At 44.2% G+C, this 141,498-nt stretch overlaps 1 protein-coding gene across 3 annotated transcripts; it reads left to right on the forward strand.

The window, feature by feature from the left end:
- The first annotated feature begins 58,942 nt into the window (after nt 1-58,942).
- On the forward strand, nt 58,943-121,144 carry XDH (xanthine dehydrogenase). 3 transcript variants are annotated; one of them, XM_081254163.1, is made up of 36 exons: nt 58,943-59,058; nt 65,238-65,295; nt 68,237-68,333; nt 69,642-69,750; nt 72,912-73,038; nt 73,993-74,054; nt 77,307-77,375; nt 77,691-77,780; nt 78,805-78,946; nt 81,380-81,472; nt 82,051-82,202; nt 83,450-83,543; nt 85,191-85,300; nt 87,423-87,607; nt 89,036-89,210; nt 90,593-90,676; nt 92,313-92,482; nt 94,109-94,232; nt 95,906-96,025; nt 96,505-96,601; nt 97,586-97,710; nt 98,671-98,804; nt 99,219-99,306; nt 100,527-100,613; nt 105,555-105,746; nt 105,925-106,070; nt 106,862-106,943; nt 107,451-107,546; nt 108,187-108,315; nt 108,904-108,978; nt 111,941-111,993; nt 113,780-113,894; nt 114,553-114,618; nt 116,067-116,255; nt 117,567-117,743; nt 119,600-121,144. In XM_081254163.1, exons 1-36 carry the CDS (start codon nt 59,017-59,019, stop codon nt 119,648-119,650), a joined length of 4,005 nt encoding a protein of 1,334 aa, XP_081110289.1. In that variant the 5' UTR covers nt 58,943-59,016; the 3' UTR covers nt 119,651-121,144. The 3 variants fall into 3 exon arrangements, with proteins under 3 accessions (XP_081110289.1, XP_081110290.1, XP_081110291.1); XM_081254164.1 differs by having other exon boundaries at nt 77,694-77,780; XM_081254165.1 differs by lacking the exon at nt 119,600-121,144 and adding an exon at nt 119,039-119,576.
- The last annotated feature ends 20,354 nt before the right edge of the window (nt 121,145-141,498 follow it).

The raw sequence follows: 141,498 nt of genomic DNA on the forward strand, positions 1-141,498 counted from the left end.
GTATGTATTTATACATCTTTATTGGAGTATAATTGCTCCACAATGGTGTGTAAGTTTCTGCTTTATATCAAAGTGAATCAGTTATACATATACATATGTTCCCATATCTCCTCCCTCTTACGTCTCCCTCCCTCCCACCCTCCCTATCCCACCTCCCTACCCAGGTGGTCACAAAGCACAGAGCTGATCTCCCTGTGCTATGCGGCTGCTTCCCACTAGCTATCTATTTTACGTTTGGGAGTGTATGCGAGTCTTACTTTTAAATTTGAAGTCTGAAGACTATCTGTAACAGTTGCTACCTGCCATTCCCATGCAAATGCTTTTCTAAGCCTACATGGAAAGTCTTGGTTAGGAAATTAAATTTTTGTGTTTTTTTTGCACTTTGCCAAACGATTGTACTTTAGGCCTTGGAGAAAAATGCTTTGCATTTCAGGTTAAATATAAAAGCCTGTAACCATCAATGACTCAGAGCAGTAGAGTAGATCTGTAAATAACAGCCTTTCTGTTTAGGAAAAATAGTGCTTTCTCTCCGCAGGTGTAGAAAAGTCCCATGTCAGATGTGTAAAGCATCATTTTATAGATGCATTAAGAATACTGATTTATAGTACTTTTAATAAGAAAATAAAAAGTGTTCATAATGTAAAGGTTTATTTAAAGTGTAGCTGAGTTCCTTCATTACAAACAGTACTCCTAAATGCATGCTTACCATATCCTTCAAATTTCATTACATGTATATATTTATCCACAAACTTTCAAGAGAATCTTTAAATATTACATTTCACATTTTTAAGACAGATTATTTTGTGGATCGAAAAACAGTTATCTTTTTCTTAGCCCTGTTCAGAAAGCATTTCCTTTAGTTTTTCCCTCAATTTCTCAGTAAGTCATATTGTCACAGTGTCACTGACACTGACTTAGACCGCTGAGTACTTTCTTTTTTTTTAAATAGTGTCATTGTTTTATTTATATATTTATTTTTTAACATCTTTATTGGAGTATAATTGCTTCACAATGTTGTGCTAGTTTCTGCTGAACAACAAAGTGAATCAGCCATATACAAACATATATCCCCATATCCCTTCCCTCTTGCGTCTCCCTCCCACCCTCCCTAGCCCACCCTTCTAGGTGGTCACAAAGCACTGAGCTGATCTCCCTGTGCTATGTGGCTGCTTCCCACTACCTATCTATTTCATATTTGGTAGTGTGCATGTCACTGCTACTCTCTCACTTCATCACAGCTTACCCTTCCCTCTCTCCATGTCCTCAAGTCCATTCTCTACATCTGCATCTATATTCCTGTCCTGCCCATAGGTTCATCAGAGCCATTTTTTTTTTAGTTTCCATGTATATATGTTAGCATATGGTATTTGTTTTCCTCTTTCTGACTTACTTCACTCTGTATGACATACTCTAGGCCCACCCACCTCACTACAAATAACTCAATTTCATTTCTTTTTATGGCTGAGTAATATTCCATTGTATATATGTGCCACATCTTATTTATGCATTCATCTGTCCATGGATACTTAGGTTGTTTCCATGTCTTGGCTATTGTAAATAATGCTTCAGTGAACATTGTGGTACATGACTCTTTTTGAATTATGGTTTTCCCAGGGTATATGCCCAGCAGTGGGATTGCTGGTCATATGGTAGTTCTATTTGTAGTGTTTTAAGGAACCTCCATACTGTTCTCCATAGTGGCCATATCAGTTAACATTCCCACCACGAGTGCAAGAGGGTTCCCTTTTCTCCACACCTTCTCCAGCATTTGCTGTTTGTAGATTTTCTGATGAAGCCCATTCTAATTGGTGTAAGGTGATACCTCATTTTAGTTTTGATTTGCATTTATCTAAGAATTAGTGATGTTGAGCAGCTTTTCATGTGCTTCTTGTCCATCTGTATGTCTTCTTTGGAGAAATGCCTATTTAGGTCTTTTGCCCATTTTTGGATTGGGTTGTTTGTTTTTTTGATATTGAGCTGCACAAGCTGCTTGTATATTTGGCAATTAATCCTTTGTCAGTTGTGTCATTTGCAAATATTTTCTCCCATTCTGAGGGTTGTCTTTTTGTCTTATTTATGGTTTCCTTTGCTGTGCAAAATCTTTTGTTTCATTGGGTCCCATTTATTTATTTTTCTTTTTATTTCCATTTCTTTAGGAGGTGGGTCAAAATGGACCTTGCTGTGATTTATGTCCTAGAGTGTTTTGTCTATGTTTTTCTCTAAGAGTTTTATATTGTCTAGACTTACATTTAGATCTTTAATCCATTTTGAGTTTATTTTTGTGTATGTGTTAGGAAGTGTTCTAATTTCATTCTTTTACATGTAGCTGTCCAGTTTACCCAGTCCCACTTATTGAAGAGGCTGTCTTTTTCTCCATTGTATATTCTTGCCTCCTTTATCAAACATAAGGTGACCATATGTGCATGGGTTTATCTCTGGGCTTTCTATCCTGTTCCATTGATCTACATTTCTGCTTTTGTGCCAGTACCATACTGTCTTGATTACTCTAGCTTTGTGGTATAGTCTGAAGTCAGGGAGTTTGATTCCTCCAGCTCCGTTTTTCTTTCTCAGTATTGCTTTGTCTATTTGGGGTCTTTTATGTTTCCATACAAATTGTGAAATTTTTTTCTAGTTCTGTGAGAAACGCCATTGATTGATAGGGATTGCACTGAATCTGTAGATTGCTTTGGGTAGTATAGTCATTTTCACAATGTTGATTCCTCCAATCTAAGAACTTGGTATATCTCTCCATCTGTTTGTATCATCTTTAATTTCTTTCATCAGTGTCTTATAGTTTTCTGCATGCAGGTCTTTTGTCTCCTTAGGTAGGTTTATTCCTAGGTGTTTTATTCTTTTTGTTGCAATGGTAAATGGGAGTGTTTCCTTAATTTCTCTTTCAGATTTTTCCTCATTAGTGTATAGGAATGGAAGAGATTTCTGTGCATTAATTTTGTATCCTGCTACTCTACCAAATTCATTGATTAGCTCTAGTATTTTTCTGGTCGCATCTTTTTGATTCTCTATGTACAGTATCATGTCATCTGCAAACAGTGACAGCTTTACTTCTTCTTTTCCAGTTTGGATTCCTTTTATTTCTTTTTCTTCTCTGATTGCTGTGGCTAAAACTTCCAAAACTATGTTGAATAATAATGGTGAGAGTGGGCAACCTTGTCTTGTTCTTGATCTTAGAGGAAATGGTTTCAATTTTTCACCATTGAGTACAGTGTTTGCTGTGGGTTTGTCATATATGGCCTTTATTATGTTGAAGTAGGTTCCCTCTATGCCTACTTTCTGGAGAGTTTTTTTTTATCATAAATCTGTGTTGAATTCTTTCAAAAGCTTTTTCTGCATCTATTGAGATTATCATATGGTTTTTATCCTTCAGTTTGTTAATATGGTGTATCACATTGATTGATTTACATATAATGAAGAATCCTTGCATTCCTGAGATAAACCCCACTTGATGATGGTGTATGATACTTTTAATGTGCTGTTGGATTCTGTTTGCTAGTATTTTGTTGAGGATTTTTGCATCTATGTTCATCACAGATATTGGTCTGTAGTTTTCTTCCTTTGTGTCATCTTTGTCTGGTTTTGGTATCAGGGTGATGGTGGCCTCACAGAATGAGTTTGGGAGTGTTCCTCCCTCTGCTGTATTTTGGAAGAGTTTGAGAAGGATAGGTGTTAACTGTTCTCTAAACGTTTGATTGAATTCCCCTGTGAAGCCATCTGGTCCTGGACTTCTGTTTGTTGGAAGATTTTTAATCACAGTTTCAATTTCAGTGCTTGTGATTGGTCTGTTTATATTTTCTATTTCTTCCTAGTTCAGGCCTGGAAGGTGACACTTTTCTAAGAATTTGTCCATTTCTTCCAGATTGTCCATTTTATTGGCATATAGCTGCTTGTAGTAATCTCTCATTCTCCTTTGTATTTCCAGACTCAGTTGTTACTTCTCCTTTTTATTTTCTAATTCTGTTGATTTGAGTCTTCTGTTGTCTTTTCTTGTTGAGTCGCTAATGGTTTATTAATTTTGCTTATCTTCTCAAACAACCAGCTTTCAGTTTTATTGATCTTTGCTACTGTTTCTTTCATTTCTTTTTCATTTATTTCTGATCTGATCTTTATGATTTCTTTCCTTCTGCTAACTTTGGGGTTTTTTTGTTCTTCTTTCTCCAGTTGCTTTAGGTGTAAGGTTAGGTTGTTTATTTGAGATTTTTCTTGTTTCTTGAGGTAGGCTTGTATTGCTATAAACTTCCCTCTTAGGACTGCTTTTGCTGCATCCCATAGGTTTTGGGTTGTCGTGTTTTCATTGCCATTTGTTTCTGGGTATTGTTTGATTTCCTCTTGATTTGTTCAGTGATCTCTTGGTTATTTAGTAGCGTATTATTTAGCTTCCATGTGTTTGTATTTTTTACAGTTTTTTTTCCTGTAATTGATATCTACTGTCATAGCATTGTGGTTGGAAAAGATACTTGATATGATTTCAGTTTTGTTAAATTTACCAAGGTGCTGTTTGTGACCCAAAATATGGTCTCTCCTGGAGAATGTTCCATGAGCATTTGAGAAGAAAGTGTATTCTGGTGCTTTTGGATGGAATGTCCTATAAATATCAATTAATTCCATCTTGTTTAATATGTCATTTAAAGCTTGTGTTTCTTTATTTTATTTTCATTTTGGATGATCTGTCCATTGGTGAAAGTGCAGTGTTAAAGCCCCCTACTATGATTGTGTTACTGTCAATTTCCCCTTTTATAGCTGTTAGCATTTGCCTTATGTATTGAGGTGCTCCTATGTTGGGTGCATAAATATTTACAATTGTTATATCTTCTTCTTGGTTTGATCCCTTGATGATTATGTCCTGTCCTCTTCATCTCTTGTAATAGTCTTCATTTTAAAGTCTATTTTGTCTGATATGAGAATTGCTACCCCAGCTTTCTTTTGATTTTCATTTGCATGGAATATCTTTTTCCATCCCCTCACTTTCAGTTTGTATGTGTCCCTAGGTCTGAAGTGGGTCTCTTGTAGACAGCATATATATGGGTCTTGTTTTTGTATCCATTCAGCTAGTCTATGTCTTTTGTTTATAGCATTTATTCCATTTACATTTAAGTAATTATCGATATGTATTTTCCGATTACCATTTTCTTAATTGTTTTGGGTTTGTTATTGTAGGTCTTTTCCTTCTCTTGTGTTTCCTGCCCAGAGAAGTTCCTTTAGCATTTGTTGTAAAGCTGATTATGTGGTGCTGTATTCTCTTAACTTTTGATTGTCTGTAAAGGTTTTAATTTCTCCATCGAATCTGAATGAGGTCCTTGCTGGGTAGATTACTTTTTTGTTTTTTTTGCAGTACGCGGGCCTCTCACTGTTGTGGCCTCTCTCGTTTCAGAGCACAGGCTCCGGACATGCAGGCTCAGTGGCCATGGCTCACGGGCCCAGCTGCTCCGCGGCATATGGGATCCTCCCAGACCGGGGCACGAACCCATGTCCCCTTCATCAGCAGTGGGACTCTCAACCACTGCACCACCAGGGAAGCCCGGTAGAGTAATCTTGGTTGTAGGTTTTTCCCTTTCATCACTTTAAATATGTCCTGCCACTCCCTTCTGGCTTGCTGAGTTTCTGCTGAAAGATCAGCTGTTAAGCTTATGGGAATTCCCTTGTATATTAGTTGATTTTCCCTTGCTGCTTTTAATATGTTTTCTTTGTATTTAATTTTTGATAGTTTGATTAATATGTGTCTTGGCATGTTTTCTTTTGGTCTTTCCTGTATGGGAGTCTCTGCACTTCCTGGACTTGATTGACTATTTCCTTTCCCATGTTAAGTAAGTTTTCAACTATAATCTCTTTAAATATTTTCTCAGAACCTTTCTTTTTCTCTTCTTCTTCTGGAACCCCTAAAATTCGAATGTTGGTGCATTTAATGTTGTCCCAGAGACTGTCCTCAATTCTTTTCATTTTTTTTTCTTTATTCTGCTCCCTGGCCGTTATTTCCACCATATTATCTCCCAGCTCACTTATCCATTCTTCTGCCTCAGTTATAGTGCTATTGATTCCTTCTAGAGTATTTTTAATTTCAGTTATTGTGTTGTTCATCACTGTGTGTTTGCTCTTTAGTCCTTCTAGATCCTTATTAGATGTTTCTTTTATTTTCTCCTTTCTGTTTCCAAGATTTTGGATCATCTTTACTATCATTACTCTGAATTCTTTTTGAGGTAGGTTGCCTATTTCATATTCATTTATTTGGTCTTATAGGTTTTTACCTTGCTCCTTCATCTGTAACATATTTTTTTGTTGTTTCTTTTTTTTTTTTTTTGCTGGGTGTGGCTGTATTCCTGTCTTACTGGTTGTTTGGCCTGAGGCGTGCAGCACTGTAATTTGCAGGCAGTTGGATAGAGCCTGGTGTTGGTGCTGAGGTTAGGACCTCCAGGAGGCCTCTCTCCGATTAATATTCCCTGGGGTCTGAGGTTCTCTGTTAGTCCAGCAGTTTGGACTCAGAGCTCCCTCCACAGGAACTCGGGCCCGACCTCCAGCCTGGGAACCAAGATCCGACAAGTCGGTGGCTTGGGGTTCCTCCTGTCCCTTTAGGTGTCCATGGTCCCTGGTCCCCCACTGGTGCCTGGTAGGTGCCCTAGTTGTGCAGAGACATGAATTCTGCATCCTCCTAGTCAGCCATCTTGTCTCCGCCCTCTGCCGAGTACTTTCGTGCTTCAGTTTCTGACATATCAGTTGCCCTGTCCGCATAGAGGCCGCTCTTATGCCATACTGTCTCCTTGAATGTGCATCCACTGTGTGCAAGCAACTACGCTAAGTCCTGTAAGAGCTACCAAATAATGAGATCCTACTAGGTGCTAGTCTTTGAGCCATCAGGCAGGCTGGCTGCTGACTGGCAAACACACTCTGTGCTGGTAGTTGCCAAGTCCGGAATTCCGCACCTGCAGACATTTTTCAGCCAGCGGGGCAGCCGCAGGGAGGTGGACGGAGGAGGACATTAATTTTAAGGATCCAGTTTCAGGGCATTTTTATTAAGGTTAAGTAATGGGAGCATACACTGGCCCCCACTCTATTGCCATTTTCCCCATGGATAGAATAAAAGATGTAGATGTGGATGCTGGAGAAGAGTTATGATGAAAGAACAGAAGGAATCTGGGAGCAGTGGAAATTTGTAGGCAGAAAAAGTGACAAAGAAAGGGTTGGGAGAAAAAGCTGCTGAGGCTAAACCATCCTGTTCCTTTTCCACCTGCAGAACAGGACATTTGAGAGGAAGATGATCTATTTTGAAGGTAACACACCACCTACATTTGGCAGGAAACCAGACCCTGACTAGGTGGCTGTGGGCCTGTCCTACATGAAAAATTGATTCTCCCATCGCTGTGAAACCTGGTGTTGCTGGCTCTTGCTCTCATTTCCAACACTGGACTATCAGCCTCCTGAAAAACACCCTCTCCACCTCTGGTGTCCAGTCCATTCAGTTATTCTGTAATTTTCATCTCTTTCTCCCTCTCCTCCTCTGATTCTACTCAGTGCTGTATGAAGAGGTAACTGTGACTTTGGGGACCTCTTGAGTGTCTCCCTCTGTCTCTGCTCCAGGGGTCCTGGGGGCCAAAGCTGAGTCACATTCTTCCTCCTTAACCAAAGCCAGCACCATGCTAAGCCACATCAGTGCCTGGGGCCAAAGGAATAATGTGCACCCCTATAAATAGGTTTTTACCACTCTTTAAATTTTTTTTTTCCTGGAACATTCAAGAAGTTGAACCAATATTGAAAAATTAACCTCTCTGTGCCTCAGGTTACTCATCTGTAAAATGGGAGTTAATTACAGTCCCTGTCTCATAGCGTTGCTGTGAGGTTAAAGGCCTCTGGCTGACTGAGGCTGCTGCATTTCTGCAATTCACTCGTAAGGCGCTGGAGAGGCAGTGATGAGCTGACCAGGTGCAGTCCTACTCTCCTGGAGCTGACAGTCTGGGAGGGAAGAGATAATTAAGCAATAACAGAGTAACTCATGGGGTAAATGGCTTCATTTTTCTGACAGAGAACAAGCCTCCACAAGCCCTCTGGGGTCAGAAAACTTAGAAGATCTACCTCACTGTCTTTCTCACCTGTCTTTCATCAGTAGATCCTGATACTGCAGTGAGCAGATCTTTGTAGAAAAGCTTAGGGCTGTGCTGTAAAGTTTTACAGGGTGGGGCTGCTGGTGGTGGTGGCAGGAAACCAGGCACTGTGTCATGGGTTCTGCTCTCATGCTTCCCTGTTTTATCCTGAGCAAGAGGTTAGTTTCCTTGCCAGGTCTATGAAATATTGGGTGGTGGAGTTCCATGTGAAGGGGATTCTTAACTCTCCTCTTCCCTTTTCTTGCTGCCCTTTCCCTTAATCCCTTTTACATGACACATGCACACACCCTGCATATATACATACCTTTGCCATAAGACATGCCACATTTCCCTAGAGAAGTAGTCAAGCCTAAGTTCTCATCAGCCCCCTCTAGGTCTTGAAAAGTCCTAGTCTCAGGTGGTCCCTGTGTGTTTGCAGCTTTTCCCTTTCCTTCGGTCATGGCTGTTTCAAGGAGGGGGCTTGTAGCTGCATCACTCCAACCTCTGCCTCCATCTTCACTTGACAGTATTCTCTGTCTCTATGTCTTTTCTTCGGTCTCTTATAAGAACATTTGTCATTAGATTTAGGGCCCATTTGAGTAATCCAGGATGATCTCATCTCGAGATTCTTCACTTAATTATGTTGCAAATATCTTTTTTTTCCAAATAAGTTCACATTCACAGGTTCCAAGGGTTAGAATGTAGACATATCTTTTGTGGGGGTGGGAAGATGCCATTCAACCCACTATATACACAATTATTTCTTACCAGGATCAGTGCAATAGTTTTTTTTGCTGGTCTCCATGTTTTAATTTTTGTATTCCCCTAAACACACACACAGAATTTATTTTGGAATAAAATGTAACTTCTTACCATGGCCCACAGAGTAGGTAAATCTAATCTCTGACCTCATTTATCAGATACTACTGATATTATCCAGGCTAGTAGGTGACCCTCAGGCAGGGAAAAACAGGGGCCAATCAGATTCTCATGAGCATGGGAGGTCAGCCATTCTAAAGAGAGGCATGTAAATAACACACACCCAAAGCCTTAAGCTGAAATCAGTATGTAAATTTCACGGAGGAGGGAGGGAACAGGCAGGGAGTGAGATGGTTGGGAACACTTCCAGGGGTTGGGACTCAGAAGGAGGTGAACAGAGTAGACATCAGAGGGCGAAGTCAGAGACACACGTACGGGGTTTAGCATTAGGTGGGTGAGTCCACGAAGAGGCACAGCATTGTTACAGCAACTGAGGTCAGTCTATTCATTCCTCCTCTGCATTCCTGGGTCCTGCACAAGTGTAGTACCACCAAGAGGCAAGACTCCATTAGAGGATGGTAACTGAACTGCAGCAGTCACCTCGTGTTCAGGGAATAGAGCCTTTGTAAAAGTGAATTATCCAGATATGTGAATATCACAGCGGTGGAGTAAAAAGAATATGAATTAGACACCTGTTTTTAAGCTCCAGTTCTTCCACTTACTAGACTTGTTTAAGTTACTTTCCCTCTTTGGAAAATTCATCTGTAAAATGGGCATAAAAGCATCTGTGCTGGATGCTCTGGATTGGGTCACCCAGTCTCCATTTTAGTATTCTTCTCCCTGGAGAGGCTGGAAGACTAAAAATTACATTTCTCAGATTTCTCAGTTCAAAATATGAATTTGACTTTACCAATTTGATACACTTGTATGATTTTTAGAAAGTTAGAGGTAAAAGGAGGCCATTATCTGGGAAAAAAAATTTGTAGAAACACATGACATCCCTACAGATGGTTCCAGGGTCAAGTCTCCAGTTTCCTGGGGATAGAGAAAGAGTGGTAGTGTCCACAGCTTCTTGGTATGACTTCTAATCCTGATCACAGATTGGGCTGTCCATTCTCCAATTTTCTGAGCATGAGAAGTAGTTGGCAGGGCAGTGGCTTTTTGCTTCTATAGCTACAGTGACAGTCTCAGAGGAATAGCTCCCATGGTGGATCAGTTCTCTATTTCTGGGGATTATTCCAAGAGGACCAATCTGGAACCTGATCCTTAAGCCCTTCCAATGATTTTGAAAAAAACCTAATCTTAGGAACCAAATCCTTTCTTGCTTAAAATTCTCAAAGTAGTTTCTATTTCCTGAACTGGAGAAAGGTACCCTTAGAAAGGCATGAGGGGTGTTGCCTGGGAAAGACCAGTTCAGCATGAAGAAGATTCACAATATACTATGGCATTTACCTTGCAGAGTACACTGAGGTGCAGGTCTGGCCTTTGGCTTACCGTCTTAAGACCTGATATATTAGGATTGATGGGGCTTGGACACTGACTCATGCTAACAAATCTCTCAAGATGAGAATTTATGAAATCAGAATGCTGATTTAATCATTTATAATGAGAAAGGCACTGCCAAGAAGACCAGATGCAAGTTTTAGCCTGACTAGAAACTCTGTCAATTGTGGTCAAGACACATGGGAATTTAAATTATCAAAGGCTGCTCAGTGAACAGGCTATAGAAACAACGAAAGAGCCACACAGAGATGGGAGTTGCCTCCTGTGCCAGACTAACCATGGGTCTCAGGCACCTGGACGGTGCGTGGAGGGGACTCTCCAAAATGGTGTCCCTGAGGTCCTCCTTTCCATGCTTTTAAGGCAGACCAGAATTCCTTCTGATTCTAAACATCACAAATCCTAAGACCTAGGAGGAATTCTGCTCCTTAGGTAGTGCCTAAGAATATCTCTATTCTATTTCATAATTAGTGGATTCTCAGTTTTACATCTCATAAGATAAACTTACTTCTCCAATTTCCAAGGTCTTAGAGAAAAACTACCCAAAGCATATACTTGTCAAGGTTGTTGTGAGGATTAAATTAAGTAAAATCAGTGTATGTATTCAAAATACCTACTGTAGTATCTGGCATATAGCTGCATATTTAATAAAATTAATTTTCTTTTTATGATCTTTTTTTCCTCTCCCAGATTTGAGCATAACTTTAATAATATTAAATATCTTAATATAAATCTTTGGAGAATACATTGTTTACTTATCTGCCTTCCTAAAGAAAGAATACCAAACTTAACTTGGCTTTTTCTTATTGACTTTTGGTTATCGATATAAACAGCCATTACTTTTAATGTAATGATACTCTCTGGGGTTCATTTGGATATAGATTAACTTGTTTCGAAGCCAGATGGCTCTCCATTCCTTTGTTTTTCTTGTTCCATGTCTCCTACTTAGGATTTATAGTCTCCTCCTTTAGAGATAATTGGTACTTTGTTACTTCTAGGTACTGCCAATTTGCCTGTCTTTATCAACCATGACCTACCTGTAGGTTACAAATCAGGTACTAAGCCTTGTCAGAATTGCATATCAAATAAGAACTGTCAAAGCTCTGAGTGAGCATTGCCTATGGGTTCTAGGCAGATGAGAGAAGTTCTAGGTGGAGAAGAAGCAGTAAGTTTGAGAGCTCTAGACAGGATGAATACAGGGAGTCCAACCAAAAAGTACACGCAGGTGTCATAAGTAAGTCCAAAAGCATCCTGAAATCAAGAGGTCAGTGCTAACAAGTATGGCCGAAGTCCTATTGGAGCAGAGGCTATTTTCTCTCTGCTGATACATACTGCCTGCCAATCAGGTGGAATTTACCATAAATATGAAAGAACTGCAGAAAGCAGGGAGAGGAGCCCAGATGAGTCAGTAAGAAAATTCTTTTGGAAATTACCCGGTGGGATTTTAATCCTACAGCCTCCACCAAAAGAATAGAATTTCTCTTTGTAATTTCCAGACTTGGTTTTTGGCACTGCACCTCTTCTTCTTCAAGTCACCCTTATGTATTTTGAAGACATGAACATTAGCACTTTTTCTGGCATCTTAACTTTGCCTTGGGTACAGAGGTGAAGGCCCTCAATCAGCAGCCCTTAGAAGTCCATGCTCAATGAGAAAATGTAACTGGGCTTCCAAGAGGGGGCTGGGAAGTGTTGACACAGAGACAGTGTTAGCGCAAGTCCGTGTGCCCGAAGCACAGTGAGGCCAAACAAACCGAAACGTTGGACTTCGGAGCAGAGAAAGTTTTATTGCAGGCCCACGCAAGGAGACAGGTGGCTCATGCCCTAAAAATCCTTGAGCTCCCCGAACGGTTTTGGCAAAGCATTTTTAAAAGCCAGGTGAGAGAGGGGAGTCACAGGGTATGTGATCAGCTCGTGCACAAGTCTCTGATTGGCTGATGAGGGAACAGGGTAGTGTCACGGGGGTTAACATTATTAGTCCTTAGACTCCAGGACATGTCGGGGCTATGTGCTCAGGGTCGTCATGTAGTTAACATCTTCCATTTGGGAGGAGGGTTCACATCTATAAAACCACTCAGGAAATGTACGTCAAATACTGTTATCTAGGTACTTCAGAGAGGAGCTAAGGCAGAGGATATGGGGGAAGAGCCTATCCTGGGAAGGCCCCATAGGGTCCTGCTCCCTTACAATTGGACTTGGAGGTGCAGGCAGGCAAGGGGGAGATTGCAATGTAAACATAGATTGCACCTCTCTAGGCAATCTGCCAGCAAAAGACTCAACCAGGACTTTGCCCTAATTTCTGTCTAACTCCCAGTATCTTTAGAAAAATATGTAGGATCTGAGCAAAGGTCAGTTATCAGCAAGAAGAGTAGGCTTAATATTTATTAATGAAGAGTAAACTCGGACTCTCAGAGAAAGGATTATATTTAGAAAAACGTCTTGATAAGCTACGTTTTGACATGAAAGAGTAGCCCTCAAAGAATTTTCTGGACTGGCTGGCATCAATCAAAGAAGACAAAACCATTTCTGCAAAAATCATGAAAGCAGAATTTTGAGTGTCCAGGGACAACCTAAGAAGGGAAAAGGTGAGGACAGCCCCGTCCCCTTTATTTTCCTCCTTCCACCAAAGGCACAAGGAATAATCAAAGGAAAAGGGAGAGGGGGTATTGGGGAGAGGACTTAGCAAGATGCACACAGCTGAGGAGAGGCAGGTAGAGGTTCTGTATCCAACCTTGGGGAATTTGTAGGGGCTGCGACCTCCCTGTGTCCCAAGATCCTTAATAAAACCTTTCTCTTCATAACTGCTTATGTGGTGTTGCTTTGGAAAAACAAGGGAAAGGGACTGAGCTCCAGGTTTGGGTTGCTGCAAGATGGAGAAGAAAAAGCACTCCACAAGGGAAGATGGCAGAGAGTACGAGAATTCTGTGAAAGGAGGAGGTGGATTAAGCAGTTGAAGCCAAATCTGGCCTCTGTACCCCAACACTGAATTAAATCTCGGAGACAGAGTTTTGGGTAAAGTAGAAAAGAATAGCTTTGTTGCTTTACCAGGCCAAGGGGGACACAGTGGTCAAATGCCCTCAGAACTGTGTGTCCCAACCTGGAGGGGGTAGTGAGGAGTTTTATAGTAATGGTTCAAAGAGGGTGTGATCAGCTCATGGACATTCTTCTGATTGGTTGGTGGTGAGGTAAGTGGGAGTCAACATCATTAACCTTCGGGTTCCAACGGTCTGGGATCTATGTGTTTGTGGGCAGCATACCATTAATTTCTCCCACCTGGTGGGGGCTTCAGTATCTGCAAAACATCTCAAAGATATTGTTATGTGTGTCCCTTGAGGGGGAAACAGGACCCTGCCACAAGGCTGCACTGTTGTTTCTTTTGACTGTTCCTCTCTTGTCTCCACATCCCCTCTCTTCCTTAATTAGCAACTGTTTAAACCTGCCCCTTGGAACTCAGGGAAGGTCATGGAAGCTGAATGAAGCCTATTTCCTGTAATCAAGAAATGGGAGACACAGAAAGGCTTTTGTGCCCAGGAGCCCCACAGGGTCCTGCTCAGTATCACAATGACTGGAATATATGTCACTAAGAATTCCCAGTGATCATGGTGGAAGGAGAGTGCTGTGTGCTCATACTATGCAGGATCAAGTTCAACCCATTTTTATTTAAATCTCAAAGGACTGGCAATCTAGGTGGGCTTGAAAGCACAGGGCACCCAGAGTCAGTGCAGTCAGGAGCTACAAGGTTTGGCTTAAAGAAGAGGAGGGTGTCAAGTACAAGACAGCATAAGAAGACCCTTGTGTCTTGCCTTTGGAACAGATATTTCAACTTCTTACAGTTCCCCTTGACCTCTTGGAAGATGTTAATAACTTAACTTTCCAGAAGCCAGAGAGGGAAGCTTTTCTTCTAGTATTTCCTAGACTTGTTTCCTCCCACACTATGTTGTCTGACTGGCCAACACGGTTTTCTGCTAATTCCTAAAATAATCCCTGTACTTTCTTCCCATTGTGTTAATACGCAACAGGAGATCATACTGACTTGTGCTTCTCAGGCTTTAAAAAGCCCATAGCACCAAATAGTACTTCCTCTTTTTTCTCTAAGTCTTAAAAGGTCTTTGATGGAGATCAGTAAAATTCTGTCCCACTAAATATGTTAACTGCAGGGTTTTAACTACTTGATGAAAGGCCCTTTCCCTTGAGAAGAAAATATCTTCTTCCAATTAGAAACAACTGATGCTCAAGGATAAGTCACACAGCTTACTGCCTAGTGCCCACGTGAGTCTTCTAAGGACTCACATTTGGGTTTGAAGTCACTTTGTATAAGGGACTTCTCGTTATGGAAGGGGACAAAGCTGAGTGGAGGAGTAGGAACATGAGCTCTCTGGAAGGTTCTATGCTGCTGCCAAATGCTTCCCCTGAAAGAGTGGAACAGAGTGTCTGTGAGACATTTTGACACCAGATTACCCAAAGCTTTTAAGAGCCTTAGTCAGGGCCAGAAACCCTTACTCATAAGTAAGGATCTTGTGGGTGAAAGGAATGTTTTGGCCTAAGTTTTTTCAACTTCATAAATAGAACCAGAGTGAAATCTGAGGTAAATAAAACTTAATGAGTTATAGCAGCGTTATTCACAATAGCCAAAAGGCAGAAGTAGCCTAAGTGTCCATCGACAGATGCATGGATAAACAAATGTAGTACTGTTTGGCCTTAAAAAGGAAGGAGACTCTGATACAGGCTACAACATGGATGAAACTTGAAGACATTATGCTAAGTGAAATAGCCAGTCACAAACATGCTGCATGATTTCACATGCATGAGGCACCATAGAGTAGTCAAAGTCACAGATACAGAAAGTAGAGTGGTGGTTGCCAGCGTCTCAGGGGAGGGGAGAATGAGAAGCTATTATTTAATGGGTGCAGAGTTTCAGTATGTAAATATGAAAGTAGATCTGGAGATGGAGGTTGGTGATGGTTGCACAACTATGGTAGTGTACTTAATGCCACTGAACTGTATATTAAAAAATGGTTACAATGGTAAAAATGATAAAATTTATGTTACATATATTCTACCACAATAAAAAAAAGTTTAGTGAGAAAGATATTGTGCTGTTTGCACAATTTTGTGTTTCTTTTATCATATTTTACCACATGTGTTCCATGAAAGCACTCATGAGAAAAAGATTCTGTTGTTTGAATCAGCTAGGGAACTCTTCATACACAAAGCACATTAAGTACAGAAAAGTCGCTGACAAGACCTGCATTGAAATTTTTAAAGCTTTGTTTAAGCCAGCTTTTCACATATGTATTTGACCACAGAACACCTTTTTCTCAGAGATCCCTTAAATACCTGTTAGAACTGGTATTCCATAAAACATCAGCTTGGAAAGCACAATTTATTTATTTTTTAAATATTATTTATTTTTTCATACAGCAGATTATTATTAGTTATCCATTTTATACATATTATTGTATACATGTCAATCCCAATCTCCCAAATGATCACACACACCCCCACCTCCCCACCACTTTCCCCCTTGGTGTCCATACGTTTGTCCTCTACATCTGTGTCTCAATTTCTGCCCTGCAAACTGGTCCATCTGTACCATTTTTCTAGGTTTCACATATATGCGTTAATATACGATATTTGTTTTTCTCTATCTGACTTACTTCACTCTGTATGACAGTCTCTAGATTCATCCACGTTGCTACAAATGAGCCAATTTCGTTCCTTTTTATGGCTGAGTAATATTCCATTGTATATATGTACCACACTTCTTTATCCATTCGTCTGTTGATATGCATTTAGGTTGCTTCCATGACCTGGCTATTGTAAATGGTGCTGCAGTGAATATTGGTGTGCAGGTGTCTTTTTGAATTATGGTTTTCTCTGGGTATATATGCCCTGTAGTAGGATTGTGAGGTCATATGGTAATGCTATTTTTAGTGTTTTAAGGAACCTCCATACTGTTCTCCATAGTGGCTATATCAATTTACATTCGCACTGACAGTGCAAGAGGGTTCCCTTTTCTCCACACCCTCTCCAGCATTTATTGTTTGTAAATTTTCTGATGATGCCAATTCTAACTGGTGAGAGGTGATACCTCATTGTAGTTTTGATTTGCATTTCTCTAATAATTAGTGATGTTGAGCAGTTTTTCATGTGCTTCTTGGCCTTCTTTATGTCTTCTTTGGAGAAATGTCTATTGAGGTCTTCTGCCCATTTTTGGATTGGGTTGTTTGTTTCTTTAATATTGAACTGCATGAGCTCTTTATGTATTTTGGAGATTAATCCTTTGTCCGTGGATTCATTTGCAAATATTTTCTCCCATTCTGATGGTTGTCTTTTCATCTTGTTTGTAGTTTCCTTTGCTTTGCAAAAGATTTTAAGTTTCCTTAGATCCCATTTTTTCATTTTTGTTTTTTTTCCATTACTCTAGGAGGTGGAACAAAAAGGATCTTGCTGTGATTTATGGCAAAAGGTGTTCTTCCTATGTTTTCCTCTAAGAGTTTTATAGTGTCCAGTCTTACATTTAGGTCTCTAATCCATTTTGATTTTATTTTTGTATATGGTGTTAGGGAGTGTTCTAATTTCATTCTTTTACATGTAGCTGTCTGGTTTTTCCAGCACCACTTATTGAAGAGACTGTCTTTTCTCCATTGTATATTCTTGCCTCCTTTGCCATAGATTAGTTGACCATAGGTGCGTAGGTTTATCTCTGGGATTTCAATCCTGTTCCACTGATCTTTATTTCTGTTTTTGTGCTAGTACCATATTGTCTTGATTACTGTAGCTTTGTAGTATAGACTGAAGCCAGGGAGCCTGATTCCTCCAGCTCCGTTTTTTTCCCTCAAGACTGCTTTGGAAATTCAGAGTCTGTTATGTCTCCATGCAAATTTTAAGATTTTTTGTTCTAGTTCTGTAAAAAATGCCATTGGCTATTTGATAGGGATTGCATTGAATCTGTAGATTGCTTTGGGTAGTTTAGTTATTTTCAAAATATTGATTCTTCCAATCCAAGAACATGGGATATCTCTCCATCTGTATCATCTTTAATTTCTTTCATCAGTGTCTTATACTTTTCTGCATACAGGTCTTTTGTCTCCCTAGGTAGGTTTATTCACCGGTATTTTATTCCTTTTGTTGCAATGGTAAATGGGAGTGTTTCCTTAATTTCTCTTTCAGATTTTTCATCATTAGTGTATAGGAATGCAAGAGATTTCTGTACATTAATTTTGTATCCTGCTACTCTACCAAATTCACTGATTAGCTCTAGTATTTTTCTGGTAGCATCTTTAGGATTCTCTATGTATAATATCATGTCATATTCAAACAGTGACAACTTTACTTCTTTTTTTTCCAGTTTGGATTCCTTTTATTTCTTTTTCTTCTCTGATTGCTGTGGCTAAAACTTCCAAAACTATATTGAATAATAATGGTGAGAGTGGGCATCCTTGTCTTAGTCCTGATCTTACAGGAAATGTGTTCAGGTTTTTACCATTGAGAAAAATGTTGCCTGTGGGTTTGTCGTATATGGTCTTTATTATGTTGAGGTAGGTTCCTTCTATACCCACTTTCTGAAGAATTTTAATCATAAATGGGTGTTAAATTTTGTGAACAGCTTTTTCTGCATCTATTGAGATTATCATACGATTTTTATCCTTCAGGTTGTTAATATGGTGTATCACACTGATTGATTTGTGCATAATGAAGAATCCTTACATTCCTGGGATAAACCTCACTTGATCATGGTCCTTTTAATGTACTGTTGGATTCTGTTTGCTAGTATTTTGTTGAGGATTTTTGCATCTATGTTTATCAGTGATATTGGTCTGTAGTTTTCTTGTTTCTTATTTTGTGACATCTTTGTCTGCTTTTGGTATCAGGGTGATGGAGACCTCATAGAATGAGTTTGGGAGTGTTCCTTCCTCTGCAATCTTTTGGAAGAGTTTGAGAAGGATGGGTGTTGACTCTTCTCTAAACGTTTGATAGAATTCACCTGTGAAGCCATCTGATCCTGGACTTTTGTTTGTTAGAAGATTTTTAATCACAGTTCCAATTTCATTACTTGTGATTGGTCTGTTCACATTTTCTATTTCTTTCTGGTTCAGTGTTGGAAGATTATACCTTTCGAAGAATTTTCCATATCTTCCAGGTTGTCCATTTAATTGGCATAGAGTTGCTTGTAGTAGTCTCTTAGGATGCTTTGTATTTCTGCAGTATCTGTTGTAAATTCTCCTTTTTCATTTCTAATTTTATTGATTTGAGTCCTCTCTTTTTTTTGATGAGTCTGGCTAATGATTTATCAGTTTTGTTTATCTTCTCAAAGAAGATAGTTTTAGTTTTATTGATCATTGCTATTGTTTTCATTGTTTCTATTTCATTTATTTCTGCTCTGATCTTATGATTTTCTTCCTTCTGCTAACTTTGGGTTTTGTTTGTTCTTCTTTCTCTAGTTCCTTTAGGTGTAAGGTTAGATTGTTTATTTGAGATTTTTTTGTTTCTTGAGGTAGGCTTGCATTGCTATAAACTTCCCTCATAACTGCTTTTGGTGCATCCCATAAGTTTGGATCATCATGTTTTCATTGTCATTTGTCTCTAGGTATGTTTTTATCTCTCTTTGATTTCTTCAGTGATCTTCTGGTTATTTAGAAGTATTGTTTAGCCTCCATGTGTTTGTGTTTTTTACATTTTTTCCCCAGTAATTCATTTCTAATCTCATAGCATTGTGGTCAGAAATGATACTTGATATGATTTCACTTTTCTTAAATTTACTGAGGCTTCATTTGTGACCCAAGATGTGATCTATCATGGAGAATGTTCCATGCGCACTTGAGAAGAGAGTGTAATCTGCTGTTTTGGGATGGAATGTCCTATAAATATCAAATCTGTCTGGTCTATTGTGTCATTTAAAGCTTGTGTTTCCTTATTAATTTTTTGTTTGGATGATCTGTCCATTGGTGTAAGTGAGGTGTTAATGTCCCCCATTATTATTGTGTTACTGTTGATTTCCCCTTTTATAGCTGTTAGCAGTTGCCTTATGTATTGAGGTGCTCCTACGTTGGGTTCATATGTATTTAATTGTTATATCTTCTCCTTGGATTGATCCCTTGATCGTTATGTAGTGTCCTTCCTTGTCTTGTGTAACATTTTTTATTTTAAAGTCTATTTTTTTCTGATATGAGTATTGCTACTCTAGCTTTCTTTTGATTTCCATTTGCATGGAATATCTTTTTCCATCCCCTCAGTTTCAGTCTGTATGTGTCCCTAGGTCTGAAATGGGTCTCTTGTAGACAGCATATATATGGGTCTTGTTTTTGTATCCATTCAGTGAGCCTGTGCTTTTTGGTCGGAGCATTTAATCCATTCGCGTTTAAGGTAATTATCGATTGGTATGTTCCTATTACCATTTTCTTAATTGCTTTGGGCTTATTTTTGTAGGTCCTTTTCTTCTCTTGTGTTTCCCACTTAGAGAAGTTCCTTTAGTATTTGTTGTAGAGCTGGTTTGGTGATGCTGAATCCTCTTCGCTTTTGCTTGTTTGTAAAGCTTTTGATTTCTCCATCAAATCAGAATGAGATTCTTGCCAGCTAAAGTAATCTTGGTTGTAGATTCTTCCCTTTTATCACTTTAAATATATCATGCCACTCCCGTGTGGCTTGTAGTGTTTCTGCTGAGAAATCAGCTGTTAACCTTATGGGAGTTCCCTTGTATGTTATTTGTCATTTTTCCCTTGCTGCTTTCAGTAATTTTTCTTTGTCTTTAATTTTTGCCAATTTGATTAGTATGTGTCTCTGCGTGTTTCTCCTTGGATTTATCCTGTATGGGACTCTCTGCGCTTCCTGGACTTGGGTGGCTATTTCCTTTCCCATGTTAGGGAAGTTTTCGACTATAATCTCTTCAAATATTTTCTCAGGTCCTTTCACTCTCTCTTCTCCTTCTGGCTCCCCCATAATGCTAATGTTGTTGCATTTAATGTTGTCCCAGAGGTCTCTTAGGCTGTCTTCATTTCTTTTTATTCCTTTTTCTTTATTCTGTTCCACAGCAGTGAATTCCACCATTCTGTCTTCCAGGTCTCTTACCCGTTATTCTGCCTCAGTTATTCTGCTATTGATTCCTTCTAGTGTAGTTTTCATTTCAGTTATTGTATTGTTCATCTCTGTTTGTTTGTCCTTTAATTCTTCTAGTTCTTTGTTAAACATTTCTTGCATCTTCTCGATCTTTGCTTCCATTCTTTCTCTGAGGTCCTGGATCATCTTCACTATCATTATTCTGAATTCTTTTTCTGGAAGGTTGCCTATCCCCACTTCATTTAGCTGTTTTCCTGTGGTTTTATCTTGTTCCTTCATCTGGTACATAGCCCTCTGCCTTTTCATCTTGTCTATCTTTCTGTGAATGTGGTTTTTGTTCCACAGGCTGCAGGATTGTAGTTCTTCTTGTTTCTGCTCTCTGCCCTCTGGTGGATGAGGCTATCTAAGAGGCTTGTGCAAGCTTCCTGATGGGCGGGGCTGGTGGTGGGTAGAGCTGGGTGTTTTCTGGTGAGCAGAGGTCAGTAAAACTTTAATCTGCTAGTCTGCTGATGGGTGGGCCTGGGTTCCCTCCCTGCTGGTTGTTTGGCCTGAGCGACCCAACTCTGGAGCCTACCCAGGCTGTTTGTTGGTGCTAATGGCGACTCTGCGAGGGCTCATGCCAAGGAGTACTTCCCAGAACTTCTGTTGCCATTGTCCTTGTCCTCACTATGAGCCACAGCCACCCCAAATCTCTGCAGGAGACCCTCCATCACTAGCAGGTAGGTCTGGTTCAGTCTCCTATGGGGTCACTGCTCCTTTCCCTAGGTCCTGATGCACACACTACTTTGTGTGTCCCCTCCAAGAATGGAGTCTGTTTCCACCAGTCCTTTCGAAGTCCTGCAATCAAACCACTCTAGCCTTCAGAGTCTGATTCTCTAGGAATTCCTCCTGCTGTTGCTGGGCCCCCAGGTTGGGAAGCCAGAAGTGGGACTCAGTACCTTCACTCTAGTGGGTGGACTTCTGTGGTATAAGTGTTCTCCAGTTTGTGAGTCACCCACGCAGCCATTATGGGATTTGATTTTATCTTGATTGCACCCCTCCTATCCTCTCATTGTGGCTTCTTTGTCTTTGGATGTGGGGTATCTTTTTTGGTGAGTTCCAGTGTCTTCCTGTCGATGATTGTTCAGCAGTTAGTTGTGATTCCGGTGCTCTCACAAGAGGGAGTGAGAGCACATCCTTCTATTCCGCCATGTTGAACCAATCCCAAAATAAGTTGATTTTTGGAAAGCACAATTTAAATCTTCCTTCAACCTGTAGAGGGGATGTGTCTGGAAAGTAATGGATTGCTTTCTTTGGAAACTCAGTTCTTTATAAATATATCTGGTGGAATTTGTGATTAGCAGTTAGAGATTAATTTGTTATGCTTTGTTAGTTCAGTAAAGAGACCATAAATAAAAAGCTCTCAGTGGATATGTCTTCTGACCTACCTACTGGAAAACTAGTAGGATTTTTGGATTTTGCCAATAATGGAGTCAACCTCTGTCACTCTGATGGTAGCTACCTGGATTGCAGACATGTGATTTTCAAATATAATAAAAATCAGTCAGTTGACCATAACTGTCCCACAACTGACTTTTTTTTTTTAATCTGCCAAGGGCTTCCCTTTTCCCTGACTGATGTAAGTGGTCTATTAGGCCTGTATGGATGGAGAAGCTAATGTAAGACATGATCTTGCTTTTGCAGTTACTATTTCATGCTTGGATTTTTGACCTACATCTCCATCCAGGAACATTATTTCACAGTGTATCTCATGCCCACAAATCAATATTTTGGGCAGATTATTTCCACATTCTGGATTTCATATTCCCCATCTCTAAAATAAAGAGCTTGGATTAGCTTGCAAAATTTCCTTCCTGTTTAAAAAAAACGCTTTTTTTCCAGATAAAAGGGAGTCATTTTCCCTTTCCTTGCAAGTCAACATTTCTGTCTTTACCTTATGAAGATTTGAGGTCTAGATACTTCCTGTTTTATAAGCATTTTCAATTTGCATACAATATTTTTTATATTTCATACCTCCCAAACACTTTGCTTAACAGTTCTGTTGTTCTTCTGACACATTTATTGCCATGTTTTTGACCAATTGTTCTTAGAAAAGTTGGAAGGTATGAAAGTACAACTATTTTAGAAAAGAATAGAACATTTAAAGTGAAACAAAGCAAAGTTTTAAAAACACCTACAGACACTAACAGAAAGATAGACAAGATGAAAAGACAGATGGCTATGTACCAGATGAAGGAATAATATAAAACCCCAGATTAACAACTAAATGAAATGGGGATAGGCAACCTTCCAGGAAAAGAATTCAGAATAATGATAGTGAAGATGATCCAGAACCTCGGAAAAAGAATGGAGGGAAAGATCAAGAAGATGCAAGAAATGTTTAACAAAGGACTAGAAGAATTAAAGAACAAACAAACAGAGATGAACAATACAATAACTGAAATGAAAACTACACTAGAAAGAATCAATAGCAGAATAACTGAGGCAGAAGAACAGATAAGTGACCTGGAAGACAGAATGGTGGAATTCACTGCTGCAGAACAGAATAAAGAAAAAAGAATGAAAAGAAATGAAGACAGCCTAAGAGGCCTCTGAGACAACATTAAACGCAACAACATTCACATTATAGGGGTCCCAGAAGAAGAAGAGAGAGAGAGAAAGGACCAGAGAAAATATTTGAAGAGATTATAGTAAAGAACTTCCCTAACATGGGAAAGGAAATAGCCACCCAAGTCCAGGAAGCGCAGCGAGTCCCATACAGGATAAACCCGAGGAGAAACACACTGAGACACATAGTAATCAAATCGGCAATAATTACAAAGAAAAATTATTGAAAGCAGCAAGGGAAAAATGAAAAATAACATACAAGGGAACTCCCATAAGGTTAACAACTGATTTCTCAGCAGAAACTCTACAGGCTAGAAGGAAGTGGCATGATATACTTAAAGTGATGAAAGGGAAGAACCTACAAACAAGATTACTCTACCCAGAAAGATCTCATTCAGATTCGATGGAGAAATCAGAAGCTTTACAGACAAGCAAAAGTGAAGAGAATTCAGCACCACCAAACCAGCTCTACAACAAATGCTAAAGGAACTTCTCTAAGTGGGAAATGTAAGAGGAGAAAAGGACCTACAAAAACAAACCCAAATCAATTAAGAAACCGGTCATACCTTAAACGTGAGTGGAATAATGCTCCAACCAAAAGACACAGGCTTGCTGAATGGATACAAAAACAAAACCCATATATATGCTGTCTACAAGAGACCCACTTCAGACCTAGGGCCACATACAGACTGAAAGTGAGGGGATGGAAAAAGATATTCCATGCAAATGGAAATCAAAGAAAGCTGGAGTAGCAATACTCATATCAGATAAAATAGGTTTTAAAAGAAAGAATGTCACATGAGGCAAGGAAGTACACTACATAATGATCAAGGGGTCAATCCAAGGAGAAGATATAACAATTATAAATATAGATGCACCCAACATAGGAGCACCTCAATACATAAGGCAACTGCTAACAGCTGTAAAAGAGGAAATCGACAGTAACACAATAATAGTTGGAGACTGTAACACCTCACTTACACCAATGGACAGATCATCCAAAATGAAAATAAATAAGGAAACAGAAGCTTTAAATGACACAATAGACCAGATAGATTTAATTGATATTTATAGGACATTCTATCCAAGAACAGTAGATTACACTTTCTTCTCAAGTGTGCATGGGACATTCTCCAGGATAGATCACATCTTGGGTCACAAATGAAGCCTCAGTAAATTTAAGAAAAGTGAAATCATATTAAGCATCTTTTCGGACCACAATGCTATGAGTTTAGAAATGAATTACTGGGGAAAAAACGTAAAAAACACAAACACATGGAGGGTAAACAATACATTACTAAATAACCAAGAGATCACTACAGAAATCAAAGAGGACATCAAAAAATACCTAGAGACAAATGACAATGAAAACACAACAATCCGGGCTTCCCTGGTGGCGCAGTGGTTGAGAGTCCACCTGCTGATGCAGGGGAAACGGGTTCGTGCCCCGGTCTGGGAAGATCCCACATGCCGCGGAGTGGCTGGGCCCGTGAGCCATGGCCGCTGGGCCTGTGCGTCCGGAGCCTGTGCTCCGCAACGGGAGAGGCCACAACAGTGAGAGGCCCACATACCGCAAAAAAAAAAAAAAAAAAAAAAAAAAAAAACATGACAATCCAAAGCCTATGGTATGCAGCAAAAGCAGTTCTAAGAGGGAAGTTTATAGCTATACAAGCCTACCTCAGGAAACAAGAAAAATCTCAAATAAACAATCTAACCTTACACCTAAAGGAACTACAGAAAGAAGAAGAAACAACACCCAAAGTTAGCAGAAGGAAAGAAGTCATAAAGATCAGAGCAGAAATAAATGAAATATAAACAATGAAAACAATAGCAAAGATCAATAAAACTAAAAGCTGGTTCTTTGAGAAGATAAAGAAAATGGATAAACCATTAGCCAGACTCATCAAGAAAAAGAGGGAGAGGACTCAAATCAATAAAATTAGAAATGAGAAAGGAGAAGTTACAACAGACACCACAGAAATACAAAGCATCCTAAGAGACTACTACAAGCAACTCTATGCCAATAAAATGGCCAACCTGGAAGAAATGGACAAATTCTTAGAAAGGTATAACCTTCCAAAACTGAACCAGGAAGAAATAGAAAATATGAACAGACCTATCACAAGTAATGAAATTGAAACTGTGATTAAAAATCTTCCAACAAATGAAAATCCAGGATTATATGGCTTTACAGGTGAATTCTATCAAACATTTAGAGAAGAGCTAACACCCATCCTTCTCAAACTCTTCCAAAAAATTGCAGAGGAAGGAACACTCCCAAATTCATTCTATGAGGCCACCATCACCCTCATACCAAAACCAGACAAGGATACTACAAAAAAAGATACTTACAGACCAATATCACTGATGAATGTAGATGCAAAAATCCTCAACAAAATACTAGCAAACAGAATCCAACAATACATTAAAAAGGATCATACACCATGATCAAGTGGGATTTATCCCAGGGATGCAAGGATTCTTCAATATACGCAAATTAATCAATGTGATACACCATATTAAGAAATTGAAGAATAAAAGCATATGATCATCTCAATAGATGTAGAAAAAGCTTTTGACAATATTCAACACCGATTTATGATAAAAGCTCTCCAGAAGGTAGGCATAGAGGGAACATACCTCAACATAATAAAGGCCATATATGACAAACCCACAGCAAACATCATTCTCAGTGGTGAAAAACTGAAAGCATTTCCACTAAGATCAGGAACAAGACAAGGATGCCCACTCTCCGCACTATTATTCAACATAGTTTTGGAAGTCCTACCCATGGCAATCAGAGAAGAAAAAGAAATAAAAGGAATACAAATTTGAAAAGAAGTAAAACTGCTGTTGTTTGCAGATGACATGATACTATACATAGAGAATCCTAAGAATGCAACCAGAAAACTACTAGAGCTAATCAATGAATTTGGTAAAGTTGCAGGATGGAAAATTAATGCACAGAAATCTCTTGCATTCCTATACAGTAATGATGAAATATCTGAAAGAGAAATTAAGCAAACACTCCCATTTACCATTGCAACAAAAGGAATAAAATACCTGTGAATAAACCTACCTAGGGAGACAAAAGACCTGTATGCAGAAAAGTATAAGATACTGATGAAAGAAATTAAAGATGATACAAACAGATGGAGAGATATCCCATGTTCTTGGATTGGAAAAATCAATATTTTGAAAATAACTAAACTACCCAAAGCAATCTACAGATTGAATGCCATCCCTATCAAATTGCCAATGACATTTTTTACAGAACTAGAACAAAAAATGTTAAAATTCTTATGGAGACATAAAAGACCCTGAATAGCCAAAGCAGTCTTGAGGGAAAAAGATGAAGCTGGAGGAATCAGGCTCCCTGACCTCAGACTATACTACAAAGCTACAGTAATCAAGACAATATGTGACTGGCACAAAAACAGAAACATAGATCAATGGAACAAGATGGAAAGCCCAGAGATAAACTCATGCACCTATGGTCAACTGATCTATGACAAAGTAGGCAAGGATATACAATGGAGAAAAGACTGTCTCTTCAGTGAGTGGTACTGGGAAAACTGTACAACTACATGTAAAAGAATGAAATTAGAACACTCCCTAACACCACACACAAAAATAAACTCAAAATGGATTAGAGGCCTAAATGTAAGACTGGACACTATAAAACTCTTAGAGGAAAACATAGGAAGAGCACTCTTTGGCATAAATCACAACAAGATATTTTTTGATTCACCTCCTTGAGTAATGGAAATAAAAACAAAAATAAACAAATATGACCTAATGAAACTTAAACGTTTTTACACAGCAAAGGAAACCATAAAGAAGACGAAAAGACAACCCACAGAATGGGAGAAAATATTTGTAAATGAATTAACAGACAAAAGATTATTCTCCAAAATATATAAGCAGCTCATGCAGCTCAATATTAAAGAAACAAACAACCCAATCCAAAAATGGGCAGAAGACCTAATAGACATTTCTCCAAAGAAGACATACAGAAGGCAAAGAAGCACATGAAAAGCTGCTCACTAATTATTGGAGAAATGCAAATCAAAACTACCATGAGATATCACCTCACACCAGTTAGAATGGGCATGATCAGAAAATCTACAAATAACAAATGCTGGAGAGGGTGTGGAGAAAAGGGGACCCTCTTGCACTGTTGGTGGGAATGTAAATTGATACAGCCGCTATGGAGAACATTATGGAGTTTCCTTAAAAAACTAAAAATAGCATTACCATATGACCCAGCAATCCCACTACTGGGCATATACCCAGAGAAAATGATAATTCAGAAAGACACATGCAGGCTTCCCTGGTTGTGCAGTGGTTGGGAGTCTGCCTGCCGATGCAGGGAACACGGGTCTGTGCTCCGGTCTGCAAGGATCTCACATGCCGCGGAGCGGCTAGGCCCGTGAGCCATGGCCACTGGGCCTGCATGTCCAGAGCCTGTGCTCCGCAATGGGAGAGGCCACAACAGTGAGAGGTCTGCGTCCCGCCAAAAAAAAAAAGAGATGCATGCACCCCAATGTTCATTGCAGCACTCGTTACAATAGCCAGGTCATGGAAGCAACCTAAATGCCCATCGACAGACGAATGGATAAAGAAGATATGGCACATATATACAATGGAATATTACTCAGCCATAAAAAGGAACGAAATTGGGCCATTTGTTGAGACGTAGATGGATCTAGAGACTTTCATACAGAGTGAAGTAAGTCAGAAAGAGAAAAACAAATATTGTATATTAACGCATGTATGTGGAACCTAGAATAATGGTACAGATGAACCGGTTTGCTGGGCAGAAGTTGAGACACAGATGTAGAGAACAAACGTATGGACACCAAGGGGGGAAAGCCATGGGGCATTGGAGATGGTGGTGTGATGAATTGGGCAATTGGGGTTGACATGTATACCCTGATGTGTATAAAATTGATTACTAGTAAGAACCTGCTGTATAAAAATATAAATAAAATAAAATTCAAAAATTAAAATCATGTAACTGTGGTCACAGGAGAAATGGGAAATCCTCAGATGCTAGAAATGAAGGGGTAACTGGCAAAAAGCAGTGAGCTTTGGAAGCTGATGAGCACCTTTCCAGAGAGATTAGTGGTCCTGGAAGCCTTGCTTGGAGATTTTTCTTTTAACACGAAAACATTGGGCTTGGCCCTTGAGCAACTGAAACTGATACCACTACATGAATTTGAAACCTTTAAAAGATTTGCATGGTGGTCCAGTGGGTAAGACTCTGCACTCCCTGTGAAGGGGGCCCAGGTTCATTATCTGGTCAGGGAACTAGATCCCACATGCCGCAACTGAAGATTCCACATGCCACAATGAAGATCCTGCATGCTGCAATTAAGACCCAATGCAGCCAAATAAATAAATAAATAAACATTAAAAAAATAATAAAAGATTTGCCTCCTAAGTAAAAGCACAGAGTACAAAAAACCAAAAACCCAAGCCCATGCATCAGCACTAAGAGAAGATAAGAAAATAAATAAATAAACAAATAAATAAAATAAAAAAATAAAGACACCTATAAATGGCAACGTTCAAGGACAACCATTATAAGAACTGAAATGGAGTGTAAATCTTCCAAACCAGAAAAGAGCAAGAAATGGAATAAGAAAATAACTATGTCACAGGGCTTCCCTGGTGGGACAGTGGTTAAGAATCCACCTGCCAATGCAGGGGACACGGGTTCAAGCCCTGGTCTGGGAAGATCCCACATGCCACAGAGCAACTAGGCCCATGCACTACAACTACTGAGCCTTCGCTCTGGAGCCTGTGAGCCACAACTACTGAGCCCGTGTGATGCAACTACTGAAGCCCACATGCCTAGAGCCCATGCTCCGTAACAACAGAAGCCACCACAGTGAGAAGCCCGCGTACTGCAACTAAGAGTAGCCCCCTCTCGCCGCATTTAGAGAAAGCCCATGCACATCAATGAAGACCCAACACAGCCAAAAATAAATAAATAAAAGAAAAAATAAATATGCCACAAATTCAATATTTTTAAAAAGAAAAGAGAAAAAAATCCTACAAAAGAAAACACAAAGTAAAATGGTAGGAACAAGCCCAAACATTTAATCAACAAAATGTAAATGACTTAAGTATTTTAGTTAAAATAGGCTTAGAATGATTTTGAGAACAGTAATACAAAATTCAGCCATGTGCTTTTACAAAAGAGGTATCAAAACCTTACAGACATGGGAAGGTTAAAAGTAAAAAGAATAGAAAAAGATGAAACACATAAATCCTAAACAAAAGAAAGCTGGTGAAAAGATACTAATTTCAGATAAAATGGAGTGCAAGACAAAAAACATCTTTCGGAGCAATGTAGTCTCTACATAATATTTTGAAACCTTTAACACTAGAAAGATGTTTCAACATAGTTTCAAAAACAAAGTAAAAATTGATAAAATTACCTAGAATTACCAAGAGGAATAGGAGAATTCAGCATCAGAGTGAAATATTTCAATAAAAAATGTGCAGTTATTGGGAGGTGAAACAGACAAATGTTTGGGTTGTGGTGAGGGTTAACTGATAAGGTGTATCATTTCACATAAAATTTTGGCTGAGCGCTTACTTAGTGTGAGGGCACTATTCTAGACTTTGGGTTAGAGGCATGACACACAGATGTGGTCCCTGATCTCAAGTCAGAGTCCAGGACCTGGGGTAGTGTGGAGAAGGTGGCCAGGACACCCCCTCTCCACGGTATGAAATTTGGAGGTATAGTTCACATACTTGGGACTTAGGTCTTCTTTGGGTCTCGTCTGTAGCACTTAGGAACTGCATGTATTGGGAGAGTAATTTAATCTCAATCTATATATAAAATGGGATGCAGTGCGCCCCTCCAAGTGTAGGTGGGTAACATGACATAAGGTATTTAAAACTCTTAGCACAATGCTTGGCATAAGTTCTCAGTAATTGATAGCATTTACTATTACTCATTATTTTTCAAAAAGCTCTGAATCAGCAGTTGCTGCTGCACCTGATGATAAAGTTTTAATAACACTCTGTTTGAAAGCAGTGGTACTTTGTGGATGAATATCAGATGGATGAATCTATTTTCCCACAAATCCTAGTTTTCCAGTTTTTTATTCTTTTTAGCTAACTTTATAGTTCTGCATATTTGAGGCCCACAGTAGGCAAACCTGAATGCTATGTTTACTTCTGGCAGTTCTTAGTGTGCTTAGAATTTTAGAGTCAGGGTAATACAATGTGTCTTTCTTAGCATCCTGGTCAGAATGTTCAATGTCTCCTGGCCATGCCTACACAGTCTAACATGATATTTGCATAAAACTCAGAATCTGAAACCATTAACTCTTTAAAAAAATTCTTTTGTCAGTGGCTGCCTGTTTATATGAGCTGCCATTTCATTTTAAGAGATTAGCACCAAATGTGGCAAGGATTCACAACAGAACAGGTCCCAGTGCATTTCTGCTGTCATTTTTAAAATACATCAATAACTATTTACCAAATTCTTCTTAGATGACAGACACTTTTCTGTGTCAGGCATAGCAGAGAGCACAATCATGAATAAGTCATGATTCCTTCTCTGGAGGATCTCACTGTTTAGTGGGAGAAATAAGACAGATTAAAAAAAGTTACTCTCCCTAAGATCAGGAAAAAGGCAAGGATGCCTACTCTCACCACTTCTACACAACACTGGTCTGGAGATAATAACCAGTGTAATAGGCAAAAATTTAAAAAGAGAAATAATAACAAATAATGGAGATGAATAATTAAAACTCTTTATTCTCAGACAACTAAAAACTTCTTTGTATTTTGTCACAGTCTTTGTTTTAAAGTCTAGTTCGTCTGATACAAATATTGCTACCTCAGCTTTCATTTCATTTCCATTTGCATGAAATACCTTTTCCCGTCTCCTTACTTTCAGTCTCTGTGTGTCTAGATCTGAAGTGAGTCTCTTATAGGCAGCATGTACATGGGTCTTGTTTTTGTATCCTTTTGGCCACTCAACGTCTTTGATTGGAACATTTAGTCCACCTATATTTAAAGTAATTGTTGATAGGTATGCAATATTGCCATTTTGTTAATTGTTTTGAGGTTGTTTTGTAGTTCTTTCTTGTTCCTTTTTTCTTCTTTTTCTCTCTTCCCTTGTGATTTAATGACTATCTTTAGTATTATGTTTGGATTCCTTTCTTTTGTGTGTGTGTGTGTGTGTATCTATTGTAGATTTTTGGCTTGTGGTTACTATAAGGTTTATATATAGCAGTCTCTCTTCCCATTTATATATATATATATATATATATATATATATATATATATATACATATACATATACATATATATATATGATTATTTTAAGCTGATGACTTCAAGTTCAAATGCATTTTAACAGCCTTGAATTTTTACCACCCCCCAACGTTTAATGTTTTTGAAATCATATTTTACATCTTTTTGTTTTGTGTATCCCTTAACTACTTATTGTAGATATAGATGATTGTACTACTTTTGTCTTTTATCCTTCCTACCAGCTTTATAAATGGTTGATCTACTACCTTTACTCTATGTTTGCCTTACCAATGAGACTTTCCTTTTGTAATTTTTGTATTTCTAGTGTGGCTTTTCTTTTCTGCTTAGAGAAGTCCCTTTAACATGTCTTGTAAAGCTGGTTTCTTGTTGCTGAACTCTTTTAGCTTTTGCTTGTCTATAAAACTCTCGGTCTCTTCTTCAAATCTGAATGATGGCCTTGCTGGGTAGAGTATTCTTGGTTGTAGGTTTTTTCCTTTCTTCACTTTAAATATATTGTGCCACTCTTTTCTGGCCTATAGAATTTCTGATGAAACTTAAGCCGATAGTCTTATGGGAGTTCCCTTGTATGTAATTAGTTACTTTTCCCTTTCTGCTTTTAGTATTCTCTCTTTATCTTTTGTCTCTGCCATTTTAACTACAGTGTGTCTTGGTATGATCCTATTTGGTTTGATCTTGCTTTGGACTCTCTTTGCCTCCTAGACCTGTTGCCTTTTTCTTTTCTCAGGTTACAGAAGTTTTCAGCTATTATGTCTTCAAATATGTTCACTGTCCCTTTCTCTCTCTTCTCTTTCTGGGACTCCTATGATGCAAATGTTAGTATGCTTGATATTGTACCAGAGGTACCGTAAACTGTCCTCATTTTTTTTTTTTTTTTTGCTGTTCAGCTTGAGTAATTTCCACTACTCTGACTTCCAATTTACTGATCTGCTCCTTTGTATCATCTAATCTACTCTTGACTGCTTTAGTGTATTTTTAGTTTTAGTTATGGTATTCTTCAGCTCTGTTTGGTTCCTCTTTATATTTTCTGATTCTGTTAGAAACTTCTAACTTCTTACTGTGCTCATGCATTCAACTCCCGAGTTCTTTGAGAATCTTTATAATCATTACCTTTATAATCATTATCTTTATAATCGTTACTTTATTGGTAGATTGCTTATTTCCACTTCACTTAGTTCTCCTTCTGGGGCTTTATCTTGTTCCTTCATTTGGAACATATTCCTCTGTTGCCTCATTTTCTCTAACTATCTGTTTTTATTTCTATATAGTAGGTGGGTCACTTATGTTTCCTGATCTTGGAGAAGCGGCCTTATGTAGGAGATGTCCTATGGTGACCTGCAACACACTCCCCTCTGGTCACCAAAGTTATATGCTCTAGGGCTGTGCTCTGTGTGGGTTGTGTGGGCCTTTTATTATAATGGGTTGACTGCTGTGGATACACTGGAAGGCATGGTTGGCCCCCAGCCCAGTTGGTTGCTAGGCCCTGCCTAATTCAGAGGCTGCCAGCTACTGGTGGCCAGGACCAGGTCCTGGCATATCTGGTTACAAGGCCTGAGGAGTCCCATCTTGGTGCTGGACCACTAGCAGGAGGATCCAGGTATTTAGGTAGCTGCTTGCAATACTGGGGTTACCAGGCTCATGCCCACCCACTGGGTGGCAGAGCCAAGTCCTGGGGCTAGGGCTGGCCCACTGGTGGTTGAGGCTTGATCCTGAGGTGGCTGGCTGAAAGGCCTAAAATGTTCTGGAGCTGGTGTCTGCCTGCTGATGGGTTGGTGGGGTCAGGGCCCAGGGGGTCCAGGAACTAGCACTGGCCCACTTGTGGGTAGAGCTGGGTCCTGGGGTTTCTGGCTGCAGGGTCCTAGAGGTCCTAGAGCTGGTGTTGGCCTGCTCTTGGGTGGGTCTGTGTCCCAATAGTGGATAGCTCAGCCCTGAGGGTCCCAGGGCTAGTGCTGGCCCAGTGGTGGGTGGAGCTGGGTTCTGGTCCCTCTGATGGGTGGGGCCATGTTCTGGGGTGGTTGGGGAGCTAATGGGGGCCCATGGTGGCCAGCCTCCTGGTAGGTAGGGCTGTGTCCCCATGCAGCCAGTAGCTCATCCTGGGGTGTCCCAGGACTGGTGCTGACTGGCTGGTGGATGGATCTGGGTCCCAAGGCTAATAAACTAGAGAGAGGATTCCAAAATGGTGCTTACCAGCACTAGTGTCCTCCTGTTAAGATGAACTCCCCAAAATGGCTGCCTCCAGTGTCTATGTACCCAGGGTGAGTCCCAGTTGCCTCCTGCCTCTGCTCTCTGGGAGGCTCTTCAAGATCAGCAAGTGAGTCTGACCCAGGCTCCTTTCAGATGACTACTTCTGCTCTGGGTCTCAGTGTGTGAGATTTTGTGTGCATCCTTTAAGAGTAGTGTCTCTGTTTCCTATAGTCCTCTGGTTTTCTGCAAAGCAAGCCCCTCTGGCCTTTAAAGCTAAACATTTTGGAAGGCTCATATTCCCGGGGCAGGAGCCCTGGGCTGGGGAGTCCAATGTGGGGCTCTGACTCCTCACTCCTTGGGGAGAATCTCTGAAACTGTGATTATCCTCCCATTTGTGGGTCACACACCAGGGGGTGTGGGTCTTGACTATACTGCATCTCCCCCCAACTCCTATCCATTTTGTTGTGGTTCCTTCTTTATATCTTAAGTTGTAGAAGATCTTTTGTGCTAGTCTTCAGGTCATTTATATTCATAGTTGTTCTGTAAATAGTTGTGATTTTGGTGTGACTTTGTTAGGAGATGAGCTCAGGGTCTTCCTACTCTGCCATCTTGGCCACTCTCTCCCATGTATTAACTTTTTAAGAACCCCAAAGTAGAGTATAATACAGAAGCTCTACCTGTTTCTCCCTACTACTAAATCCAAACACCTGGTGGCATTACCACCCAGTTTTCTTCCTCTTCTGTGTCTGGGAAGAAGTGTCCCTTCCCTTCCTCTGCAAAGCTAGGTTCCCTATTTGTGCTCTGGATCCCACCCCTTTTTTTTGCCTTATGAGGCTGTTTTTTCCTTTATTAGGGAGTCTGCCTCCATCTCTCTTTAACCCTTCATTCTCCATTGGATCCACCCAATAAATATTCAACATTTGTATACTATCCTTGTTATTCTCATCTCCTCCTAGTATTGCCCCAATTTTCTGCTTCCTTGCTTAACTACATTTCATTCAAGAGCTGTCTGTGTCATGTCCTCACCTCTTATTAATCCTTCAGTGTATTCAGTTTCAGCTTCTGCACCCTCCACTCTATAGAAACCCATTTTCCTAGGTCACTACATGGTGCCAAAGCCAACGGTGATTTCTCTGTCCTTGTTTTACTGGACCTTTTTGTGGCATTCTAAGCTGTTGGCCACTTCTTCTTTCTTGAAATACATGCTTCCTCTCTTGGCTTCCGTGACACCATACTACCCTGGTTTTCTCCTTACTCCCTGGTCTTCTCAGACTTCTTTGCCAGCACCCCTGTTCTTCCTCCCCTCATCTGAACTCTAATACTTTGAGCTCTGCAGGGAGCAGTCCATGGACCTCTTCTCTTCTCCCTTTAAATCCTCATGCCATCCATTCCCATGACTTTTGACATTACTTTATAGACTGTGACCCTTAAATGAGTATCTGTGGCCCCGACCTTTCTTCTGGGCCTCAGGCTCTTATATTTAATGACTTATGTGATATTTCTAATATCAAATGAAATGGCTCACAGGAATCTCAACATTAACATGTACCAAAGAAACTTTTCATTCCCCTATTCCTGGCCCTTCATCATTCTTCTTCATCTGGGTAAATTTCATTCAGGCAACACCAGCTCTGTCTCTCCTGCTACCTTTCCTCATTCACTGCTCATCTTCTCCCAACACACATTCTAATTCATCACAAAATGCTATTGATTCTATATCTAAATCAATCGTCTTGGAATCATTACGGATATGTCCATATCCATCTCCAGAGGGCTCCCTCAGGCCACCATCATCTTTTGTTTGATTCCTGCCTAACCTCCAACCTGGTTTTACTGTGTCAACTCTTGCCCCACTTCAATCCACTCCCCATGTAGCAGTAAAAATGATTTATAAATGGGTGTAGGATAATGTCTCACACTTACACATAAATTACACACCCCCCCCATGATGGAAAACTATCAATGACTCATTTCACTTAAAACACAATAAAACCCTTACCATGGTCTCAAGGCCCTGCATGATCTATCTTCTCACTAACCTCCCCTTGAACTGCTTTTCCACACTCACTACACTGATTTCCCTCCTCCCATCCATACTTCAAGTAACCATTCCCTTTTTCCATCTCAGGGAGTTTTTACAACCTGTGTGTTCTGCCTAGAATATTCTTTCCACTACTCTTTGCCTGGCTAACTCAGTCAACACTTGGTTCTCTCATCACTTCCTCTGTATGACCTTCTGTCTGCTTTTCTGTCCCTGACAGCCCAGTGTTTTCCATTGTAACAGCCCAATTTGTAAATATATATTTATTTGTGTGTTTATTGGTTTAATTTCAGTTTTTTTCTAAATATATTTAATCTTTGTGAGGGTAGAGACCAGGCCAGTTTTGTTTGCCACTGTACATCAGTGGGTTCAGTTCCTGGTCCATAGTAGATACTCAATAAGTAATTGTTGAATGAATTTATTGTTGAATATAATATACATAATGATAAGTTCTCCAACTCTAGGTCAGGATCAATTGTCTGTTTTTCTGTGTAACTGTCCCTACTCCCTTAATCTCTAGTACAGGCAGGATGTACCATTTCTTCCTACAAAGTTCTGTTTTAAGGCCCTCTGTATTTGCATTTACAATGCTACTAATGTCACATGAATGAGAAATAAATCACTGTTCCTGTAACTTATTGAGATTTGGGGGGCTGCTCATTGCCACCATTTAACCCGAACTACGCTGACTGATGGACTCACTTCCTTGAAGTTAGACGTAGCCAGTGTTACTAGTCCTGCCAAGACAATGTGGGCAGAAGTCACATGTATTACATGTATCACTTGGTCATATCTCCCCAGGCTTCAGAAGTCATACTTCTGGGTCCAAATGCAGTGGGGCAGTAAGGAATCAGGAACAAAATGCAGAGATTAGGTATTTATGACTTGGTAAAGAGAGAATGAGATTGCCTGGAAGAAGATCTTTTACATCTAATATAAGTGAGCCTTGACTCTCTCATCCAAATCCTTACTTCTGCCTTTGGGCCACCCAGCATTTTCTTGGATAGAAAGAGACCTAAGAGTCCTGAAGTCCTGGATGTCAGAGACATAGTCCCATCTCTGCTTGGCTCCCCACATGTGAAGTGAAGGGACGTTGTGTACTTACTGCAGCCGTGTGGCCTAAGGCAGGCTCTCAGGAGGGGTTCATTCTCCTCATGCCGCCTGGTGGTTGCTGGTGTGTCCCAGTGTGGGATTCAGGAACTCTCCCCTAGGAAGTGCCTAATTGATATCACCAGTATATTGACAGATGCATCTGGCTGGTAGGTTCTTGGGAGAGTGGCTAAAATACAGTATAAAATACTGCCAAGCTCCAACTTCTGCTTCAGGAAACATTTCCTGAATACCTGCTGTATTCCTGGAAATGAACAAACATTTCTCCTTGCAACCACCAGATAAGGAAAGTATTATCTCCATTAGAGAGACGGGGATGTTGGTTCAGAGACCATAGGGATCTTATCCACGGGTGCAGAGCTAGTGAGTGAAGAACAAAGGATTTGAACACAAACATTTGAATTTCTCTGTCTCTGTCTCTCTCTGTCTCTGCCTCTCCCTGTATGTTAGTGATGTTGTACATACAACTAAATGTACAACTAGGCTCTTAACATTCCCTTCTCTAAATCTCATCCCTGGAATCTTTTTCTTGAAAGCTCTTCCTACTGGCCTGGTGTTCAAGGACATTTTTCGGTCTCCTGGAAATTATTGCTTTGTGACAAAAATTAGTTCATAGAAGTTTGATGGAAGAGCCCAGAGGGGCAAGCGCTGGGAATCAAAACAGTAAAACCTTCTTTTCTGATTCCTGTTGGTTACTCCAGCACAAGCTGTGCTGGGCTGATGTAGGGAACCAGGGATTCATAGAGCTCCAAGCTGGAGCCACTGGCCCGAGACAGTCCTCTCTGGGTTACTTCATACACCTGAGCCGTCACTGTTGTCCAACTGAATACGGTAACATAATCCAGAAGAAAGACCAGCTGTGGGGTCCGTCACCCCAGAACACTTCTCAGAACTAACTGTGGGCTTCCCACGTTGGAGGGCGTGCCATAATGGAGGGGATCTGCTGGGACAGCCACAGGCACCCACAGCTCAGACAGTGCCTCCCATCCCTCCCACCTGCTGCTGCCATACCTGTCCTCAGGGTGCTCTACCAGCTCTTGAAGGTGACTAATTATTATGTGGTGGCTCTGCTGGGCATTTCCGGGCCTGGGGTCACTTGGGCCTTCAGAGAATTCCTGGTGGGAATTTGAATGGCATGTCTGTGTTATGTTAATCTTTGTACAGAACAGTGTCTTCCCACCCTCTTCCCTGACATTTCCCTTCCTTTCAGTGGATGCTGGTAGGAGAGGGCTGGATCTCCAGGCCCTTACGGAAGGAGGAGACAGGTACTAGGTGTATGAATGTGGATGCAAAGTTGGGCTCTTTAATTTAGGTAGTGTCAATTACCGCTTCTTGGAGTTTATATCTGCTTACATAGCTTATTCTTTTTTTTTTATTTGAAGCAAAATTTATTTTTATTTTTTATTCATTTATTTTTTAAATTTATTTTTTATTGAAGTATAATTGAATTACCATGTTGTGTTAACTACTTCTGTACAGCAAAGTGACTCAGTTATACATATATATACATTGTTTTTTATATTCTTTGCCATTATGGTTTATCACAGGATATTGAATACAGTTCCCTGTGCTATAGAGTAGAAGCTTGTTGTTTATCCATTCTATATATACCAGTTTTCATTTGCTAATCCCAGAACTCCCAATCCAACCCTCTCCCACCCTCCTCCCCCTTGGCAACCACCAGTCTATACTCTGTGTCCTTGAGTCTGTTTCTGTTTCATAGACAGGTTCATTTGTGTCATATGTTAGATTCCACGTATAAGTGATATCACATACCCTATTCTTACACTCTGGAAAACTGGCCTTTACTGACAGGTGTTGGGCTTTAACTTATTCCTTATCTCATCTACAAAGTCCAGTACAGCACTATGCTTCTTCCTACACAATATAAAACTGAATAACATCTTCCCCACCCCATGTCCAAAGAGAAAGGGACTGAATGTGAGAGGGCACAGCGGGAACCTGGGGAGACCTTCTGGAGGAAGGGGGAGGCTCTGCCCTGACAGCCCAGCAGGGCAGTTGTTCCTTTCCAGACGTGCGGTAAGAAGAGGTTGTTTTAGCTTTCCAGGGATTTTTGTAGGGTAGGAGCAGTCAAGCCTGTGGCCTACCCCTTCCAGTCACAGCTGACTCGGTTGGGTGCAGTTAGGTTCACACAATACCACTGGAAACCATGAGGCCATGGGAGTGAGCAGATGGTCCTGGCTCATCCTCCCTCTTCCTGGGGTTGGCTTTCTTTGAGCTGCTTCCTGGTTTCCTTCCTCATCCTCTGCCCAAACCAGTTTCCCCACTTTTCCTTTCTCACTTTCCTTATAACCTTTACTTGTCTATTTCTGGACCACTTCCATCCCTTTAGCAAACACTGTTTCCAAACCCCTTTCAAAATGTTTCTTAGAGCACCCAGGCATTGCCCATGACAGATTTCCAGACCATGAGTAACTCCCATTTGACCTGCTGTTTTCTGGAAAGTCCTATTTCACTTAAGCTAGCATTTCTGGTGACTGGGGTTTACTTAAGCCAAACTCACTTCCCAATCCCTGGATTTTCATTGTTGGTTGTTGCTATTTTGTTTTATAAATGTTGAGGGTTTCCTCCCTGACTCCTTATTTGTCCAAATCCAGTGTTGACTAGATCTCTGCACTGGTCAGTTACCAGGGTCTACATGAGCTTGTCAGTCGTAAGAACAAGGTGGGTGCTCAAGTCGTAATCTCGGGGATCCAGTAGAGAGGAAGGAGCACTGAAACTGGAATTAAAACGTGGGGTTCAAGTTCAAACTCTGCTGTTCGCTCACTCTCAGATCTATTTCTTCAGATGAAGATGGGGCTTATAACATTATGTAATACTTATGAGGATACCATGAACTGATATACATGAAAGAGCTGTAGTGCTGTACAAACCGTAGGGCATGATGACGAGTGCAGAGAAGTATCACGATAAGAATAAGTGTGAGATTAAGATGATTTTCTCTCTGGATGGGAGGGTAGCAGACTTAGGTAAAACATGTGAGAAGAATCAGTGCCTTTCCCTCAGCCTTTTATAGCTGAGCAGAGGTCATTGAACAAATACTGATTGACCACTACTAGGGCTACAAAAAAAGTAACATCTAGTCTCTGTGTTTTATGCTGTACTAGAGGTAGACATAAAATACACTGGAAATAGATGAGAGAGCAATGAATTTTCCTAGGTGTGGTTGTGTGTGGAAGTCTGAGACTATGGCCTTCGGGGAGCTGATTGCATTTAAGCTGAGCTTTCAAGGATTTCATTATGGGGAGAAATGGGGAAAAGGGGTTCTAAGCTGAGGGAGTAAGCTGGGAAAAGGCATTGAGGTTTGGTGGTGAGTTTAGGGATTGGGGAATAGCCTATTGGCCAAAGGATGGGTTGTGTGGACCGGGTCCAGACGGGTCCTGATGGCACAACCCCGTATGCTAAGGCAAAGTGGTCTGTGCTGTGGACTCTTGGTCCTTCTCACTGCGCTTGGAATCTTTCTGTTTGCATTGGTTTGAGTTTTAGGAGAGGTTTTCCCTTAAAGCTGTGAGTCTTTGCCACTGCTCACCTACTTTCCCTCCTCCTTAATATTTATACAAGCTGTTGGAAGTGCACCACTTTCCAGACTCACTCCCAATATTTGCAGGGAGAGGGTACAAATGGAAGCCCATTTGCTATATGTTTACGTATTTAAAAGTTGTAAACCAACTTAATAAATGTTAAATCAAGAGGTTCTATGCTCCTCACTTGACAAATGCACCTTCATAATCTCCTAGAAGGCTAGCTTTTAATTTATAGTTTACAGACTCTCCAGCAAACCGCCCTCCCCAGCATCGTAGTGCATCTCCCCTTTCCACCTTGACTTCCCATCCTTAGCTCTATCCCACCTGTGATGGTCTTCTCTCAGGCAGATGAGTGGATAGGGCAGCTCACAAATCCAAGCTATGCCCACTGTCCCCAGGAGTCCCCCTCTGGGGACCTCAGATTGTACATATCAGGAGCCAAGGGGTGGTCATACTAAGAGCACAGCTCTCCTTTGCAGGAATAGACCAAGGAAAATGGCCAGATTGGGCCTTGAAGTGAGCTGGGGCCATTTGGTGGGAACCCAGGTACTTGGGGTATGCTATAAAAGGGGGAGTGATATAGACTATGAGTGGTTACTTTCTTAGGCCTAAAGGACCTCTCAACCCATGGGGAGGGGAATAACCACAGGAAACATGGAGAAGGGTCCTTTAAAGGGCAGACCCAGGGCAGGGCCACCTCTTGCTTGGGCCTCAGGGTGGGGCTGTGATGAGCAGCTCCTATCCTTAGTGAGTCCTACTTTCAAGGTTACTGGGCTGACTTTGTAGGCGCACCCAACCTTGCTGGCAGGAAGACTTCTTGTCACCTCCATCCCCAAATAGATCTTTTAAGGGAGTCAACTCTATGCATTGGTGGACAAGAGTCTGACAACATATTTCATAATGCCATACAATGTTATGACTATTTCAGAGGCTTACTATAGAGAGGATTACTCAAGGATACTCTATATTAGGAAATACTGGTCCAAACAGTTATATGAAAATGATAAGCATAAAATAAACTAAAGCACTTCTATCATCTGATATTATTTTCTTTTCCTTAACACTCTGGCTACACTGATGTTGCACAAGAGTTGGGAGTGTCCTGATAGCGATGCACAACTTGCTCAGAGATAAGTGAGGCTCAGAGGACATGAATATAGAGCACCGTTGCACACTTGAGCAGGCTATGCCATTGGAAAGAAGGATGCAAAAAAAAAAAAAGTCCAAGTATTATCCCACATCATAATACCTTAGTATGACAGAGCTGGAAGAATACGTGGAGTTTTATAGATAGGAAAGGGTCTTGCCGAAAGTGTCAAGGAGGAACAGATCCTTGGTGTCACCTGAGTCTCTTGTCTCTTAGACTGAGACTCTTTCCATGGCTTCATCTCAACACAATATTTGGTTGCCAAAATTCTCTAGATCAGTTGAATGAGGGCTCTGTTTCATAACAAAGGAATGGGAAGCTAGAAGGTTTTTCCTTGGAAGAAGATATTCTTTTTTTTTTTTTTGGAACAAGTTCACAAACTCTGCTCACAGACCCACCATTGAGGCACTCTGATTTAGCCTCCAGGCAAGGTGCTCCATGCATTTCCTGGGAGCTGCTACTTCCCTGGCACCCAGACATGGCTACTGGGGCTGTGTGATTCATTCACAAGATCCTTGTCACCGTAGTTCCTACTTCCATATGAGATTCTCAGAATAATGGTGATAATTAGATACAGGTGATGAATAGGGGACATTTAATATCACTGATAGTGATCAAGACTGAAAAATTATAGTTGCCACGTCACTAAGGACGGTTAACTATTCTGGTCTGGCTACTCACCTGGTTCTAGAAGACATCCAAGAATCACAGAGGTAGGAAATTAGATTAAGAGGCCATGGAGTGGTCCCTGAGGTAACTTCGTCATCCTTGGGAACCACTCTATTTTTCCTCCCTTTGGGTGTTCTGTCTTCCTTCTTGTCTCCTTATGTCCTAAATCTATCAGGCCCACAAGTATCATCTGTGGGGGGTTAAAACCTTTCCCATCCAGATTCATGTTCCCTTCATGCTCCAGGAAGCTACCAAACCACCAAAGGGTACTGTTTTCCAGAAGCTTCCTTGTTCTCCTAGAGAAAAATGGCCAAGTCCAAGTGTCAGGTAGACCCTGCAAGAATGCTCCTGGCTTTGCCCTTCTCTGCACATCTTGGGCCTGGGATTCTGGAGGAGTGGTGACAGTAGTCACATGTCCTGTTTCATCTGCTTCTCTCCTGGTAGAGTGAGGCTGGGACCTGGGACCTTTTTCTTGGTCCCCGGGGAGTCAATTGTCAGATGGGTGACAGCTAAGATTGCACTGACTTCCTACTGTCTGTCTCTTCTCTCTCCCTAGAAGATTTTTACACTTTACATTTCCTTTGGGATTATAGAATCCCTTAAGATTCTTGTAGTCTGACATCTTGTAGTCTGACAGTTTCTGTTCACTGGGTGGTCTCTGTCTATGAAGCACTTTATGGGGACTGTACGAGTAAAGACAGAGATATAAACTATCTCCGTATATTTTCAGAAGACAGACCTGCACGGCCCTAAGCCTGCTTCTGCCATACTGCACACCATTCTCCTTGTTGTTTCATCCCCTACTCTACGCCTCTGATTCTCTCAAGGTCAAAGTTTCTCACTGCTGATACCTCTTCAGTGTTAAGTGAGACCTTTATCAATGAAGCAGTTTCTCCCCTGCCTCCAGCCCCTATAATAGGTGGTGTTGAGCTAGGAAAGCCTAGTCTCTGCTCTCTATTGCTTTCAGAAGATTCTAGAATCAGAGGAACTTGGGTTCAAATACTGGTTCCCCCTTACCAGCCATGTGAATTACATAACCTCTTTGAGTCCAGACAGCTTTTTCATATAGAAAACAAGAAATGATATCTATCTTATAGGGATATTGTAGAAAGTAAATGAGATCCATATGGAATGCCTAATTTAGGACTTGGCATATATTAGTGGCTTCATAAATCTTTCTCCTCTTCAAAATGTCTCCTACTAGGGAGGTGATTTAACTTTGACCAGTAGACTAGCCTTAGGACTGGAGGCCTTCCATTGCAGCATTTATAGCAAGGAATACTCTCCTAAAAGACCTTAAGGTTACTTGCTAGATCAGTGAGGAGATGTGGTTGCCTTAATTTCTCCAGTCGTCACAGAATGTACTAAAATAAAGCCAACAGCATAAGAAATCTCCTAAAATCACTCAATGAGAATCGGTCAGCGTGCTGTGACATGGATGCAGCATTATAACTCATGAGATTACAATTCACGCTTCAGAAAAATGGCAAATATTATGCCATGAAACTTTGGGATTACCCACAAATGGCTAAAATCTCAAATGTTAATCCACAAATGCCAAGGATCAACTAGCTTTCAAAACTCTGGAGAGAAGGGTAGACTTCTTCCAAAAGTGCAAGAAAGGATGGAAGGGAAGGTACCATCAGCAGTGGACAGCATCGGCCAGGCATGGATAAGACCACCAGGAAGGACTCGTGCGGAAGGGAAGACTCTATGCAGAAGGTTGCTCCAGTTTCCTTTTCCTCTCCTTGAGCACTGGGAAAACTGAACTTAGCCTAGAGAACAGGTCTGAGGTGGCCGGCTTGCTCTCTGTCCCTGATTGCTTTGGGGACTATGCTCCCTTTTTGGGCTTTATGCCTTGGGATGTAAACAGTTTAATGGATTTTTTTTAAAAGCAGGAGAGATGGTGTTCCTTCTTTTTTAAAAGAAACACAAAGCAAATAACATCATTAGCAACACTATGTTCCTGTGGAGAGTTCTGGTTCAAGGACAGGTTTAGAATGGGAACAGCAGGTGATCTTCCTATACACTCTTACACCCTGACTTGACTTCCCAGAGGCTACTGTATTAAAACTAGGGAGGCAGCCCTGGATGGTCTGAAGGAAGGTCTCAAGTTTTCAGATCATAACTATTTTTAAAATATCAGTATATATACGGGACTCCCCTGGTGGCGCAGTGGTTAAGAATCCACCTGCCAATGCAGGGGACACGGGTTCAAGCCCTGGTCCGGGAAGATCCCACATGTCGCGCAGCAGCTAATCCCGTGCACCACAACTACTGAGCCTGCGCTCTAGAGCCTGTGAGCCACAGCTACTGAGCCTGCATGCCACAACTACTGAAGCCCGCGTGCCTAGAGCCCATGCTCTGCGACAAGAGAAGCTACCGCAATGAGAAGCCTGCGCACTGCAACGAAGAGTAGCCCCCGCTTGCTGCAACTAGAGAAAGCCTGCGCACAGTAACAAAGACCCAACGCAACCAAAAATAAATAAATAAAAAAATTTCTTTAAAAAAAATCACTATATAAGCCTGAAATCTGCATCTTTGCTTTGGGGAGTGGTGATATTTAGGAGGGAAGGTAATGTTCTGAAATGTTCAGTTTCTGAAATGTTGGCTCAGAAATCATGGGTTACCTATAAGGTAAAATGAGTGTGTTCTTTAAGCCTCTTTGACCCTACCAAAGCCTGTCATAGTGCCTGAGACAGGGCAGAGTCCTATTAAAGTTGATAAATGAATGAGTGTGTGAATATTGCCTTGTGTAGAAGTTGCTCTGAGCCCATCCTTAAAATAGAATGTGAGGATGGGGACACTAAAGGCCAAGGATCTGGGAAGGAGACCAAAATTGTCTTCTGCTCAGGGGCCCACAATCCTTGGTGGCCATCATTTACACACGCAGCTTTGCACATGGGTCAAGCCAGACATCTGAGCCATGCTCCCTTGCCTTTAACTAAAACCAGGTCCCCTCATTGCTCTAATTCATTCGTTTGTTCATTCAGTATTCAAGAAATATTTCTTTCTTTCTTTTTAATCATTTGCTCCATTTACATGAAAGAGACAGATTTGAGCTTATTTTTATAGAATTTGATTACTCTTGGGACTAACAAAAGAGTACAAAGAAGAAATTTCAAAATACTTCTTGAATAAATATTGTGTTCACCATGCCCAGGCAGTGTTCTGCACTGATGAAAACACATGAACACGTCTGTCTTTGGGGAACTTATTGTATTAGTGAATGTAATCCTAGATGTTGTAACAGACAAACCCAGAAATCTCAGTGGGTAAATACAATACAAGTTGATTTCTTGCTCCTAAAACGTCAAATAAGCAATAAGGTAGGGGAGGAGAATGCTCAGATCATTGTAATATTTATTTAAGGACTCTGGCTGACTTGAAGCTCTGTTATACTTAGTGTGAGGCTTGCAAGAATTACCCTGGACATTGACATAGCGATCAGAGAGTGGGAGAGAAAATGGCAATCTGGAGATTGTTAGCATCCATATTTCATTAACCAGAACTCAATAATATAGCTTTATCCACATGTAAGGGGGCTGGGAAATGTCTCACCTGGCTGGCAATTGTTTCCCAGCAGAAACTCTCTGTTAGAAAAGGAGGGCATGAATATTTGGTTGGCAGGTAGACACATCTGCCACACTTACCTTCTATTAGGTTCAGGTAGATAGACAGTACACATTTAAGTGAGTACATTATATAGTATTTCAGATGATAATAAGAAGAATAAATCAGGGGAGAGGAATAGGGCAGCAAACAACTGTGAAAATAGTTTTCCCTAATGGTACACATTCGGCCATATTGCCTACAGAGTGTACGTGAGTTGATCCTTTGAATGAGCAAAGTAGTAAGGACTCTCCTTCCTGAGTTGTGCTGGAGCAGCTCAGATTGGAAAGAGAGACTTTACTTGGTATCCAGACAAGCCCACATTGTCATCATCACAATGATGACGAGATTATAGAGTTTATTGAAAGATATTATTGGAAAACATAGTATGTGAAGACAGATAAAGTGGGTTTAAATTTGCTTCTGGGCCTTTTCTACCTTTTGAGCTTTTTGTCAGCAGTATTGACCCAGGCAGAAGTTCAGGTGCTTTTAGTTTTGACTCTGTATCCACTTTTGGATAATATCACCTTGTTGATTCTAAAAGGAGCTACTTCGCAGATGTACATAGAAAATCAAGGGTTGATTTTCTCAACAATAATAGAGTAATGTGGCCTTTATGCTGAGGAATACTAGCTGGTTACCTAATATCAATGACAGAAGTTTAGTTGGAAAGAAGCTGGTGAGTGACTTTAAATGGTTCTAAGAATGTATGGAGTGATGGGAGAGAGTTCCATATTTGGCAAAAGGCAGAGGCTTAGACATTTCTGAAAACTCAGTTCATTTCTTGCATTGTGGGCTTAATTCAATGGGCATTTATTGATCCTTTTTTTATACCTGGCCCTATGCTGGGCACCAACAATATAGTAGTACCCGGTTCTGCTCCTGATCTCAGGGGCTCACCATCCAGGCCTGAGAGAAAGACTTCAGCAACCAGAAGGCTGAATTTCAGCTGGACGGAGAGGACCCATGAGTGCTATGCTAAAAATCTTGGGTTTTATGCTTCCTAGTTAGTGAAGAAGTATCAAAGAGATGCGTTCTCTGCTGGGTAGTGGGTGACAGGTGTAGAAACTGGTACTTGCTTACTGTGAGACAGTTGGCAACTCAACTTATCGGACCACCATTTTCTTTGTCTAGAAAGGGAAGATAATAATAACTTCCCTGCTCGTCTTGCAGGGCTTTTATAAGGATGAAAACAAATCACATTGTGTGAAAGAAATGCTATTCAGTTGTTGAGAACTATTATTAGGACTGGTTAATAAACTAGACATCTGGGAGAACAAGGGAGGACTTAGGTGCTGGGCAGTGACGCTCTGAGAATATAGCAAAATCTTTAATCTAGAATGGGCGTATGTAGGAGGGAAACCAGTCTTAGCTAAAAAAACAAAAAACCCAACAACTTAGTAAAAAATAATCTAAACAATGGAATATTTTGAAAGAAAAGTGATTTTTTTCAAGTAAAGTTTGTTGTAAGTGAAGGAAGTGAACAGGGGATGCCTGTCAGACACAGAAACGCACATCTGGATTCAAAGAGAGGGAGTGAGCAGACCAGAGGCACTGCTGTACAGGCAGGTTAAGGGCTGGCAGTGAGACTTCTGAAGGGAGCTGGGGATCTGCCAGGGCACAAGCTACCAGAGAATCAACTCAAAAGCAGCAAAGGCTCTACAGCTGTTGGGCCAACCCAGCCTAAGCCTTCAGAGAACACGCCAAAGATTTCCTGAATAGCTCTTCCTCTTTTGCAGGGAGTACTTGGCCCCAAGGGGGCCCACTCTTCCAGAAATAATGACTTGGTTCTTGGCAGCATTTTCTCTCTTCTTATCTTTTATGATTTCCTAACAGTGTTGTTCCAAGAGGAAGAGGTCTGTGTCCAGGAGGCCTCAGGGTTTATCTGACTTTTCTGTGGACTTTGGGACCTCACATGCCAATGCAGTGCATATTATAAAACAAGCAGTCCTTAGGAAAATGAAGGAAATTAATGTCATGTAAGTTATAGTTGGCCTATTTCAAGACCATGGAATCCCATTATTCAGCCCAAATTTGAGAATGCATCCCAACGTTGAAAGCATATACAGAAGGTCTTCAGCTTGGGGAAGACCTAATTTACAGCATCTTGAAAAATTGCAGAGAAAGACATGGTCACAAATATTCTTCTGAATTAGAAGTAATCATACTAAGTCAAAGTATCAATATATCAAAGTTTTGTTAGATCTCAGTTTTACAGAAACTAGTTATTACAGAAATAAAATCTGAATGACAACATAAGCCCTTATTGAAATGTTCCAGTGGAATTTCTTCTCCAAATAAGAGAAGGAGGCTAATGATTGGCTGAGTGGGAAGTAAATCAATCCTTACAATCAGTTCTCTGTATCCATCAGTTTCAAATCCACAGATTCAACCAACCAAGGGCAGGACATTTGATCCACGGTCGGTTGAATCCGCATATGCTAAACTGTTATTAGGGATATGAAGAGGTGACTGTATTCATTGTACTCTAGCCATTTTACATAAGGGACTTGAGCATCTGTGGATTTTGGTATCTGGAACCAATCCACCACGGATACTTTGGGACAAAAGTATATGTTGAGTATTTACTATGGGCAAAACATCTAACCTCTGCCTCATTTAATTCTCAACAGTGTGGATTCCTACACAGCTGGTATAGTTAGCCCCATTTCGTAGATAAGGATATTGAAGCCAAAAGGTGATTTTTGCCAAAGGTCACACAGAACTGGTGGAGCTAATATTCAAGTTGTCTACCTAACCCCAAACCTGAGCTCTTTACTCAGTCTTCCCCCTTTACCTTGAGAGTGTTCTGATGCTTTGGTTAGAGACTGGCTAGGAGGAAGTGGAGGTCTTGTAAAGCTGGGTAGATCAGTCAATAGGGGAAAAACATCTCCATCACAGAGGTGTGGGCACTGTTGGGAGAACTGACGCATTACAAAACACCTACCCAAGCTTAACTCCTCTACCTCTCCCAAACTCCTTCCTTCTTATTCCTTTTAAGGCAGGATTTCTCCATTGACATTTTAGACCAGATAATTTTTGCTTATAGGAGGCTGTCCTATGCATTGTAAGGTGTTTAGTAGGATCCTTGGCCTCTATCAATTAGATACCAGTAGGAACTTTCCCCAATCATGTCAATAAAGCTGATGGAAGAAATGTTTACATATTGAGGTATGGGGAAGTAATTCTGGCTTATATATGATTTAACTTAAACTTTATGCTAACTAGAACAGCCTGTTTTGTGACCTGTTAAACTACATTATACATATGCTTTAACCATTAAAGAAAAGAGTGCATTGACCAGAAGTAAAAACATCTCTTTTAATGATAAAGATTAAATGCCTCCATTCCTGAGACACCAGTGCTAGTACACTTCAGTGACAAGGATCCTTTCCCAGGCGCCAAGGCTGTACTGACTTTTGGTGTACATGCTGATCTGTCGTCTTTGAAATCTTGAAATAATGTACCTTTGTCATGTTTGATGTTCTTTGTTCTGACAGGATATAAAACTGTGCTGAAAACCATGCTTCTCAGGATCAGTTCCTCAAAGCAATCTGAGAGTCTGAGGCTATAGTCCTCAGTTTAGCTCAAATAAAGCTCTCTTCTATTTGTATGGTAGATTGATTATTGATGATTTCCTTTGACGTTACTTTGTGTAGTCAGTAAGTTATCAGAAAAACCCACCTGAGGTCGCCTGGAGTCTACTTTGGACTCAGTACCTAGCACAGACCCCTTGAGTCCCTACCGTCCTGGCTTCACAGAATTCTTCCGGTGCTTTGGTGAGTTCTTCCTGATATATGGACCTCCTTATGTTAAGTTTGATGTTCCTGTGACTTTTGTTCAAGTTGTCATCCTAAGCCTTGAAGCTTTATTGTGGAACTAGTACAATTCCTAGGTAGAAGGGATCTAGGAGGAATCCTAGGCAGGAAAAGCCTAGAAGAAATTTTTGTTATATTTCCTAGGTGAAAAGGACCTAGGGAGAATTCCTAAGCAAGAAAAGCCTAGAAGAAACTTTGGAGTGCTTTCCTAGGCAGGGACCTAGAGGTGATTTCTTACCCAGGAACCTAGAGGGAATTCCTAGGCAGGAAAAACCTAGAAGGAAATTTAGAGTTAAATGTTTCGGCTGACCTCTTTTTCAAATTTGGCTTAAATTGGAAAGATTTGTATGTATATTTTATGAAAAAGCTGTTTGAGAGCAAAATGAGAGACTGAGTCCATTCAGCTCTCAGAAGAAGGGACAGTAGTTCCTTCCACACCAGAGGCATTCTGAGGCAACTGACAACCTGGAGGAAGTGTCTGAGAAATGATCGTCATAACAAGTAGTGGTCCCATAGGGAACCCCATCATGACACTTTATGTAGTTTATAGCTGTCCTGGGGATGCACATAAGAATTTGTCATTCAGTGCTCTGAACCCGCACAGTGGTTTTAGACAGCTGGCTGCAGAAACCGAGACACAAGAGAGATGAACTGACTTGAGGTTAACACCTTGATGAGCTAAGCTCACAAGTAGCACACTTCTTTTTTTTTTTTTTTTTTTAAGTTTCAGTTAAAGTTAAAAATTTCTGCCAAGACAAAAGCTCCCTTACTCTACTTTCTCTTGTCCTGTAAAAAGCCTGATCCTACTTCAATGCCGCAATCATCTGGTCTTCCAGTAGCCTCGATGCTCACCAGCTGAATAAAGCCTTTAACAAATTTTATTCTGTCATGCAAATCATTTTGTTTTGACAGCTAACATATTCACTTTAGACTTTCATTTATCCTTTCTCTCTAGAGTCATATCTTCTTTTTGTTTATTTCTGCTGTTTCATTCTGATTTATAAAAAACTTTTATTCTTCCTTTCCTTCCTCTGCATTTTTTACTTGAATATTTTTTAGATTTTATTTTGAAAATTACACATATTATTCTTTTTCTTTTTTTAGGCAGTTTTAATATTTTAACAAGCATTCGAACTTGAAATATTAAGTTTATCAACACCCCTAATAATACAAAGATTTAGAGCTTTGTAGTTGTAATCACTTTAAAAGTTTTGCATTACTAATTTATTATTTATATTTATGTTGTTTTGCTTAAACCCACAATTAGATATTGGTGTTGGTGTTTTTGTTATTATTGTTAAATAAAATTAATTATTGCTTGTATTGTATATTTTTTCATGACATATTTTCTAATATTTCAAATTTCCATCCAGTTAATCCTTCTTTGTTTCTTTGTTTGTTTGTTTGTTTCTTTCTTTCTTTCTTGTGAATTGTATAATAAAAAACTGAAATTAGTCACATTTATTGATAACAGTAGAGTTTATCATAAAACTATAATTGTGAGTTACTGAAATAGAGGGGAGATTGAGACCATTGGAGTACACAAAGTCTAGAAATTTAGATGCCAATATGTTGGAGAAATCGTCTAAATGAGTTATAAAAATCACCAAGAATTACAACTGGGATAGCATTGGAAAAAGTGACAATAATCTAGTTGCTAAGACGTCCAAGGAACAATGACCAGGGTTTGGCAGATGAATATTACAAGGAAAGGTAGCAGTCAGTATGACCTAAGGTACTGTCACAGCATTCTTGTTTTTTTAAACCTCTTTATTGGAGTATAATTGCTTTACAATGCTGGGTTAGCTTCTGCTGTATAGCAAAGTGAATCAGCTATAGGTATACATGTATCCCCATATCGCCTCCCTCTTGCGTCTCCCTCCCACCCTCCCTATCCCACCCCTCTAGGTGGTCACAAAGCACCGAGCTGATCTCCCCGTGCTATGCAGCTGCTTCCCACTAGCGATCTATTTTACATTTGGTAGTGTATACATGTCCATGCCACTCTCTCACTTTGTCCCAGCTTACCTGTCCCCATACTCATGTCCTCAAGTCCATTCTCTACATCTGTGTCTTTATTCCTGTCCTGCCCCTAGGTTCATCAGAACCATTTTTTTTTTTTTTTAGATTCCATATATATGTGTTACCATATGGTATTTGTTTTTCTCTTTCTGACTTACTTCACTCTGTATGACAGACTCTAGGTCCATCCACCTCACTACAAATAACTCAATTTCGTTTCTTTTTCTGGCTGAGTAATATTCCATTGTATATATGTGCCACATCTTCTTTATCCATTCATCTGTGGATGGGCACCTAGTCTGCTTCCATGTCCTGGCTATTGTAGATAGTGCTGCAGTGAACATTGTGGTACATGACTGTTTTTTTTTTTTTTTTTTTTTTTTTTGCAGTATGCGGGCCTCTCACTGTTGTGGCCTCTCCCGTTGCGGAGCACAGGCTCCGGACGCGCAGGCTCAGCGGCCATGGCTCACGGGCCCAGCCGCTCCGCGGCATGTGGGATCTTCCCAGACCGGGGCACGAACCCGTGTCCCCTGCATCGGCAGGCGGACTCTCAACCACTGCGCCACCAGGGAAGCCCCATGACTGTTTTTGAATTATGGTTTTTTCAGGGTATATGCCCAGCAGTGGGATTGCTGGGTCATATGGTGAGGAAACACAAGTTTAAAGGACACATTAAACAATTTGAACTTAATTGATATTTGTAGGACAATCCATCCAAAAACAACAGAATATGCTTTCTTCTCAAGCGCTCATGGAACATTCTGCAGGATAGATCATATCTTGGGTCACAAATCAAGCCTTGGTAAATTTAAGAAAATTGAAGTCATATCAAGTATCTTTTCCGACCACAATGCTATGAGACTAGGTATCAATTACAGGGGAAAAAAACTGTAAAAAATACAAACACAAGCAGTGGTTGGGAGTCCGCCTGCCGATGCAGGGGACACGGGTTCGTGCCCTGGTCTGGGAAGATCCCACGTGCCACGGAGCGGCTGGGCCTGTGAGCCATGGCCGCTGAGCCTGCACATCCAGAGCCTGTGCTCCGCAACGGGAGAGGCCACAACAGTGAGAGGCCTGCGTCCTGAAAAAAAAAAAAAAAAAAAAAAAAAAGAAAGTGATTTTGTCCTGAATCTGGTTATTTCTAAATGGGAAAGAAAATAAGAGACAAGTTTGGATATAGAAAGTTGTGGGGGGTTTGTGGAAAAAGCACCCTGAGAAAAGTGGTGGTCAGGACCGGCTAAGATGAGATTGAATTTAAAGGTAAGCTGCTGCAAAACTAGAATTTGGTTCTCTCCCTGTTAGGAGGACAAAGTTTTCTTGGAATATTGATCTGTTTTGATAATGGATTGTAAAACTTTCTTTACATTTTAAGCAATCTGTTGTCTTTCTGTATTTGCCTTTGAAATATTTTATTGTCACTTTGGCTAAGTGAATGACTAAACATTTTTTTCACAGTGACTTATTTGACTGTTTTAAAAACCTTTTTGAGGGCTTCCCTGGTGGCGCAGTGGTTGAGGGTCTGCCTGCCGATGCGGGGGACACGGGTTCGTGCCCCGGTCCGGGAGGATCCCACATGCCGCGGGGCGGCTGGGCCCGTGGGCCATGGCTGCTGGGCCTGCGCGTCCGGAACCTGTGCTCCGCAATGGGAGAGGCCACGACAGTGAGAGGCCCGTGTGCCACAAAAAAAAAAATAAATAAAAAATAAAAAATAAAAACCTTTTTGATATCTTTGAAAAACTTTCCCAAACTCAAATTCTAAATGAAGTCTTTTGGTTTAGAACTAACTTTGAGATATTCTTCTCTCCTTATATAAAGAGAGATATTAAATTAATTAGGCATGTTGTCATGGGAAACACTGTCAATAAATAAAATATTCAGCTTTCTTTATGTAGTAATAAAAAGTAATGTTCAGCTTTCTTTAAGTAGTGTCCATACATATGGATACTACATATGCATTATAAGTGTTTCAGACACTTATATGCATTGTAAGTGTTCCAGAAATTATGTGAAATTCCTGGAAGTCTTATATGTCCTGACATAAAATGTTATCTGTCATCAAAATTGAGACTCACACTGAAGGGACTGAACTCAAGTATAAGGGAAATGCCCAGCAGACTCATGAAAAGTCAACAACAACAGAATCTGTAAAGATTATGGCATGTATAAAGTCCATTCTACTTCTGAAAAAAATTAACCCCTCATTGTCAGACTTTTGCCATCCTGATGTCCTTGTAACATGGCAACAGTCTCCTCCTAAATCAGAGAAATTGAGATGAGTAAGGAATAGCTGTAAATTAAATAGTTGGGTCTTGGGAAACCCAAGATGACTGCTTGGCTTTTCCTGGATCGCTGGCAAACTCCATTTTTCATTTGATGGATTAAAGCCTTCCCTTACTGCAAGGCTGGTGCCCTCACAATGACAACGAAACTGTTAGAAAATGTTTTCTACTTGGGGTATACCTTCCACAGTCTCCAGCGATCAATGCATCCACTTTCCTGCGTAAATTGTAGGAGCCTTAACAAAAACCTTGCAAACTTCTTGAAATTATCACTGACACTATTGCCTTCAATCCAAGATCAACAGAACTAAAGGAAATATTGGACTCAAGAAGAATAAGAATTAGTTACATGGGATTGAATGAACTGATAAATATAATGGTAATTTTAGTGATTTTTTTGTCTGAACTATTACTGGCCTTTCATCTTTATTTTCCAGATGTAAGGAAACATTTCCCCTAAGCTAATTATGACTTACACCAATTTGGTAAATTATACCTTTGTAATCGGAATTAAAACCTTTACCTTTTCTCCCTTCCTGATCCCACCAGAATTTGGAAACTCTTAATTAGTGAGTATTCTTATTTTCATGGCCATGCAGTTATTTGCATGAGTTCAATAAGAAGTTGTTCTCCTTATAACAAGACACAGTTCAAAACACTGGCAATATTACTGTGGCTTTGACCAAAATGTCACATTTGGAAATATACCTAAAATAAAGTATGGCTAGATAGTTTTAAAGAACTAAGGTAGACTTTATGGAACCATATAGCCCCTTGAAAAAACAAGCTGGTACCTTACTTACCAGGTTCCCAGCAACCTTACCAGGTGATTAAGGAGGGCCACTTCCTGGCACTTGCAGGAACCTCAAGATATTTTGGATCTTGAGAAGAGAGAAATCCTATCAAACCTTTAGGTATTACAGGCAGAATCTGATGGCAAGTCCTTGGCATGACTTTCCTGGCCTTAAGAAGCCTGTTGAAAGTTCCATTTGAGATTCCTTATGAAAAGGTCCAACGAAGTCAAACTTCAAAGAGTCCATATGATCAATTACCCTTATGTTAATAGTCAGGCCAAGTTTATTGAAACCACACTTATTTTGCAAACAGATTAGTCTTAATTTGGCTATATTTTTTAGAGATATGGATAATTTTAGAGGGAAAAAATGGTTTCATTAATATACCTTCATGTATATTAAGTTCTCATGACGTTAATTATCATTGAGGTTTGATATTTATTGCTTAAGACTCATTTCCTAGATGGCTCCTTGTTTCTGTGTTACATTATTGGGAAGTTTCACTGAATTATTTAGAAGACATTCTAAGCTTGGTTCTGAAGCTTACCTCAATAATCTATCTTTGGATGAAGATCAGATGCCCCATGACCTGCAATGTGCACAATCTCTGCAGGAGATTATGCACATTGGAAAAGAAATCAAACAAAAGATTCTTTGTAGCCATGTTGTAAAATAATAATACCTGATAATATCAGGTATTATCTACTAATCCATGTGCTGTCAAATTAAAGGGCATAGACTCATGGATTCACATCTCTCATTTTAAAAAGCCCCCTCCACCCAAGTGGACTTTGACACCTATTTCTGACCTGGCTTTCACTGACTGAGGCAAGTACCATCAAGCCAAGATGAGAAGAAGACATCAGTGGTAGACAATGGACCCAAGTATCTGGACCAAGCCTGTAAGACTTGCTCTACCAGTTCAATTGAACTGTTTACCAAATGTTTCTCTCTCTATCAAATTGAAAATTATTTTATTTCTAGCTATGCTTTTGCCCCCGTGTTCAGGATGAAAAGAACATTGTCTAGTAAAGTTGTCACAGTGTGTAGCTACTGAGGGCAATTTAACAGATTGTTGGATCTGTCATCAAATTCCTCAGTGAATACAAGACTGATTTAGGCCCCTCTTAATACCTGTCACCGACTTTTCTGATGTTCCAAACGTTACCACTCATCTAGAATGACCTCTCTCTGGCCTAACATTTCAGGTTTAAATTCTTCAACATATTAATGTGTCCATCCCTTGTCTGATACTGTCCTCAGTCTTTAGAGACCAGATACAACATACCCTAGGACTGCTTCACTCTTTTCCTTACTTAATTAACAGATGTCTTAAAGAGAAAAACATGAGTAAATTGTGCCAGCTACTCTTAAATGTCAAATGCCATACAGATAGCTTTTGGAAAAGCTGCAAGAAAAATGATCCGTGGTTTAATACTTTGTTAAGAAAACTTCCAATTAACAAGGCTATCATTGAAACTGCTTGTGCTCCCCCAGGTTTTATCTTTGCATGTGGTATTAGAATTGACCCACTGTCCCAAAGATGGGCACATAAATGTCTTAATAGCTGGCAAATAGAATCATTATGTTTACTGGTACATTATGCTACCCCATTGTTTCTATATAAGGCAATAGATGAACCTCCTTTCTCTGTTCATTACAGAGTCAAGAGATCCATTTTAGCAGGATACCAAGATACCTGGTGGGAAAGTCTTTTGGGAATCTCGATTTGTAGTGCAGGAGTATATGTAAGCAGAGAGATGATCAGAAATCTACCAGTCACCATTGGTCAAATAGCTGAGGACACTGCAAAAAGCATTGCAGCACAACAGACATCCCTAAACTCCTTAGCCCAAGTAGTATTTGATAACAAGGTTGCCTTAGATTTTCTGCTGGCTTAACAAGAGTTGTTGTACTATTGCTCACATTACTTGTTGCACTTATATCAACACCTGTGGAAAAGTAGGCATACACTTAGAAAAAAAATTCCCAAAAGGCAAAAAGGCTAAAAGGTGTATGGGAAACTAACCCTTTAAATAATCTCTTTGATTAGCTTCCCTCAGTAATAGGCCTTTTTTTTCCTGTTTTGCTTTATAGACGATTTTCATTGTTGTAGTATGTATTATTATTCTTTTCCTAGCTATCAAGGTATTCGTGACATGTATCACTGTTTGCTCTAAGTTGACTGCTCCAAACACATGTATAAAGTTTGTGCAACAATTTGATACAATTGATAATATAGCCTATGTTTATCCATCATCATATACCTCTGTGTTTACTTTGGTTGATTAATGAATTACTCCCCAATGAGAATAATTAGGCAACTCTTTTCCTAGAAAAAAGAAAAAGAGAGGAAGTCCTAGCACTGAGGGACATGTTGGACAGGCAGCAACCACTCTGGCATCAAGGGACAAATATTTTGGTCATCACTGCTTTCTTTTGAAAGATTTTATTCAATCAAAAGAAGGAAAAGATGGAAGAAATTTTCACATATTGAGGTATGGGGAAGTCATTCTGGCATATACATGATTTAACTTTATGCTAACTAGAACAGCCTGTTTTGTGACCTATTAAATATACGTTGTATACCTGCTTTAACTGATAAAGAAAAGGCTGCATTGACCAGAAGTAAAACTGTCCATTTTAAAGATAAATAGTAAATGCCTCCCTTCCTGGGACACCAGTGCTGGTACTCCTTTGATGATAGGTCTCCTTTCCTGGGTGCCAGGGCTTTACTGATCTGTCAGTAAATGTGCTGTGTATGTGCTTATCTGTCTTTTCTGAAACCATGAAGGGATGTACTCTTGTCATGTTAGATGCTCTTTTTTCCGACAAGGTATAAAACTGTTCTGAAAACCATGTTTCTCTGGAACTATCGGAGACACTGTCTCCTGGAGTGTAGTCCTCAGTTTGGCTCAAATAAGACTCTATTCTATTATTATTATTATTAATTAGTTATTGATGATTTCTGTCAACAAGACGTATCCCCAGACATTGCCAAAAAGGCTCCTGGGATGAAGATCCCCCTTCCCCAGTTAAGAACCACTGTTTTATGCTGACCAATCATCCTAGTTTGCCTTGTATTGAGGGATTTGCCAGGGATTTAGTGTTAAAACCAAGACAGTTGGGGGCAAATTGGGATGATTAGCCACCCTACAGGTGGAATTTCATCTCCTGCTTAAATAAAGTCTGTTGTGGAGAGCAGCATTGTGTTGATAACATGGTGGTTGTCCTGGCAGTCTTCAGTTTCTCTAGATTTTTTCTGTACCAAGCACATCTGCCCAATACTGCTTTCTTCCCCGCTCATATCTTTCAAGGGGTGTAGGGGAAGTGACCTACTTCACAGAGGCTAGCTTAGTAGACGAAGACCAGAGAGAATGTTGGGGTGTGTGTGTGTGTGTGTGTGTGTGTGTGTGTGTGTGAGAGAGAGAGAGAGAGAGAGAGAGAGAGAGAGGGAGAGAGAGAGAGTTGGGAGGGGCAGTTGGGCGCTGGACTTTAGAGCCCATTGGTGCTGCCTGGGTGGGTGATATGCATGTGTGTTTATACCAGGAGTTAATGGAGACTGGATGGGGGAAGGTTTTCAGCTCTGTATTAATTTAGCCTATGCCTATGAGATATGCACATTTTATTTGGTACAGTATTTTGAAATATTTTTATGAGTTATTCTGACAATTTAATCAAGGGTATTTCCTTGAGAGAAACAAAAGGAAAACCTCAAAAGTGGTTTGTTATCAGGATTATTTTTGCTGTGCTGTTGAGAATACATTTGCAATAGTAATAAAAATTTTGGTTGTTTGCTTATTTACGAAGCACTTCCAAAAATACATCATTTGTCACACAGCCTTTTGCTCTTGATGTCATTCATTTGCCCATTTACAGGATGAAAATAAGTGAGTTCTGAAAGTGATAAGAGAGCTGCTGAGGTCAAATGCAAGATTTTGCATCTGAATAACTGGACTCTGCCTCTTATGACCCCAGACCCCTCCAGGCTCTGGGAGAATGAGGCCTGCATGTAAGTGCTGAGTCTGGGTTGCTGTAAACCTAAATGGTAAAATGACAAGTGTAGACGCGGAGGGTGTGAATCATCTCTACTGCCATGACTGTCACTATGACCGTGGCCCTTCCGCCTTCTCCGTCTTCAGCAAGTGGGAGAATGAAGCAGGTTCTGTGAGGGTGGTGCCTAAGACCCACAGTCATCTGGCACCAAGGCATCCTCCTTGCTGATATCTGCCTGTGTCTTCCTCTGTGCTCTTCCACATAGGTGTTGGGGGTGTGATTTGCTGTGTGTGATTGCATTTTCCTTGATTATGTAAACGGCTGTCTTTTGCCAAGAACTCTCCATGCCCCGAAGCTCTGAGCTTGGTCCCTCCCATCGGCTGACTTCATTTCATTTTTTTGGGAGGCGTATTTTTCAAGTTGCAGAGCAGTAATAACTGGCAGTGCCTCTTGGGCATAAGGTACCTGGAGTTCAGGGACCCCCAACCCGTGACAATGACAGCAGATGAGTTGGTTTTCTTTGTGAATGGCAAAAAGGTAAGCAGAAGCTGACCTTTTCTCTGGTTTCCCTGATCCCCGGGAGGGATGTGTGTCCTCTGGAAAAGACCTGTTCTTGTTTTCTCTCTTTTGTGTTCTCCCTTATTTGTTCGCCTTCTTTCTTTCTCTCTCTTCCTTCAAAGCTGTTGCTGCATTTGGGGTAACACTGGGGAAAGAAGACCTTCTCAGGGTTAGAACACAGTTCAAGATACTCACAGGGCAAAGCAGTGATGGGGAGGGAAGAGAGAAGAAAGGCGTCTGTGAGCTCTACCCGTGCTCCCTGCCACCTCTTCGCGGTAATAGAGACACTGGCAGGAAGCTGAGAAAGGTGGACAGGGTTCTAGGTGAGATTGGAGGTCACCTCCATTTCTGCGTTTAATCAAATGTATCCTAAAGCTTGTGTTGCTTTCTTTACTGAGAAAAGGAGCAGGAATGTGTTTTCTTGCTAATCTCAGGGTATAAGATGTACACAGCTTTGATTCTGATATTTATCTGTGTAAATGTAACAGCCAAGTTGTGTGAGGACATATACTGACACCTTGTGGCAAACCGCAATTTTTATTTCTTAAAGGGCACGCTTTTCTCCTCCACCTCCACCCCACACTTAGTTATACATTTAAATGTTGCAAACCTCTTACTTTGATAAAAATTGCTCACTTGGATTAACTTAATTGGTGCACAGGGACCTAGGGAAGGTGGGGATGGTAGGGCAGAGGGCGGTCTTATGATAAGGGTACCAGTCCTTGCAGCACCAGAAGGGTGAGAATCTTTGCAGATCTTAATGCAGGTGCAGGGAGAAGAGGGGGCAAGCACATCACGTTGTCTCCACTGTCCACTTGCTCTCCCTACACAGGTGTTGAGGTGCTTGCATCTGCTTCAGCTCCCCTGTTGGAGAGGAAAGCGACAGTAAAAGGGTAGCCTTGGTTGCACATCGTGAATGGCCGTGTGCACAGTATGAGTGATGATTATACCCCGTCGTCAGAGCGATTTTATTTGTTTTGCAACGTTGGCAATTTTGAGTTGAGAAACTGGGTGACTTTGGAGGCAATTTTCAAGAACTAAAATGCACCTAGTGCTTAAATTGTCAGGATATATTTGGGTGCGTAGCAGGGGAATCCCATGAGCCGTCACAATGTCAGTGCTCCCAGGACTGTTGGATTCAGTTTGAGTGGTATCACTGGGTGGCCCTGGGAACTGGGGTCAGCTGTGCTCTTCCAGGTGCAGAGCTGTCTCTCTGTGCCGACTTCTTTTCAGGATTGGTCTCTGGTAGCAAACTTAAGAGGCAGGGCAAATCTTCCTTGTTGGTGGCTGTTAGACTTGCAGCCAAGAATTCCAACAACTTTGTCACATTCAGCAATTACACTGTAGAGATTTAAGAAACAGTCGTTGAATTGGCTTTCTCGACCCATTACTTACACAGTGGCACCTTCATGGTATTTTTCTAAGCAATTTTTATATTGGCTGAGCAAACGGATTCAGTGACTTCCAAGGCATAGACTCACTCTAAGGCTTGATTATTTATTAAGCCATCATCAGTTCACGTGTGATGGTACACGCTTCTGTTCTTCTTTGGGGACGGTTTGCTATGATGCACCAGATCTAGAAGCAAGCATTTCAAGGTGAATCTGGTTTGGTGAAAATTGTTTCCCCACATATTTTATTTTCACCTGAGGAAAGCGATTTAAACTTTGTAGATAGTATCATTACATCAAACCCTACTGTCTCTTGAAGCTTCTACTACTACAGGTTTCTGTGATGAATATCGGTGCTTTTAATTTTATAAACACGCAGACTTGTGAGAATCTGCTGGAAAGGTGGTGAGGCAGTGCAAGGAGGGATGAGGTGAAAGCAAGGCTATAAAAACTAGACCCAGCAAGGGAATTCCCAGTCAAATAAAGGCAGCTGTAAGTGTCTTCCCAATTCAATTCCCAAGATATTCTAGACCTCTTGTTACCAGATATTGTGTGAGGAGGTTACCAAAGAAGCTGTTGGTACTCCTAAATATGAGCTTCCTACTCTCCCTGTTTCAGACCACTGTCCAGGATTCTGTCTTCACTCGCTGTGGTCCTGGAGAGGGTGTAAGATGTAAGTGATCAAATACCTCGAGGGCCTTCTGTGGTGGTGACAGGCCTTGGTGACTGTGGTTTCCACATCTGGTCTAGAGTCAGAGTCGAAGGGAAAGGGCTGCCCAGGATTTTGGTATCACCGTAGTGACCGTCCTCTTGGAGGACAGGATTCTTGTTTTTCTGAACAGTCACTCTCTGGTTAGTGGAGATGGTGGCCCCTAGAGGAGTCTGGGAAGATTCGGCATGTAGGGTGCAGCTGAAGGTGTCCAGGAGTGACCCCCACGAGAAGCAGCAGTCAGTGATGAGACAACGCTCACTCAGTCACCCACTCACCCACCCACCTACCCATGTCGTCAACATTTACAAGCTCCTCCCAGGCCTGAGCCTATGGGATACATATGCACTGGAGGAATACAATCTCTAAGACCAAGCACTTACCATTCAGGAGTTTATGAACTAGTTGGCAAAGTGGATTGTGATTAGGTAAGGTACCATATTCCAAAATGTATTTCAAAGAAAAGTATCCCCACCAGATACTCTTCTTAGCTATTCCTAGACCACTTTGTATAGTGTTGGCACATAGTAGGTGCCCAATTAATGTGGACAGAATGAATGGATGAATATTAAAACCCTGAGAAACCCTCTACTAAAGAAATTTATTTTTCAAACTTTGTACTTTAAAGGTATTTTAAATTTACAAGGAGGTTGCAAGAAGAATACAAAGAAATATTAAATAGACTTGCCCAAATTCAACACCTAACATTTTGCCACATTTGCTTTAACATCCTCTCTTTAAGTATACATACATGTGTATACATCTATACATATAAATAGATATATAGATATATGAATACATAATGATATATATATATATATTTATGCATGTAATTAATTGGAATAAATACATAAAGTATAAAATTTTTTTTCTGAACCATTGAGGATAAATTTCAGATATCAGGGACTTCCCTGGTGATCCAGTGTTTAAGAATCCTCCTTCCAATGCAGGGGATGCAGGTTCAATCCCTGGTCAGGGAACTAAGATACCACATGCCGCAGGGCAACTAAGCCTCTGCACTCTAGAGCCCGTGCACCACAACTAGAGAGCCCACTTGCTGCAACTACTGAGCCTGCATGCTCTGGAGCCCGCGTGCCACAACTAAGACCCAATGCAACCAAGTGAATAAATGAAAAATAAATAAGTATAAAAAATAAATTTCAGATATCATACTTCTCTATCCCTTAAACTAAGAATAAGTGTATTCTTACATAACCACAATCTAATTATAAAAATCAGGAAACCTAGTGTTAATATAATACTAGTCTAATCTATAAACTTTATGCAGAGTGTTATTCCAAGTTTCCCAGTAAAGTCATTTATGGCTTTCACCCCCCAATCCCAGGATCCAGGATCATGCCTTGTACTTAGTTGTCATATCTCTTTAGTTTCCCTTAATCTGGAACAACTCCTTAGCTTTCCTTTGTCTTTTGTGACATTGATGTTTCTGAAGAGAACAAGCCATTATTTTTTTAAATGTCCCTCATTTTGAGCTTGTTGTGCTTTCTTCTAATTAGACTCAGAGTCTGCATTTTGGGCAGGATACCAGAGAAGTGACATGTCTTTCTTGGTGGATTATATCAGGAAGCACATGTTATCGGTTTTCCCCATTATTTATGATGTGAACTTTGATCATTCAGTTAAGGTGGTGTCCACCAGTAATCTTACAATCTCCACTGTAAGATTATTCTTTTCCCTTTATAATTAATGAATAATCTGTGAGAAGATACTTTGGGACTATGTAAATACCTTGATTATCAAACTTTCATCTGCTAGTTGCAGCATCCATCCATAATTCTTGACCAGATCAGTTATTGTGCTGAATTACAAAATGGCCACCCAAAATGGCCACTAGTTGGTATTCTTCTGTCAGGAAGAACTTTCCTTTCTCTCCTACTTGTTTGTTTATTTATTAATGATCGGTTTGGACTTATGAGTTTCAATTCTAGTTAATGGTTTGTAATCCATCATGGCTATTATTTGTTTTGGTGCTTGAGTTTTACCAGAGCAATCTGTTGAACCCAGCATCTCCTAAGCTCACTTCCCCACAGTGTTTTTCTTTTAGAATACACATTTCCTTTGGGCATCCTTTTGAGAGAGGGTTCTGTGGAGTTTGCTGGGACAAACACTGCAGCCATGCCATGAGAGTGGTCTGGTCATTCTCTGAGGAATTCAAGGAAGATTGGACCACTTGTGGCTGGGGTGATAGGGAAGTGTTTGGGGTCTTCTAATAAGTCAAGATGCAGGTGAAAGAGGAATGGAATGGCCAAAGGCACAGGAGTTAGAAGGTTTAAGTTGTATTTTCACTGGAGTATGAAGACCAGCTTGGCAGGGAAGCAGGAGGGGGACAGGCTGACAATGAAGACTGGGGACACATTGAAAAGGGTCTTGAAAGACAGCCTAAGGAACTTGGATGCTACCTTGAATATGTGGGAGGTCACTGAAGGCACTGAGCAGAGAACTGAACTGACGGGATGTGATAAACGGAGAGCAGCAGGGCAGGAGGAAGGGGAGGCAGGAGACTCTTGGTAAAAGCTAAGAGGACCTTATTGCCGTCTATGAAAATGGTAATAAAGATTTTTATTTTGTACATTTATGATTTCATTTCCAAGAGAAAAGAAACAACTCCTTGTGTGAAATTCATAACCAGGAAAATTTGAACAAGCTGTACCTGTGGGGTGTCATCATAAAAGAAAATTAATTTTATCTTCCACTTTCCTTTGAACTTTATTCAAGGGTAAATTTTGGTAGTTTCATGACCTTCTGGATTACTCTTAGTGAACAAAAAATCCTATGGGCAATTATAAGCTGCCAAACACAGTTTCATTTCAGGACAGAGAGGAGAGGGTAGTGAGAAAGTTCTTATTTACTAGGTGCTGGTGTAGGATGGCTTCCCACTGCTGGAAACCTTCAATTGCAAGTCTCATGACATGGTGAGGGGTGCTATTTTCTCAGTCTGGCTGTTCTCCCTCAGCCTCCGGTTTTGGGAGGTCCACTCCACACAGACTCTGATGGAGCTCCCATCACCTCCTGCAGTCAGTCTTTCAGGAATGATTTAAACACCTCCAAGCACGTTCTCTCTCTCACGTATGGCCTGTGCTAGGTCCACGACCCAACGATTTCACATCCTTTGCTCTTCCAAACTCTGGAAGTGCACATCAATCCTTACACTACAATTCTTCCTCACCTTGTCTGGTAAGACTTTCTCTATCTTTTAGCTAAGCCAGACCACCATATGCCCTGCAGCATGTGAGCTTTACATGTAGGGCTATAGAAGCCCCTCATGAAGTCGGAGGTGTGAGGCAGATACCTCCTCCTTCTACTTTAGGAAGATGTGAGACTCATCGTGCAGGTCTCTCTAAAGAAACTCTTATCACACATTCTCTCCCCTTAATCATCCCAATCACCCAGACCCTTTTAGGCTTGATGATGCATGAGGAGAAGTGAAACAGGTTTTCATAGATTTCCTTTGATGATTTGCATCTGAAACTAGCACCACACCTCATGGACACACTTTCTGCCTTATTGAACATTCTGTTTGTGGGCCTTTGGTTTGAGATTTCTCCTCCATTTCTAACCTGTGTTAGTGCTGTTGACTGTGATGACCCAACGCAGACCACACTCTGCTATGAGCACAGGCCGGCAGACTGGCCGTCCACTGTCTGAGAGTCCACCCTCCGGGATGCAAAACCAGAGGTCTGCATGCCACCGCTCCCAGCTGTCCCTGGCGTTCACAAATGTGCTCCAGCAGCTGGAAATGAAATGACTTGTTCAATTTGAAGGGAACTTTGCCTTGGTCAGCCCAGCACGGCCGGCGCTGTACCTAAGTGCTCTGTGGTGGGTCCAGAGCTGAGCACTAATGCAGAATTTTACAATTGCAGCGTGTCCGCAGGTACACAATTTGGCTTGCAGCTAATATGCTCATCTTATAGAATTAAGAAAAACACCTTCGTTTTCATGATATATGTAGCACATCGCCATTAACTCTACAAATTCTTGGGTGAGACGATGACTAAGTATACCTCTGATATAGTTTTCTTTGGTGTTTGCTTTTACAGGTGGTGGAGAAAAATGCAGATCCAGAAACAACCCTTTTGGCCTACCTGAGAAGAAAATGTATCCTGACTTTGGAGCAGGGGTGAGGGAGAGGGGGTACTTGGGGACTCATTCTCTGGGCCCTACGCCATTTGCTAGTGACTGGTCTGGAGGCCGTGAAGTGCAGAGGAAAGAACACTGGGTTAGGGCTCTGGACCCCCGTGTCTTAGGTGCAACTCTGCCACTTGGCAGCTGTGTGACCCTGGGAAGTCGTTTGAGCCTGATGGGTCTGAAATTCTCAGCTGCCGAGGAAGAATATGGTTCTTGATGTTCTTCAAGTCTCCTGCATTTAAGGTTCTAGTAATGCCAAAGTTTTACCCTGGGCCTGTAAAACAAGCAGCTCCAAAAGACCCTCCTTAGCTCTGGCAAGCTTCATGGTCATTCCCCGCCCCCCGCCCCCAGGAGGAGCAGAGTGTGCCTCAGCGGACCTTTGTTAAGACATAAATGGGCTTCCCAGGCAGGGTTTCTAGCTCTGCGAAGGTGGAGGGAAAGTCAGGGGAAGGGGTATTTGTTTGGGGAAAGGATGCCGGAGGTGGGAATCGTGTAGAGGCACCATCCGCTGTGGGAATGGCAGGCACTGGGAAGCATGGGGTGGGGGACTCCTGAGCAGGGTTGGGGTGCTGCTGTGCTCCCAGAGTGGGGAGGGCTTCTGTAAGAGCCCCCATCCCTTTTGTTCTTTGCTAGTAGGAAAGTATTCTGAGGCCCTGGAACAAAACCAGCAGTAAAGCTAGCATAGGAGCTAACATTAATGGGCACTGACTACATATGGGTGGAGTTCAAGGTGATTTATGTAGGCTGTCTCACTGATTCACAGCGATCCCTTTAACAGAGGAGGAAGTGAGGCTGGATGTGGTAAGGGACACACCTCCCCCTCGTGTGTTCTGGGCAAATGCTGGCAGACCTGGACTGAAGCCGGGAGCCATGCTCTGAACTTCCCACCCACACTGGAAACTCTCTAGGGGTCTGTTGTAGAATGATACTCATCCTGACCTCTGCCTATAAACCCTGTGGCTCCCAGAGGCAGGGATGTCCGGTGGCTCCTTGCAGTGGCATACTTTGGAACAACAAAGGATCGTTTCAGCACCCTCAGAAGCCAGCCTGGAATCCATGGCCTTGCCTCTGGTTCTTTCACCTCCTATCAGATAGTGGCTGGCTCTAGTGTACTTTGTCCTGGATTTTTGACCTGGCGGGGGCAGGTCTGGAGGTTCACAGCACATGGACCTGATGGCGTTTTTTGTAGACCTGGAGTCACTCAGTGGGATCAGGGGACTGCATGGGACTCCATTTCCAGCCCATCTACCTGGGTGGTCTGGAAAGAGAGGCTCACTCTTAGAGATTGTTGACGTCAATTTTAGATTTCTAATACAGTTTTGAAGGCCTGACAGCCTCAGAAATTCCTGACCATAGCAGTTGGCTGGTTTAATGGCCAAATCTCAAATGAAATCCAAACCTGAAAGTTGGCATGTAAATATGAAGTCCTCATGGCTTGCTGCTGCCTGTGTTGAGAGTTGATTTGTGGGAGTTCCAGGCAAGAGAGAAGACCCTAGCCTTGACTTCTGCCCTGGCTTCCAGAAGGATGCCCAGGCTAGCAGAAGACCTCTCGACTACTTCGGGCTGCTTCCGTTCGTCCTCATGTGCCCCTGGAGTGGCCTAAACTGCTGATCTCATACGTCCAGACTAGTGAAAAGAATAACTCGAAATCTAGAGATCCCTCCCCAGCTGTGCTTTAAAAGAAGCAGCAGCATGGTGGGGGAGGGGTCAGATGGCCGTGTTTGTTCCCTAACACTCAAGGTAACACAAGTGACTGTCACCTTGCAGGGCGCACATTACATCTTGGGTCTCAGTCTTTCCTCCCTTTGTTCATTCGTTCGTTCATTCGTTCGTTTGTTCCTTCGTTCCTTCTTTCCTTCCTTCCTTTCCTTCTTTCTTTCTCTCTTTCCCTCTCTCTGTCTTCCTTCCTTCCTCCCTCCCTCCCTCTCCCTCTCTTTCTCTCTTTCTTTCTTTCAGCAATTCCTGCCCTACCTGCTAACCACATTATAGTGACGATCAAACGGGTCCATGGGTGTAGCTGCTTTCCAAGTAGAAGATGCTTTATCATTGTTAGTTATTAATTTTATCTTGAAATTAGGGAAGTGACCAGGGATAATAGCCTCAGCTCCTTCCATCTTCAGTAGGAAGATAGATGGCCTGGAGGCCTGTAGGCCTGAGGGAAAAGCAGCAATGGAGCCTGTGTGTCCCAGGGAAAGAGGCCACCATAACTGCTGTTCTCCAGAATAGCCTATTAGTTAGGCACTTTTCAACACAAAGTATCAGAGATTTTGTTTCCCCCAATATATAAGAGGTGGCTCCAATATTGGTTTCTGACCTCAAAAATATCTTCATTTTAATTTCCATTCACACATCCTATGGGATGGATATTTAGAAGCCCCTGGTCCAGCCTTAACTTTGGTCCCTGGACTTCATCAATCCAAAAGGTTTGGCGGGGGAATGAGGGAAGCCGAACTCAGCAAGTCCCATGCTGGCTTGAGTGGCTTCCTTGCACGACCAGCTGGGGTGCTGTGAGGGCTGGCCCACATACTCAGTCTTTGAGGTGCCCGATTTACCTGCCCAGTGAGACCACAGGGTTGGGGGACTGTTAAGACCACACCTAGGAGACCTTGATCCCAGGAAAATCTCCAGGATTGGAGAGCAATGGAACTCCAGTCCCAGGGGGTGACACATGGGTGCTGGTACCTTTCCTTTTCTGTACAGTGGAACTGGCCTCATTCCCTGCTTCCCCGGATGCAGGACAGCCTGTCTGAATGGGAGGCCGTGGGGGTCTGCTGCCTCCCGGGTTGAGGCGCCTGAGCCTGTGTGTGGACGAGTGGCTCTTCACTCGAAGCTCAGTCCAGGCATTTCCCAGCAGCCCAACAAAGACTTTTTTTTTCTCTGAGTTCATATTCTTTAACCCTTGACCATCCAGTGGGGCTGAGAGGGACAAAGCTGGGCTGTGGAGAAGGCGGCTGTGGGGCTTGCACGGTGATGCTTTCCAAGTATGATCGTCTCCAGGACAAGATCATGTATCCTTTGCCTGCTGGCTGATGGCCTTTGAGGACTATGATCCAGGGGTCAGCTTTTGAGTGAGTGTGCGTGTGTGTGCATATATGTGTAAGCCCCTGTGTTTCTAAGTAGACTTTGGTCATGAAGAGGGACATTATAGAATGATGTCTTAGGAAGTATCTTCCTGGCTTATAGATATGGACAAGATTCTGAACTGCTGAAAAAAAATCATCTTTTTACAATTCAGACTTATATCACATCCCATGAAATCCTTCAGTAGGCCTCCATTGCCCCCAAATTAAAGTCCAATCTTTTTGTTCAACATGTGAGGTCCTTCAGTTTTCCCCACCTTCCCTCTCCAGTTTTCTTTCTCTTCGTGGGTCCAGCACTCTGTTCATGCAGAAACAATTGTGAACTACCAATGCTCCACGCCCATTCATTTCTTGGTCTTTGCAGAAGCTGTTTTCCATCTTGAATGTCCTTTTCTCAAGGACTTCTCTACCTGGCCACCTCTTACTAGCACTTTAGGACTGGGCAAAATATCACCTCCTCTAGGAAGCCTTCCTTGACCTCCCAAGATTGGGTTAGGTGCCCCTTGTCTCTGCTGGTGCCATGGGGCCCTGTGCATAGCCCTCCTGAAACACTTACTGTAAAATATTTAAATTTCATCTTCACACTGGCTTCTATTTTCCTGAGTTGAAGGCAAGCTATTAGAGGACAAAGATTCCATCTTATTCACCTTTATTTCCTCAGCCCTCAGCAGGGTGCCTGGCACTTGGTTGGCCTTCAGTAACTGATGTTGTCTGTATGAGTGAATGAGCGATGAATAAAGGGATGGATGTGGGGAAGCTATTTCTAAGGGGTTGGTGTCCCATGTCACCTGGGGATTTCCCCTCCCTCTTCCCCCAGAGGAATGGGAGAAATGGAGGTGAGTGAAAGCAGAGAAGCAGAAGTGACAGGAGGTTCTGAAATTGAAGTGGCTAAGGACGAGCCCTGCAGAGAGAGGAGCACATTTTGGGCCTGGAAGCTGCCAGAAGCTTCCTCTTGACTCAGCCTCCAGTGTTGGGCTAAGAGGCAGCTGAAAGTGACCCTGGCTCCCATGCTCCAGCTCAGAGGCCTAGGGTGCACCGATGTCTGACTCCACAGGACGCTGGAGGGGCTCGGGCGCAGAGTCTTGGGTAGAGAGGTGAGGACACCTGTAGAAAAGACAAGAACATAATGTAGAGTGAAGAGAAGTGACACAGGCATCACAGATCTCCTAGACCCTGCACTCAGGTCTGCTCTGATGACCTGAGTGGTCAATGGAATGACCTTAATTTGGGTTCCAGTCACTTTTCTGCCAATGCCTGCCTGGCCCCCATTTGCTCCTTGCACCATGTTGCCGTGACAACTGTGGAAGGAATCGGAAGTACCAAGACGAGGCTGCATCCTGTGCAGGTAACAAGAGGCTCTGACCAAGGCTGCAGACTTGCTCTGGGTTGTTGGGCTGAGTGTCACTGCCCGGGCAAAGGTGGCATTCTGGCCCAGCCACCTCCCCAGATCCTCTTGGAGGTGAGGGGATGGCTGTGAGGCAGAAAGTGGAGGCACCCGAGCCTGAAGCTCCCTCCTGTGTCTGGGTGGATGGTGACATTGCATGCCCCATGGGAACCAAGAGGTCAACTGGATCTGGCGGCTGGTAAGTCCAGCTGTGTCAGAGCTGGAGGGAGGAGGGGCAGGGGAACTTCCTCACCTTGTGCCCAAGTGTGCTTAGGAAGCCCCCTTGCCATCTCAGATTGAAGATTCCAAATGCTCTGTGCCCCTTGGTAAAAAACCCACCTACTCCCTGCCCCCTCCGGTGGTAATTTCATTGCACCTCTCACCTTCCACCCATGGCTCATATAGACGTGGGCTCATTAAAATGGAGGTTAGCAAGGGCTGAGTCAGAGAACAGAGACACATGGGTGTCTGACCAGTGCTTTCTCGCTGATGGTATCAGCCACCTGAGGATGAAGCGAAATTGGGAACACTTTGGGGAAGAGTGGGCAGTAGTCTGAGGGGTTTGTGGAGAGAGAAAGGATGCTCGTAGACAAGGTGGAATGGAGCCCATGTGGGAGCAGAGCACAGTGGGAAGGAAAAGCCACTGTCCCCGGTGCTTACGTTTAGGGAAACTGAGGCAGGAGGTCCTTAGGAGATTGCATCACGGAAGGTGCCTGAGCCAGGCCCTTTTCTTAATCTTCCCTTGACTGTGTCATTCAGATCCTGCCACCCTTGTGCCCTTATGTGAGTCTGGAGCCAGGGTTGCCAGTTGAGCAAACTAATTATACTCCCTGGAGGGAGCATCTTGGGCCAGTCACGTGGGGTCAGAATGCGGTGGGGTGGTATTGCTTCACTGCCATGTCTTTGCTTCCTAGGCAGGAAAAGGGCAGATTACTTCCTAGGCAGGAAAAGGGCAGATTACTAAACTTGTCCAACCTGCAGCAGATGTGAGAAGATTAATGAGGGCTTGTAATTTTCTTTGAAACATAGATGAAAGAAAGAATGAACCGTTTAAACACAGGGGTCATATCCATACAATGAGGCGAAAACCCTCTCTTTCCAATGGCACAGGTCCTTATTCCTGACGTACTTCTTTTGGCTCCAAATAAGCTGTAGATTCCACTTCCCCTTGTCCATTTATGTTTTTCTCTTGGCTTCTATGACACCACACTTTCCTCATTTTCCTCCTACCTCCATGCTTGCACCATGTAGAGCTCTTCCTTGGCTCAGTCCCTAATTGCTGCAGCACCCTGGGCTCTGGCCTGGGCCCCATCTCTTCTCCACCTTCACACTCTCCTGAGGTGAGTTTAATGCCATCTACATGTGAATGCATCATCTTTGTATCTTCAGCTTCGACCTCTCCTCAGAGACCAGACTCCTATTTCCAGCTGCCTACTTGAATCACTAGATGGATGTCTAATCTCAAACTTAACAAAACCCTATTTTCCCCCCAACTTCTTTCTTCCCTGGTCTTCCTCCATCTGAGTCAGTGGCAAAAGCATCCACCCAATTGCTCAAGATAAAAATCTAGGAGTCACCTATGATTCTTCCTCTGATACACCACACCCAATCCATCCAGAAGTAGTAACTACTCTACCTCCAAACTTTACAATGAAATCATTTTTTTTCTCTGTTTCCCCCATTAATGTTTGGTTTAAGTCACTATCTCCTCTTGCCTAGGCCACTTTAGTGTCCTGTTCTCTGTTTCTTCTCTTGCCCCTACAACTATTCCCTGCCCAGCAGCTAGAGTGATTCTTTAAAAACACAAATTCAATCATATCAAGCCCTGCTGAAATTCCTCTTAAAGGTCTCTCATTATCACACCCAGAATAACAATCCAGATCCCTAACCCTGGCTTATGAAGAGCTGCATGGACTGGCTGCTGCCTATTCCCCCAGCTGACCTCCCTTGTCTCAGGATTCCATCCACCCTCGCCTTTCAGCAGCTCTAGTGCATCAGACTTTTGCACTGTCTGTGCTCAGAGCCTTTGCACTCACTGTTCCCTCTGCCTGGGATACACTCTTCCCTGCTCCAAATTATGTCATTAAGTTCAACTCGAAGGTCACTTTTTCAGAGTGGCTTTTCTAACCACTCCAAATAGCCACTAGTCACTCTGGGTCATGTCCTCTTGTACTAATTCTCTACATAGCACTGACCTCCACCTCAAATTTTCTTCTTTGTTTTTGTCAGTATTTCCCCTATTAGGATATGAGCTTCATGAGACCAGGAACCTCATCTCTCTTCTTCACCCTCTGTCCCCAGTACCTTTACCACTCCTGGTACATAATAATTTCTCAGTAAATATCTGTCAAATGAATGACCATCCATGCTAGGCACTGGGGATACAACATTCTAGCAATTTTACTTAATGTAAGTTCCAAGAGAGATTCCCAGAGATTAAAAAATAGTGTAGATGAGGAGAATCTCCTTGTAACAAAAATCTTGCAGGTTTGAATGAAAATTCTGTGACAATTCAACGCTTTTAGTGAATTCTATCTCACACATTTCCCAATTCTTAAGTCCCCACCCATTGGACTTCAAGGATTGCCTTCACATAAGAATACAGCAGCATTCTAATTTGGAATAAGATGCATTCATTTGGTTATTTTGGATTGTGGGGTAGTGTAGCTAAAAGAACCTGACACAGCTCGTGCATTCACCATGTGTGATCTTGCATACACCTCTTAAATCTCTGAGCCTGCTTCCTCCTCTCTCTGGTGAAGGGAATGAAGGGTGGCAAGCCCCTCTGGCTTTAACAGTCGTGGTTCTTTGAGGGGGCTGTCCTATGAGTAACTCCCATGGGTCGACTCCTTCCTCTATGCCAGGGATGATGTGAAGAGTTTTACGTGAATGATCTCACTGAATCCTCTAAGTGCTAGGATGGTCCTAAACCTATAGACAAGGCTTAGTGAGGCTTGGTAACCTGGCCAAGGTCACAGCTGGGAAGTGGCGGCACTACGGTGTGACTTCATACGCTCTGCTACCCTACACTGCCTGTTGACATGGGCTGGCTCCAGTTGAGTCATGAGGGAGCCTGGGAGGGGTTCTGCAACACAGGTGTCTACGTCATCTGCCCCTTTTAGGAAAGAATCGCCAAAAGCCACGGCTCCCAGTGTGGGTTCTGCACCCCCGGCATCGTCATGAGCATGTACACGCTGCTTCAGAACCAGCCTGAGCCCACTGTTGAGGAGATCGAGGATGCCTTCCAAGGTATGGGCCTTGAGGCAGGGCCCGGGAGGTGGAGTGGCGAGTGGGGCTCTGAGGAGGGCAGGGCAGGGCCAGGGTGGATGCCAGGAGTGGACTAGGAGTTCCAGGCACTGCCTTTTGAGGGAAAGGCTCAGGCCATCCCACCATGTTGGTTATGATTGACTGGAAGGGTGGTGCTTTCTTAATTGGAAGAACACTTGGGTGGTTTGGAGACCTTCTGGGGTCTCCTGCCTTAGTGTTCATCTTCCTGAGGTGTCTTCCTGCTCTCACCCCGTGCTAGGATGGGGTAGCCATGAGTGGCCGGAGTGGGAGGAGATCGTTTGGGAAACCGCACAGAAGCTAATGACATGGCGCCTTCCCTTCCTGCTTCCTCAGAGCAGGATTCTACAGGGCAAAGGCCACATATGAGGAAGGAGGCCATGACTCTGAGCCTTGAGCAGGGACTGGCTTCCCACTTTGCCTTCTGTGAGTGGGCCCAGATGGTTGGGCCTGGTATCTGTTCCTCTGAACTGAGTAGAGAAGGCTCCCCATTCATTCAATCCATTTTAATGCATCATTTATTCAGTCAGTTATATGAAGTCCTATCATATGTCAGGCACTCTACAGGGGACAGGGGACACAGGGATGAAAGATCCAGTCCCTCCTCTCAAGTAGCTTGTACTCTGAAGGGGAAGAGAGCTTATAATGTAGTTTGATAAGCTCACTGATAAAGCTATGACTAGGCACCATGGGAGGACTTAGGAGGAGCACCTGTTTCAGTCTAGGTATTCTAGCAAGGCTTCCTGGAAGAAGTGGTAGATGTTTTGAAGTCAGGGATACAAGCAGGAGGAGGGTCATTCCAAGCAAAGAAAATAGAATATGTGAAGAGAGCATTTAACTGATCTGGGAGCAAAGCCACAAACCCCTTAGCTGCCCCGGGGCCTGCGCTGACACTGCAGCTTTTTCCTTGGCCCACAGGAAACCTGTGCCGTTGTACAGGCTACAGACCCATCCTCCAGGGCTTCCGGACCTTCGCCAAGGTAAGTTGGGGCCCTGGGACAGCAATGGCCCTGCTCCTGAAGCAGCAACACTCAGGAATCACAGCTGGGAGGGATGCCATGGGCCTCTGGGTTACAGAGAAAAATGATCAGATGGCCAGCTGGCGGGTCCTTCTGCCGCAGGTACCTGGCAAGGGCGTTGGGCTCTGCCGTTCTTACTCTGGGGGGGTGGAGGGAGGTGGTGGTTCTCATCAATAGCACGGAGACCTTTCTTCCAGGGAAGGCCTGGAGAACTGGTTACTGGAAGAGACATGCTGCCTAAGAGCTAATTTCCTCCAGGGCATTCGGGCTTGGCGTCCTTCCTTGGTGACTGGCATGCTCAGCCTATGGCACAGGTGCTGAACGTGGCATTTAATAACAGCCCAGCGTGACTCAGCACTCGAGTCTCTCCTCCTTTCCTGTCCCGGCTGCTTTCTGCAGCTGGCTCTCTGCTGGGCTTATGAAACTGCTAATTAGATCTTCAGACAGTGTGTGAACCCCTGTAGTGTTCATATTACTCTGTGAGAAACCACAGCTGGGGTGCATGAGCCTTGATTACATAAATGCAGACACACACCTGTCATCTGGCGAGGAGGCGGAGGGCTAGCTTCTCCTTTCTTGGCTTAATCTCCCCAGATTTTACCTGATTTCCCAGCTGGGTCAAGTTGATCCTGACTCCAATCAAACTGTCTCGTCTCAATTTGATTCTGGGTTAAGGGGAGAGTCACAGACTCCTGTGCCTTTCACTGACTTTTAGAGTTGGTACAGTACAAAAAGGAGTATTGTGTCCAAATAGCCCAAAAGGGTGGAGATGGAGATGGAGCCTCTAAGGATGGAAAATGCCACATCCTGGTGAATGCTGTTGATGATGAGGAACCAGGAGGTACGGATGTAAATGAAAATGATTGAAAGCTTAGATTCAGAATCTGCAGACCTGGGTTCAGATCCCATTCCATCTCTTAACTGGTGCATGATATTGGGCAGATTTCCTTGTTTCTAAAATGGGGATTGTAACAATACCTACCTTACAGTGCTTGTGGAAAGCACTTAGGACAATGCCTGGCACATCTTACATTTTCAGTAAATGGCAACATAAATTATGATGCTGGTACATTTTTTCCATTACCCATATTTGATCTCCATGTATTGCTTAGGCTTCCCTGAGAACCAGGGATTGTTTATCTTGTGCATGTACTTATTTTATAGGAGGCCTCTCAAAGAAATACAATCTGACCAGCTCCCCTAGTTTCTCCAGAGAGAAGGGCTTTTGAGTGTAGCTGACAATTATACTCCTTCTGTAGGTCAGAGTTTTATCATCATGTACACAGTTCCTGAGTCTATTGTGACACTGTGGGAGGAGGTGAGCTGCACCCCCTTCACTCCAGCTGCCTGGCAGGGTACAGCAGAGCAGAGTGGAGCTGGGTGCTCCAAGCAGGCAAAATGACTGGCGCACAGAATGTGCTCAGAAGCTCATGCATATTACTCATTGGAGGCCCTCAAGGCCTTTATTCAGAGCCTTTTAATTGTTACCTTACACACAGTTCTAAAAAGCTCATCTATCTAGTTTTCATGGCCATAGCACACACCGGAAGAGGGTGAGAAGAGCATGCTATAGCGAGGCAGCCTGTTCACAGCAGGAAATGACAACATTCATCTAGCAGCAAGGAAGGAAATGGGGGAACCATAAAAATAAGCCCAGTAGTTTTAGCCTACTGAGAAAAGTGGAAATCTCTCTGGGGAAAAACCCTGGCCTTATCCAACCGCAGTAGACCTTGAGGGCGGTGACGCATTATTGTACGTTACAGTAATTTATGTCAAACACATCAATGAATTATCAAGGAAGAAGATCTAAATAAGAAAGTGCCGACACTTTCATTATCTGAATAATCCACTTTTGCGAATTACATCCTTCCCCACAAGGACCAGGTGAGGGAGGCTGTTGTCTTACTGTACGCAGGGCCTGGTAATTTTCCACATCACTCCTCCAAAGAGAGAGATGTGCAGAGGCCCTCTCTGTTCTGTCCAAAGACAGAGGGGAAGGGCAAGGTGGTGGTGTGGCGGTATAAAATAGACCGAGCCGCTCTGAGATCCAGCGGCAAAGCAGTGAATGCAAGAGGGGTCTGCACGCAGGGCAGCATGTGCAGGAGGGTTGAGGCAAGTCTGACAGTGCTTGCACGTTCTCAGAGGCTACACCTTCGGCCTCCTTGGCCCTCTGACAACTTCCTTGGGTACACTGGTGGGTGGTGACTCACCCTTTGGGAAATGTCGGCATGAATGGTGTCTTCCATGATTCACCTAAGGAAGGGCTACTCCCAGCCTGCTCCCCCAGGAACGGCTGCCCTGGAAATGTGTCTAGGTCTATGCCTGGGAGTTCCCCCACTTTTGCCTCTTAGCACAACTCCATGATTCTGTAGTGTCTTCTGGGGCCCTGAGCTGAGACTCCTGCCTCCTTGGGCTAGATCAGTCAGGTGAACACACCCTTTCCCACCTTCAGTGCATTGGTTTTGGGAGATAGCAATCTGGGCTGTATTCTGTGCTCTGCCATTGGCACCCCAAGAGGTCCTGAGCAAGTCCTTTCCCCGTAGGTGATGAGTCATCAGACCTGTACACATCCTCCAGAACAGGCCTGCAGTGAGGAATAGAGTGTGAGCTTTCTGGCGAGAAGTGCCTGATAAGGAGTGGGAAGGCCATCAGGCACACTGGCCGGGCACACCTCTGGTCCTGAACGTCTTTGGCAGCAGCCCCACAAAGACTCCAGCCTGGGAGGCGCCCAACGAATTCCCATAGAACTTGATGGTTTAGAAGTAGAGGCATGAGGGGCTTCCCTAGTGGTCCAGTGGTTAAGACTCTGCTTCCCCTGCAGGGGACGCAGGTTGGATCCCTGGTCGGGGAACTAAGGCCTCCTCAGGAAGCAGTACTGAAGAGGAATGTGGGCACAAAGAGATGATTTGATAAAATAGGACTAGCTTTTATGGAGAAATTTTCTCATAATTAAATATCCCTGCTGCTTCCAGGAGAGGTCCTGTTTGTTTATTCTCAAGTTATTTAATCTACATTAACCAAGTGAAAGTAGTTAAAGCAGAGGCCTTTCCTCTGTGCAGAGGCAAGTGGGATGGGGTGGGGTATCTGCTGTTCCTTTTGATGCTGGACTAGGTATCATACCCAGATTTCATTTGATAGTAATAATCTAGGTTCTTTAGCTTCTGTGAAAACTCTTTGCAAATATCTTTGTGTGAATGTTGGTCATCTCTCTAGGATGGTGGATGCTGTGGAGGAAATGGGAACAACCCAAACTGCTGCATGAACCAGAAGGAAGACCACAATGTAAGTGGATCCTTTTCAGCCTGGAAGCCTGAGGGCCGACCTCAGATCAGAGGAGCCAGTGGGCTCTCTCCACACTCTGGGCAGTGGTGGCTGGAAGAGGAAACAGTTACGCCCCAACCATGAGGGTGGTGGATGTGTACAGTAGCCCTGGATCCTCTGTCAAGACCTCCTTGTCCCTTCTTCGCAGGAGATACCAGCTCCTCCACCAGCCTGCTGGGGTCTGTGGATGAGCTCGCTTGGACAGGGGGCTAGTCCAGCCCTGTGGGGCATTTTCAAGGAGGGGACAGTGTATCACTCCTCTGTCCGCTTTTCCAGCAGGTCATTCTCTCGCCATCTTTATTCAACCCAGAGGAATTCATGCCCCTGGATCCCACCCAGGAACCCATCTTCCCCCCAGAGTTGCTGGTAGGTGATGCCCCATGAGCCCCTGGAGACCTGTTGGGTCCCACTTGTACCCACTGGGGCCTTTGTGTCCTCCTTGTCCTGTAGGTTTCAGCCTGAATTTCCCTTCCTTTCTCTGACACCCAAACGTCAAGTCCCTGTGCCACATACTCCCACAGGGACCCACACTTCTCTCCTTCTCACACGTGTCACTCTGAGGGAGTGGATCCCTTTGGCACACTGTGTACAGTAACAGGAGCTCCAGAAGTATTTGGTGACCTCCTGGCTAAATCTCATGTATAAGCCCTCAAGCAATCCATTCTTCTTTCTGTTAGCAGTCCATGTATATACGAAACAAACAAAGAGAGCTGTGTTCAAAGGACACAATCCATGGCCTGCAGCCACGTCTTAAGGACACCTCTCATGGCTGCTTTCTCACCTTGATGATTCTGCTCCTTGACTCCAACACCATGACCAAAATAATAATAATAATCAAGCCACTCTCAAGGTTTCTCAAGTGCAGATTTCTCAGGGGGTGGTGAGCTCATGAAGACTGCTTTATGAATTCAACAGGCCAGAAAGAACGGCTTTGCAGCAGACCGCCAGCATATCTTTCTCTGGATTGTGAAACCTTGAAAAACCATCAGTTTGATTTGGGGGTTTTCTCTCTCAGCCCTGCATCACCCCTCATGCTCTAGAGCCAACCTTCCATTGCATTCCCTTCTGATCCCCCTCCCGTACCTCCTGGAGACAGTGTGGGACAGTTCAAGTCACCTTGCGGCAGTGACCTTCAGCAGGTCCCATAACCTTGATCCTCGGGTTCCTCCTTCACCTGTAAGAGATGAGACTAACAGTGCCTCCTTCACTGCGATTCCTGCCTCGATACATGGTGTTCTCCCTCTCTTCTCCCCTGACATGCATTTCCCGTCTGAATTCAGTATTAAACAAACCCATAGTAGAGTTGATCCCCTTGCAGACTTAAAGCAATGGCCCTGGGAATGGCAGTGGGGAGGAAGAGGCAACACAGTAAGAACACTTCATTTTCCAGAGGCTGAAAGACATTCCGCAGAAGCAGCTGCGTTTCGAAGGGGAGCGTGTGACCTGGATCCAGGCCTCGGCCCTGAACGAGCTGCTGGACCTCAAAGCGCAGCACCCTGAGGCCAAGCTGGTGGTGGGGAACACGGAGATTGGTAAGGGCGCGGGGTGGCCCTGGGCCAGTCTGCCCAGTTCAGCCCCTGTGGCTGTGTGTCCTCTGTGTGTCCTCTTCTGCCCTCACTTCCCCATTACATATGTGGAGTAATGACACCTCCTCTAAGGGTTGTTCTGAGCACTAACGGAGCTCCTTGCTGACTGTTCTCCGTAAGCACCGACAGGGAGCCTGCTCTGCACTGGGTACTCTGGGAGAGCCAGGGGTGCCCAGATCACCTGGACCAGACCCCTTCCCTTCAGTATCTCCCAGTCTAAAGGCGGAGGGAGCAACGTAGCTCACGTGTCTGGGCCGGTGCCTGACGGACACTAGGGGTTCCATAAAGGTCACTCTCTTGCCCTCCCTTTTCTGGGGGTGATGTGGTAAGGCTAGGGAGAGGAGATGTCCAAGTGTGACTGTGCTGTGTTGCCCATGACTGTGGCCACCTGCCGTGGTGCCACCACCTGGGACATGAGGCCCACAGTACGTGAACAGGTCAAGGAGACCCCAGATGCGCAGCTCTCAGGCTTGGTGCTTGAAGACACAGGAGCGGAGGTGCCCAGGTCCCTGCTCGTCTCCATCCACTTATAAACCTGGCTTGGCCCGCTTCCACTTGGCTGGACCCAAGCCCAGTGAAGATCCAAGGAGAGGATGGTGGCACAGCCGAGGTCTGCCTCAGAGGAACCCTGGTTTGGGGGGACTTGACATGCTTTTAAGCAGCCAAGTCCAGCTTGTGGGGGACTCCTGGCTCTGGCTCTGGGGGGGACCCCCCGAGCCCTGGGTTCTGGTTGGTTCTTCAGCCACAGAGAGGAGGGCCTGGCTCAGATCTGTGCTGGTGAAGTGCTGAGTTGGGCCACCCTTGGGAGCACAGGTGCTGTACAGAGTCCCCTGCTGCAGTAATGTGCCACATCAGGATGGCAGGGTGGCCTGTGAGGTGTGCCTCAGGTGATATGACCACAATGGCTGGCCTGTGTAGCCATGACCCAAGGGCCCAGGGTCCCATGAGTTAGGGTGGAGAATGACTGGCTGGAAGAATCTTTGGGGTCCTTGGGTATATGACATGTTCCTCGCCACGAGTCACACAATGTCCTGGGCTCAGTTAGATTCTAAGAGAAAGGCATTCACGAAGATGTTATAAGCTCCAAGTTAGAAATAATTGCTTAAGACCATATGCCACAGCTCTACCTCCCTCCCTCACACCCCCCCCCCCCCGCACAGTGTAACCACCTACCGCCATGACGTGGGGGGAAGTGGGTCATAGAGAACCCCTTATCAAAACGAGCCACGGGCTTCCCTGGTGGCGCAGTGGTTGAGAGTCCGCCTGCCGATGCAGGGGACACGGGTTCGTGCCCCGGTCTGGGAAGATCCCACATGCCGCAGAGCGGCTAGGCCCGTGAGCCATGGCTGCTGAGCCTGCGCGTCCGGAGCCTGTGCTCTGCAAGGGGAGAGGCCACAACAGTGAGAGGCCCGCCTACCGCAAAAAAAAAAAAAAAACGAGCCACTTAGTGCCTCCATCTGCATTCTTTGCCCTACGAGCTGATATTCAAACAGGCCAGACTCCTCAAAGCCTGCACCTCCCTTCAGAGACTCTCAACAGCACCGGAAAGCGGGGGCGGAGGGGTTGATGCAGAGACATTTCCTTCTTACCCTTTTCCATCTACAGCCCTGTGGGCGGGGCTGGGAGAGGTGCTGTGCTAACTGGGTCTGAGGAACAGAAGCAGGTCTGTTCGCAGAGGTTTCTTACTTGGTTCACTGGAAGGACAGAAACCAGACACAGACATTCGATCCCACCAAGCCATGCACCTTAAGAACTCAGACGAATATTGGGGACTGGGAGGCCAATTTGAAGTGTTCTCTCTCAGTCAATTTTCCTTTTTTGTCTGAATGTTAGACTTTCATATCATATTACTATTACATCCCAATTCTAATAATTGCTCCGGTACTGAAATATGCCCATTCTTAGCTGTGTAATTTGGGCACGAACCTTAACCTCCCTGTGCCTCAGTTTTTTCATCTATAAACAGAGAAAATCACAGTATTTCATAGTGTTATTGTGAGGATTAAGTGAGTTAAAATATGTAAAGTGCTGAGAAGCGTTCCTGACTTATTTTCATGCCCTTTTTCTAATATTGTGATTAAACACACACGCACATATGCACACACGCACACGCACACACACACACCACACACACAAATTCAAGTTCATCTTATTTGAATTCCGATGGGTTTTTTTGAGAGGGAAGGACATAGCTTTCAGGCTGATTGTGCGGAAACTGAACTTACTCCCACATCTCGTCCACTGCACCCCTAATCCCAGGTCACCCACGGAGCATGTTACGATCGTGAATATGTCCTCCGTCCTGTGTGCAGTGGTGGGGAAAAATGCCCTGGTGATAAACAACAGACCTATAACTTGAGGCTTCTTGTTTCTCTTCAGGCATTGAGATGAAGTTTAAGAATCAGCTGTTTCCTGTGATCATCTGCCCAGCCTGGATCCCTGAGCTGAATTCAGTGGAACACGGACTGGAAGGTAAGGGGAAGTTTGCCTGAGCCCTCAGAGAGACTGGGATGCTGGAGGTGGGTCATGCGGGGGGGTGGCGAGTGCCAGGAAAGACTCCTCTTTGGCTCCCACCTGCATTTTTGGGAGCTGCCCTGCATGGGGAAAGCGGGCACCCTCAGTGCCCTCCTCCTCGGAGCATCCATGGTAGGGTGCCAGCGGGCAAGGGGCTTGGGATTCTCCATAGTTGTTCTCTATCCTGGCTGCATGTTAGAATCGCCCATGGAAATAGGCGGTAGGTGGGGGGAGTTTTGGGGTGCTTTTTAAAAAAATGCCAAGACTTCACCCTCAGAGATCTGATTTTATTGAGTTGAGAACCACTGGTTTAGAGAAACGAGCACTCTGGTTGTAGGGTCAACAGGCCTGGGGTTGAGTCCTGGCTCTTTTATTAGCTGTGTGGCATTGGGCAGGTCACTTGACCTCTCTGGGCCTTAATTTCCTCATCCATATAAGGATGTGCATCCTGGTTTAGCCTTACTGGGGTTGCTGTGTATGGAAGTGCTTTCCAGGCTGTGATGGGGATCGCTGTCATTCCGAGCGTGTGTTCCCAGGTATCTCCTTTGGAGCCGCTTGCTCCCTGAACTCTGTGGAAAAGACCCTGCTCGATGCGGTTGCTAAGCTTCCCACCCAGAAAACAGAGGTGTTCAGAGGCGTCCTGCAGCAGCTGCGCTGGTTTGCCGGGAAGCAGGTCAAGTCTGTGGCGGTGAGTCCATATTTAGGGGCCCAGGATGCACGTTTTCATCACAAGGCGAGGGCGGCTAGTCTGGACTCTGCTGCAGACCCAATGGGTGTCAAACTTAAGTGCTTAGAATTGCCTGGGGTGTTTGTTGAAAATGCAGATTCCTGGGCCCCACCCTCAGAGCGTCTGGAGTGGAGCCCAGGGGTCAGGGTTTAACAAGCCCCACAGGTGTTTCTGATGAAGGTGGCCTGTGGGCCACCCTTGGAAGCACCCACACTGTGACTCAGTCTTTACCCCTGAGGTTGGAGCCACCTGCCCCCCTCTTCCTGGACTTGGCCGAGGCTGCCAGCAGGTGGGTGAGAGATAAGTTAGGGAGAAGCCGAAATAGGAAGGGGGACTGCCTTTCAGAGCTGGGGAGAGAACCAGAGGTAGACCCCCTGAGAGGAGGGAGAGGCCCACCTGCTGACTGTAGTAAGTCTTCAGACTAGTCCCCAAATTCTGGGTTTGCAGACGGCGTTCTCACACCTGGCGCCATTTCAGTCTCACAGTTGTTGATGGAGTTGGGAGAAAAGCTGGCCTTTCCATTCCACTGCCGTTGTTGTTTTAAATTAGAACAAAAAACAAAGCGAAACAGCCTACTCCCATCTCATCACCCTACCCCAGGCACCTGCCTCCTTTGATTACAGATAAGGACACATAAACCCAGAAAACTCTACTGAGTTCCCAAGCTCAGATGCAATCTACTTCTGGGAAGGATTTTTTTTTTTTTTTTCCTGGAGCAACTGGTTTTCTTCCTCTTTTCTAATAATAGGAACCCTGTGGCTGATTCTCCTTACATTCTTTGCCAAGGAAGCTCAGTTAGAACACACTGTTCATCCTTAAGGCTTCCTCCTCATTTTCCTTGATCTTTACCTTTTATTTCTCTTTTACTAAATCTCTGTGGCCTCTGTGATAAACCACATCAACCCTTTCAGAAAAAGTTTGGGTGAAATCGATCAAACAAACAAACAAACAATTTAAAGGGGGCTGATCCCGGTTTACCAACAGGTAAATTTCAGAGCTGAGAGCCAACCCCAGGCATTGGAATCTCTTGCATGTTGCCCGAATGCCCAAGTTCTTACTGTGCTGATCCTGTGTCTCCACAGGGGTGGAGAGCCTCAGGGCTCTCCCTTCAGCAGGTGTCCCCCACCTTCTGTGTGTTCGGGAGCCAGCTGTGTGAGCAGGGCTTTCCTGGGGTGGGCTCTCTCACACGCGCTCTCTGCTTGTCCTAGTGCATTGGAGGGAACATCATCACAGCCAGCCCCATCTCCGACCTCAACCCTGTGTTCATGGCCAGTGGGACCAAGCTGACCATCGTGTCCAGAGGTGAGCTGCCTCACACTGTGGTCAGGAAAGAGGGCTGGGGTTGGGGTGGAGTCTCACAAGATAGGTCACTTTCTGGAGAAGCAGAGCCCAAAGTTCAATGATGCAGCTTTCCTAAAGTTTGGATCCCTGGCAACTGCAAAGGGAGATGTACCCAGGTTGGGGACCAAGAGAGCTGGACCGTCACTTTATTAAGAATTCACAACAGGACCTGTCAACCAGATGCTTTACTTAGTGGTGTGTGCTGGGGCCAGAGTACACTGCTCACCACAGCTGATTGCTGGGTTTTCAGAGAATCTGAGCATTTGTTAAACATGGCAGCTATTAAAACTTAAATTATATAACCTTAAAATGAAATAAAGTATATTAAAAACAAAGGTAATGGACTTATATATACCACCAAATGTAAAATAGGTAGCTAGTGGGAAGCAGCCGCATAGCACAGGGAGATCAGCTCGGTGCTTTGTGACCGCCTAGAGGGGTGGGATAGGGAGGGTGGGAGGGAGACGCAAGAGGGAGGAGATATGGGGATATATGTATATGTATAGCTGATTCACTTTGTTATACAGCAGAAACGAACACAGCATTGTCAAGCAATTATACTCCAATAAAGATGTTAAAAAAAACACAAAGGTAATAAGTACTCAAAATTCACCATCAAAGGTAATAAGTACTCAAAATTCACCATTTCCTAATTATTTTATTTCATTTTACAGTTGTCTATGCCCTTGAGGTTATTTCCATTTATTATATTTGTAGAGTGGAAATGCTACATAATGGTGTACTCCTGTCCATCTTTCCTCGTTGGAGGGTCCCCAAGACCACCTCTAGGTTTGATGATGCTTAGGAGGTCAAGGAAGACTCACAAGACTCAGCATAGAGTCTTACGCATGGCTATGACTTATTACAGCAGGAGGATAGAAAGCAAAATCAGCAAAGGGAAAAGATGCATGGGGCAGGGCAAACTAGGCACAAGCTTCCAGGGCCTCCTCCCAGGGGAGTCACACAGGACATGCTCAATCTCCCCAGTAGTAAGTTGAGCTGTGACAACACATGTGAAGGGTAGTCTACCAGGGACGCTTGTTAGAGACTCAGCACCCAGGGCTTTTACTGGGGGCTGGTCATGTAACTCTGCTTGGCACGTACCAGAAGTCCAGACTCCCAGAAGGAAAGTCAGGTGCTCAGCATAAACCATATGATGTGTACAAACATTTCAGGCCCAGTGAGCCGTTCTTATCAGGGAATGGTGGGAACTCTCCTGAAATCCAAGGTCCCAGAGGATAGCCAGTGGCCAACCTTGTAAGCAGGACTTTCAGAGGAGGGCAGGTCTGCTGTGTCAACTCTTTGCTACCCTCCTTCTAACATCACACTGAGTGATGTTGCTCTTTTAGATTTACATTGGCCGTGGTAGGAGTATTTATACCACAAAAATTAGCAAATGCTTTGAATCAGGGTTTTTTCTCAGAGAACTGATTGTTAAACAGTCACCAGCACACCAGTGCTTAAGGATTTCAAATGGAGCACCTTGGCCCCCGTTGTGCCAGCCACTGCCTCTGACTGTGGGCATCAGAGACCAGGATGGAGAATTCCACTGGTGGTCTGTCCTGTGCTTTTCTCACATTGGTCCCTCTCTGTCTTGCCTCTGTACAGGCACCAGAAGAACGGTTCCGATGGATCACACCTTCTTCCCTGGCTACAGAAAGACCCTGCTAGGTCCAGAGGAGATACTGCTCTCCATTGAGATCCCCTACAGCAGGGAGGTGAGATGCTGTCAGAAACATCCTGAATCACCCCTACTCCTGCCAGGCTCCAGACAGGGAGACCAGAGCCTGCCTCGGGAACCAAACTTAGCATCTCTTCACTTTAACATTGATGTTCTTGTCTCTGAACCTTGCCTTTAACCAACCATATTACTCTCTGAGTAATATGGGGGCACAGGGCATAGTCAATGAAACCAGACAGGTAGATGTGTGATCCTGAGTGAGTCATTCATCTTTCTGAGCCCCAATTTCCTCATCTGTAAAATGGGCCCATGTAACTGACTGTGCAGGTTATTGCGAAGACTGAAAAGAAAGAATTCATAAGGTTCCTGGCAGATATCTAGGAGCTGGTGGAGATCACCAGCTAGTGCTAGCGACATAATTTCAAGAACACATCTAGTTGGGGGGTACCCCTGCCCCAGTTTTTGTATGATGAAGTGTGGAGTTTGCATGCTGGGTAGAGAAGCTACCTGTGAGTCAGGTCCTCACATGATGACCTTGGGCTTGACAAGGTGCTTTTTCACTGACCTTGCCCTGTGTTGTCCTGGATGGATTTCTGCTTCGCGAGAGGGTTTTCTGGCTTGTTGGGGCAGGTCTGGGCTCCTCTGGCTGCCTTGCTCTTGCTCCTTGGGTCCTGTGGTGTCTTGAGCTGGTGTGGTTTTGTCCTACACATTCCACAGTGGGCCTTTTAGAAAAGTGATCTGTGAGAGCCAGGAGCCAGCTGTAAAGGAGAGTATTAAGGGTTTACCAGAGCTTGTGCTTTAGCGAGTGTTACAAGGCATGTTTTGCCCTTGCTGATTTTGACCTCCTTAATGAGAATACTAATTAAACTATAGCAGTTATATCCCTGTAGTGGTTTCTTAATGATTTTCCAGCTTGTCCTTATAGACCATTTTGAACAGGGATTCCCAGAGTTTTTGTATTTCACAGATCAGTAGATTTTTTTTTTTTTTTTAATTATGAGGTGGGGAAAGGAAGAGGAAACAGGCGTAGCACTGCCCAGTTTTTATTTTGCCAGGTAAGGACATTAACAGAAAACATTTTATAAATGAAAAGAGGTTTTAATACCCAGAATCAGGTCTTTCTCAAGAAAGAACAGCTGATGACCTGATGCTGACACTGCATGAACCCCGGGAAAAACATTGCCGTGGGCGAGCACAGTCCTGGGAGTGAGCGGCTGGAACCTCTGTTCCAGAACCGAGTTCAAGCTCTGGGCTGATTGCCCCAGGGCCATGTTAGACATCAGAAATCTAGACAAGTTTTCTTATTAGGAGGGGTCTCCGTGGCTTCTTCAACAAAAGCCTGGGGCCATTTTGAACCTCAACAGTGGGCCTCCTTGCTTCTCCAATAAACCTTTCCTTAAACCTCCCACCTTTGACATTCATCAGAACTTGTGGTGCCAGGGTGAGTTCAGACCTCGAGCAGAACCTGAAACAGATGGTTCTTACCTGGAAAGTAACTCACGCTCTCCTCCTATCTCCAATGACAGAGATTGGCTTGGATCTGGGGGAAATGTATGTTCAAAGCACAGAGGCAGCTACTGTTTCATAGGGAGTCTTTCTTTCAGGAGACAAGATTTCTAACCATAGCCAGTAGACTGGTAGGAGACGCAAGGCAGGGAGAGCATCTGCAGAAGCCACAAACACCTTCATCTGGTGCTGGGTCTCAAACACCCTTTGGCATCGCACTGTACCTGCTTGAGAGGTGGTCAGGCCAGTGGAGCCTTCAGAACAGCTCTGGGGAGGCCGGGTGGACATGACACAGGGCACCAGGATGGGGAAGCCGTGGTGGGGCTGCGGCAGGCTCTCAGGAGCCTTCGTGAAAGCACCTTGCCCCCTCCTGCTTTTTGGTTGAGAGCACCCAGTTCTCCTGTGTCCCTGACTTCCCATTTTCCAGACTGATAGGCAGAAATCCTGGCCCTTTCCCAGCTTCCAGGAACATTATCTGGAACTTCTCCTGAAAAGGTGGTAGTTATGTCCCGATCTTTGACCTCTACCACCAGCTCTTGGCAGCTCTGTGATGGTCTTACCGCCTCACCCCACCTTGTGTCCCTGCTTCAGGCTCACCATTTGCAGTCCTTGCAAAACAAGGTAGGCAACAGGTATTTTTCTGTGATTTTCAGGGTGAGTTTTTCTCAGCATTCAAGCAGGCCTCCCGGAGAGAAGATGACATAGCCAAGGTGACCTGTGGCATGAGAGTCCTGTTCCAGCCAGGAACCACGCAGGTAAAGGAGCTGGCCCTTTGCTATGGTGGAATGGCAGACAGAACGATCTCAGCCCTCAAGACCACGCAGAAACAGCTATTGAAGTAAGAGCTAACGGCAAAATAAAATTATTCCTGCTGTTGCTGATATTATCACTGCTGCTGCTACTACTATGACTACCAGCAGTATTACCATTGCTGCTGCTACTGTTACTACTGTAGATGCTTCTACTACTACTACTGTGCTTCCTGCTGCCACTGGTGGTATTACTATTAATCGTGTTGCTGCTGCTGCTCTACTACTATTAGCATTGCTACTACTGCTGCTGTTACTAATACTATTACTACCTATTGCTGCAGCTACAACTACCGTTACTATTGCTACTACTGCTGCTGCTTCTACTACTCCAATTGCTACAGCTAGTGCTACTCGTATTACTTCTGCTACTATTATTACTACTATTCTACTACTACCATTACTGTTATTCCTATTGCTATCACTACTATGACTAATATTACTATTGTGGCTACTGCCACATTTATAGCTGCTACTACTACTGCTGTCTCTTCTACTACTAGTGTACTATTATTGCTGTTACTCCTAGCATTGCTACTACTGGTGTTACTGCTGCTGCTACTTTTAAAGATGCTACTATTAATGCTATTATTATTGCTATTACTACTACTGTTACTGCTACTACAACTATTACTATTGCAACTAGCACTGCTGCTGGCACTATTACTACTAATAGTATCACTACTGCTGCTGCTGCTACTTCTACTACCAGTAGTATTACTGGTGCTATTGCTATTACTACTGGTGCTTCTCCTATTTCTATTATTACTTCTGCTTCTACTACTATTACTATTGCTTTCACTACTACTATTTACTGCTTCTGTCACTGTTAGTATTACTACTACTAGTATTGCTGCTGCTACTATTGCTATTGCTATTACTGTTACTGCTGCTGCACTATTATTATAGCAACTACTATTACTATGGCTACTATATGGCAGCGGTTGTACCAAGCACTTTGCTGGCACTGTCCTATGTAATCCTCACACTAACCATATGGATAGATAAAGCTTAACTTTGGAGTTTGGTTCCTTGGTTCCAATTCCTGGCTCCAATACTTAACAGGTGGGTAATATAAGTCAAGTTACTTAATTTTTCCATGTCTCAGTTTTCTCATTGGTAAAATGAGTATAAAAATTTTCCCGACTATACCTTTTAATTTAAATTAAAAATGACATTTCATATAAATCACTTGGGACATTACCTAGTACATTATAGGAACTCAATAGATTTACCTATTATTACTTTTGTGGTCTTTAAAAAATTGTATCTATTTGTAAAAAAGAGAAAGCTGAGGCTCAAGGAGGTTAAGTAACTTGCCTAAAGTCACGTAACTATAAGTATCTGAGCCACATTTTGAGCTGAAATTCATGACTCTAAGGCCCTGTGCAAACCACTCACACAGTGGATTCTGAGAGCCGGGTGGGAGCGCTCTCCCACAGCCTGCTCTCTGGCAGGTTCTGGAATGAGAAGCTGCTGCAGGACGTGTGTGCAGGCCTGGCGGAGGAGTTGCCCCTGTCCCCAGACGCCCCAGGTGGCATGATTGAGTTCCGGCGCACCCTCACCCTCAGCTTTTTCTTCAAGTTCTACCTGACAGTGTTGCAGAAGCTGGGCAAAGAGGACTCAGAAGATGTGAGTTTGGGGCCTGGGCAAGGCAAAGACTTCCTGCAGCACTTGTGTTTAGGGATCTGGGAAGCTGGCCGGGGTAGGAGAGTGCCGTGGACCAGGTGGTAAACGTTCCTCTCCTCTGGATGTCTAAGGACAGAGGAGCAGGGACCAGGGACACAGCCTAAGGAGCCACACGGGGATGGGAGCCGACTGGGTGGCTGAGAGGCAGAGCACTGGGCTGGGCGTCGGGGATGTGGGTCTTGTCCTGGCTGTGTCATTACCTTAGGTGAGAACTTGGTAGGTCACCACTCTTTCTATGTCTTAGCTATAAAAATCTGGGGGCGGGTAGACCAGATGATCCTTCCAGCAGTGTAGCTGATACAACTGTGGTTGTGTAGTTAGAATGGGAACGCGATGTGATGAGAACGTGAGGTGGGGCTACCACAGCCAGGGGAGATGTGCATCCAGGAGAGGATGCTAGTTGAGGTAGAGTCTAACTCCTGAGATGGGTTTGCCAGCAAGTATTTATTTTGCACCTATTACATCATAAGATTGTACTGTGTGCACTAGGGGTGGCAGCGGGGAGCCTAGTGTGGGAGAGAACGGGATCAATAAAGGTCAGCCTGGTGTGACAACTGAGGAGATGGAATGGGGGGTGGGGCACAAAGGAGAGAAGGCTTCACAGCTGTGGGTGCAGCAGAGTGAGATCCCTTTTTATAAACATTTGTAATACTTAACTTCTTCTGATTATGTAGGTAATAAATTTGTGGAAAACTTTAGAAAATACAGAAATGTATAAAGAAAAAGTTAAAATTACTCTCAGATCTTAGATAAAGCCACTGCTAATATTTTCCCTTATTCCTCTCATCTTTTTCCTATGTTTATGTGTCCATCTGTCTGTCATCCTATTTGTCTGCTCCATGTCTCTCTCTCTTTCTATCTGTCCTTCCATCTGTCTATCTATATATCTATCATCTTCCTATCTTTTGATCTGGATATATCATTTTCTAAATAGATTTGGTGTCATGCTGCATACCGAGCTTCATGTTCCCCTTAATTTTGTGGAATGATACTATGAGAATTTCCCCTACCACTAAATATTTCCCACAGAATTGAGGAGAAAAAGGATGACTTTTCCAGGAAGACTGAGGGAGAAGGATATTCCCAACAGAGAAAGCAACATGCATAAATGCAGGAAGGAGGGAAACTTTGGTTTGGTGTGTCAGAGGAAGTAGGGTGCAGGGGTGGGGGAAGAGAAGCTGTTCGGATGTTGAGATAGATCCAGCCAATACCAGGAGTGTAAATGAGGAGATGAGAAAGTTGTTACTTTTACCACTTGGAAACAACCAAGGATGGGACCAATGATAGAAATAGTCATGCTCACCTCTGTTATCTTATCTCCACAGAAGTGTGGTAAACTGGACCCCACCTATTCCAGCGCCACCTTACTCTTTCACAAAGACCCTCCGGCCAACATCCAGCTCTTCCAAGTGAGTACAGACTGTATGTAGCTAGTATCAGTGGCCCTTGCAGGGCACCTCAGATGATGCTGACCATTGGTGAGTGACCGACTCACATTGTATGTGGGTGCTTAAAGCTCCTTACCGTTGTGCATAAATGTCCAGTGAAGGAAATGGGGATTAGATTAATGTGAATGAAGCCATTTCCCCCCTTGCTCACCTAAATTTCTCTCTTGGGATTCCTCTCATCTTCACCTGCTCCTTAAAAAGCATTTTTTCCCCATTTTGTTTTTTTCTAGTTCCTCTGCAGGGCTAATGTGCAAAGCTAGGAGTTCTCTTGAGCATGTAAACTAAACCAAATTTAGTTTAGTCCTATTTCTGGGCTTCCCTGGTGGCGCAGTGGTTGAGAGTCCGCCTGCCGATGCAGGGGACACGGGTTCGTGCCCCGGTCCGGGAGGATCCCACATGCCGTGGAGTGGCTGGGCCCGTGAGCCATGGCTGCTGGGCCTGCGCATCCGGAGCCTACGCTCCGCAACGGGAGAGGCCACAAGAGTGAGAGGCCCGCGTACCACAAAACAAAACAAAACAAAACAAAAAAACAGTGAGTGGGCCAGATTTGGCCCATTGTCGATGATTTGTAGACCCCTGCTCTAGAGTGTAATGGTCCAAAGCATAAACTCTGGGCCTGACTGCCAGCACTTGAATCCAAACTCTGCCATCACATAACTGTGTAACCTTGGACAAGTTACTTTCTCTCTGTGCCTCTTGGGCAAGTTAATTATGCCCATTGCAAATGTGGTTAATGAGGGCCCCTGTTTCACAGCATGGTTTTGAGGATTCAGTGGGTTAATAAAAGTGAATAGTTTAGGTAGTTCCTGGTATATAGTAAACTCTCAATAAATACTAGCCACAATTATTATTACTTTGAAAAAACACACAAAACAGAGTTTTATTATAAACTGAATACGTTTTAGAACATTTTGAAAAATATAGAAAAACATAAGAAAATAAAAATCACCCCAAATCTCACCTCCAAGAGAAAATCATTATTATATGTTTATATACTTCTTTCCATTTTTTCCTATGCATATATGGACATATTTGTACTATATTTATAACATTTTTCCACAGAATTTTGAATCATTACACACACATACAATGTTGTATGTCCTGCTTTTACACTTAGCATGAGCATTCTTTCCTTCTAATTAAAATTCTTCAAAACTATCTTTTAACAGTTGTATGTTATTCCATCCTGTGAGCATAGCATAGTTTATTTACCCAACCCTCAACAAATGGACATTTGGGTTCCTTGTTTTGTTTGCTCCTGCATATAGTCAGCCCTCATCTGTGGATGTGGAACCCATGGATACAGAGGGCCCACTGTACTGCCCCATTTTATATAAGGGACTTGAACATCTGCAGATTTGGGTATCCATGGGGGGTCCTGGGCGAATGCCCGTGGATGACTGTATAGTGATACTGTGACCACTCTTCTCAATGCCTTCTTACCTGCCTTCTGTTTCTTTCACCCTGTTCCCCGCCTGCCTCCTCCATTCTCACTCCTCACATTTGCTTTGGCCTGAAGCTCTCTATGAATCCCTGGGGCCTCTAGGGGAACAGTGTCCTCTGCAGCTCAGCCTGATTGGTGGCCATGTTGTTCCAGGAGGTGCCCAAGGGTCAGTCTGAGGAGGACATGGTGGGCCGGCCCCTGCCCCACCTGGCTGCGGCCCTGCAGGCCTCTGGTGAGGCTGTGTACTGTGATGACATCCCTCGCTACGAGAATGAGCTGTTCCTCCGGCTGGTCATCAGCACCCGGGCCCATGCCAAGATCAAGTGCGTGCAGTAAAAACACTTGGGAAGGGGGGTGCAGGGAGCACCTGCCAGGCCCTGGAGATGCCACAACGACAAGCCTCCTCCAGGGCCTCCCAGTCCAGAGAGGAATACAGGAACTCTTTTTAAAACCAGTCTGGAGAGAAGCAGGAGACGTGAGGGGCTCAGGGGTGCTGGGAAGGTGGGGGCATGACATTGGAGAGATAGGCAGGGGCCAGATCAGGAAAGCCTTGGGGTACTGAACAGGGACACCACTACACTTGGCCGGAAAAACAATGAGGAGCTGCTGAAAGGCCTTTCTTAGATCTTCACTGTGGATATTGGGCTAAACTTCAGTGCAAATCTTCAGGAGAACTTGAGTCAGCGCCAAAGGGAAGAAGGAGGCCTTAGCGTGCCTGGCATTGACTTCCTGTTCCAGTGCTTAGCAACTTGACCTTGGCTTGTGTGCTTAAGCTCTCATTTTGTCCATAGGGTACTTTTGTGAGGATCAGTGATAGTGTCCACAAAGGACCCAGCAGAGAATAATCACTTGTACCCATTTGTTGAACTTTGAGAGCCCAAATGGCAAGAATTTCTACCTCGATGATGATGGTGATGATAATAAAAACACTCACGTCACACAGTATTTGCTGCAGCCTGGTTTAAAGCATTTTACACATGTGGCCTTATCTCTTCCTCACCACAACCCTATAGGCAGGTCATATGATTATCCCCATGTTCCAGATGAGGAAACTGAGTGGTACAGCAAAGGCCCTAATGTGCTGAATCTGGATAGGTATTAGCTGTGATGTGGGTGTTGGAGCTCTCCAGAGTAAATGCTTTTCGGTTCTCTTGTACTTGGAGACCAAAATAGGGCATTGTACAAGGTCCATAGGGACAAACGTGTCCTATTCATCTTATATCTCCCACAGCACTCAGCACAGTGGCCTCCACGTGGTAAGCATTTAATCAGCATTTGCAAAATAGGATAGGATAGGATAGGAGGTAGAAAAGGGAAGCGTTAGGGTGGAGGAAAAACTGTCAAAAAGAAGACAAAGTTATCCAGTTGGGTAATGGGTCTTTTTTTTTTTAAATGAAAATGTTTTCCCATTTAAGTTCATGGATCCCTGAATTCTATCAATAGACCCTTTGAGGGTATAGATCCCTGTTCTAGATGATAGTATCTGTTCTCCCTACGAAGGGTTGGATGGGATTGGATGGGGAACTACAAGGAGTAAGATTTATAAGATATAAAGTATAGCTGGGCTTCCCTGGTGGCGCAGTGGTTGAGAGTCCACCTGCTGATGCAGGGGACACGGGTTCGTGCCCCGGTCCGGAAGGATCCCACATGCCGCAGAGCGGCTGGGCCCGTGAGCCATGGCCGCTGAGCCTGTGCGTCCGGAGCCTGTGCTCCGCAATGGGAGAGGCCACAACAGTGAGAGGACCACGTACTGCCAAAAAAAAAAAAAAAGTATAGCTGAAGATATTTTAGAAATTTTCTCTAATATACAATCTTTGGGGAAAGAATTATTGATACACAGGTAGAGGCAGAGCATAGTTCATCACCGTGTCAGGTGACAGGTGACAGGTGACAGGTCTTCCGCTTCAGTTTTCCTCCCTGGCCCCTCACATTCCTCCTCCTCCTTGCAGGTCCATTGATATTTCAGAAGCTCAGAAAGTGCCAGGCTTTGTTTGCTTTCTCTCCGCTGATGATATTCCTGGGAGTAATGAAACTGGACTTTTTAATGATGAGACAGTCTTTGCAAAGGATAAGGTATGTCTTGGATTTTTTTAAAAAAAATATGAAGCTTGTGGAATGAGTATTTAAGTTTTAATTTGTGTTTTTTCCTCCAAATCCCTGATCTTGAAAAGATTATACATTTGCACATATCACGGCCATCATCCAATTAGCCAGTATTCAGGACAATCAGTAAAGGGGTAGAATATGCCTGGTAGCACTTTTACTGTTAACTTAATGTTTATTTATTTATTTCATTGATGGCTGCAGCTTGTACATAGTATAAGACATAGTAGGATGACTCCATGCCAAAGTGGCATTAAAAAAAGGCTGGTGACTGTATTTTAACCAACAATCAGGTTCTTAAGTGTACAATATTAAACTCCTTTATTAAAAGAAAATAAAAATACATTAAACAAACCAACCAGAATAGGAATTACAATACCACCACTGTGTGTATTGATAATTCACTTACATGAAAGTTTATCTGTTGATTTCAACCATATATGGAGTTCTGCCAAAAAAAAAATTCCAAACATTCAAGGCAGCTGCTACAAAAACCTATATACTCATAGGATAGTTGTTAGTCATTTTATAATTCCAGTACAGATCAAATGTTGCAAATTGGAGGTTGATAGGTGTTGCTGAAGGACAAATTCAACTTATTATTAAGCTAAAAGTGAAGGAGGGAATGAAAAACTATAACCCTGAGACACAAGGACTCTAAAAGAAGAGCATTTGATAGAAGACAAATTGCTTTACAAACTTCAAGAGCCTCTAAGACCATAACTAGCATTATGGTTAGTGAGAATCAGCCAGGTTCAACAACCACTAAGCTAACCAATTAAGTCAAGAACTTAACTGGGTCCTGAAGAGGTAATTATCAGAGACAGACATGTTAAGTATTGGTTCCTATTGTCAGAAATCTCATATTCCAAAGTGATGAGTTGGACAATTTTTTGTTTATTTTTGGAAGGATATTGGAAAAAAATTGTCCCTGAAGGAGATCCATAAAGTTTCTATAGGAACTGAATTTATTAAATGAAAAGAAAACAATAATCATTAATTATTCTATAAATCTAACAACCAAAAAAGCTGGTTTATAGGTCATTATGTCTAAGAACCAGTATTGGGGAATGACTACTTTGGGGCATCTAGGGGAAATATAAGACATGATTACTGCCTTTGAGAAACTTTTGGTATAAATCTGAGAAACAGAAGATAAAAGAGAGTAGAGTGGTAGAAAGAAAATGAAACTGGAAGTCAGGGGTTAAGATTTAGTCATGGTCTAGTAGTGAGGCAATTGTGATCTTGCCATCTGGGTCTCCATCTCTTAATATGAAGAACAAGGGTGTTGGGGTAGGTCTGAGTTGACAGATATACTTCATGGTGCCGTGCTTTCCATTCTGCTGCCCATGGCAGACATCACTAATCAATCACCACGTTTTATCCTGGGCAGCTTCTCAACAGGCTGCCATCGGATACTAGTTATCTCCAAGTCCTATTCCAGTTCTACTGATTCTAAACACTTATGAAGAAGCACGTAACCCCAAATAGTAGGATGAGAACATGAAGAGTCCTCAGGACATTCCTGAAATGTCCTTTAAAAGTTATGGGGGTGGGACTTCCTTTGCTTTTTTGAACAATCAGAAATAATTTGCTTCATGAGGAGCATGTTACGTTCTTTAACCATCTGGCTCTGCTCCTAGGTGACTTGTGTTGGGCACGTCATTGGTGCTGTGGTCGCCGACACCCCAGAACAGGCACAGAGAGCCGCCCATGGAGTGAAAGTCACCTATGAGGATCTCCCAGCCATTATCTCGATTGAGGTAACGGGGGAATGGGCTGCCTGGAGACGGGGGAGCTACCTGTCCCTGGAGACACCTTTATTAGGATCCTCTAGAGGAGAGTCAAACAGCAGGTGGAATCTGACCAGATAAGTTTTTAAATCTCCTCCAGCCTGCGCTTGTGTGGTCCTATGAATCCTTCCCCATCATGATCCTAGACTCAGTCCATAAATGGCCAAGCTGAGTTCTTCCTTTCCAATTTCAGCTCCAGCTGGTTCCTTGAGGGATTCTTTGCTTTCCTTAAGATCCAGGGTTGTATGTCTATATCTAATGAAATAGAGAAATAGGGCACCCTGGGCTACAATTGAGCTTTAAGTCTATATAAGAAACTTACAGAGATGGCTGTGTGACTTATGTGGGAAGAGAGATGTAATAATTCCAACAGCTTCTCTTCCCAAATCCCTTAAAGCCACCTTCCGTCCTTTAAAGCCAAGTCACTGAAGCTTAGTTTTAATCCTCAGGATGCTATAAAAAACAATTCCTTTTATGGATCTGAGCTGAAGATTGAGAAAGGAGACCTCAAGAAGGGGTTTTCGGAAGCAGATAACGTTGTTTCAGGTATGGCTGCACGATGCAGCAGTGGGAATGGGGTGGCCCTGGTTTATGAGTTAAATTCAAGAGCTGTACCTGAGCCCTGGAGCAAGGGCGTGATTTCCTGACATTTCCTAACAGAAGAGCCTCTCTGTTGTTTGTAACAAAATACTAGACAGGTGGCTGGGAAAGAACTTCAGCATCTTAATCTCTACTCTCCTGTCTCTAGACTGGACATACCTAAGTGATTCTGGAGACATTATAATGTGTTGGATTTGGAAGACTGTCTAGGGAAGATAAGGGTCACAGATGTCTCTAACACAATATTGTAAAGCAATTATACTCCAGTAAAGATTATTAAAAAAAAAAAAAAAGGGTCACAGATGTCTAACCAGTCTTGGGTCTGCCCAGCCTCTGGCTACACAGACTTCTGGTCCTCCCCATCTGCCTGGAGGCAGTCTTCACCCGTCTCCAGCTAGTGCTCTCTCCTCTCCTCCCCCTTTCCCTCCCACACTGTGAAATTAGGTCCAGAGCTCTCACCCCAGAGCAAGGCTGCCTATCAGCCCCCTTTGGGGATAGTTTTCTACATTGGTTTCTGTACATCGCTAAGTTACTAGTAAGCCAGCTATCCAGCTGGACTGACAGCTTGGGGTCTGGAAGATGCTGTTTATTTTCAGCTTCTGAATCACATCTGTTAATTCCTTTTTTACTTTTTCCAAAATTTTACAATGATAGTCTAAAAATCTTTCATTTCCACTGGCTGCAGCAAGAAGGGAGCTTCACACCTGATGCATTTCAGTGTCATTCTGATTTCTTTGTTAGGGTGCGGGGGTTCAGCTCCCAGATGGCTAAGACTTTGAGAACTTTTTCCATCCCAGTTGGGGAACTGAAAGGTTACCTGTGAACAGCTGGTAACTGCACAGGGCCCTGGATGAGTACATTCTCTCCTTAAGCAAACTCACCACCTCTGTAATATCGGGCTCACTGAGGGGAGTCTTGTTGCTTCCCCAGGCGAGTTGTACATCGGTGGCCAAGAGCACTTCTATCTGGAGACTCACTGTGCCATTGCTGTCCCGAAAGGCGAGGCAGGGGAGATGGAGCTCTTTGTGTCCACACAGAATGCCATGAGTACCCAGGTAGGCGTCCGGTGGGTCAACAAGGGGCCGGGGAAGAGGGAGACATGGGCTGATCCAGGAGGGGATGTGAAGATAGTGGTTTGAAGCCAGGCCCTGTCACCAGCAAGCTGGTGTCATTGAGCTTGTTATGTAACTTTCTCATCTATAAAATGGGGCCTGTCCAGGACGTTGTAATGATTAGATGAGTCTTAAAGCTTGGATAGAGCCTAGAAAATGCTAGCTTTTATCATTCTAGTGCTGTATTGCCTTGGTCAGATCATATCTGGCCTCAGTTTCCTCACCTGTTAAATGAAGGGGTTGTGCTAAGTGAGAGCCATGGGGACCACTACATTATCTGCAGTGGCTCAAATAGTCCTCATTTCTCTGTTGCGTGTAATAAGACAGTGGTTGCCAGTGTTTTGAGCAGCTGGTCTTACCCTCATGACCCACCAGTTCCTGGCCAAATGGAATGAGTTTTGGCTCTGAAAGTAGGCTGTGAACAGCTGCTCACCCCTCTCGTTAAAAACGAGCGTCTAGGGGCTTCCCTGGTGGTGCAGTGGTTGAGAGTCTGCCTGCCGACGCAGGGGACACGGGTTCGTGCCCCGGTCCGGGAAGATCCCACAAGCCACCTAGCGGCTGGGCCCGTAAGCCATGGCCGCTGAGCCTGCGCGTCCAGAGCCTATGCTCCGCAACGGGAGAGGCCACAACAGTGAGAGGCCCGCATACCGCAACAACAACAACAACAACAACAACAACAAAAAAGAGTGTCTGAATTCAGTGCACAGTGACTGATGCGTGCTAGACCCTGGCACCACTACCCAAGGGCTGCCCTGGGACAGGAGGGGGATTCTCGAATCAAGGAATTTCAGAGTTCATAGCAGTAATTAGGCTTCTGTGTGTCGGGTAGGTTCTGGGTCAGGCCTGAAGTAAGTCCAGGTGGCGTATGCATTCACTGGGAGTATTTTGTTCTTTTGCCCACAGTCCTTTGTTGCAAAAATGTTGGGGGTTCCAGTAAACCGGATTCTGGTCCGAGTGAAGAGAATGGGAGGAGGCTTTGGAGGGAAGGAGACCCGGAGCATCATGATGACTGTGGCTGTGGCCCTGGCTGCATACAAGTGAGTTCCCCCAGTGGGCTCTGGGAAGCGGAATAAGGCTGCCTCTGCCAGGAAGGCTTCCTGGATTTCCCCCTTTGGGACGTAGATTCCCCTTGCTTCAAATTTTCAGAGCCCTCGGTTTTTAGAACTCGTGGACATAGGGGTGAGGGCAACACCACCTGGTTCATTGTATTCAAGTTCATGTATCCATGTCCTATCTCTCCTACCTGGCTGTGAGGACCCCAATGGCAAGGACACACTCCACACCCCATACCCCACGCCTGCACGTCCCCCACCTTGTCCAGCACAGTGTCTAGACAGCGAAGCAGCCCAGTGTACCAGGTGGAGAAAGAAGGCTTCCCTGCTGTTTTTATCCCTGAGACTCACAGGGCTGGGCTGTTGTAGAGGTTTCTCACGCTCTGGTGCCTCCCCCAGGACTGGCTACCCGGTGCGCTGCATGCTGGATCGTGATGAGGACATGCTGATAACTGGCGGCAGACACCCCTTCTTGGCCAGATACAAGGTTCTAGATGTCGGGAGCTGTGCCGGGTGGGCAGTGCCCTCTGCTTAGGAAACTGGGGATAAAGATTCAGGGATCCTGGGATATACTCTGACTTTTGTCATGACTACCTGTAGAAATTCAAAGAAGGAATATCAAGGAGAGAAATTCAAATCAACCAACAGCAACATAGGAGGATGATCCTGGGGGAGGCTGGCAGGTCACTTCCCAAGAGATGCCACAGGATGCTGTGCATGACTTTTGTGAATTTGCTGTGGTCCAAATCTGGTCTTTGTCCACTCAGGCTCGGAAACATGATTTGTCAGCAGATCTGGGGTAAATCCATCCCACGGGATGGCCTAATGTTAATGTGTTTACAGCCTGATGTCAAAGTCAGAATGACCACTTAGTCATTTCCAATGAGAAATACAACTTTCCAGGGGCCTGGTCAGGTATAAGCTGTTAGGGTGCCTGCTCAGCCAGAACATGTATGGCTGGGCACTATCCAAGTGCCCTGTGGGACTGTCCCTTTTCTGGGCTTCTGTGGACGACCAACTACTGTTCTGACCATGCATCCTCCCCTCTACACACCAATAGAACCTTACAGGTCCCAGTCTAGTGCTATAAACCTGGGAGCCCTCTGTCTCCACAAGGTGGCTTTGAACATCTCCTCTTTGGCCTCTTCTGCCTTTATTCCATGATTTAACTCACCAAAAGGGATTGCGTTTCTCTTATTCCCAAATTCTTGTGGGCTCCAAGAAAGTAACTTGGTCTTGTGGGGTTTCAGGTTCCTCACTCATGAAATGGCCCGTCAGGGTTTGTTTAGATAGTTTACACGAGGTTGGGGACGTGAAAACACATCCGTGCTTGTGCAAGGTGTAACTTTTGCTGTCCTCTGCCCGAAGGCTGTGAGGGAGTCTCCAGTTTCTCTCCTAGTTTCTCTTCCCAGCCCTCCCCTCCCTGACCTATCGTGACCAGTGTCCTCACTTCCGCTGGTAGAACCAGAAGCCAGGCGTAGGGAGGAAGAAGGAGTGTAGGGAGAAGGGTGTCCAGGGCCCATCACTGGGGAGATGTTGGTTCCTCTCTTCTTCACCTGTGAGGTCTGGTGATCTCTTAAGTTCGACTTTATTTTGTGGTGGGATGTCTTATTCTTTCTGTTTTCTCCAGGTAGCATAAGTGGGAGGAGATGGCTAGAGACGGACAAAGGAAGGGGACAGTTGAGAACTCACTCTCCTTTTTTTCAGGTTGGCTTCATGAAGACAGGGAAGATTGTGGCTCTGGAGGTGGATCACTACAGCAATGCCGGGAACAGCCAGGACCTCTCTCTTGGTGTATGTAGGACGTGCCCCTGCATCCGGGGTGACTGGGAGGTCACGGGTGTGCCCCATAACATGTTTGCACATGCGGGAATAGGCCTCCTCAATTCTTGCCTGTTGTTGCAGTAGCCTCCTACTTGGTCCCCACCTTCAGGTTCTCCATCCTTGGTTATTCTCTAAAGCATGGAAGTGATCATATTACTTATCTGACTAGAAATTCATCCTTCTGGTGCAAGATATTTTGCCAAGCAAGTAAAGTTAGTTACAAAACTTTATGTATAGTATGGTGACACTGAAGGCATGAATGTAATACTGATTTGTGTGTGTGTGTGTGTGTGTGTGTGTGTGTGTAATGATATGCCTGACAAAAGTTTGATAGACCATACTCCAAACAGTGACTGGGTGGAATTAAGGGGGGTACTAACTGTCATTTTCTATATTATGCATTTCTGTGATGTTTGAATTTTAAAGAATAACTTGATTTACCTTTTAAAAAATAATTTAATTGAAATATAGTTTACATAACATAAAGTTCACCCATTTGAAGGATGGTTGACCTTTGAACGATGCAGGCATTAGGGGCACCACCCCCAACCCCACAGTCAAAAATCTGTGTATAACTTTTGACTCCCCCAAAACTTACCTACCAATAGCCTACTGTTGACTGGAAACATAACCAATCACATAAGCAGTCCAATAACACATATTTTATATGTTATATGTATTATTTTTACAATAAAATAAGTTAGAGGAAAGGAAGTGTTCTTAAGAAAATCATAAGAAGAAAATACAGTACTGTACTATATTTATCGATACTGTAAATTTACATAATCTGTTCATAAGATGAACCATCTGTCTGTAAGTACCTACATCAATATTATCTTATATGATACAAAACACTGTAGATGTTATTTGAATTACTAACCCTAGACATCAACAATGAAAAGATAATGTGAAAGAGAAATTCATGTTTATTTACAGATACAGTAATTCATGCATTGATAACGAAGCAGCAGCAGTATGATTGCTTTATGGTAGCCCAGTGTAATCAATACGATTGCTTCAGGATAGCCTAGCCTATACACTAATGAATGAATCGTTATAAAATTTGTATGGCACACAGTAATTTTTATGGCATATAATATATGATTACAGTCATAGACATAATATAGTACTGGAAACATTGTTACACTTTAAAAAACCCACTTCCCTGTGATGATAGGCTGATAGGCAGTTTCTCCAATTACAAGAGAGGGGCATACTGAACAGTAATGTAATTCTTTGAAAGCAAAGTTATGAAACAGTAAGAAAACTAACATATTATTTTATATTTAAGATCACTTACGTTATGCCTATGTAAGGATAGACTAATATCTACATATAGCCTATGCATTCATGTCATACCTTTTCCTTAATTTTTTGGTATTTCTAGCTCTTCACTTCATCTGTGAAATTTTTCAAATTGTTGCAAATCTCCAAAATAATTTCCAATATCTCTATTGAAAAAATATGCTTATAAGTGGACCCACACAGTTAAAACCATATTTTTCAAGGGTCAACTGTTTTACAATTTAACGGTTTTAGTACATTTAAGGAGTCAGGCAACCATTATTGCAATCCAGTTTTTTTAACACTTCAATCACCTCAGAATTATCGCTTATGCCCATTTGCAGTCACTCCTGTTCCTACCCCTCAGGCCCAGACAACTGCTAATCTACTTTCTGTCTTTATAGATTTTCCTTTTGTGGCCAATTGATATAAACGGAATCATATACTCTGTAGTCTTTCATGTCTGGCTTCTTTTCTCTCAGCATAATGTTTTTGAGGTTCACCCGTGTTTTAGCATGGATCATTCCTTCATTCCTTTTTATTGATGAAGAATATTCCATTGTATGAATAGATCATTTTTTGTTTTCCATTCACCACTTTAAGGACATTTGGGTTGTTTCCAGTCTTTAGCTTTTATGGATAATGCTGCTTTGAACCTTCTCATATGACATATATTTTTGTCATTTTGCAAATTAACCAAGTTACCTTGGTGGTACTACCTTTTAAGTTTTTTAAATCTTAATTTTATAACCATATTAGTTATACATGCATAGATTCTTGTTTAAAAAAAAGTCAAACATTTCAGGAGAAGCAGAAGTTCCCCATTATTCCCACTTTGAATGTGCTAAGGGCTTCTCTAATTGGCTCAATTAGGAAACATTATACTTCAGATCTAGTGTAGGAAACTGTTCAAAAAAGAAAACATTTCTCGTAGTCTCACCAAATATAACACTTGCTTCTTGGTGTTGTAGGAAAATCAGGTTGAAAAAGATATAGGACTTATCCCCAAAGATTTTACAAGTGTTAAAATTCAATCCAGCAAATATTTATCAAGCCCCTAGGGTGATGACATATAGAAGAATATGGCATTGTTTCTGCCCTCTAGAAGGTCACAGTATGGTGGGGGAGACAGATAATAAAAGATAAAATGAAGTACAATTGACAAAGTGCTAAGGGAAAGCAAAAATGGAATTGAGACATATAAAAATCATCTAGGATGACTAAGACTGAAAAAAATCAGACCCCCAAAAGCAACCTGTGGGAAAGAGGCTATAAATGGGGAAGTAAACTAAAGCCAAAATGAAACAAACAAACAGAAGCTACCATTTAGCTCATCAGAGAGATGAGTTATTACACTTTAAAGAAAGAACAGGATGCTATAAAAATGAAGCAGTCTAAGAATAAAAATGAAGCCTTGTGAATTAAAACTGTGAAAGCAGAAGGGTTGAAAGAAACTTGAGGTGCTCTCTTAAAAAAAGAGAAAACAATGGGGAAAAATAGCAAGAAAATACAAGAAAATTTGAGGACCAGTCCAGGAGATCCAAATAATAGAAGTTTCAGAAAGAAAGAATTGAAAAAAGAGAGAGAAGGAAAACTATTTTGAAATAATTCAAGAAATTTCCCAAAACTGATAGGCATATATTTTGAGATTAAGAGAGCCCATCCAGTAACCAGCACAATTAAGGAAGATAGACTTATGCTAATTTACATTATTGTGAAATTTTAGAAACCTGGGGACAAAGGAGATTTTACAATTTTCAGGGAGGAAAAAAAAAAGGAACTCATTCCAAGAGTTGGAAAGGCATTGGTTGGATTTCTCAGTACTGGGGAGCTAGAATGCACTCGTAAAATGCCCTCAAAATGCTGAGGGTAAATGGGAAACTTAGTGCCAACCTAGAATTCTGTATACAGCCAAATCATGAATTAAGGGTGAGAATAGAATAAAGACATTTCAGACATGCAAGTTCTCAAAAATGTACCTTTAGATATACACTTTTTGGGAAGATGTTGACGGTTGTACTCCAATCATATAAGGGTGTAAAACTAAGAAAAGGGAAGACATGGGATCTAGAAACAGGAGATACAATGTGGAGAGAGGCAGGGGGAATCCTTGGGATGAATGTGAGGGGAAAACCCCTGGGTGACAGCTGAACAGAAGCCTAGGGGCTGCCAATTTAAATTTGAAGTTGGCCAGAAGGCTCCAGAAACAATTTCTTCAAAAAGATGAGACTAATAGAAAATCAAATGTGTTTAAACATATTGAAAACAAATTTGTAGTAATATGTGCATAGAAAATGAAGCAAGTGAAAAAAGTAAAGATAATTGTTAACTCCAAGGGGGAAAATATTATCAACAAAGAGAAGTAAACCTAGTATAACTACATGGTTCAGCTGTAAATGATGTTTACAGAATGATTAAATGGACGGTTGATGAGAAGAAAGTATAACTATACAAGGACGAGGCAGGATAGGAAGCTGGCGTATATGTAGAGAAAGGGGGTTGGGCGGGAACTAAATCCTCCTTTTCCATGATGGGAAAACAGTATAAAAAGTCTAAAACTGAACAAGTCAAGAAGTGGCAATATAAACACATTATTTAGAGATGTGGAAGACAATGTAAATAGCTGACAGAGAATAAGTGGTTGCTTCTGGGGAGTGGAAGGCAGAAAGTGGAGGCAGCTGCTGTTTTGCATAACATGGCTTATGGAAGTATTTGATTCTTTAAACTATTTGCAGTGCAAGTTTAATGAGAATAAAGTCACCAATTTTTTAAAAGAGGCAAGTGATCAATTCCAACTAGAAGATCTGGGAGGGGCTCCTCCATGTGGGAGCTGAATGGGGATTTTAGCAGGTGGATATGGTGGGGAGGGGCCTTACGGGTGAGAGTAACATGCAGTCAGAAAAGAGGATCAAAGTATATTGGGGGACTTCCCTGGTGGCGCAGTGGTTAAGAATCCGCCTGCCCATGCAGGGGACGTGGGTTCGAGCCCTGGTCTGGGAAAATCCCACATGCTGGGGAGCAACTAAACCCGTGCACCACAACTACTGAGCCTGCGCTCTAGAGCCCAAGAGCCACAACTACTGAGCCCGTGTGCCACAACTACTGAAACCCACGTGCCTAGAGCCCATGCTCCGCAACAAGAGAAGCCACTGCAATGAGAAGCCCACACGCCGCAACGAAGAGTAGCCCCCGCTCGCCGCAACTAGAGGAAGCCCGTGGGCAGCAATGAAGACCCAATGTAGCCAAAATAAATAAATAAAAATATTTATTTATTTAAAAGAAAAATAGTGTATTGGGGAAAGGTCAGTAAGTGTCTTGACTTCCATGCTTAAAGATATACAGACTTTACTCTGGAGATAGTAAGTGCCACTTTGAAGCAAGTGCTTGACCTGCTATGACCTTATATTTCAGAATGAGGCATAAATTAGAAGGAGGAGACACAGAAGGCCAGGAGTGCACTAAGGAGGTTTGCAACACTCCAGGAAAGAAATAATTTGGGCCTGAGGAAGAACAGTTGACTGTGGGGCTGGCAGAGGTGGGGATGTGCACAGCCCTTGAAATTCCTTTTCAGAGGAGCCAGTGAAATCCATGCATCGTTCTCTCCCATTTTGGTTTCTTCTGCTTCAGATAATGGAACGAGCTCTACTCCACATGGACAACAGCTATAAAATCCCCAATGTCCGGGGCACTGGGCGGCTGTGCAAGACCAACCTGCCCTCCAACACGGCCTTCCGGGGCTTTGGGGGGCCCCAGGCATTGTTCATTGCCGAGCACTGGATGAGTGACGTCGCAGTGACCTGTGGGCTGCCTGCAGAGGAAGTAAGCGGGGAATTTGGGGGCACAAGTCAGAGGGGGTTAGCCTGCTTTGTATCTTGGACATCTCCCGTGGGGGTAGAGGATGGGCAGGTGCTGGCGAGGGGCGGGAAGCTCAACTTCCAGTTATGCCCGCCTGGTCTCTTGCCACCGGCCAGGCCTCAGTGTCTCTCTCCTTGGGAAGGTACGGAGGAAGAACCTGTACAGAGAAGGGGACCTGACACACTTCAACCAGAGGCTTGAGGGTTTCAGCTTGCCCAGGTGCTGGGATGAATGCCTGAAGAGCTCTCAGTATCACGCCCGGAAGTGTGAGGTTGACAAGTTCAACAAGTAAGTGCCAGGAGGGGAGGAGCCTGACGTTCTGGGGCTCTCTGGGTTTCAGATTCTATAGCCTTCTTGCTGAACTCAAAATAAGAAGAATTACTTAATAGGTAACTTAGGAGGCTGCTGTGTTTGCTAACTCATTCACAGCCATCTCTTTAAGATCCTGAAATGGTCTTCAGCCCTGGGGCTCGGGGCTCACAGCACTCAGCGTCATAGCACATCGGTGTGGTCCATCTTTATATGTTTGTCTGCCTTCCGGGCAGACGATGTTCTAGAGAACACCGGCCTGGGGCTAAGAACACCACGTTATGTGCCTACCTCTGACACTAATCTATAAATGGGACCTTGGCAGTCACTCCATCTCCTTGGGTCTCAGTTTCATCATCTGTAGAGTGGGGATAATTGTGCTGGCTCTGTCTTTCTGACAGAATTACTTGGATAACCAAATATACAGCACAAAGAAAGTATTATCATTATCATCAGCAAGCCACAGTTCCTCCCTGGGGCGAGTAGAGTCCAAGATCACCAGAGCACTCTGACCCAATCTGAATCCCACTCAAGACTTTCAAGGGTGGGCCCTGTTTCAGCTCCACTGGAGGATCTAGAACCCAAATTTCCAGTGTTCTCATTTTGTCTACACAATTGAAGCACAGCTCAGTTATGACAGAGACTAACTGGGTAATTCCAAGGATGCTTTGTTCCAATTTTACAAAGATATTGACATAAAATATGTTCAATCTGACATGAATATAGTGGAGAAGTTGCTATGAGAATGTTTTTTTTTTTTTTTCCTCCAGGGAGAATTGTTGGAAAAAGAGAGGATTGTGCATAATTCCTACCAAATTTGGAATAAGCTTCACAGTTCCTTTTCTGAATCAGGTAATTGCTTTATATAATTTTGTCCATCTCCACTGCACTGGGGCCCCATTTCCCCCTCTGCTTGCAGTATTGCAAGGGAAAGCCCATTGTCACGGGAACAGAGCTGAACAGAGGAACTCTTTGCTGTTTAAATGAAAGTTGAACTTGCGCATCCCTATTTGATCTGGGGTCGATGTCTAGTTCTTATCTTCCTGCCTATAGGACTATGGGCATCTGTTCTGCCTTTCTGATCCCATTTCTTCGTCAGGAGAATCAGGACAAAGACCTACCTCCCTCTTAGGATAGGTGACAGAGAGATATGAAAAAAAGAAGTAGTTTTGCAAACTACTGAAAGACTCTATAATTAGATCATGAGATTTATACTGCTTTGATTTTTCTGTCTGAGGTTTCTATCCAAATTTCTACTGCTGGTTTTCTTTTTCCCGGGCTCCAGTACTTTTGGTCCCAGGCCTTAAACTGAGTTAGGATTTGCTGAATTTTCTGTTTGGTATCGTTCTCTTCCCTTAGGCAGGAGCCCTGATCCATGTGTACACAGATGGCTCTGTGCTGGTGAGCCATGGGGGCACAGAGATGGGCCAAGGTCTTCACACCAAGATGGTCCAGGTGAGCAGTCTGGAGACCATGGGCGTCCGCCCCAGCACTGTGGCGTCTGCGTGAGGGAAGATGCTGTGAAAAAGAGAGCAGTGCCACATACCGGAAGCAGAGGCAGGCCTAGGCTCTGGCCCTAGCCCTGCTGCTCATTTACATGTGACCCTGGACAAGTCTGCTCCTCCTCTTGGCCTCAGTTTCCCCATCTGTGCAAAGGGGTTGGCCAGGTGATGATTCAAGCCACTTCCATCACCAGCACTCTAGGGCTCTGTGACTGCGTGTAAGGTGTGTGTGTTATGTGTATTAAGGTAGCTGGCTACCCTCACACACACGGGACTCCTCCCAGGGGTGCTGAATTAGAGTTGGCATACCTGCTTGGCTTGTGGGTACTGGCCAAACTGAATATTTTTTAAAAGCCAGGGTTAGTTTAAAAAGGCATTGTTCATCACCATTACATTTATGACTTTTTTAAAATCCAACCAAACCACTCCATAAAGTGCTGCTTCAGATTCAGACAGATGTGAGAACATCCGAGTCTCAGTAGAATTATGGTTTACGAAATGATTTTCTTTCCTGTAACAGTGAATCTGAATCCCATCTTGGGGAGGAGGTAGCCAAGCTCTTCCCTAGGGGGTGACGTCCTCTCTGTTCGCAGGTGGCCAGCAGAGCTCTGAAGATCCCCACCTCTAAGATCTATATCAGCGAAACAAGTACTAACACTGTGCCTAACAGCTCTCCCACGGCTGCCTCTGTCAGCACCGACATCTACGGACAGGCCGTCTACGTAAGGAGGCTCAGGGGCCACCGTGCTGAGGGCCAGCCCAAGGCGGGGCGCCTGGAGAGTCCCCGGGCTGGGGGCTGGAATGGCTCCTTGCAGGCTCGTGACTGTGGCCATGCCTCTGGCCCTCTTCTCCAGGGGACACCAAGCTAAAAGAGGGGCTCAAGAACCACACCACTTCCACCAAGGCCGGGAAGGATGAACGTGGGAGGGCAAGGGCAGCTGGAGGGAAAGCAGGGGATTCTGGGAGGACACAAGACAATGGAGCGAAATTGAAATTCGATTGTGGGGTCAGCCAGGTCAGACCACGTGCTTTGTTTGATGTCATCAAACAAAGGCGTTTGATGGGAGAAGGCACCTCCTTAGGGATCCCTCAACATCTCCCCCTCTGTCAGCCTCAGGACTGGGTCAGGAAGTGCTCTCCAAGCAAGAGCCAACGGCTTCTACCCTGGGACTCAGACATTCCCAAGAGGGTGGCAAGGCTGTCTGAGTGGTACTCTGGGCACAGCATCACTTGGAGGACCTCGGGGTTTTGTTTGGGTCTGGGAATGCAGAGGACTGATGTGTCTGCCATGTGGGGCATGTGTTCTTCAGGAAGCCTGCCAGACCATCCTGACAAGGCTGGAACCCTTCAAGAGAAAGAATCCCAGTGGCTCCTGGGAAGACTGGGTAAGTCTGAGCTGATTCGAGTCGCTTTTGCAAATTAAAGTGAAGTTAAGAACAGGGCTTTGTCCCCGACCCTGGGCAGGAATAGGAGGTCGGGATCTAGTCACACAGGCAGAGAGAAGTTGAGGTGCGCGGTATACTTTCACAGGACAAGTAAATGCTCAGCCATACTGGGCCCCTCTCTACAATGTTCATAGTTGAGGGAAGTCACTTGAGGAGAATTTTTGATCCAGAATCTTGACAGCCGTGTGGGAACTAGGGGTTCGGCTACCCTGAGCCTCAGAAGATGGGGTGAGTGCTACCTCTGCTTCACTGAGAAGTCTTGGTCCCTTGGGGCTGGTCCCTCGCCCCACTTGTCTGCAGTCTTTTTTTTTTTTTTTTACAACTTTATTGGAGTATAATTGTTTCACAATGGTGTGTTAGTTTCTGCTTTATAACAAAGTGAATCGGTTATACATATACGTATGTTCCCATATCTCTTCCCTCTTGCGTCTCCCTCCCTCCCACCCTCCCTATCCCACCCCTCCAGGCGGTCACAAAGCACCGATCTGATCTCCCTGTGCTATGCGACTGCTTCCCACTAGCTATCTACCTTATGTTTGGTAGTGTATATATGTCCATGCCTCTCTCTCTCTTTGTCACAGCTTACCCTTCCCCCTCCCCATATCCTCAAGTCCATTCTCTAGTAGGTCTGTGTCTTTATTCCTGTCTTACCCCTAGGTTCTTCATGACATTTTTTTCTTAAATTCCATATATATGTGTTAGCATATGGTATTTGTTTTTCTCTTTCTGACTTACTTCACTCTGTATGACAGACTCTAGGTCTATCCACCTCATTACAAATAGCTCAATTTCGTTTCTTTGTATGGCTGAGTAAGATTGTTTGCAGTTTTTTGTTTTTTTTTTTTTTGCATTACGCGGGCCTCTCACTGCTGTGGCCTCTCCCACCATGGAGCACAGGCTCCGGACGCACAGGCTCAGCGGCCATGGCTCACAGGCCCAGCCGCTCCACGGCACGTGGGATCCTCCCAGACCGGGGCACGAACCCGTGTCCCCTGCATCGGCAGGCAGACTCTCAACCACTGCGCCACCAGGGAAGCCCTGTTTGCAGTTTTGATGAGCCTCGTTCTCTCCAAACCTCCATCTCTCGGAGGGCTACCCCAGGAGCCTCTCCCCTTGCCCAGCTCTGGGGTCCAGAGACTCTATCTGTGAGGGGGCAGGGAAAAAGATACTGCCCACGAGTTTATATTGTCTCTGTGATTTTAAGAGTGACTCAACAAGCACTCATGGTAAGAATGAACCCAGTTCTCTGATTTCTGGTTCAGAAGCCTGCATGTCAGAAACCCTCAGAGGGAGGCTGCAAGGAAGTGTCTCTCAGGTGGGAGACCTCAGCTCCTCCCATGAGCAGAAATAGCAATGGTGGCCCTGCCTCACCTTCCCCTAATGTTGGAATGAAAGGACTGGATATAATAGTAACGCATAAAATGTGACCACACGTGAACCAGCACAGATAGTACAAGTCTCCCTCAATAGAGTCAAAGGAAATAAGCTATTTCTCTCTGACTCACTCCCCTTACTCTGCCTCATGCAGCCTGTACTTCCCTGCCCCCACTCACAGATACCACATGAATGTGGGTTGATTTTGGTAGTTTGAATTTTAGTATGGATTTGTAAGGCAATGTAATTGTTTTTAATAATGCCTTTCCAATCCGTTGACCTGGGCTTTGTCCTCACCTATCGGCCCTGTAGTCCAGTGTTCCTTATAGACAGATAACACCCCAAAGGCCATTATCAGAAGGGTGTGATCAGGAGATGACAGGCATCAAAGCTCTTTAGTGTTTGTACTGTACTGAAAAACAAGCCATTACTGCCGCCACTATGATCTATGTATATATATCATGCACGTATAGTAAGGAACCTAGAGAAATTTTTTCTCTAAACCTTAGTTTTCTCATCTGTAAAATGAAGATAATAATCTTCATAAGTGCTGATCTTATAGGATTGCACTGAATATTAAGTAAGACAGTATCTGTAAAGGACTCAATAGCATCTGGTATATAGTAAAGTGCTTGGCAATTGACAATGATCATGATGCAGACTATATCAGTAACAAATTAAATCTTAGAGTTGTGGATCTTGAAAGAAAGAGAGAGAGGAAGGAAGGAAGGAAGGAAGGAAAGAAAGAAGGAAGGAAGGAAGGAAGGAAGGAGAAAGGAAGGGAGGAAGGAAAGGAAAATTTATGATGTAGTTAAAGAGATAGAATGGATGGAGAGATGGATAGCTTTATTAATAGGAAAGTGTAAGTAAGAACACAAGGCTAACATGTTAAGTATCAAATGAGCAGCGCACAGAGCTGCTGTTGTAATGCCCAGATTAGGGAGTAATCACAGGAGAAGTGGATGAAGAGGCAAGCTTGCGCTGGTTGCTGAGGAAAGAAAAGGATTTGGACAGATATAGCAGAGGACCCACGTAAACAAAGGTGCAGACGTGTGGGGATATGAAGGATTGGGAGAGACTTAACACTTGATTTTGGCTGGAGTAGCAATGGTGTGTGTGTTACATAAGGCCAGAGAGAAGACTGGAGTCCTGAATGTCGGGCATTTGGTCTGTTGCTCTGTAGGCAATGGGGAGGCGTGGAAAGCTCTAGAGGAGGGGAGTGACATGGGTAGTGTGGTGTGTTAAGATGATCCCTCTGACTTGGCTGGGCTACACGGCAGGGCGAGGAGGGGACTTGAGGCAGGAAGACCAGTTAAGAGGCTACTGCAGTGCTCCAGGCTTCAGATGACAAGGACCTAGTACAAGGGGTATGGTGAGAAGGGGAGGTAAGTTATGGAAGTGAGAATCACTAGTAAAAAGAGTTGATCAGCTTCCAGAGGAGGAGGACGAGCTCCTGAAAGTTTAGTGCTGGGCCAGCGTTTCTGGAAACCATGGTTCCCCCTTCCTGATGGCCATTTCCTCTCCTCAGGTCATGGCTGCCTTCCGGGGTACAGTGAGCTTGTCTGCTACCGGGTTTTACAGGTAAGTAAGGCACTGGTCTCGCCCATCTTACAATGTGTTGTCATCTTAACCTCTGCAGGGCCCTCCAGCACTGAACTCTGTCAGCCTATGGTCAGGAGAGAGCAGTTCCACCAAAACGTTTGTCTCTCCAATGGACTCCCACTAGCTTCAACGTAAAGATGCTCTAAAATACGTGGGCTTACCCAACTATGTGCCAAAAGCACGAGCTGTCATATTGGAAGACCTCTGTTCTAGTTCTGGTCTTAAAGTATACTATTCCACTTGGGGGAATCACTGGTGCTCTCTGAACCTGTCTCCTCATTTATGGACATAGTGGGTCAGTTACCAGCCATCCCCCTCTCAGCATTCTCCTGCAAGAACCAGAGGCATCAGGTGTTCTGAGTTACCCGTGTGTGTTACTTTGTGCTACGCGTCAGATTTCTTTAAGGAGGCTTTCCTTCAAAAGAATGAGAGGAGGATTTAGAGCACATAGTCCTGTTACAAAATACAGAATTCAGTGGATTTAAAGGGAGTTTTAGAAAAGAGCACATATCTTCTGCAACTTTAAAATTCAGTAGCAGAGACCCTGTCCATCTGATTTAGAAGCTGTAAAAAGATATGATCGTATTTACTGTCAGCCATAATGTTTTAGCTTTCTCTGGGAGATTTAACTAGTACCTTCTCTTTCACAGATCAGTGGATTTGGAAAATAGTTCAATGTTTGCTTTAAAAGGTCTTGTGTGAATTTATGAATATATATAATATATACGTAATATAAATGTATATATATATATACTTCTAGGGCAAAGTAATGTTTTGCCAGTGCTCCTTGGGTTGGGTAATACTTGACCTACACAAACACAAACTAATGCAAATTTTCTCATAAGTTCCTATTTCATTTTTAGAGTTGATAAAACTGGGGTTATATCAGGGAACACCCAGATGAAGATGGTGAGTTCAGAGGTCAAAGAAGGTGATGATCTCCTGGGAGCAGCCTTTTCCCTCAGCCCTGTATTGGTTTTGTCTTCATGCAGATTCTGATCACATCAGCTCACATCATTATTTCTGTGTAGTGAATAGAATAGCACAGATACAGAGTATTATAAGCAGAGAATACACACACACACATTCGTATATGTTGACTCATGCAAAATTGGAATCTTATATTCAGGATTGAAAAAGAAAAAAAATTATAAAAGAGCATCTGCTTTTATTAGCAACCCTTTCCTCAAATCATTTGTTGAAACTTAGAAGGGATCAGTAGATGAGGAGTAATACCAGGCAAGGTGGCTGCTTTAAGAGGCGCCCAAGTTGGCACGAGGTACTGATCTTATTACCTTTCACCTTGAGAAAGGTGAGCAGCCCCGTGAGCAGATGAACTTGTATGAAAAGCTCACAAGCCGGCCCAGAAAGAACCTTTGGTTCTGAGATCTTGAATTCCTATTCAGTAGATCGTTTGCAGTGTAGCTTACGTGTCCTTCATGAGCTCAGGCAGATCTGTCACCTCCATTTCTACCATGTAGAGGCCAGCATGCTGGGACCCTCCACTGCTCAGCTCTACAGAATGATTCATATAAAGGCCATTGGCAAAATAGAGCAGAGACGAGGGATAAAATGCTCTGGGGTGCCTGGGTTTCATGAACAGGTTCAAAATGTTCAAAACTCATGGACTTGTTTGAAGAACAGCTGAATAAAAAATAAAACCTTTAGCATCTTAAGATTTTATGGGACAAGCTACTTGTGTGTGTATGAGTGGGGGGCATGTTCCTCTTAATACACGTGCAGTATTCTCTCTTTTCTCCCCCAGGACACCCAACCTTGGCTACAGCTTTGAGACGAACTCAGGGAATGCTTTCCACTACTTCACCTATGGGGTGGCTTGCTCTGAAGTGGAAATTGACTGCTTAACAGGGGATCATAAGGTAAGAAGTTTGCAAAACTTTAGTACTAACGGGGACAAGAGAAACGTCTGAAATTGCAATACAAAGAGCTGATAGGAATGAACTTTCTGGTTGAGAAAATAATGTGTTAAATCATGCCTTGGCAAACTTCCTATAAAGGACCAGAGAGTAAATATTGTAGGTTTTCTGGGCCACAGAGACTCTGCCTGAATTATTTCACTCTGTCTTGTAGTGTGAAAACAGACATGAATGTGTGTAAACAGATGCTCATGGATGTGTTCCCATAAAATGTAATTTATGCACACTGAATGTGAATTTCGTATAGTTTTCATGTGTCACAACATATTCTTTTTATTTTTGTCACTCATTTAAAAATGTGAAAACCGTTTTTAGCTCACAGGCTGTAGAAAAACAGGGGACAGGCTGGGTTCAGCCTGTGGAATGTAATTTGTGAACCCCTTCCTTACGTGATCGACCCAGACACAGACAGGTTCAAAGCCTCAGGGACCTGGGGACCTGCCCTTCCTACTCAGACTCCTGCCTGAGTGTGCCTGGGGTGCTCTGCTTGTGCAAGTACTACTCAGGTTGGCACTTAATAACCTAAGGGTCACCGAGACCCCTCTATCGTTCCACACATCCCTTTCTTTTCAAACTGCTTTTATTTCGCCGTCTGCACTAGAACCTCCGCACAGACATCGTCATGGATGTTGGCTCCAGTCTGAACCCTGCCATCGACATTGGACAGGTAAGACTCCTGGGGTGTCAGAGTGGTGAGAGACTTGGCCACTGATGTGCCCCACCACCTCCTAGGGTCCCCAGCCACAGCATCTTGTCCACTGTCATTTTTAAGCAGGTCTGAGCACGGTACCAAGTGAGTCTCCCTGAGTGGGATCTAGGTAGACGAGAGCCCACCCAACTCTCGGGGCGGAAGACAAATCCACGTGGTTAAACTTGGAAAGGGCACTCATACGTCAGAAAACAAGATGATGGGTGGTGGGAACACTGGGTGTGCACACACTCAAACGCACGCATACATGCACACACACACTCACACATGCATAGTCTGAGTGGGAGCATAGGGGGAGTGGAGATTGAGTTTGGGATCAATGTGCAGGCCGTGGGGTCTCAGGTCAGAGGCATCTTCTCCCTCCTCATTCCTCTTCCACCGAGGACAGCTGTGGTACCCTAGGAAGTAAATGCTACCAAGCGCGGGTTGGTGGAGGGTCCTGGGAGCAAAGGACAGGGGTTCCAGCAAGAGGACTAAAGGGGTGGCTGGAAGAAAATCCCTTTTGGAAAATATGAGAGTATGAAGCAGAGCAGCAGAACAGAAGAAGACGGAGGAATCAGGAACTGAGGTATTGACCATCTGGCAGAAAATGTTCATTGTTTCTCAAAACTGGACAGTTACTGAGTATAGAGAAACTCAGTCATAAATCTGTTTATTAACTCACTGAACAATTGTGGTGAGGTGCCCCTCCTACAGGCCGGCGCAGGGCTCAGCACGGCGGACGCAGATGCTCAGCACCTGGTCTCCCCCAAACACACTTGTTTAGCTAAGATGGCGCCACATATCACGAGCAGTGAGGCTGGAAGAGCAGACGTGTGGGCCAGCAGAGCATGGCAGTGCCCTTTAAGAGATCTGTACGCTACAGCAGAGGCGCTCTTCTCCCAGAGGGCAGGCAGGGCTGGGAGTTCAAAAAGCCTCAATTCTACTATCCAGGAAAGTCCTCCTCTCTTGTGGGGCTGCCCCAAAGCGCATGGTCCAACTCAGCACAGAGGAGGGGCGTGGGCCCCTGCGGCACACTCAGCCACCATTAGCCCACGAGCTTGCTTCTCAGCTCGGGGTCGCCATTTCTCCCCTGGCAACGTGGAAGGAACATCTCCATCTGCCCTGCGGCAGGTTCTAATGGGAAATTACGCCTACAGCTGCGTGTCCCTCCTGGAACGGCCGACAAGTTCTGAAACTGATTTCAACGTCAGTGCCTTTGCTCTGCCTACACTGATGCCTGGCAAAGGCCCAGATCAGTTATTCTGGGCTGGGGCGGGAGCCAGGGAAGCAGTGGGGGGCTGTTTTCAGCTTCTTTCCAGGCTCCACTGCAGGTGGGGCTTGGTGCCTGCTGTGGGAAGCAACACCTGTCTTTGGGTGAGGGGGGCAGGAAGGCAGGGTAGCCACGGTCTCTGTCTGCCCTGCAGGTGGAAGGGGCATTTGTCCAGGGCCTGGGCCTCTTCACCCTGGAGGAGCTACACTACTCCCCTGAGGGGAGCCTGCACACCCGTGGCCCCAGCACCTACAAGATCCCTGCATTTGGCAGTATCCCCACTGAGTTCAGAGTGTCCCTGCTCCGTGACTGTCCCAACAAGAAGGCCATCTATGCATCCAAGGTACTGTTGCCCTGGGTCTGTGCTACCTTCCAGTCTACACTGTGGGAAACCACGGGTGGTGATGAGGGGCTCCAGCCACCTGCCATGTGGGTCTGTGGGGGGCTCGTGTGGAAGAGAGAGGAGAGCCTGACACGAGCGTTGGTGAGGGCAATGGAGGGGTGGGCAGTCCTGCCTGGGAACATAGGGAACTGGGTCAAGGATGACACCACCTCTGTGTGGTCCAAGCCAGCTCTTGTGGGTACACTCAGAGGGATTCCTTAGTTCAGTTCTGTAGGTGGAATCCTGACCTACACCCCCGTCTCAGGTGTGCATCCCCGATGCTTGATCTTAGAGATGATCTCACAGGTCCAGCACCCATGTTGTCTCATGAGAATCAGCCTATTCACTGCACAGGGGGCAGCGCCTCTGTGCACACACTTCCACCTCCTTCAGTGTCCACCACTAGACCTTAAGTCTTGATTAGCACTCCTGGATGGTTATAACCATCCTCTATTTCCTCCATGCTCTGAATAAGTATGAAAAAATGGTTGAAAATCAATCAAGCTGATTGATACAGTCGTTGGTCTGGGAAGGAAGACAGATAATTACTTGTAACCAATGAGACACAGCCCTTTGCTCATCTCATGGTTTACTTTACTGTGGGAGGGCCTGGAATACTTTGTGATCCTTGCCATTGGCTCTTACACTTCACTGCACATCAGATCACTGGGCGTTGGAGCTCATGATACAAATGCAGCTCCACTGGGCTCACCCTTAGAAATTTTGATTCGGTGGGTCTGCGGTACAGCCCTGGAACCTGCGTTTTTAGCAAGTGTCCCTAGTGATTCTGATACAGGCAGTCTGTGATCTGCGCTTTGGGGGATAAAACAACCTCTGCTAGAAAATAGTTTAATTCCTATTTGTCATGATGCCTCTATTTCAGCAAATTGTCAGAATAATTATGATGCTTGTAAATGTTGGTGACAGAGCTGCAGGTAGATTATTCCCCTAGGCTTACCGCTGTGAGGAAAGGGTCAGATTTTTTTTTTGTCTGTAAAATATAGTTACTTAATATAACTTTCAACGGTCCATTGTATTTGCATGGTGTCATCAGAGAAAATCACACAGTAAGAGTTAAAAGAAATACACCCACAAGGTTGAGTCATTTACTAGACTGATTGTTCTCAGCCTCTGATTAATTTTAACCGTCCCTCCTGTCTTGCTCGACGTAGCCACTAGTGGTGGCTGGGCTCCCCGGCATCCCCAGCCCTGCAGATGTGGCAGCTGGGCCCTCCCCTGACTCCCCGCCTACACTCTGCTCTGTCCACTCAGGCTGTTGGGGAGCCGCCCCTCTTTCTGGGCGCCTCCATCTTCTTCGCCATCAAGGATGCCATCCGCGCAGCTCGGGCTCAGCACACAGATAATAATACGAAAGAGCTCTTCCGGCTAGACAGCCCCGCCACCCCGGAGAAGATCCGTAATGCCTGCGTGGACAAGTTCACCACCCTGGTATGATGCCCCCTCGGTCTGGGGAGGCGGGGCATAGCCTGGGGAGGGTTCTGTTGCAGAGAGAGGGGTGACACAGTAGGCTCTCTCTCAACTGGGAAGCCTTGGGTCCATGCCCACCCTCTGCTATGCAGTTGAGGTACCTCCTCCAACCTGCAGGAAAATAACAAGAAACCCTTAAAGCTGCAGCTTGCAGCTAGGCCTCCTGAGAGGAAGGAGGGCTCTTTGATGCACATTTATCACCCACAGATTTCATTATTTTCCATAAAGATGAGGGTGATGGATAAAACTCCAGAAGAGCCTAATCTTTTGTGTCCATCACTGGCATTTTGGAGACCCTTCTTTGTTAAACACACAGTGTGAGGTACTAAGGAAATGGAGAGAAAAAGAAGAATTAATGAATGAATGAGACGGACCACATTGTTCTGTGATTACCCTGTGCCATGCTGATACTGGGGACACATAAGTGCCCTTGAAGAATTTGCAGCCTTTTAGGAAACCAGATGATTGCACTACGTGGTGATTGGTTACTACCTTGGAGGCGTGTGTAGCAGTGAACTCCACGGTCACTGGAATCATTTTGGGGAAGCCCCTATGTGATACTTGTGGAGACAATGCCTGGAAAAAGGAGACTGTGCCAGGACAGTTTCATCCACTGTTGGAGCCTCAGAAGCAGCCCAGTCTCTGAGTTGGGCTGAAGTGGGCCCTGCATACACAGGACTCTCCAACTGCCTTTGCAGCCTCTATTGAGTTAGCAGAACTGGATTCTTCCTGATACCCAAGTTGGATTTCCTCTTGGGTATTTGATAGGAAATTTGATAGGCCTTTTGGGTTTCAAGATGAAGTGGGTACTCATGAACCCAGAGTTCCAGGGATGGGAAGGGTACAGGAGAAGCCCTGGGGGCAGGCAAATCTGCCATCAGTACTGAGGGTGAGGAAGGCAGATGGGTCCCCAGTCAGGCTGCCCTTTAGGTTTTCCAGTAGATTTAACTTCAGGGTGAGGACCACACAGCCCATGTGCAGGGCTCCCAGGCAGTGAGTTGCCCACACCTGTGCAGCAACCTTCCCATAGCCCAGAACCTTCCCACCGTGGCCCCAGTGCTGACAGTTACCCAAACCCCATTCTCAGAGGGCGGGGGTGCTGCATGGCTCCCAGTAAGCGCACACAGGTTGCGAAGTTAGCTCCTTGTAAACCATCTGATGCAGAACTCAATGATTTGATGAGCCCCTCCCTCTGAGGCCCTAGACCTAAAGCAAAGTTTCTAACCTAAGCCCCTTTGTGATGCTACAACACACAGGTGATTTTAAATCCCTGCAATGGATTTGCATGAGCAGCTGATCCATGAGCCAACTGTGCTTTTGAAGGACTGTGTCACATGACAAAGGACCACTTCTGTATTTGGTCATCCCTGGATCTCCAGAGCCTGCCACAGTGCTTACCACATGGAACGTGCTTAATAAAAATAAACGAGGGCTTCCCTGGTGGCGCAGTGGTTCAGAGTCCACCTGCCGATGCAGGGGACACGGGTTCGTGCCCCGGTCTGGGAAGATCCCACATGCCACGGAGCGGCTGGGTCCGTGAGCCATGGCCGCTGAGCCTGTGCGTCCAGAGCCTGTGCTCCGCAACGGGAGAGGCCCGCGTACCACAAATAAATAAATAAATAAATAAAATAAAAATAAATTAAATAAATTAAAAAAATAAAAATAAACGAATGACTAGGAAATTAAGGGGTCCTGCCCTGGGGGCACTCCCAACAGCTGGGACTGCAGAGTGGTGTCTGGTCTTGGAATGGTGGTTGGCACTGGTGTCCTGAGCTATGAGAAGACCCTGCAGTAAGTTCTCTATTGTTCCTTCCTAGTGTGTCACTGATGTACCAGAAAATTGTAAACCCTGGTCTCTGAAGGTCTGAAGAAAAAAGCCCCATTGGAGTCTTCTTATCCTACACTGGGGATTCCATGGAAGATGGAACTTGCCCTTCAGAACATGAATTTATAAAAGTTGCAGGATGACAACAGTGTGATTCATCAGGATGGTGTTTGGAAGAACATTGAATGCGTTGGAAGATTTTGATCAAAAATATGATTTATAAACACAATGATAAGCAAATTCAGAAATGTTAGGCCCAAGTGGCTAGTAGGCAATTAGCATCATTTCATGTCTGTTGTAATCATGTATTTGAAATAGGTTTAGGAAGTGTTTGTGCTATGTCCCAACTCACTGGACAGCCTGTATAACCTCAAGTGTTGACAGCAGCTGTTCTTCAAAGAGGATTTCCACAAGCCTCCAGAAGCATAAACCAAAGTAACTCTAAATCTGTGTGCCTTCCTCAGAAAGCTTTTCCTTCAAACCAGTGAGCATCATATTATAACCTCATATCCACACTCAGATTTGCAATGGGACAGTGGGGTGAGATTCAAACCTCTAAGCACTTCATTGGAGAGAATAAAGCATGAAACAAATTCAAGGTTAATTGGATTTAATCTTCTTAAGCTGCATAAAGTAAGATTATTCTATACCACCAAAAGCCAACAAACCCAGTTATTGAGTACCTACAGTGCATTAGCTTCTTCTTCTCCTTTGTGCATTAAAAAAAGATCAGGTTTAAAAATCTTCAACTGAAGCCAGTAGTTCCCATCTACAAATGAGGCTACTCGAATCAAGATAGGCCACAGAAAAAACAGTCAAGGAGCCTGGATTCTCATCCCAGCCATGTCTCTAACTATCTTTGTGACCTTAGACTGTCACTTTCCTTTTCTGTGCTTCATTTTACTGCAAAATGAAAGGATTGGACTGGAATAATCTCTTAAGGTCTTCTCTGGATCTAAACGTCTATAAATATATGACCTAAAAACTCCAGTTACATAAGGGAACTGCAGCGCTCAGAGACTTGGTTCCCTTACTGTGACGTGCTATCTGGGCTTCATGAACTTGACTTAAATCCCCCCAAGTGTCTGAGGTTGGAAAAGAGAATAGGAGAAAGGCAAGCATCCCCTCTGCTTGTTCTGGCCGGTGATTTCATCACTACCTGGTGCTAGGTGGACGGTGTGACCTTGTCATGTGCCTTCACTGTATAAAATATCCAACATTCTGCTGGATGGGATCCACGGTTCTGGCCACAGAAGAAGGACAGTGTAAACCACGCAGTTGAGCCCGGTGCTTGATGTCACTGCTAAATGATACTGTCAGCTGGTTGGCATGTGAGAAATGCTTATTCATCATCATAATCACACCAAATGCTGACATCTGCCATATATTAGCCAACCTTCATTGCTAGAGAATGCACACACCAAACACTCACATGTATACACACACACACACACACACACACACTTTCTTACAAAATTCCTTCAGAATATTCTAGACTGTTTTACAGCATGATTAAAACTGAAGAGCTTTAGAAATAAAACAGGTATTTGCACTGAGATCCACACAGGTCCGTTTCATTGATTTTCTGGAATGTTCTAGGACATGGCCTGAAACTGAGATGTGTCTGTCAGCTGTTATTAGTCTATCAGGGCTGAACAATGACTGAATTCCCTCTGAGCTTAGGAACAGAGGCAAGGCAGGGTGGTCATGAAAATCAAACAGGCAAGTGCTTTGTGAGCTGTAAATCACCGTGCTATTCCGAGGTGTTGCCTTCCTCAGACACCTGGCCTTGCCTTGTTGTCTTATCTGTAAACTGCTTCAACTCTGTAAAGTGAGGGTCCTTGGGCTTGGTGTTGCACAGGGGATGCCAGCATTGACTGCAGTATCTCACTGCAACCTGCAGAGGGCAGTGGAAGACTGGACATGAGACCATAGTCTCCAGCTGGCCCAGCAGCGTTGCGTCTGCTGCAGGTTAGTTACCAGGGAGCTGATTTACTGCCTCAGGATAGACCAGGTGTCTTCAAAGGTCTCTTCAACAGCCGGATTTGAAGCTGATTTAGGGTTTCAGACTCACAAAAATCTCCTCAGAGGAACTCTCAGAAGACATGGGTCAGCTGTGGGAGTCTGAACTCCTGGTGAATGGCTGGCAGGGGAAGGCAGGTCTTACTTTCTCAGCATCTACAACTTGCCAGGTGCCAATTTTCATGTTTTACATACGGGGTCTCATTTAATCATCCCAGTGGCCTTAAGAGGTAGTACGTTAATGTCTGTAATGACATGAAGAAGAAACCCTACCCACAGCCGTGCAAAAGGGTTATTCACGGGCATTTACTCCTGGAAAACAAGCTGCGACTGAACCATGCAAGCAGGGAAACCTGGCATATACCGGGAGTCCATCTGCCTGTCAGAGTGGACCCATGCTACTCAGGCTCCCAGAGGTTGGAGGAGGCCTCTGATTGCCTATCCGTTCGCCTGTGTGCAGGTTAGGATTCTCACAGGGCATGGCCAAGCCGTGGACTGTGATCAGAAGGCAGCCGATGAACTTCAACCTACTGCAGCTAAAAGGTGGCCGGGGAGCCAGGACGGGGAGGACAGGATGGATGGAGGTCGTAGGAGGAACCGTGGGCAAGGGATAAGGACAGAAATAGTCCTAGCTGGTTGATTTACGACTGGGAACATCCCCGGGCCCATGGTATTTTTATCTTTAGCGGAGGGGGAGCCTGGAAACGATTCCCTTTGCTGCCTATTTTAGATCCTGGGACAAGGCTGTTCGGAACATGCAGCTTCCTTGACCTGCTGAGGCTTGACGTCGCCCTGGGCCCCCCCAGGCCCAGGGACCTGTCCTTTTGTTTTGTCTCTATCCTGGACTGGGGGAGTACATGTCCCCAAGGCAGGAGACAGATCCTGTGACAATCTCATCACCTGAAACAAAGCAGCCCACCGATGGGAATGGAAATGTCAGGAACTGCCCAAAGGGTTTTTGACATCACCTTTGTCCTTGAACTGGCCTGGCCCTGACCTTGTCCAATCTTCTAGACCGACTCAGCATCCTAGAACTGGAAAGAACTTGGGAACCGTCAAACTCAAGCTTTTTGTTTAAGAGCCAAGAATCGTAAGCCCAGAGAGGGTAAATGACTTGTCTACTGTCCCACAGCCCTTTAGTGGGAGAGACAGGCTTATGACAGGGCTGCCTGACTCCTGGTCCAGATGCTTTAAACTAAATCATACATCCACTCGTCAAGCGAGCCTTCTCTTAGGCAACCTTTGGGTCAAATTGCGCAGAAAGTGATAGAATTCTAGTCACGTGGGGTGGGAAGACGATATGGACAGCTTGGAGCCCAAGACAAACACTGTGCCCTACTGTCGCCTGTGCTCTAGGACAGGATGCTGCAATTGGAATCCTTCTGAAGCTCCACAGGCGGGAACAAAACAGTAAGTGCAAAACATCCCCTTGTTCCGAAGTGATGGGCTAAGTCATCTATGCGAGACTTGCAGAGGGGCTTGGCTGGAAACGGACTTTGCTGCCTTTAGCTCATCACCTACCTCAGGGAATAAAGAAATGAAATATAGAGTTTGAGATATTGGAGAGAGAGTATGTCTTTGAAGACAGCAAGATGTATATCCTCCCTGTTAAAGAGAAAGGAGGGAGGGAGGAAGGGATGGAGGGAGAGAGAGAGAGAGACTGTGTATGAGGCAGCGTTTTCCCCCACCAGGTCAGGGGAAGGGGAGCTTCAGGGGTCCACCCAGAGACCCACATCCTGAGAGCTTCTTGAGTGGCTGTGGTTGGATCAGCCTGAGGCAGCAGAGCAGCAGCAAGAGGAAGTGGGTGAGAGCGAGTTACCCATCCTCCAGTGTCAGGGCAAGGATACCAGTGTGGCCACACTGGAGGAAGCCACCCAGGAGGACTGCCTGGAGGGGGTGACGTAATCCCAATGGAGGGAGAGACCATTTTGTGCCTAGGGATCAAACTAGCCTCTGGTCGGCTTGCTCCAGGGTGGCCCACTGGAGCACCTTCCCGAGTGCTCTGCTGTGCCTGTGTGATGGCCCGAGCCTGAGACCTGAGATGTCTCACTCAGAAGTCTTTCCTGAGAATGAGCCCTGAATGTTTGCCCAGGCTGCTCCCACTGTTCTGATGCACTCAGAACACCAGCCCTAGAAGCACAGAGCGTGTTTCTGAGAGTCTGGGCAGCGTGTGGCTTGCTGCCTTTTCCTCCTGCCTGCCCATCTCCATCACATCCTAGCTGGGCTGGAGACCAGGGCCCTTCCTCCGTGCAGCCAACTGTCCTCACCCATCAACAGCGTTGAACTGACCCATGCATGTGCCCTGTGTTCTTCCTCCCATGAGATGTGTATTTCCTGGGGTCCTCCTGGCCATGTGATGGAGGGAGGCTGCCTTGCCTTGCTTCCCACCAAGGCTGGAGTGAACACCTGCCCTGGGCAGTGGCACCAGCATGCCTCAGGCAGTGCTTGGCTATTTAGGAACTGAGTGTGGGTGGGCCAAGCCCCTCTGCTTCTCCTCTTCTTCCTCTCTCTTGGGCAAGTCACTTAGTCACCCTGAACCTCAGTCTTTTCATCTGTAAAATCGGCTTGAATAATCATACCAACCCTGCAAGAAAATTTTATTTCTAAATGGACATGCATGAGGTATCCACCGCAGCATGGGGAATTGCCCTTCCTGCAAAAAAATTATAAATGGAGATACTCGACTTTGGTACTTGCTTCTAGTCCTTTATCAGACCCAGATAATTGTTTTGTACTATAGTTTCTTAAAGCATTTCTATATACTGAAACAATTATACACAGAAGTGGAACATCTTGTCTATTACTCATGTTTTGAGTGTCGTGTTTATAACCAGATACACTTTGAATTTGTTTGTTTCCCTGTGGAGGGTCTGTTTTTCTTTAAGAACTTTTTTCTTAAATAAATTCAATTACAATGTATATCAAATATAAGTAATTTGGAGAAAAATAAAAGACACATATATACTTCCCACCCAGTTCTAAAAATGTTGGTTTGCCCATATTTGTTTCTCATGCTTAAAAATGAATAAGTACAGTTGAAGCCTTCCATTTCATTCCACCCCCGCCCTCAGACTTACCTCTCTGCCTTAAGGTGGTCAATATTCTAAGATTGGTGTGTATCCTCCCCCTTCATGTTTTTATATTACATGTATATTCATTCACAGGCAACGTACAGTAGTTGTGCATGAATGTGTTTCAAAAGTCATACCCATCAACCACCAGAATGACTAAAATTAAAAAGACTAAAAACTCAAGTGTGAATAAGATGCAGAGTAACTGGAACTCTCACACACAGCTAGGAAAGTAAATTGGTAAAACCCTTGGGGAGAACTACTGAGAGCCTCTACTTAAAGCTGAAAGTCTACATACCCCCTGACCCAGGAACTGCTGAGCTTATACCTAAGAGAAATGCATGCACATATGCACCAAAAAAAAAAGTCCAAGACTGATCATAGGAGCACTGCTTGTAATACCTCCAAACTAAAAACATCCCAAATGTAGATCACCAATGAAAGGCATAAATTATCGTGGCACATTCCTTCAATGGAATCCTAGCATAGCAAAGAGAATGAATAAACTATAGCTACACGCTTCAACAAGGATGCGTCCCCCAAACATAATATGGAATTAAAGAAGCCAGACAGGAAACAAGTACACACTTTGTATGTGTATGATCCCATGTATATAAATTTCAAAAATAGGCAAAACCAATCTATAGGATTAGAGGTTACGAGGGTAGTTACCTTTGGACAGGGGTAGTAACTAGAGCAAGGTGGAGGAGACATCTTCTGGATGCTTGGTAACGTTCTATTTCTTAATCTGAGTGTTGGTTACAAGGGTGTGCCGCTTGGTGAAAATTCATTGAATGGTTCATTATGATGTGTGCATTTTTATGTATGTATATTGCTCTTCAATAAAGTTTCCTTTGAAAAAGAACCCACATCCATGATATCATATGGTGAAATCCTTCTGTAACTTGCTTTTCCACTCAACCTTACGCTTTTAATATGTATTCATTTGATCTAGTTCAGCCATTTATCTGTTATGTAGTGTTTTATTATGTGTATATGCCAAATTTTATTTTTTCATCCTCATACTAGTGGATGTTCATGCCGTTTCCAGTCTTTCATTGCTACAAACAACACTGTGGGAAACATCCTCGAACATACCTCCTTCTGCAATGGGTGAGAATTTTCCTCCACGGCCCATACTCCAAATTGGCATTTCTGGGTATGTCTACTTTGTTCTTTTATTTCTGACTCGTTCACGTTATGTTTTAGTTGGGTCTCTTATAAATAGTATATAAGATGAGGGTGTGTGTGTGTGTGTGTGTGTGTTTAAATGCAATTTGAGAATCTTTCTAACTGGCAAAATAAGGTATTTACAGGAATTGTGATTAATAATGTATTTTGATTTATTTCTGTCATTTCGTTTGGTGTTTCTCTACTGACCATGTTTACTCTCTTTTTCCCACTGTCTTCCACTGTCTTCATCAAGCTATTTCTTTCCTTCCTGCCCTGCTCTCTCTACTAGTTTTTTTGTTCTTCAATCTATTTCTACTCTTTCAGAGATAATCTTTAAATTTTTAACATGCACACTGTATTTAGAAAAGCCTATGTTTAATTGAATATATATGCTGCCACGAAACAGGTTAAGAACCTTAAAATGCATGAACCCTGATCATCCCCTCTCCTCCTCCATCTCTGTAACTGAGTAGTTTCACCTTGTTCTAACACTTCCTTTAGTCATTGTTGTGTTATCCTTGAGAAGTTTAGTTGTATTCATATGTTTACCTTTGTTTTCTCATCATTGCTTTTATATCCCACTCTTCCTTCTGGGTTCAATTTCCTTCATTAAGAAACACATCTTTTAGTAGTTTTTCAGTCAGAGTTTGTGAATGGTAAACTCAGTCTTTTTTGTAAAAATGTCTTTATTTTGCCCTCATCCTCCAATCATGATTTAGTTGGGTATTGAATTCTAGGAAGCAGCTATTGTCTCTCAGTCCTTGCCATATATTTTTCTGATGTCAGTCAAATTGTCATTCTTTTGCAGGTAATACATCTCTCACTGGCTGCTTTTCTTCTGTTAAGGTATTTTAAGATATTCCATTATCTAGGTATGTGTTAACTGTTTATTATGCTTGGGATTCTCTCTGCTTCTTCATTCCTATGTCAACATCAAAGGATATTGGTGGGATCTACTCTGCTCAGTCCCTCAGGGACCAAGTGTAACAGAGGCTCCATCATCTGGTAGTTGCACCAACGGGACTGTGAGGTCTCTTTGGAGCTCTTGTTCTTGACCTTCTGACTTCAAGCTCCCTCTTCTTCTTGGAAAGTGGGGTGTCTCCCTTTCTTTTTTTTTTTGAGCTCAGCTGGGTGTTACGTTACATTTTCTTCTACATTTCTATCCATTTGAAGCAGAAGAACATTCATTTAATTAAAACTTCATGTGCCAAGAAGTTGAATCTTTTAAGAGGTTATATTCTAAAACACTTTAGATAACTTTCAATCCTATTTATTTTGCATATGAATTTACATCTCAGAGCCAACTGCCGGAGCATGATTCCAAGCATCCCCATAGTCATATATCCTTCTGTTGCCCATTCTAGTTTTCCTTATGCTGTCAGTATCCATCATCAATCAGCTATTCCTTTCTATATTTGCAAATATTTCTAGGGTCCATCTTTCAATGCCTAATTGCCACAGCAATTCATCCGTACAGGCTGTGAAACATACTTCCAAGAAAAATTTAGCACTGACTACACATGAGGTGCTGTGCCCTGAAAGGAAAATAAAGATGAATAAGCCTCAGATGTTGCCCCAAGTAGCACATCATCCAGTAGGATAAATATGGCCTGTACATAAATAACCCTAATTATATAACCCAGGTGGACCATGGCAAAGGCTGAAGAGGCTCAGGGGCAGAATGCTTTGAGACTTCAGAGGGGGCACACGGATAGATGGATAAACTGGAGAAGGCTTCATGGAAGTGGCATCTGTACTGAATGATGGTGCTGAAGGATGGTGTGTTAATTTTCTATTGCTGCCACCACAAATTTAGTGCATTAAAACTACACCTTGTAATGTACAGCATGGTGACTATAGTTAATAATACTGTACTACATATTTGAAAGTTGCCAGGAGAGTTATTACCCCACAGTTCTGTAGGTCAGATGTGGGTACCATGTGGCTCTGCTGGCTCCTTTGCTTAGAGTTTCACAAGGTCAAAATCAAGGTGTTGGCAGGGCTGCATTCCTTTCTGGAGGCTCTGCAGATGAATCTGCTTCCAAGCTCATTCAAGTTGTTGGCCGGATTCACTTCCTTGTGGTGGTAGGACTGAGGTCCTGATTCCTTACTGGCTGTCAGCTGGGGCCTGTCTTGGCTCCTAAGGGGACATTCACGTTCCTCCTCCTGCTTTCCATATGCCCCACCCCTGCCCCCAGCAGTGAGGGCGAATCCTCTCATACTTTGAATATCTGTGATTTCTTCTTCTTGTCTCTTCTGACCCCAGCTGGGGAAATTGATTAGATTGGGCCCCACCTGGGTTATCAACCTATTTTCAGGTCTGTAGCCTAATTTACATCTGCAAAGTTCCTTTTGCCTTGCAAGGTAAGGTATTTACAGGATCCAGGGATTAAGGCGTGGACTTCTTTGGAGAGCCATTATCTGCCTACCTTTGATGGGTAGAATTTACATAGGCTGAGCCTGGCCAGAGGGCTCTTCAGGCAGAGGAAATGGAAAGAATGAACTTCGGAGACAGGAGACCTGCTGCGAGGAGCAGTGAGAACAGCCAGCCTTCCTCTCCGGTGTCCCCCTGAGGAGCAAAGGCAGGCTCCCCGCTGACATGTCTATTAATATTCTTCCTCCATGTTATTTTTAATGGATACATAGTTTCCTATTGTATGGATGGCACCGTGGTTTATTTAATGAATCCCCCGATGTTGACATTTGGCTTGTTCCCAAGTGGTTTTACCATCATAAACAATGCTGAGATGAGCATAACAAAGGTTGTTTTTATGGACGCAGCGGACAGGATGTGCTCAGACTCGCAGCAGGAATGCAGAGGGGAGCCTGGGTGCAGTCACAGCTGCTGGGGTGAATGCCTTCTTGCCCCTGTCCTCAGCGGGGGCCTCTTGGCTGTTCCCATGTGTGTCTTGTTTTGCAGTTAACTTGATCCAGCTGCACCCAGGGCTCCAGTTGGGACCCTGGAGCTGCGGCGTGAGGAGGGGGTGTCGGAGCAGCGGTTGAGCGCTGCCACAGGCAGTGGGCGCTCAGGGTGCAAAGGCAGTAAAAAGGAGTAAGGGTAGCTGTGTGCAGTGCGGGCAGGTTAAATGACTGCCCACAGCCGGCTGACCCTGCCCTTTATACCACCACATGGAAAACCAGCCTGATTACAATAAGCTATCATTCTAAAGCAAATTTTGGAGGGATTATTTATATATAGACACACACGTCTGCTTTAGCTTTAAGATTAGTCATATTTTAACAGCAAGCTACATGTCTTAAAGTCTAGTTATTGGGAATGTTCAGGCCCCACTTGTGTTGGTATCATTCTGCACCCCTACGTACTCTAGGGCTCACCATATAATCCGTAATAAACTAAATCAACAATGACAAACCCACAGTAAGTTATCATTAAAGACCAAGAAGAGCAGCAATTCAAAATCATCACCAACTCAAGACAGTGATGGGCCTCTGGCTACAGTGAGTCCTCCTAAGCATCTATGGGCACTTCAGTGTCTTTGTGGACATGTGCCCCACGGAAGTCCACAGAATGGCCACATGCTGCATGGCTGCCTTCCTCCCGGGGAGAACGGTGAGTTGGGGTCCACTGTAAACCTGACTGAGTTTTTAATGTGAGTTTATAGATCCCAAATAATAGTAGTAATTCACTTGATAACTCACTTGGTAGGTATTTGGTAAATAATCTTTTGATATAGAAATAAAATTTTATACAAATTAAAGGGAGGATCAGTGAGGGACTTACCAGAAGGATCTTCCCAGTGCTTGATGGGGTAAATATTATACACTGAGAAGCCTCAGTCTAGAGCAACAGAATCACCTGAGCTGGTTACTGAAAACGCAGCTTCCAGGGCCCCCCACAGAGATTCTGGTTAAATGGGTCCAGAGTGGGAGCCCAGGAATCTGCATTTTAAACAAGCAGGGAATACTGAGGTAGGTGGTTCACAGACGCAAATTGATCAAAAACACCTAGAAAAAGAGTGGGCCCACTCTAGGCCAAATGCCTGCGTACCTGCTATTCTGAGAGAATCTCCAGAGCTGGAGTCTGCCTTTATGAGTTGGGGGTGGACAGGTGGGTCAGGCTGGTTTATACAGCCAGAGACAGGGAGGGCAGTGAGGAAGGGCCCAAGCAAGGTGGGCTCTCTATGTTGGAGAAATCTTCTGGTTTGATCCTTGAGTTGTGGCAGCTGAGAGAAAACTAAAGTCTTCTTAGAGGGAATGGGACCAAGGAATGAGAGACTCAGAAGCCAAGGCTGGAGATGCAGTGTGAGAGGGAGAAGACCACAGAGAGGGCTGGAAGGACATAGGGGAAGTGATAAAGGAAAAGGAATGTACATCCACACAGCACTGACTGTGGACCAAGGGCTTTACCTGTTTCTCTCACTCACAGCTCACCACAATGCTCTGAGCTGGCAATAGCATTCCCTCCTACATGTGCAGAGAGGGTGGCTCGGAAAGGTTAACCAATGGGCTATAAAATGGATGGCAGTCAGGATTTCATTCCAGGGCCATATGGTTCCTGAGCTCTGGCTCTTTACCTAGAGCTTTGAAAGATGAGTAAATTACATGCAACCACTCTATCCATCTATACATTTATTCATTATTTCATTTATCCACCCAACATGAATGAGCTGCTGCTAAGTCTCAGGCACTGAGATAGGGTCCAGGGATTGACTGGTAAACAAAAAAGACATTATCCTAGATTTTAATAGACGCATACATTAGACAACCACACAGGTTAACTATAACTTTGCAAACAGTTGTAAGAACTAAAAAAGAAAATTGCAGGCTCTGTACAAAAGAAAGCAGGGGCTCTTATTTTAGGCTGGAGGATGAGAAAAGGCCTCTGTGGGAATGTGACGTTTAAGCTGAGACTTGAAGGATAGGTTGGAGTTAGCCAAGCTCGAGTGTAGGGAAGACTGCCCCAGAACTTCTGTGATGATGGGAATATTCCATATCTGTGCTGTCCAGTATGGTACCAATGAGCCACATGTGACTCTTGAGCCCTTGAAATGTGTTTCATGTGACTGAGGAACTGAATTTTAAATTTTATTTAATTGCAATTAATTTAAGTGTATATATAAAAAAGTCATGTGTGGCTAGTGGCCATTGTATTGGACAGCCCAGCTCTAGAACAAAGGGAAAGTTTGTGCTAAGGACCTGAGGTGGAAAAGGACTTGGTGGCTTCCAGGAGCCTGGTGTTGGGCTGCAAGGGGGAGATGGAGCAAGGTGTCCAGGCCTCATGGGGGTTTTCGATGTTACTGCGATGGGAAGTTGTTGAAGGGTTTTCAGAAGAGGAATATCTTGGTCAATTTTACTTTTTAAGTAGCTCACTCTGTGCTGTGCCAAAAGGATCATAGAGAGTGAAAGTAGGAGAAAAGAAACCAGGGAGGAGGGGATGGTGATGGTTCAGCCTAGGGCGGAAACTGGAAATGAGGAGAAGAGGACAGTTTGTGCTACCATTTTCAGGCAGAATCGACAGAACATGCAGTTTAAAAGCGACAGAATCCAGCTCCCTAGACCTGTGTTGACTAATATGGTAGTCACCAGCCCCTTGTGGTGACTTAAATTTAAAGTAATTAAAATTAGGGACTTCCCTGGTGGCCCGGCAGTTAAGACTCCATGCTCCTAATGCAGGGGACCCAGGTTCGATCCCTGGTCAGGGAACTAGATCCCGCATGCTGTAACTAAAAGCCCACATGCCGCAACTAAAAGATCCCGCACACAACAGCGAAGATCCCACATCTGCAACAAAGACCCAGTGCAGCCAAATAAATAAATTAATTTAAATAAATAAATAAAGTAATTAAAATTAAATGAAATAAAACATGTTGCTTGCCCACACAAGGCACATTTCAAGTGTTCAATGGCCACACCTGGCTACCGGCTGCCATTATTGGACAGTGTAGCTTTAGTGAACCTGTCCGTCATGGCAGTAACTTCTACTGGCTAGTGCTAAGATCATTTGGAAAAGTATTTAAAAATGGGTCTATAAGAAATCAAAGAGGTCATTAAGTCCAACACCCTCATTTTAGAGGTGACCTGTTGGAGGATGCCCAGGTGATGTCACTAGAGGGATACCCACACAGGCTCTCCTATGGCAGCCTCCTACGCTCGCTTGCTTTGTAAGCATCGTTGGCAGAAACTCCAGCTTTCCGGCTCCTGGAAGGCTCAGGCCTGATCCTGACTCAGACCACTTAGTCATTCCATAGCAGCCTGGAAGAAGAAGGAAGGGCGAGATATAAACAAAACATAAGCACCATTGTTGTTTCCAGCTAACATGGCCCAGGGCTGGAGGCCCGGAGGGCATGTCTTTAGTCCTTTCAGCAGGAAAGGATGCCTCTGAAAACCATATACCATATGGGGAGCCTCATCTTGTCATTCAGTCCCATCCCCTCACTCAGCCTCTCCAAAGATACCAAAGAAGTGGGTTCCAAAGAAACACTACCTGCTCACACTTTACACTCAAGTCCAGATCCCAAGTAGATCTTGTCATTAGAGAAGCAACAAGAAAAGAAAAAAGAAAAAAGAAAGGAAAAAACTGAACTAGCGAAGCTTCCTGGTGACCTGGTAATTCTGGGAACAATTAAGTGAGTTCACAGGAAGTAGGTGAAACGAAAAGAGAGTCTGTTTTTGTCACCTCTGAGCTTCTGGTTTTGGGCAGGGCTTAGCTTCGGATGAGTCAAGTGGAGGAAGGGGTGGGGGAAACTGTGTGAGGAGTGGACTTGGGAAGGAGACGGTGGAGGACAGCAGACGTCTAAGGGTTCATGATACTCCCCAACACCCTGATTTGCTCAACCTGGGACAGACTTTACTATGGGACAGAGGGTTCACCTCCACCTCCCCTCCCACAGCGCAGGCTGCTCAGGAGACCACCACATCCTTCCTCAGTGGAGGCAGCGGTGCCCTGACAGCCTCCCAGCATTTCTTGTTGCCCTCTGCCTTCTTGGGCTGCAGAGAGATGATTCATGACTCTGACGTACCCGTGTGTCATCCCCCTCAGACAATGCTTGGATTCACATCCCTTACATTAGTGTTTTCACTAACATTTGAGTAGGCTAATGAGCAGAGCTCCCATTAGTTGAGCCCCATCTACGTGCTGGATGCTGTGCAAAGTGCTTCATGTGCAGTAGCTCAGTCAAATATCATGAAGAAAGTGAGGCTCAGAGAGGTTACAGTAACCATATGATCCAGCATTTGTACTCTTTGGTATTTACTCAGATGAAAACTTTACTCCATACACAAACCTGCACGTGGACGTTTATAGCAGCTTATTCATAATTGCCCAAACTTGGAAGCAACCAAGATGTCCTTTAGTAGGTGGGCCGAGAAATAAATTGTGGTACCTTGGGACAATGGATTATCACTCAGTGCTAAAAACAAATGAGCTATCGAGCCATGAAAAGACATGGAGGAACCTTAAAAGCACATTACTAAGTGAAGAAGCCTATCTGAGAAGGCTCCGTAGGATATGAATCCAACTATATGACATTCTGAAAAAGGCAAAACTATGGAGACAGTAAAAAGACCAGTGGTTGTCAGGGCTGGAAGGAGGGAGGGATGAATAGCCAGAGCACAGAGGATTTTGAGGGCAGTGAAACTATTCTGTGTGCTACAACAATGGTGGATACATGTCACTGTACATTTGTCAAAACCCACAGAATGTACACCACCAAGAGTGAACCTTAATGTAAACTAAAGACTTTGAGTGATAATGCCTTTGGGTGACGATGTAGGTTCATCAGTTGTAACATCAGGGCAGGATGTTGATGGTGGGGAAGCTCTGGATTGGGGAGAGGGGGATATGGAAGTCTCTGTAATTTCTGCTCAGCTTTGCTGTGAACCTAAGACTGCTCTAAAAAAGAATCTACATTAAAAAGTTTCAGTGCCTGTCCAAGGTCCAGCCTGAGTGGAGAGTGGAACTGGGACCCAGTGCAGAGCTCTTGAAGCCCAAATACCCTGATCTTCACCTTCACCCTGTCCCACCTCAGTGTAACCTTTTATATTATACCTCACAAATACTTTTGTTTTTAATTCACAGTGACTCTATGATGTGGGCATTAATCCTATTTTCTAGGTAAGGAGATAGGCTTCAAGAGGTTACGAGTTGGGTGGGTGAGCAGCTGAGTCAGAACTTGAATTTAGGTCAGCTGACTTGCAACTCTGTCCTCTCAGATAACACCTTGATCCCCCTGATCCAGAAACTCATCTGACCTAGAAACACGCAGAGTGGTGTCCACGCTGATGGCCTTCACCTCCCAGCTACTATGTGACGTTCGTAAGATGTTGAGTTCTTCCACGAGCTGCTGGCGGTGGAGGGATCCCTGTGTATCACAGGACTTGGGTCATTCTCCACCAAGGCAAGATGCCATTGGTCCACACCCAGAACAAAGGGGGGTGTGTCACATGGAGAGAGAAGGGACAAGGGAGGTGACTGGGCTTGTGTGCTGGGAAATTGGGATGCAGGCCCAGCGCCTCCCGCCTCACCCCAGAGGGCTCGGTTCTTCTTCCCACTGACGTAACGGGCTTCTGGGCCGCCTCGTGGGTGGCCAGACCTCCTGGCTACAGGGAAAGCTCGCAGTAGGAATGGAGAGGCCCTTTGGAAACACTGGGAACATTCAGAACTCCCTTCTCCCTAGGTCCTCTCCCTAACGGGAAGTTTGACAATGCCCTCTTTTCCTCTGGGAAGTTTGACAATGCCCTCTTCTCCTCTGTGCGCTGAGAACTTCCCTGATTGAAATCCTGACCACATGCTGGACTCCCCCCTCTCCTCTTTCTCTCCTCTGATTCCAGGCCACACTCCTTTCCCTGTTCTCTCCTAGGAAGGGAGGAGATGAAGGGTGCCACCCCCTGTCTGTCTGTCAGGTTGGTGCCTTCTTTCTTGACCAGTCTATACTCTGGCCCACCGATTTCACTGCTCTATGAGGGGACAGCCTTCGAAATAGTGAAATGTTGAGCACACAGCCACCCTACTGCAGAAAAACAACTCAAAACTTAAGGTGATAACCACAGGGGTTGCCAGCGTGGAGTCGGGCAGGTTGGACACTGCCCAAGGGTGCCTGGCACCGGGGGTGAGTGGTGAGTGGGGTCTGAAATAGAAACCTTGGTATCTTCACCAGGCTGTACTCCCTCAGCCCAGAGGGGCATCTAATGAACACAGACGTGCCAAGCTGCCTGAGGTATTTTAAAGGTGGTGGTGATCACTGTCGTAATCGGCATTGCTGTTGTTATTTTTAGTCCTAATACTTGACCCAGTGTGGAAAGAGACTGAGCTTGGGAGTCAAGGCCCTGGGTTCCATGTAACTTCTCCACTTATAGGAGTTAAGGACTTTGTAAGTCTCTTGGCCTCAATTTACCCAAAATGCTTCCAAATACATATTTTCATTGACTTTCAGAAACGTAAACGAAAATAAATTTTAAAACTGTAAGGAAAGCAAAGCCTGAACTACCAGTCCCATTTCACAGAGGCAAAGTTAGGTGATTTGCCCAAGGCCACCAAGTTAGTAAGTGGTGGAGAAAGCATGGGACCTGGGTCTTCTCTTTTGGTTCCAGCCTACCTCTCTCCAGCACCCACCACCCCCGCTCCAAACCCGCCACGGTTTAGCAAACCTGTACACACTATTATGACATTTGAAGCACTCTCACATTTGTTATCTTACTTGAGTCTTAAAATGAACCAAAGAAGACAGTGGATGTGTTTAGGGCAGGTCCTGCTGATATCTTGTTTAATCCAACACTAGGGGGATGCGTGTCCAGAATTAGCCACGAACACAGTTAATGAACACAATTCATTGGCCATTCGCTAAATGATATTCTCTTATTTTTGCATAGCCCTTTGCAGTTTAAAATGTCCTTCGAGACATAATATTTGAAGCTCTCATTGGCTCTCCCACCCAACCCAGGGAGGAGCCGGGGCAGTTCAGACCGATGAGGGTGTGGCTGTGAGAGGAGTGGGCCAACGCCTCAGCTCACCCAGCTTCAGGGGCAGAAGTGCAGGTCAGAATCAGACATTCTGGTGCTGAACCAGCGCCCCGCCCAGGGCTCCCTTCTGCCTGGAGCCATGCCCTAACCTATTGGTTTGCAGAACACTTGAGGGCTTCCTGGAGGTGACTCCAGGGCTTCCCCCTGAGGTTTGTGTGTATGGGGGCGGGGGAGGGGATCATTTGCATCTGCTCTAATAATATTAAGTTTTTAGTAGATAATGCATACATAGTGAACAGACTTCAGAAGATGTATTTATTTGGCCAAACACACATGTGGGTGCTTGGCCCTAGGCCAGCATGCCAGACAGGCAGGATCAGCGTGCGGTGTGGAAGCTTGATTAGAGAGCGCTCTTGGGATGGACATCTGTGGAAGGAAGGGAAAGGGGAAGCAGGACTGAAGCGAGGGGAGAGCTGCGGGCTGGTGCGGCGGCAACAAAGGCCTCCGCCAGCACCGTGGGGAGCTCGGAAGCTGGGGTGGACCTTCAGAGTCGGACTGAGTGGTGGTGATGGTACAGGGCTTTTACACCTCCGCATCCACCAGTCACTGGATGCAGGTTGCCCTGGGAAGAGGGTGTCATTTGGGGCGAGGCAACTCTCTACCACCAAGGTGATTCTGAAGGGGGTTCTCCGCTGGCAGCACATCCAGCAGCTGAGGGAGCAAGTTCTTTAGTCCTGAAGCAGCATCCGGGCTGCTCAGCACAGCATCTTCAATGGTCTATCTTTTGTGCCACTCAGACCCACTTCTTCTTAGAAGTTCTGGAAGCAGCTCCTCCAGAATTCTGGTGGCCTCTTTTCCTGGGAGACACTTACAAGAGGAAATGAGACAAACCCCAGCTGGTCTCAGGGCCACATCTATGCTCATATCTCCATCCTTGTTGCTCACACCCTCAGCCAGCCCTTCTCCTGGTCTCAACAGCTTCCCTGGTGGTGTGACCCAGATAGACCCTCATCCCTGAGGTGTTTGAGTCTCTTCAATGCTTTTCTAAGCCCATGACTGCTTCATTTTCCATATACTGTCAAGATTGGGGCAAAGAGTAGCAAGGGCACCCAGAGGAATGGCCTGGTGCCCTTACTTCTCCCTGCTGCCACCGGGTAACAGCAGCCTGACCTCCTCCTGCGACCATGTCAATCACCCCTGCCAGGACGGTGAGTCTGCTTCTTACTTTCCAGACTCATGACTGACACACACACCCACACCCCACACACCCACACCCCACCCCCACACACACCCCTGTGCAGGTGACAGCTGTAGCTTATCATTCAATGGACCTCCTTCTGTGATCCCAGGTAGAAGTTCCCCTTTAGAAAACCCATTGGATGATAACAGGTTTTTCTACTTTTTATTTCATTACAATTTTGAACTACAAGGAAAAACATGACAGACCTTAGTTGGGTTTCTTTCTAAGTAAGAATCAGCAGGCCTCCTCTATCATTTTCTTCTAGGCCCTTCCAGGCTCCAGAGACACTTCTGCTCCCAGCTTTCTTTGCCAGAGCCCCTCAGAGCAGAGGCCCCCAGGCCCCCATGGAGGTGACTGCTTTCGCTTCTAGGGGCTGCTCCTTGCCTGTCTCAGAGCCTGTGGCCTCACCCTCGGGCCCTGGTGCGGAAGGCATTCTTTCAAGGGCTCCAAGTATTTTTAATCATCCGTGTTTGTGGGACCTGGAATGGGTCAGGGCTCAGTGGGCGCTCTGTGGATTTTTTCTTTTTCCTGGACAATCAGCTGGGATTGTCAGGAATTCCAGGCTGTGTGTATTTACGGAAGGCCATGGGGTCCTGAGAGAGGAAAGTGACATGCTGACCTCCCTTCCCATGAGCCCCTGGGAGCCTAGAGCCTTCTCCTTTCCGCTCCCCAGAGCCTGGGGCCCCAAACCCAGGACACCATCCGGGGGCGGGGGGTCACTGAGATGTGCAAGGAAGGGAGGGGAACTTGGCCGCAGAGCCTCTAATCTGGGGTGTCACCCGCCTCTGCCCCTGCCCAGTCGGCAAGTATTTCCAGACTGTCCCTTGTGGGCACGCAGTGCTTTCCTCAGCCTGGGGAAACTGCTCGACTCAGGGCCACGTAAGGAGGGAACCAAGAGACAGAGAAACCAGTACGGCTCTGATGGCCAGAGGCACCCAGTAAATGCTCACGAAGGGAGCAATTATTCCCGGCCCGTATCCATAGCCTACTGCCGACTCTCTATGTGAGCTTCTTTCATTCCAGCCCCACCTGCAGCTCCCCCGGGCCCACAGGGCAGCCCCCCCAAGAAATGTCAGTCAGTTGCAGCGTGGGTCTGAGGAGCACGTGGCTGACCACCACCTCCCTCCCCGCCAGCCTCAGGGTATTTTTGCAGGGTGCTTACCAGTCTGGGCCCAGCCGAGATCTTCTTTTACCCAGTAATCCTGCTGGCAGACAGGTGTGAAAGAACCGAGAGCAGACATCACGGTCTGTTGATTTAATTATTGCTCTTCGGAGCAGCTGAGTTTTGGTCTGGAAAGCTCCTAATGGCAGGTCTGTCTGTGGAACAAGAGCAGACATTGTGAGCTTTAAATAGGGGCTTGACAAGCCACAGCTGACAACACTGTCAGAGGAGCCAGTCAGGGCAGACTCCTCTGGCTTTGGCGCCCTTTCCTCGTGCCTCAGGTGTGGGCCATGGTGCTCAGATGAGCTCCCGTGCTGGCCAGGAGGCGCCTGCAGCCAGGAGGCGCCTGCAGCCAGGATGGAGAGGACGAGGCAGGGACACCCCCTCAGGCGCGGTCCAAGAGGTGCGTGTCCGTTTCTTTATTCACTCAACAAACATTTGTTAAGCACCTATATCATTTGCCGAACGTTGTTCTTCCCTGGGGATACAGTGGTGAGCAGGGAGTCACATGGTGAGTGGTCAAACGCCCCGTCTTCCTGGAACTTTTGTTCTCTGTGGCCCTTCGTCGGGTGCCCCTGTCTGGCCATGAGTTTGCAGATGAGAGGAAAGCTTTTCAGGTGCAGAGTCTCTGAGAACAAGCATCTTGCAGAACGCGGCCCCAGGCCTGTCGTTATGCCGGTGTGGGCCCTGGAAGACCCCAGTGAAGTGTGGTCCCGTCGGCATCCTTCAGGCAAATCCTGCCTCCTCAGGCGCCAGGGGAATGGCTGGCTGTTCGTGCTGCCCCAGGTGGCCATTTCTGATGGCCTGTGTGTGGTGGGGGAAGGGCAAACCACGGGAGGAAAACCGTGGGTGTTTGTGTAGAATAAACTGACAGGAGTAGCGACCTATCCATTTGTCTTTGAGCTGTTCAGAGACTGGGGGTCAAGGTCTTTTTGTCGGCATCGTAGTGCTCCAGCCCCGGCCACCGTAACCCTCACCTTCCACCCGAGCCCGCGTGAAACAGCCATACCGCCTCCGCGTGGCCTGTCCGGGACATGCTTGACTGCCCGCGGCCCTGATGGCGTTGCTCTCGCGCCCTCAAACCCGCAGTCTAGTGTGGCTGAGTGGTGAAAGGCTGTGAAAAAAGGGTGTTTTCAGCAGCGAAAGGATTCAGACGGGGCACTTGAACACCGGAGGATCAGTCAGCCTGTGCCTTTCCTCTCTGGGTATCTCAATTTACAATCCTATTTTTTCCATCACAGGCATTTATTTAAAGCCAATATCAAGGGTCCCACTCTGTGTCAGGCATTGTGTTTAGATGAATTGTTTCATTTAATCTTCCAGACAGTCTTGTGAAGAAGCATGATGAAACCTTATCTTACAGAAGAGGGAACTGAAACTTAACAGGGAAGGAAGTTTGCCCAGCATCCCCCAGCTAGTTATGGGGCTTGACCCTCACGGGCTGGCCTTGGAGCTCCTGCTCTTAACCTGCACTCTGCGGACCCTCCAGGCCAGGTGATGCCCGTGTCATGCTTGTCTCATTCATGGTCAAGGCTGAGGTTCAGCCTTGAACCTGTCATTCAGTTAGTTCTGGAAGGTGGCTGATTTTCTTGTCCCTTCCTTTCAAGACCTAGGGCTCTACCTCTCCATGCCTGAGGGCGAAATCTGCCCAGGCCCATAACCCAGCGGTCCCTGGGAGTCACCTGCCGCTCCTATGTCCACCATCCTAGGTGCCCTCCAAGGGGACCACAGAGATGGGGGAGGGGTGGTGGTATCTATACCCATGGAGATCTGCTCCGATGCTCACTCTCTGTGTGATCCTGAGCAAGTTGCTAACCTCTTTAAGCTTCAGTTTCCTCATCTGTGAAATGGAAGTAAAATGAGAACTTACCTCTTAGTCCGTTGGTGGATTATACGAGTTAACTCACAGTACGCATTTAGCAGAGTCTGGCGTATAATAAGCACTCAATAATTATTATCTACTAGAGGTCCACGTTCTGTTATGTATGATTCTGAAGTCAAAAAGCTCTGAAAATTGTGTGGTTGGTGTCGAAACTCGTTTGGAAGTAAAACCTCTCCTGATGTGGAATGCAGCTATATTTTGAAATACTAATGAGGTGCTGCTTTGGACACTGCTGGGGTTGTTACAGAATATATTGTATATGCACCACATCACCTTTCTGAAATCTGAAGAATTCTGAATTCTGAAACACACCTGGTTCTGAGAGTTTAGGATAAGGGGTTGTGAACCTGTATTGCTTTTAAAAGCAGAGTCAGTATGGCCCCTAAATGAGTCTCAGTAGTGGTGACAGTCAACTCTGGAACTCTGAGAGCCAAAACCCTGGAAGGAATGGAATTAACTTTCTTTTCTCCTAGAGGAATTTTTTTTTAACATCTTTATTGGAGTATAATTGCTTTACAATGTTGTGTTAGTTGCTGCTGTCTAACAAGGTGAATCAGCTACATATATACATATATCCCCATATCCCCTCCCTCTTGCGTCTCCCTCCCACTCTCCCTACCCCACCCCTCTAGGTGGTCACAAAGCATCGAGCTCATCTCCCTGTGCTAATGCGGCTGCTTCCCACTAGCTATCTATTTATTTTTGTCTTCTTTCCCCTAGAAGAAATTTTGTATTTCTATTTAAGTGCAAAAAGAACTAGAGGTAGTGAAGTCAGTTGAAACAATGTTCCTTTCTTCATTTGCTCGTGTGATCATTGAGGAGTTTCTAGAGTGGTCTGGTCCTGGATGAGAACAATCTTTTTTTGTTTGTTTGATTGGTGTTTTTTATTTATTTATTTTTTGGTGGTTTTTTTTTTTTTTTTGGCTGTGTTGGGTCTTCGTTGCTACGCACGGGCTTTCTCTAGTTGTGGTGAGTGGGATCTAGTCTTTGTTGCATTGCGCAGACTTCTCATTGCGGTGGCTTCTCTTGTTGCAGAGCACGGGCTCTAGGCACGTGGGCTTCAGTAGTTGCAGCATGTGGGCTCTGTAGTTGTGGCACAGGGGTTTCGTTGCTCCGCGGCATGTGGGATCTTCCCGGACCAGGGTTAGAACCTGTGTCCCCTGCATTGGCAGACAGATTCTTAACCACTGCACCACCAGGGCAGCCTGAGAACAATCTTTAAGGACCATTTAAATTCCCAGATCCCAGGACCTGGTGGTCACTTCCTGCTTATTTAGCGTTGTTCTAGGCAGGGGTGAGGAGAGGGGAGCAGAGCGGTCATCCTCTCTCAAGGAATCTATGCTTTTATCAAGGATACAAGCTACGCATGCTTGAAAGAAATAGTCATGTGTTAGTGCTGTAGGAAAAAACGTGGAGAGGATGG

The sequence above is a fragment of the Mesoplodon bidens genome, assembly GCF_964165515.1.
Source record: "Mesoplodon bidens genome assembly, chromosome: 14".
In the NCBI taxonomy this organism is placed as follows: Eukaryota; Metazoa; Chordata; class Mammalia; order Artiodactyla; family Ziphiidae; genus Mesoplodon; species Mesoplodon bidens.

What these genes read in the sequence shown, in the direction of transcription:
- XDH (XM_081254163.1), top strand. Translation starts at nt 59,017, where the DNA reads ATGACAGCAGATGAGTTGGTTTTCTTTGTGAATGGCAAAAAG. An exon ending in AGTGGAACACGGACTGGAAG is followed by an intron (nt 81,473 to 82,050) that starts GTAAGGGGAAGT and finishes GTGTGTTCCCAG; the next exon opens with GTATCTCCTTTGGAGCCGCT. An exon ending in CCTTCTTGGCCAGATACAAG is followed by an intron (nt 99,307 to 100,526) that starts GTTCTAGATGTC and finishes CCTTTTTTTCAG; the next exon opens with GTTGGCTTCATGAAGACAGG.